Here is a 144179-nt window from a genome sequence, read left to right as displayed (position 1 = left end):
TTCCAACATGATATAGTACAACAAGAGAGTTGAGAATGTTAAAAGTCCTGACAATTTAAGCCAAGGAGGTGGCTCTGTAAAGAATTTCAGCTTCACTTTGCTTGCATTACTCTATGGGGATTATAGCAGAGACCGGTGGCAACTTTTATTATAGTCTGTCACCTTTCCATAACCTAGGCAGTTTAGATCTTTTCCTTATTTCTGTGAAGTCAGGGGTACTTTTATATCCCTGGAAACCATTTAATTATCCTCAGACTCATTCCCAGGAAAGAAGACTATTTTGATTCTCTCCTTTGAGAAGAAAGAGGTAGAATCTGAAGTCTAAGCTCACATTTGTCCACCCACTTCAGCACACAGAGAACAGCTTCATTATACCTTTTCACATAGCTGAGCCTGAAGGAGTTCCACTTCATCCTGCAAGTCATGAAATTGATTTTGTAATGCAGCCTGGTCCCTGAGCTGGGCTTTCAAGGTCAGCACTTCCTGCTGTAATCTCTTATTGGCTATTTTATTCTCCTCTATTTCCTGGACATCTTTCACAGTGTACACGGGCTAGAGAGCAAATACACAGATTTTCAAATTAGATGTATAAAATAATGAAAATTTTCTCAATCATATTTTAGAGCACAAAACTTCTCAATCAATATACATACCTACCTTGTACGTCCAAAAAAAAAAATTAAGCTGATACAAAATGTATGACTTCAAACCTTCATAAACATATTAGCACTAATATCTTGCACTAATCTTGAAATTGTTTATGAGCAAGGAGTTCTTGATCCCCTGTGAGAGCACGTGTAGGATTGGGATTTCACAACGCTCCTTCAAGGCAAGTATCATATTATAATCATTTCAGACCTGGGAAAACTGGGGCACAGACAGATTAAGTGACCAACCTATGGTCACACAGTGAGTAAGAATAGAACTCAAAAGTACCCAGTCTCCTGCTCCAACTGCTATATAATACACTCCTTGTTTTTCTACATATAGTTATCTCAGAGAGTAAATTCCACTCTCCCAGTTATATTTTTGTTTTGGAAGATTATTAATAAAATTAATCAGATTTTAAGTATAAATTTCAAAAATAATTAGAAGAAAATATTTATTACATTAAAACATAGTAATAGTGGTACAGAACAAGTGGAAGGAGGAGCTTCTGAATTTAACTCCTCCTCCTCCACTCTCTGATTTTTTTTTTTTCAATTCCATGCACTTAGATTGAAAGGATTAGTGAGAGCTTTAGATTGATGGTCAGCATCATAAGGTCAGCTCCTAGAAGTGACATTGTCAGATTAAACATATAGATCAAGAATAAGGAAAATCTGAGGGTGAAGAAAGTCTTGTGAAAAACATTTATGCTGTTGTGAACTTACATTAAAAAATATTGAGTTGATACAAACAGCTGCTCAAGATTTCTGATAACATGGTATATAAGCAAGTCTAAAAGATTAAGCATTGGTTAAACACATTTAAATTTTCCCTCACTTTCTGACAGTCTTTTCAACTTTGACACCCTTGGTGACTACAACATACTGAAGGCACCATTTCATAGAAAACAGCAAACTGAAGTGATAGATCACATCGCTCTGCCTTCAACACATCATTGCAGCAGAGACAAAAACAGAAATATGACATTTTCATACCGTTCTTCCTAATGAAGCAAGTCCTCTATGCACAGCATTCAAGCAAGTTGTGCATGCTTTGTACCAAACTTTTTGGCTCCCTCTTGCGTTAAGAGAAAAGAACAATAGCAACTGTTGGACACATCAAGATCGAGTAGACCAAGGCTGAGGATGAGTTTGAGATATGGTATTTTCCTCATCTTCTTCTTTCCCACACAAAAAGTATGTTAAATAAAAAATGGAAACACTCCCTAACTGAAGATGCTTAATGGAAAAAGAGGTGGGGTAATAACAAAATTGCTTGAAGGTTAAAGACAGAGAGAAATTCCCTCTTTCCTCTTGCATTTTGCTGACCTGCTAGCAGTCTTCTGTAGTTTCAAAGCACAAATGAGGCATATAAGGTTTATTTATGATCACTCTGGCAGACGTCCCAGTTAACAGTAACCATGACTTGTGTAGTCAAGCTCCAGAAGGGTGAAGGACCCAGCAGCTGGGACTGGGAAATAACCAAAGGATAACTAAGCCCAAAATGCAGTATTTAACACACTGCATTCTTGTAAAACCTGGCAAGATCTTTAGTCTTTGAAGTTGGTGCCTAAACATTAAAAATAAAAATACAATCTTCCTCTTCTTGTGTGTGCTGTGCTTATCTGAAAACTCAATGAGAAAATGAGAAGGAATATGACTTTTTGGCTACAGGCCATGACAGGAGTTGAGGGTTCACTGGGGAAGCCTGGCACCTTAATTACTGTGTGCATTTCATGCAAAGTTCTTGTATTCATTTTCAAAGCTGTAAATAGTACCCGGCTTCCTTCCTGCTCACCCACATATTCCTCCTAACTTCTACTACAGCACCATGGTTCAGAAGACCACCTCAACATCCTAGAAAATTTCCCCAAATACTCTCATGCAAATGGTATTTCCTCCATTAGCAACACCACTAAAACAAACAGTCCTAGCAGTAATCTTGGAGTATATTATCTTAGCTCTCTTTTACTTGCAATGCATAATACCAGGACGGCCTTTTGGAGTCTTAGCTGAGAACTAGGATCTCTGGGCATCAGGGGCTGTAGAACATAAGATATGTACGAAGTCCCAAAAGACATGCTCAAAACACATCATATCTCAAAGACCTCCCGACCTTGGGTTCTAGGTCCAGAGTGCTCACATCTTCTTTCAAGCATCGCAGACAGAGGTCTTCCAGAAAATGAAGTTTAGAACAGGAAAAAGCATAAATTATTGTGATTTACTGTATCAGAGTTTATTAATAACTTTGTGGGATGAAAAGCACTTTTGGACAAGAGTGGCAACTAAGTGAAAATACGAACAGGATCACCAGTCTACAAAACCACCCTCAGGAAGAAAAATGACGCTAGAAAAGTAGATCATGATAATCATCGTGCCAAAAAGTCTTTTTTTTTTTAAACTAGAAAAACTTTGGTCATATTTTAATGATTTCACACAAACCCACTATTGACAGCTTGGTGTATATTAAAAAGTTTATTTTAAAAGAGAATTATTGCAACGAAGCCACAACCTTTGTTAAAATATACCTACTCTATTTTCTATCTGTACTATTTGCTTAATTGTACCAATAAAATCAATATCCTTTGGTTAAGACATAATGGACTTGAGTCATGCAGACAATTAGTTGTGCCATCACATAGTGTAACTGAAGGATAAAACCAGTTCTGTGATGTACATGTACTGCATCTTTGACCCTGGAATGAGACACGTGTATTCAACAATTTGACATTAACCCTACAACAAGTAATTAAATCGGATGAAGAAGTCAGATCCACATCAAACAACATTGTAATATTGCATAAATATATACTACTGATTAATAAACACTAACATGAAAAGTTTAGTTATTGGAGGGATTTAAAAGTGGTTTTGTTTTTTTTTCAGAAGAAAGGCTGACCTGCACTTTTTCCAGTGTAAAAACATTCTGTCAAGGCTGATGAATTTTATTCCCATGTAAGTCATAGAAATAATTAACAACTTAGTTCAGTGACCAATAAAATAACCAATAATTGCCCCAGAATGTCCCCAAACAAAAGGGTTAAAGCTCCATTGCCCAAAAATGCCCCCAAAAGCTTAAGTGTTAGCTTAAAAAAACCACCATGATACACTTGTGTTTATTTTCAAACAATTTGGGAGTTTCTTCTTCTTACTTGAAATAGATTTCATTGTTTTAAGATGTTACATGCCAATACATCATAATGATATGAAAAATCTGTGCTTCATTTTCAATTAACAGTCAGAATTCAGTTGTCTAAACGTCAGCACATAGTGCCATGTAGGGTATATAAGCTAATATGAAATAACTGCTTAGGACTTGCAGGTGGCCAACTACACCCTCAGCCAGGATGCTCTAAGGCATTTAAACGGGATAAACAGTGGCAACTGAACTGAGCCCAGAATCTTTAAATTTTCCAGAACTTGTTTTTATTTTTTTCCAAAGCCATATCTATCTAACCTGTTCAAATTGAATTTGCAAATATTGTAGGTTGATACAAAATTGCTTTTCCAGCTGATAAAAGTTGCATATTTCTTCTTCGCAGTTTTCCTGTTAAGGAGGACAGAAATAATGTCAGGGTTAGCTGACAAGTCTTTATGAAAGCTGCTTCCAGGAGATTATTCAATAATTAAAAATATTTCCATAAAACACTTCATTTTGGTGGAAAAAATAAAAACTTTATCAAGACACAGAACCACCTGAAAATTCAAAAAGCTTTCATTTACAGCAAAAACAGAATTTCTGTCATACAGATACATTCCAGTGAGACTTTCTCTCCCTCATGTGATAGAAAGATTTCCTGGATTTTGCAGATACACACTTGGGCCGTATGCGTCAATTACAGACTTTGACTCCCCATTAATCCACACCACCTGCTCACTGGCAGTGGAAGTTGCTCTACAAAGTGCCTGGCATCACACCTTCATTTTGCCTGTCCAAATCTAGTAATCTGAGCTAGAAGGCAGAAAGGCCAAATACTGGAAACACCGGAGACTCCTCCAACACCTTTCATTAAGGCCACCTGAAAATCCATGCCTCAGAAAACAACTCTGGCTAAAGAGAGCAGGACAAGCATCCTCCTAAAAAAATGGAGGTGTCTATAATGTCCATGCAGAGCCCAGACTTTGGACTATCCTGTAGACAGATGGTCTGCCTTGCATAATATCTGTTCACTTTCACATTTATAGCTCCAGTGGCTCTCCATGCTCTATACTTGCTTCAAAGCTATTGCCAATAACAATAATGGGTGTCTCTGCATCCAAAACACTCCCTCCCAAGGAATATGCCTTTCTCCATTCCATTTACACACATACCATTAATTTGCAGTGCTGTTTTCCAAGCATTTTGTCCCCAGCTTCTTGTTTAAGATGCTCTAATTCTGAGAGAGCCTGTGTCAAATGAGTTTTGATTTCTTCGTATCTTGTTTCAGCAAAGCCAAGTTCTCTGTACCACTTCTGAGCCTAATGGGAAGAATAAAAAAGCAAAATTACTGAGTATAATTAGTCTAGCAGTGGTATCATTTTTCAATACCAGCTTACAACCATGGACTTGAGTCTGATCTCTACATCACAAGCTTTAAATTTTTGTAAATCGATTAAAGTAAATGGAATTACACAATACACTACAATCTTATTATAAGAAATGAGTAAGACTCTTAAATTAAGTCCTATAGAAACATATCTAACTAGAACTATGCAGAAAAATAGATTAATTTTTAAATTAATTTCTAAATTTGAAGGTACCTTGAGTATTCTGAATAAAGCTAAAAAAAGCAGTGGTGAATGCACTCACAATTTCAGAGGTTACGTCTTTGAAAGTCCTCAGAGCAAATGGAAAGTAAGATTTTATCAGCTAGGAGCAAAAAAACCTTCCTGAGAAATGTCAAAAATGAAAAATGCAAAGGAGGAAAAAAACCCTTCTATATGTTCACCTTTATATTTTTTCTAGGATGCATTTTCTCCACTTATACACATTAACTGTAGTTTTGAAAAAAAACCAAAACCCACAAACAAAGCACTCTAGATCAGCTGATCGCCTGACAGCAAGCTCTTTTCCTCATACGATAGATCATTTCTTCTCCCTTCTGAAAGCAAAGGCCTCACATTCTTTTAAGTAAACTGAGGAAGGTGTTACAACATACAACTTCCTTGTAAGACACAAAAGGATTAGAAGGACTCAAGTTAATCAGATTTTAAAAACTAAATAAAAATCAAACGATCTCTTCATGTTCACGTTACAAGGTCAAAGGTCCTTGCCTAACCATCCATTACTCATCCAAATCCACCTCTTCATTCCAGTTGCCTCAGCTGAAATCTTGGAAGTCTTATACAGCAGCTGCCAAAGGACAACCATTTTGTACACCCACCATGTATAATCCTACTGCTCTTTACATACTCAACACTCTTGTTACTGCCAGTGGTTTTTCCACAGGGAGTCTGAGCGATGCCTGTTATTGCATGAAACAGCCCCATAAATATACACTTGCCATAAAAGCAATACATTCTGCTTAGATAAGCATAGAGTGGAGATTGTTCAATAAAAAATAGGAATGTGAAAGCTAATGCATTCAGAAAGGCACAACACTGAAAGCTTCCTCAGTTGGTATTAAAACTGCAGATTTACTTTACACAGGCACAGAACTAGCCATCCAAACAAGTCTCCATGTAGGTGGTGTTGGACTTCGTGTTTACTGCATAGGTGTTGAGAGAAGGGGCAGTGTGCATGCTTTGCATCATCACTGGATATAGCAAGACTCCTTGACAGTGTCAGATTTTACATCATTTTGCCTCTCATTCAAAAACTACTTTGAATTCAGGTTTGCTGTAATCCTCAATTCTTCTACTGCCTTCTATTCCTCCTTATTCCTAGTGAGGGGGAGAGAAGCAGTCTGCCCAGAGATGGCCACAGCAGATAGTTTGTTCTGTGTGTCGTCATTAAGCACTCAGCTTCTGTCAAAGTGTGCTGGAAGAAAGCAGCTTCACTTGAAGTTCTGGCCAACCACAAATGACTGTGTAATTCATCACTTAACTGAAAGATCAAAGAGGTACATTTTGGTTCTGCAGATCAGAGACTTGCCTGTTTTGTGAAAGTGTTAAATTCTGGCAGAAAGAAGACTAGACATGTAAGAAAACAAGAAAGAAAACAAATTTGCTCCTCAGAATTACATTAGAGTAGGAGGTTACCTCTTTTTTTTGATTTTTCTAATTCCTTTTGCTGTATTTTTAGTTCCTCTCTTGCCTTTTCAACTTGCTCTTTCATCACAACGTAGCTTTCAAACATGCTGCCCTGAATACACAACAGAAAGACGTGACTCCTCTTATCCATACAAAATGGCACACAGGTTTTTACAGGACAATGTATGGTTTCCTTCTGAATTACTAAAAACATTTGCATAAAAGCAAGATATCAGAGATAAATCTTTCCCTGTTGATTATTCTCAACTGAAGTAATAATTCTGCTTTTACAAGAACATAGTAATCTCCACAGAAATTCACTGTGGTGTAAGATTCATGACTACAGAGGAAAAACATGGATAACAAATCCAGTATAACTAAAGATCCTGTCTTTAGGCATATGTTTCATAAAAATCAAAACAGTAAAAAAAATAGACCCTATCAGAATAATAGTAAGTGAACATATGCATACTTTTCAATAAGACATGATTGTTTCACAACCCTGAATACTTCACCATTATAACAGAAGTTTGTGGAAATTAATTTGCTCTACCAGAAGCTTCTACTCTTGCAATAAGAGAAATAATTTTAAAAATGCCTGAACAATGCACTCTTTTAAGTATTATGTTTAACTTTGTAGCTTGCTGTATCACTTCAAAATTCTCTAATATAACATTCAGAAAAAAACTCCCTGATATTTTGCCTTCTATTTCAAAGTTAATTTTAGCACCTCAGATCTCCAGCACATGGGAGGTCACAACATTTTCTATATTAAAAAGTTAATTTAGCTTTGTCCTCCAAATGACATTTATATCTCCCCCTTTCTTTAGAAGATCCTGCTTGATAACATGCCTCATTGTTATTATTTACCTCTTTTTCGGGGAAATAGTTTGAGGGGTCTATAACCAGAACTCGTTCTTCAGTCTGAGTTACACTACATGCTGTTTCAACATTCTTTGGCTTCAGACAACGTTGTTGACTTTCTTCTTTTAGTTTTACTATCTTTTCCTTTTTTCCCAAACTTTTATCTTTTCTCAGCTCTCCATAGGTGAAACCCAAAGAAGACATTAACTCTTTCAATTTGTTATTTTCTAAAATAAAGTTTGCATTTGCTTTCTGAAATTCATCAAGCTGTTCTGAAGTTTCTTTCTTGATTCTGACTCTTTCTCTTTTCAGTACACATTTTTCCTCCTGTAAATCAGAAATAGTTTCATAACAGCTGGTTTTGCACTCTTGAAGTTCTGAAACCAACGTCCTGTATTTGTCTTGCTCACACTTTACCTCTGCCAAACATCCCAATAAAGTTTCTTTTTCACCTTCTAAAAGAGATATTCTTTGTAAATTTCCATCTCTCTCTTGTATTAATTCCTTATATTTTGCTACATAGTTCTCCTTGTCTTGTAATAATTTAGCTATTTCTTTGAAGCATCTGCTTCTTTCTTTTTTCAGGTCAGAAAGCAGCTGGAAATACCTCATTTTCCTTCCATCCAGGGATAAAACACTCTTGGGAAGTTTATGTGATGCAATTGTCAATGAGTCTTTTTCAGAATTCCTATTTTTCTCTTCAACACATGAGAGGTTCTTAGAGAAGGTTTCAACTAAAAATGTTCCTGGGCTCATGGTGTTTTCTTCTGATAAGTTATTATAACATCCACCAGCAACTTCTTTCTCATTAAGTAAGTTTTGGAATGAAACAATGTTAGCTTCATCTACCGCTAAAATGTATTGAAAATATGCATCCATCTCCTCTTCCAGTGCACACATCATCTGAGCATATCTCTCATTCTCCTGTTGTAATATACAGACTTTTTTTGAGTAATTTTCATTCTCTTGCATCAGTAGAAATATCCTCTGAGAACACACAGCCACCACTTTTTCCAGTGCATATATTTTCACATTACATTCATTACCAGCTTCTAGTGGTGACAGATGACAGAAACACTCATAAAAATTGCTCCCTGGCAGGAATAGTTTGCTTAAGCACACAGCCCTCTCCTGCATAGGAGACAATATGTTTAGCGGATACTTCTCTTCCTCTGACCAACAAAATTTCTGAGAGTATGCATATTGCATGTTTTCAGCAGCTATTTTTTGACATGAGAAATTCTTCTTGTTTGGTTTACATAGTTTAAGGGTCTGGTCTTCCTTTTCTTTCAGGCCAATATTGCTGGAAGGGTTTGTTTGGTGAGTTGGTTTCTGAGGTTGCTCTCTTTTCTCCTCCATTTTGATTATGTCTTCTCCATTACATACCCTATTCACATCAGAGATGCAGATTTCTGAGAGGTTTCCTTGTTTCTCCCTTAGTTCAGGGCTCCCTTCAAAATGCTTCTTTAAGTCTTTAAAATCAACAGATAAATTTTGGACATCCTGTGGGCTACCTAGGCTGTTTTTGGCTTCCATTCCTTGCTTCCCAGGCCTGATCAATTCAGTTTTATTTAAAACGTTAGAACTTTCCTCAGGAACACAGGTCACCTGTTGTGGTTGGGCTTTCTCATTCTGTATTTCTTCTCCTTTAGCTCTCCCTCTAAAGATTTTTTGGTGATATTTTCCATCATCAACAACTTTATCCAGACATCTATTTTCACTTATGCTTTTTGGCAGAATTTGCCTGTTTTCCCAATGTTTTTCCACATTGTATTTTTCTAGAGATGATGTGAAAATTTCAGTCACAGTGCAAGGCATCTTTCCACAAAGAAGTGCAGAAGCTTTGTCAGAAAATCCTTCTGCAACAAGGCAGGGGCCATCAGAGCAAAGACTGGTATTTGCCTCACAGAAATCCAAACTCCTCACTTTCTTCACAGTGGTGACAGCTGATATGTAGTAGCTTTCAGGTTCTAACAAGGTAAGTTGGAGCTTCTTCCTCATCAAAGCTTCAACCACGGAAACAGGGAACGTCTTTGCTGGTAGATTTATAGCTTGTTCCTTCAAGAGAGAAAAGTTTTCTTCATCTTTGGTTTCCTTACTTGTCTCACCATTAGTTAATTTCTCAGAGCAAGGGGGAAGCAGTCTTGCTGCACAGTAACTTGGGGTACATCTGAACAAAGTGAAACTATCTTCTAGAGTACCTGCCCTCTTTGTTCCAAGGGTGACCTGATAATAGCAAAAGAGAAATGTTTCAAACTGAAACAATAAGCTAAGATATATCATTCTATGTTGCTAATCATAATTTATTTTTCACTTCATCCATAAAATACTTGATTACAGACAGATGAGAAAAAAATATTTCCATATAAAGCATTTTCAAATTATTTAAAGATTTGCAATGACAGTAATGATACAAATAAGGTACAATCATTTTCTTAGTGCACACCTATATTCATCTTGAACAACATCTTTACTAGCTATGATTTAAAGTTACTTTTGTATTCATCTTTAAATACATCAACTCTTCATTTTATCTCAAAATTTGCAGACTCACTGTGCACAAAGATAGCAAGAACAGCGGTAAATTTTCTTCTCACCTGCTCAATCTCAGCTAGACCAGCAACTTTTGCAAAGGCACTGGAATTGTGTTCCAAAACTGGTAGAAGTTCTTCTCGTAGCTCCTCCATCTGCTTCAGCCCATCACAGCTACATCCTGGTGTGTCTGTTATGGTAAAGCACTGGACAAGTGTAATGCCACTCCCAGACAGTTACATGAAAAACAAACCCAAAAACATCTGACCAGATGTTTTGAACAGAAAAGTATTCTAGTGAGAGTATGCTCAAAACTACCTTCTCTACCAGAAGCATACATCACCATTGATGCAGAGATAAGCACGACATTTAACAAGAAAACAAACGTCACAAGAAAACATAAATATTAAGTTCTAAAATAAGGTATATTTGGGGTTCCCCTCCAGTTCTCAAAGCATTTAAAAATGGAAAATACATCTCATTACAGTGGGTAGATGAAAACTTATGGGTTAAACTTACAGATTAAAATTATTCAGTGCAGGTCTGCATTTGCATACACTGAAATTTGCTATAAAATTTCCATTAATTTATGTTGGAAGAATTTACGTGATACAATTTGCCAAGATCAGAGCTTTCATGTTGTTTGGTCTGAAAAGCAAATCTGACTGCTGCACAGCATTCCCAAACACTATACTTCAGCCAGGACATGGGAAGTATCCCCTAGTTCCTCATCTCTGTAGCTTCTTGAAAGTTCTAGGATTTCTTGAGAAAGCTCATATCTAAATGCTAGTATCATACTGGAAAATAGTTATTGCTTCACCTTCCCAGATACAGTTTCCAGATCAGTAGGTTTTTAGAAGGTCTTATACCTTCTAAGTCATGTACACCACATGAATGAAATCATCTTCACTTTTATTGCACAGAAATGAAAGCAAAAATTGCAGTTTTCATACCGGACTCTTTAGCATGTAGCAGCACAACTGGAGTTTGAGTAGCTCTGCTTCTGAGTGAATCCAAGACTGCTCCCCATTTCAGACTTTGAATGTCGTCCTGGATTAGATCTCCATTCTTATTGGGAAAAGGAGGAGGAAAAGAAAAAAACAGATTATGAATATACAGTGTTTGTGATATTAAAAACAGGCACATAAATTTTCTTTGCTATTTTACATTCAAAAGACCTATTATTTCATTATAATTGCTATTATTTCATACAATTTTCTCATTCCAACATTTTCTAGTAAATGTCGTGGTTTTAAACTTCTCTCTAATGTTTCCTTCATACTTTACAAAGAGTTAAGGAAGAAAACTGAGTAATAAACATGTAATATGTCAGATCACAGATGGAACACTATCAGAACAGAGACTAAATTATATGCTGGTGAACAAAGAGAAAAGAAAGACCAATCAAGTAAGGAATGAGATTAATAGTTCAGTGCCCAGCTACAAAGACTACTGTTCCTGGGTTGGAAGGACTTAAAGTAGAATAATCATTCCAAATAAAATTTTCTTTTCCCTTGATAATTTAATTGTAAATTTCATATTCTATTCTTGACATTTATCTTGACTCCCTGATTGAATTGCAAAATTGTGACAATTTCTGGTGTAAAGCAGATACCCTTATTGCTTGATACACAGCAGGTCACATTTCACATGCACTGTGCTCATTTTTAGTGAACAGAAGACTCCGGTTTGATTTTCTCAACCAAACACATAATCGAGGTGGTAGCCAAACCATCTACAGCACAGAAAACAAGCCAACACTGTCACTTTTGTCTTCCTACACTGCTCCGCATCAAATGCCAGCAGAAAACAAACTTGGTCCCTTTGGGCCGAGCTGCAGCTTTAAAATTACATATGGATGGAAAAGGCAATGACTTCAAAGTCTTCAGTCTATAGTGAGTCAGAAAAAGCCACTTGATTTTCCACAGCATCACCAGTGAGAATAATTTTGATTTCAACCCAAGGCAGCTGCCACTTTATAGTGCTCTATTATGAGATCTTGACTGGGAGGCATGACTTAAGTGGAAACCACAATACTTCCAAGATTTCTTCCTTCATTTTCTCAGTAATATTGAAGTTAATGTTAATTCCTTGAAACACACTCATTCCTTTCTGGCAAGTTTGCTTTTATTTTTTCCCAGATATCTTTTCTTTATTGATATGTGGTTCTGTCAAAAGAAAGTTACAAAATGATGTAAAAGATACAATGCTTGGATGCCAGGAACATCATACTGTGAAATCAAGACCTCAGCTGTCATGTGAAAACTGTAGAAAGGAGCACTGCTTGATGTTTCATACTTTTCCTTCACCAACACCTTCATCAGACCCCTAATGTTCACATCTAGAAACTATCTGATAAATCAAGACCAGCCACATGGAACCAGCTGCTTTTTCGTGCATTTTTCATTCAGGCATAGGCTGCAATTGGAATGTTGCTGACAGGATCCTGATACCAAGTTTGAAAATTCAAATTTCTGACAAGATTTATGTGACTACACACCTCCATGAGAAGCCGTTCACCTCTACAATACCAGAACAAAACACCTAATTGGATCCGATATTATTGCATGAAGATGCAATAACAACTAAGGCTAGTTTTCAAGAATAACTGATGTGATTGGCATTTGAATGACATGGTATTTACTGAGGAATATCATACCATGTGTATTTCACAGGAGTCTGATAAGCCTGTCTTCACAAAATACTTTTTTCCTGGCTGTGAAATAGGCAAATGATCCCATTCGCTCTTTCACTGAAAAATGATATACAAGCAGCTTTCCAGAAAAGTAACAGCATGAAAATCTTTCTTGTATTGCACACAATTTCTCATTTTTATAGCTGTTGATGGAGTATGATGAGCTCAAATAGGATTTTTCTTGTAACTATTTTGGCTTGAATACTACAAGATCAAGGCAACAAGATTAGGAAATTCTATTTTAATAGGTGCTAGTAAAACACAAGATAAGGGGAAAAAGCCCTCTTCAGTTTTACAGTACAACACCAGGTGTCTCCCTCCTCCTTTTATCACAGATATTGAAAATTTTTCCCTGCTATCTCAAGCCATTTTCTACTAGAAAAATCCAAGTGAATTAATAGCAGTACCAAAAGAGGAGGAAAAGACAACCAGAAATGCAGAAGGCACAAGATTTGATGCTGCTGATGCTATACACAGCATTCAAGGAACGCAACCTACTGTGCAGCAGACCGAAGTAAACTTAACACAAATTATGGCCTGTTCATTTATACCAAAGACTGGGTAATTGAGACTCAGTAACCTCCTATGACAACAGAGCTGTAAATTAGTACTTAGAAAATAAATGGTTCAAAAAGTTTGTGTAGAGGAAAAAATAACCTTTTATTAGGGTACAGCATAGAATGAAAGAGATTTGGTCCTGTTTCTTGAAGACTTTTTGGATTAGTCTCAGGCAATTAGTCAGTTGATATATCTTACTTTCACAACTTCAGATAACTCAACATTTACTTTCTCCTTTTCTCAAATTTCTCAAGCCAATAGTAATTCTCCACTACTTCTTCCCTGGCTCTGAAAGCCCTCACTCCTCCTGATTTTAGCCGTGCAGTCCCCTCATAGTGCACTTGGTTGTTGTACCTGTTTACAACTCAGTGCAAGTCCCTCTAGAAATATATTAAAATATCTCCAAACCTTATTCTACATTCCCAAGAAAAAGTGAACTCACTAGTTAAAGTAACAGTAGCAATGGTTCAGGCTAAGTATAAAAATAAGCAACAGCAGCCAGTCCTTCTGCCACCTCGGGGCAGCTATGGAGACACATGCGGTGAGGCACAGCTTCCGAGCTCTCCGCAAAGGTCACCCATGTGCTGCCAGTTACTGCAGGATGATCTTACCACTCTTTCTCTCTCACAGAAAGACAACCTTCTGGAGCTCACTTCTTTGCAACTGTAGAGCCACTAATTGTACAAAATCACCATGTCTGCAAAGTTGCGTTCAACTACCAGGTTAAAAACTTTGTCTTTATTTCTTCTAGCTTTTAGGGACGAAAGATCCTCTCTACCTTCTCCCAGTTCTGGAAGTACTCACAGTCTGATTGTCCTCCTACACTAAAGGGCTTTTGTTCATGCCCATCACCTCTCGGTTAACTGCAGTTAAAATCAGGAGAGTTCTTGGGATATCAGGTCACAATCTGAATGGAGTAGCTGAGTGTGAGGCTTAGCTGATTTCACTTTATTTAACAAATCCTCAGAATAAAAATACTCTCCACCTCAGTGCATAAAGAATAAAACTTTGTTTGAGTCCTCTCTGTGAAAAGAATTGTTCTTTGTCAGCAAAATGAATTGGCAGAAGCTGAATGCCATATTACAGCATATGCAGAGCTTTCCCATGCAATGCTGGAGGGAAGTGCTTGAAGCAAACAAGTCCTATTCAGTGTATTCAGGGCGTATCACAATGCTACGGAGCTGCAAACCATTGAATGTCTCAACTCACTCCCAGTCATGAATACTGTATCCATCTTCCCTTGTTTACCATTATCCAGAAAATCTCACAGACACTATTTATTGTCAGCTGTGCTTTTTTCTTCAGCATTTGGGCATGAATAACATGTGAAAACTCACCCAACCATATGTGTACTCCTCCACTGAATGGTGTCCACAAGACAGAGGTTTCAGAAGTTCTTCTGGGCTCTACTTCTAGGGCCAACTGAGACCTTTTGCCTTGGGCACGTCACTTAAAAACTTAAGGAAACAAGATTTGTGAAGTGCCCTCAATGTGCACCTAATAATCAGCTACTGATTCCAGTGGGTGTGAATTAGACACTGTGAAGTATTAATGCCAGAAATAAAGGAGAAAAATGCAGGAAGGAAAAAGCCTCACACTTGCATCTCAATTGCACATCTAATGATAATTGTAATCCAGGGTGATATAAAGATAAAAGCTAATTATATTTTGCCTTATTTTTACTTACCAGGTCAACACTGTTGTCTCCATTCTCCAGTCTTGCAAGTTGTGAGTCCTTTTCTTTCTTCTTTTTCAACTTCACCCTATGTTCATCTTTTAAAGCCCAATTTTCATCCAAAAGCTCTTCCATTTTTTCCTGTAGTTTGATTTCAGATAATTTCAGACTATAAACTTGATGGCAAGATTCTTCCAATTTTCTTCTGAGAAAGTCTTCAGTGTCCTGAGAGCACTGGAGTTCAGTCAGCAGGTCTGCCTGTTCTCTTCTGTTGTCCTCCTCTTTTTCCCTTAAGAACTTCAGATTTTGCTGAAATGCCTCGAGGTGGCTTTTCATGTCATGCTCCACATTTTCAATGCAAGTTTTCAATTCCATTACTTCCACGTCAGAGTGTTTATAGCCCTGAGTCCCACTGAATGCTGATTCCAGCTTCTGCTGGAGATACTGCAACATTCCCTCTTCTAACTCAGATGTCAAAAGAGCAATATGGGCACTAAGATGTAGGACTTGCTTTTGCAGCCTAGATACCTCACCCTGAAGGTAACATTCCCTTTCTCTCAGCATCGCTGTGTGTTGTCTCTGCCTTTGTTTGTAGTGCTCAAAATACTCTGACTGGCTTTTTATTTCATCTTCTTTTGTCTTCAGCTGCTCCTGAAGCCAACGTAATTTTTCCTTTTGCTTCTTCTCTGACTTTTCTTGGGTTTCAACCTATAATTTCAGTGAGTTGTATGGTTAACATCTTAATACTAAATCTCTTTTTCCCTTATAATTTTTCTTAATTTTCCAATAATCCTGCCCTTGTTTTCTGAAAACTCAGGAATGACATAAGTAGAAATTTTTTAAAGCCAGTAAAATCCTGCATTTAGAGCAAAATTGACCTACTGTTCTGTCATTTCAGCCATCACTGAAACATCTCAGCAGGAAACAAACAAACAAAACACAAACTTACCCATGTCTACTACTACATAAAATACAGGAAGTTTTTAAACACTTTCTTTTGGATGTTCTACAGTACATATTAAATCAAAAGAAACCTTTGAACTGGAATTCATACAACCAGCTCTGAACTATACCATAACAGATCCTTAACACTGACAGTACTGTAGCACTGAGATGTTACAGGCAGAGAAGCTGCGGTTCTATTATAGAAAACAGAACACGCGCTTCCCAGAGACCAAGCTTTTGCCCTTTGCCCTTCACCATACCTGTCATCTGTCAGCTCCTTTTATGAACTCCCTGAAAAAGGAGAAAGGAACAGATGCCTTTTGAATCAGTTTGAGAAAGACTTTCGTATTTTCATTTGCACCAAAGTGTGTTTGAACACAGAGATATACAGAGGTGAAAGATGTCAATGAAAGACAGAGGAGGCTTTCATGATTCCCATGCTGCCCTTGTTTTGAGCAGAGTAAGAGCCACCAGTATCATAGGGCCACTGTGGCAACTTTGAAGCAAGACTGAAGGCACAGAGACATTACTGTATTTCTTCAAGGACTTCTTTAGGTCAGTCTTTTTGATCTTTGGTACTTTCCTGTCTGATGGGTTCACCAGTAGGTTCACCTAGGAGGAACACTAGGCTGAAATGTTATGCAAAGTCAGGTAGGTGTGAGATAATACTTTGTTTGGTTAACTGTTGATGGGAATATATGTATGTCTAAGCTTCCTGAGTCTTGAAAAATACATTTCACTTTTAATTAAAAAAGCAAAGACTGTTGTTCATTCTTATGAGTCTTACTGCATGGTACTAGTGTCCTGTCCGAATATTCAACTTTGATCTAAAATGCTGAGAAAATGAAAGTGTATCTTATGATAAACAGAATCAAAAGACATTGTTTCACTGTAGACCATCTCTGAAAAACTTTCATTCCTTCTCCATTTTCATGGATCCATCCAATGAGCTGTGCAAACTAGGTAAAACTGCCCGTTGTATGTGTATCAGCCAACAGCTGACCTTCCTAATACAAAACATATATGTGAAAAAGTACTAGCACTCGGGAGAACTGAAGGCTTTCCACTGCAGAGCCGATAATTTCAGGGAGAAGGAGTTGCGAGGGCATGCAATCGGCAGTGGGACATTCTTGGCAATGAGGGAGCAGGTCAGCTTGCTCTAGTGAAGGGCACTCTGCAGAGGAGGGCTCACACCGGTAGGGCTCTGCAGAGTGGTGGCCCACATGACAATGCATCACAGGAAAGAAGGTAAGACCCAAACCAATCTGGGAAAACTGGAAGAGGACACAAAGCTAAGCAGGAAGCTTAAAGTGGATGCAACAGCAGGTGGGGCCCAGCTTGAAAATGCATGAGCAATTCAAGAGTCAGACGAAGGGCTGAGGAGCTGCATTTTATACAGAAAACAGGCTGTGTTAGCTGTGTTGTGCTGCTGTATCGCATATGGTAGGGAATCAAAAAAATGCTTTATTATGGGGCTAGAAAGATAAAGTCTGACCTAGGGAGAAGGAGTACGCTGAGTGGGTTCTGGGAAGAAAGAAGGAAGTGGGAGCATATATCTCAAAGATCAAGGGCCCAAATGAGACAAATAATGGCAGTGCTGTCAAAAACATGAGAGAAATAGAAAGTGGGGCAAAAATGACCAAAAAGTTCTTCTGATTCCTCTGGTTGTAGAAAAAGAGAAAGGCTGAGATGATTTATTGCTTAAAAACAGAGAGGTCATTGGAGATGAGATTGACTTCTTATAAATTATTACCACAAAGAGAAGCTAAACTAGGTCATTTGAAACAATATATTCCTCACCAAGCTGATCAGGTCCTCCCGAATGTCTCGCAGTTTCCCTTTAACACGCACGTTTGCATTTTCAACCCGGTGCAACTTCACATTTAGTTGATCAGTCATCACAAGAAGTGTTTTGTGCGACAGGTCCAGCTCTTTCATCCTGTGACAGTGAGAATGAAGACCTTTGCTAAGTAAATACCACACAGTACAGTTCCAGATGAATAAGCAGTCATCAGCAATGCATCAATTTTTCTTTATTTTTCCATTTTTCTCCCAACAATAAAATAGTAACAAATTGTTGATCACTAATAATAACACTTAATTCTTAACAAGTCTACTGGCGTTTGCACATTATGCTGGAGACTCTCAAAACTGTTAAAGACAACGTCTATGTTCATTCTCTCTCTGCTGGCTTAATATGAAAACCATAAGTAAACACATTTACAAGACTAACATTCACTGAAGCTTGGCACGCTATATGAAGTAACAACTTACCATAAAGACAACCACAACACTTTGGTCTCTACATGTATCTGATCACAGGATTTTGCTAGGTTCACAGTTAGCAAATTCAAATTTTATGATGACAATAAATGCTTCCCATCAAAATTAAGATTACAGGTAACCTATGAGTAACTATGTGTTTTACTGACTGAAGGGAAAACATGTTACTTGTAACATACCTCACAGTGGATACTGAAACCTAGAATCATAGAATCATAGAATCATAGAATCATAGAATGGTTTGGGTTGGAAGGGACCTTAAAGATCATCTAGTTCCAACCCCCCTGCCATGGGCAGGGACACCTTCCACTAGATCAGGTTGCACAAAGCCCCATCCAACCTGGCCTTGAACACTTCCAGGGAGGGGGCATCCACAACTTCTCTGGGCAACCTGTTCCAGTCTCTCACCACCCTCACAGTAAAGAATTTCTTCCTAATATCCAATCTAAATCTACCTTCTTTCAGTTTAAAACCATTACCCCTCATGCTATCACTACACTCCCTGATAAAGACTCCCTCCCTGTCTCTCCTGTAGGCCCCCTTTAAGCACTGGCAGGCCGCTATAAGGTCTCCCCAGAGCCTTCTCTTCTCCAGGCTAAACAACCTCAACTCCCTCAGCCTGTCCTCATAGGGAAGGTGCTCCAGCCCCCTGATCATCTTCATGGCCCTCCTCTGGACCTGCTCCAACAGGTCCATGTCTTCTTACACTGGGGGCTCCAGAGCTGAACACAGTATTCCAGGTGGGGTCTCACGAGAGCAGAGTAGAGGGGGAGAATCGCCTCCCTCGACCTGCTAGCCACACTTCTTTTGATGCAGCCCAGGATGTGACTGGCTTTCTGGCTCATATTCAGTTTTTCATCCACTAATACCCCCAAGTCCTTCTCCGCAGGGCTGCTCTCAATCCACTCATTGCCCAGCTTGTATTTGTGCTTGGGATTGCCCTGACCCATGTGCCCAGGACCTTGCACTTGGCCTTGTTGAACTTCATGAGGTTCGCACAGGCCCACTCCTTGAGCCTGTCAAGGTCCCTTTGGACGGCATCCCTTCTCTCCAGCGTGTCAACCACACCACACAGCTTGGTGTCATCAGCAAACTTACTGAGGGTGCACTCAATCCCACTGCCCATGTCGCCGACAAAGATGTTAAATAACGCCGGTCCCAATACCGACCCCTGAGGAATGCCAGTCATCACTGGTCTCCACTTGGACATTGAGCTGTTGACCACAACTCTTTGAGTGCGACCATCCAGCATAACTGTATTGACTTTGTCCACAAAGCTGGATTTTGATAAAATACAGATTCGCTTCACCTGTTGCTATTAAAATGGTAGTGTAAGATGATGTGGTCTGATGTGATGGGGTTCCTCTACACAGGAGGAATACCTAAGATAATCTTACGAGAACAAGCTTCATGTTTTCCTTAAGGTTGTCCTTCCCTTTTCAGCCTACACATCAAAATTTTCTCAACGCTTTAAACAGTTGTGAATTCCAAAACATCCTTTTCTTGTTAAGGAAATTTTTTTTCCCAGTCTCTCATCTCCTGTGGCAGGTACTAGAGCCTCCTCTTTTCTCATCTCAAAGATGCACACATTACCCCCTGTGCCCCTAAGGACTATGTTGTACCTTATCTTCTTCCTTGAATTTCTTCATTCAACCTTCAACAGTTTTCCACTCGGTTCCCCTGCTCATTTCTATCTTGTAGCTTTGTCTTACTGCCCCTACCTGCCAAAATTTCCTGCTACCTCCATCCCAGCATGACAATGCTACCTTCGTTCAAAAATCTCACATAAAATCATATTTCTGAAGCAACAGGATTAAGATAGAAAACACATCATTAAATAAGTACCTATTCATGTATGAAAGTAAATCTGACGACGTCCTCCCCAAATAAGATTCATTCTTATTTTGACAAAAAGCCCATTATTAAAATATTCCTGGCCAAATCCCTTGATGAATCAAAGCAATTAAGAAATTATACAAATAATTATTTTGAATGCCATTTATATTTTCTATCCTTTTAACTATTTGGCTTTGTTCAAAACAGTGCAGTTGCTGACTATCAAAACCTTGATTTTATTATTCTAGTCAACTACATAATTAATGTTTAATGGCACCTTTAGCTACTGTAACGATTAGTGTTAACATACTAAACTAGATGAAACATTCTGAAACAAGGAACTTTTTTGCAACACAAAATTCCAAATTAACTCTTAACTTAAAAGGAAAGGGATATATTTTACAAGCAGAATTTACACCTTATGAATACTTAAGAATGAAACATCCTGAGAAAGCTGTCTGGTTATTTGCAACAAGATTTTAGATCATGCTGTAAATCTGATTTAAATAATAAAAACAAAAAGTTGAACATTGCATTTCTATTCTGACAGCTACACAAAACACATACATGCATCTTATCAGGCACCCTAAAAACACATGAAGTCTTTCTTTTTGCTAGTTTTGCATGTATCATTTGACAGCCAGTACATGGGGCAAAGGGAAGAGTACATTTGTCACATCAGATTAATTTTGAATGCAAAAAACCCTTTTATTTACCTGTTTCTTAGGACAGAATCTGACTCCACGTAGTCCTCTAGAACACCTTTCAGTTTTTGCTCTGACTTTTCCAGCTCTTTTATTCTGAGGTTCAAATTCTCTTCTCCAGCACTGTTTATTTGTTCATCAGGTATGCTTGGGTCTTCTAATTCCTGGAAAATCCAGGAAGTATCAATTTTAACATTGAAATTCAGCATATCAAATCCGTCATTACTGGGCATTTTAATACAGTAACAAAATTCTTGTTCTCTTCCAGATGAAGGATCCATTATGAAAAAAGCCCAAATTATTAGGTTCTCAATGTTCTGCAGTCTAAGCATGCAATAAAAAAAGTCTAAGCCTCTGATGATCAAATGAACAGTCCTTCTCGATTCTGAACACATTTATTATTTATGAGAGAGTCTCATTTCATGAGCCCCGAAGTAATTCAGCATATGTGAAAGGAGTTGCAGTTCACAACATGAGATCCTCATAAAAGATTCAATTAGACTAATTGATGAAGGAATTAGGCATCAAAGTTTTGAAAAGAGTATAATTTTCTACTAAATAGAGGAGTTCATAAAATTGAGTATGTTTATCACAAAAAAAATCATACTTATTTTGGATAAACGTATGATATTTTTCTTGTTTCAAGACAGAAGATTAAAAAAGGGTATTTCCTATTCAAAAGGCAATCTATGACTATTTCAGAGAAACATTCAGTATATTTAACTGGTATTTTGGAATTCTGCATTCAGTATTTGACTTAAAAGTCTACTTCACCTCTGACAGGTTATGAAACCATGCCTAAAGGGAATTTGTAAACTTGGGCATGGGAAGGCAAGCTAAGTTTGGTTCTTTTCCTTTGCCTCTTTTAGCAATAGCTCTAAAAGTTCTTCAGTCTGCAGTTCACCTTCATTTACAGAAACTCTCTTCAGTAAGTATAGTCTTACAACTGGCATCTGTAAAATGCCTTGGCTTTTGCTACATTTGTATCGATTTGGAATTGGATCTGTAATTGGAATTCAACCACTGAGTTTGGAGCTATTCTCCAGGAAATAATAAAATTACTTTTTTTCTTTTTTCTTTTTTTTTTCGTAAACAAATGCTGAATCTACAGGGCAAAGAAGAAGAAGAAAAAAGTAACATCTATTTTTTGCCACTGAAGAGTAGAAAATAGCACAAAATCAGTGCAAAAAGAATAAACAAACAGTTCTTCTCTTATTGTCCCATGTTTTGTTATGTGCTATTCACACATATGGTGAATTACATAAAATTTTATTATTTTGGCCCATTGTATCACTCACTGGCCTTATGTCAGCCACACAAGGACCTAGAGTTGAAAAGATTCAGCCACTCCTCACTCCCTTGAGAAGCCATGATACTTTAAAGCTACAAGTGTGGAAAGACAAACAAAGTATAAATCCACATGGACAACAAAGTTCAAATCACTTTGTGGTCTTCTCTAGACTTACCAAGCCCAGTCCCTTCTCAGAGACCATGTATTCCTGAGACCTGTAAACATAATCCTGGCTCTCCCCTGGCCTGTATAATTTCCCAAATGGAACAGTATCTTCAATTTTGAGCTCGAGACACTAATATTTTGTCTGCATTTATTATTTGTAAAGTGAATAGACATCCTGCTCCCTGACAATGGACATCTCTGAACACCACTGCAAAAGGAATATATAATAATAGTGGACATTGTTACTCTGCTCGTTAACAATTTACAGTGGAAGCCAAATTAATGTCATTTTCAACTGTGCCCCAGCCTAATATCCAACTCATAAGCTGTAAAAAGAAAAATTCTTAGCGGTGTATTTTGCAGAAAGCAGCCAACAGACAAAAGCAGTGGGGATGGACCAGGCAGGAAATAAACTGACACTTAAAATCATTACACTGATTTCTACTCACATATTTCTAGTACATGTTCTTGTTTGTAAGTGCACTTTTATTCACTGATATAATGCAGGTTAATACAACAATTTCTAAAGTTGATCTCAAACCTCATGATCCATTAGGCTCTACACTTCTGATGCTTCATCCTGAAAACTACTGAGTACTTCAGCATAAAACCAGGAAAGCTGTTACGACTGATATCAGAAATGAGAAACTTACTGTTTCCTTCTTTGCTTATACAGCCGGGACAGATGATTTAAAAGCTGTGTCACAGAAAGTGAAAATCAGGCCCAGCATCTTGCATGGACTGAATCTAGTCAGTTAACACACTGTACCTGTTCCCAGCTCTACAATAAATACCAGTATGCAATGGATAGTAAGACTGGAATGATATATTCAGTTTTCCAAAACTACAAATCCTGTTAGCTCAGTGCAGAATAAAAACATCATGAATGTCATGGAAAATGTCACCCAAACCAGCCAGTTTCTTTGAGAAAACTGTCACATGTGAATTACAATGTAACAAAACACATTAAAAAAGAAAACCAAACTGCTCATACCTTTTCTGCTTTGTAACAAGACCACCTCCTGTCCCTGCAGTGCGCTTACCATTGCAGCCACATGCTCTGACTATCCCATGTTTGTGCTTATAGTTTCATTTCCAAAGCAGTGATGAGCAAAACTATGTCTATGAAAAGAAAGAGTGTTTCTTTGCCAAGTGAATCACACTTTCCCATTTCTGTTCCTTCATCAGCACCTGGTTTGCTTATCTAAAGCTCTGTTTATCTCCCGTTGTGGTCCTTCTCTTCAGAGTAATGCCAAAACTCTTCCTTTTGCAGTGAAGACCTCATTTTTCCACATTCTGTCATCACACCGCTAAAAGCTTTAACTAAAACATGAAAAATCTCTATTTGAAAACACATTCTCTAAATGCTTGTTCCTTTTGAACAACACATTGTGAGCAACACATTCTTTTGGGGATCGAGTTTCCAAACTTCTCCATGATCCTTGCTTCCAATGTAAATTGTGCTTTGTACCAGGAAACAGAGTTATTCAGACCCTCACACGAGCCACAGTTTGCCGCATCTGACTGAATTAATCTTGGGGAGTGCCTCAGCTCCTTCAGCAGGTAAATGATCTTGTCTGGTGATTCTTTGTGAAGAGTACATCTCTGGTCTTACTTCAGAGGCTAAAAATTATCTGAGAAAACTGGCTTCTTTTGAGGCTGATTCTTGCACCTTCAACAGTGAGATATTCAGTTGCTATGACAAATCTTCCTCAGCTTTCTTTGTGCTGCCTTGATTGTTCTTTGCCTTATGTTCTTTTTTTCAATCATAATTTCCACTTTATCTGATTTATTATCGTAACCATCTTATTCCACCTTATGTTCATGTTGGAGTTCAGTGTGTCCATGGGAGCAGACTTGTTTCTCTGTAGCTTTCTATGTAGTCCTTTTAACACAAAGATGATTTTCAAGAAAATGTGAGGGAGAAGAAAGTTATCTTTCAATATTCTGCTTTTAATATTGTCAGCTTGCCTCAACATTCCAGAAATAGTTAAAATTATCTATTTCTTTATATTGCCTTTCCAGCTCTGAAAGAACAATTTGCTTTTCCCTCTTTGAAAGAAAAGCCTAACCTTTTTGAATTTTCTAACTATTCTCCATCTCAAACAACTCTTTTCAACTTTCATTTTTTCAATCTGTGCTTTGCCCAAAATTTTTCTTGCAGTTCAGGTGGCCAATGTCCTTGACTGTTTACCTACCTCTGCTGGTTGAGGTTGTGCCATTTTTGCTTCCTGGTAGCTAATGTCAACATTTTTTTATTTCACCTGGGAGGATGCTATGATTTCCAAATATTTATTTCCAACTATTTCTCTGCTTATCACATTTGCCTACACACCCATTTCTTCAAGTTCTCTTTCTTCTTGAAGAGATAACTGAGCACAGCACATCATGCATTCTCTTTTCCTGACCTCTCAGGCCACCTTGGGATCTTCCATTCTCCCAGTGCTATCTTTACAGGTTATTGCCTTAATTTACAAGAAAAATTCAAAAAATAATTTTTCCCGTGCAGTTCTCACCCACTTCAAAGTTTTCTTAGTTCAGTCTACCATCTTGCCTTTCTCCAAAACCCATCTCTTCTCCATCTGCGGATTTCCAGCTTATGAATTTAATAGGAATTTTACCCCTGCGGGGTTGTAAATCTCTCTTTTTCCAACTTTGAACAGTTTTTTTCCTGTCAGCTATTTACTACAGAGAACTTATTGTCAAACACTTAGCTTTTTTTATATAGATATTAAAAAGGAGATTCTGTGTTTCCTGGGTGAAATGCAAACCACGTTTGTTGAAAGCATGCAGTATGGAGACAAAGATCTCAGTACTGTAAGAAAACCATTTGGTAGATAACAGTTCACATAGCAGCCAGTAATTGCACTTGTATTTTTTCCAGTATTTGATTGGTGTGAGAGTGTAATTTCTGTTTAGATTTTTTTTCAGTGTTTATGATGTGCTGGTCCTTATTTGATTATCAAATCATTCCAGCTTGAAGCTATATCTTTAAAAAAATCTCTAATTTTAAATTCAAATATTTTGCAGCTTCAAGTATTATGCAAACTGTTTTATGAAAAAAAATGCACCAATTTAAAGCTGCTCAATAAATATTTTCTGTGTTTTTGCACGTGGACTCAGCTGTTCACTCCATAGGTTCTTTTAATAGCCTGTATACAAAACAAAAACCAAAAACAAAAACAGAAAACAAAAACAACAAAAAAAAAGAAAAAGTCTGCTGAGCTTTAGATAGGTAACATTAATTTAGAAATAAGTGTTGGCATCCAGCCCTAAATTCACAGACACCACAATCTCTTTCTAAAAGTTTTATATTAGCTTCAAAATAACAAGAACCAAAATTACTATCAGTAAATCACCTGGTTTGCCTTGAAATAACGAACAATGTTCAGGAGTCCAACTATAGTTAAGTCTTTTAAAATAGGCTTTGCTGTGTTACATTAATCAGAGACAGATTCACCTCTGGAGAGATGAATTAAAGGAAACTGCTCTCCACAATATGATGTGCACTCCTAGAAATGTGAGAGTTGTGTAGCTGTGTGGCTACACAGCCATTATCCCTGTGTTACCCCCTCAAAATGCTTGTCACCGACCTTGAATTTAACTACTTAAATAGTTGCTGTTAACAGGAAGAACAGCAGGTTATATCAGCACAATGTATTTCCTGGAGACTAATTATACTTGTCTTTTTTTTTTTTTTTTTTTTTTTTCCAAAGGGGACCGATAATATTATCAGCTATATCAGCATGGAAGCCTATAGATCAGGCCTAAGCCTTGAACTCATAACAATTTTTGAACTAATAGTATTTCAAAGTATTTCAAATGGAATTTTAAAAATGCTTGTGATCTCACTAAGTTTACAGAATGCTTATAAAGTGTCCCTAAACTTGGCCAGTATACTTTTCACAGTATTTAAAAACAAATATATTCATCCAGATGTTAGCACCTCTAACTGGGACTGGAGTAAAAAAGCTGGATGAAACTCCAAAGACCATAGTTTGGTGACTTCCTTTAACATTACTCTTTCAAACTTACATTAACCAAAATAGCATCTGTCCTTTCTGATCTCCGCAGAACAGAAAATTCAACTCAAACTGTGGTAAGGTGAACAGCGTACCACAAGGCTTCTCCTTTTTTCAAACACATCTCTATAAGTATATGGTCAATTTTTGACAAAATAAAGGAAATTTCAAAAGGAATGCTCAAAATGCTGTAAAAATAGGGCTCAATTTCAACTAATTTTCAACATCCATCTAACAACCAAAAGAAAGCTACTGTACTTCTAACAAATGAATAATACCCTTGGATTACATTCCACCCATCTACATCTATCATCATTCTATTGCAAAATATAAAATATATGCAGCAACGCTAGTAATGAAAGATCAGAGCCAGTTCCCAAGAGCATCAACAGAAAGATGATAACTGAACGTACTGGGAACTGAATAAACACCCAAAAGAGCCCATGATAATACAGGTCTGATTTCTCAAAAGTACTTGTGATCTGGGCAGAAGAAAATACTGTTTCAAGCTTAATGTAAGGTAAATATAATAGCTTTTTTGGGTAACTATTGTCATCATGCTTCTTCATCATACAGTACGTGATAGCAGTTTCAAAGGGGTTGATTAACTGCATCTCCTACTTACTATAAGGCGATTCCATGAACATAATTCACATCAAATTTCAAAGAAGAAAAAACTTGGAAAAATTGTAAAGGTAAAAATATTGTGTATTTTCAGTTTAAAAAAACAAAACCAAACAAAACACACCACCACCACCACCACTGTGTAAATATTCAATAGTTTTAAACCATAGCTTAATCCTCTAGTAGTTGGGTTGTTGAGTTACCACCCTTACTGAAAGGCAGTGTGCAACTTGCATTGCTCCAGGGAAGATGGCTAGGACTGATTTTCTAAATTGTATTTCCCTCTTGTTCTGTGTGAAAGGTAAGCACTGCTGCTATAGCTCCTGCTATAGCTGAAGAAATTCACTCTGTCTTTTGCATTGAGCTGAAAGGATCAGGACACTGTGGAAAGGATAGTAGGAATGATGGCAGTGTCTCAAGGGAGAGACATGGAGGTTTCTTATCCTTGCCCTTTCCATGTTGCATGGGCACATGGAGGGTCAGTCACATTGCAACCTTCACATCACCACATAAAAGGGAAATTAGGTTATTATTTCCTAAGTTATTTTGTGGCTTCAAGGATCTTCAGGAAGTAAAATGAACCCCTTTTTTGCATGGGTGGTGATGCTTACAGGGCTTTTTAGAAAACAAAACTGAAAACCAAACAGTGTTCGCCACCTCTCTGGCATGACAGAAGGTAGGATCCTACAGCAATACCTGAACTTTTAGACCAAATGTACCTGCTCTGCAGAATTGAAATGCACCCAGTGCAGTTAGGGCAGTCAGTATCCTAGAATGCAAAATCATTGCTCACTGAAAACCCAATGACTTTCTGCAGAAGTCTAGGAAGGTAACTGAAGGCATCCAAGTCAGATTTTACAGGTGACTCTTCCTCTCTGTGCAAGCAAAACCAGTGTACCCTCCCCATGGTTTCAGGGTCTTACGAAGACAATTCTCAAAACATGGCAAAATCTAAGAGTTAAAAATTGAGTACAAAGAAATATAAAGAATACCAACCACATGTCTTGGCTCAGTTGTATCATCAAGGCCACAGAATGAATGCTAGTGAAAAAAACAAAAAAAGGAACAAAAACTATAACATAAGATCAAAAGAAAATGAGGAAAAAAGAAAAGAAAAAAGATGTAAGATATGTAATATGAAATCCAATGACATTACAGCAGTTAGTCTTACATCAATACTAATTGAGTTGACCTGAAAGAGAGATATAGTATGCCAATCTTACTCTAAAAAGGGGTAATGGTACAAAATTCAGTATTTGAGGGCAGCTTTACAAATGGTAACATTTGTGGATTATGTAACTTCAGAAATATTAGGCTTGGCTTTGTGACTCAGTTAAGTAAGTACTTATAATTACACACCTGAAAGCTTTCCTGAACCAAGACTTACCAAGCCAAGGGCACAAACTAAGTGCAACTTAAATGGTAGAGAATCAGTTATGAGAAAAGCATGATGTGTTTAAACAGCACTTGTTCCTCATGTATCAACTCGTAGAATAAACTGAGAATTTACATTACTCTTTTGTATGGCCTTTAGAAGCAGGACAGTTTGCTGAAGAATCTATAGGCAAAAATACTGTCATACTTATGTTCTGATTTGATAGAATTTTACATAAAACTTAAAAATTGAATCCATTCCTAAAGGAAAATCAAAAGCCATACTCTTGACACAGTAACTGTAAGTGGTGCATTGCCCTTAGCTACAACCAGCAATGAGGCTCAGCTATAAATACTGCTGTTCCTTCAAAAGCATAAGACTTCTCTCCACAAGTAATTATTGTGCTCAGTATCAGCGGCATGTAGGTGTCAGTCTGCACCCACTGACATATTAAACCTTCAGAAGAACAATGAAGTATATCATTCATTGATTCTCTGACAACACAGTCTTCCTTCCAGCAGTCAAATTCAGAATGGGATTTAATCCCAAGTAAAAAAATTCAAATGTAATACAGATGGAAGGAAGCCCTCCACCCATCCAGGAGCTGAAGGTTAATAGAAAATGATGAAGCTTTTTTTAGGTCTCCTGCTAATCTAACATTAAGGCAAAGAGAACGTTAATCATTTTAACTCATTACCAGCTTTCTGCTAAGCTTGTGATTAAGCTATTTCTTTTCCAATACTTTTCCCCATCCATTCGACTGATGAACCAGCACAGATAATGCTAACTTCCATTTTCAAAATTAGCAGTCTGTCTAATCCAATACCTACTCTCTAAATTGTAATGGCAATGCATTACAGGCTTACATTTTGGCAATAGTAACATCTAGAGATTTTGATGTTTTAGAATAGGTGGATAAGCACTAATATTTGCAATAATTAACATGTAGAGGTATTACCTATTGCCCTGGTTTCAGCTGGAACAGAGTTAATTTTCTTCCTAGTAGCTGGTACAGTGCTGTATTTTGGATTTAGTATGAGAATACTGTTGATAACACACTGATGTTTTTAGTTGTTGCTAAGCAGTGCTTATCCTAAATCAAGGATTTTTTTCAGTTTCCCATGCTCTGCAAGTGAGCAGGTGTAGAAGAAGCTGGGAGGGAGCATAGCCAGTACGGCTGACCCACACTAGCCAAAGGGATATTCCATACCATAGAACATCATGCTCAGTATATAAACTGGGGGGAGTTGGCCGGGAGGGGCCGATTGCTGCTCAGGGACTGGCTGGGCATCGGCCAGCGAGTGGTGAGCAATTGCATTGTGCATCACTTGTTTTTCTTGGGTTTTATTTCTCTTTTTGTTATCTTCCTTTTCATTACTATTATTATTATCATATTTTATTTCAATTATTAAACTGTTCTTATCTCAACCCACGAGTTTTACTTTTTTTTCCCAATTCTCCTCTCCATCCCACTGGGGGGGAGTCATGAGTGAGCAGCTGTGTGGTGCTTAATTGCCAGCTGGGGTTAAACCACAACACCTATCCCTCAAGGTTTCTCTGCTTTGAGGAGCTAACTGTAGCATCTTAGACATCACTGGCTGTTAGGCAGGAACAGCTTCAGGTATAGAAGCGTTCCGGGGCAGAGGAGGGCAAAGGCAGCAAAAGAGCCCTTTAAGGGGTGGATACTGCCTGTATTTCTCTGCTAGTGGAAACGGGGACCACTGCCTTCCCGATGGATGCAGACAAACTAGCCCCAGCCAGGGAGTAGTGGGGGTGATGCAAAGTGACAATTAGCAACAGCAGCAGACAGCCCAGCTTCTCACAGCTCTTCTCCTGGCTCCTCCACAAACCCAGCTGGATATCACTGTTCAAAAAGTGCAGGACGAGGTACTGCAGAGGGGAGACAACTACTGTCGGAGCAGAAGGGGCCAAGGAAGCTGCTGAGGGAATTGGAGTAGCTGCTAGAAGTGCAATACCCCTGGAGGGGGACGCAGGGAGGACTGCCACATCCTGAGAGCAGATGAAGGGACAGTGAGATTAGTGAAGGGTGAGGAAGAAACCTTCCCACATCCAGTGAGCTACTCCCCAAAGCCTCTCTCAGTTCTGTAGACCCCACTGACCTCTTCCAACTCCCATTCAAAGCCTTCCTTTTGCTTTTACCCCATTCTGATCCCAAAAGAAAAAAAAAACAATGCCTGAAAACTCCACTAACTTCTCCATTCAGCCCAGCAGCAGGTTTCTGTAGGATTAGGTACCCATACGTACTGGAGAAAATGAACCTGAGATGATGTGACTCATCTTGGGATCTAGGCACTGGTTTAGCAAAAGCAACATAACCAAAACACTTTGCTAGGGCTTAGAGAAAGCCCCACTGTCAGCCCATGCCCTGCAGAACAGCCTAAACTCCACAGACCTGGGAAACACTCGAACCCACAGTCCAGGAACCTCATGCTATCTCTTGCTTGGGGCCACAGTGACCCAAATACATTTGTTGTCTTAAGCTTCAATCAGAGCTTTTTCAAAAGAGGAGAAAATTTGGATCTGGGATATTAATTTGGAACTTGTTTCTATCTTAAAGCAAAAAATATTTTTGTTTGTAGTGTTCGTCACATGCACCTCATTAACTTTGTCTTAATTTTCAGTACTTGCAAGTTTTGCAAAGCAATGTTATCTGAGAACAGGGCTGAGCTAACCGATTCTGTCAAACAGAGACAAATCTTGTTTGTTCTTTCTTGATCTAAATCACAGAAGATCTTCCCCCTTCTAGTCTAGTGTCTTTTCAGACCCCTTGATTCCTTTCTGTACTTGCTAGAAAACCCAGATAGCAAATAATTTTGAGCAGATTAGGGACAGAGCTTCATTTCATGCAGCAATGACTTGAATTCAAATTTTATCTTGTTTTAAAGTAGATTTTGTGATATTAGGTTAAGTACTGTTAACGTCAATGCAACAGAGAAAAATAAATTAGTATGGAAAAAAAATCTATTGGCATTGCCCAGGCATTTAATTACCTTTTCCTCAATTTCTTTGAGTTGCCTCTTTTGAAGTTCTATTTTATCTTCTAGTTCTCGAATTCGCTGGAACAGAAAAAGCAAAATAGACATTATTATATCTAATTTGAAAAGTATAAGAATCAAAAAGATCAGAAAGAGATTAAAAATTAAGAGAACAAAGGCCCATTATTAATGTAACACTTCCTTTACAGTTCCATGTCCATGGCAGGATTGCTCCACATTTCCATGAAACCATGGCATTTTAAAGAAGCTGCACATCCAGAACATCATGTTTACTACCAGGAAGTCTACTCATCACCACTCATTAACCATAATTTTAACATATACATACAGACAATTCCAATTAGTACCAAAATTCTTAGAAATACAACACTACTTTCTCTGCAACTGCCGCAAGTTTTTCTACTTACCTGGACAGTCAGCAGATTATACTATTACATTTCATTTTAACTGTCTATTTTCCTTTCCTACAAAATATAACTATGCTTCTGGCGTAATCACGCTATACCAGAAAAACAGAGCACACAGATTTTCAATTCATCGCCAAGACACCATCCAGAGATTCAGCTCCATCCTATTACCAGAGCCACCTCCCACCAGAGTCAGAGGGAATGTCTCCTTCAGCATAGCTCTCTGTATTTTTAAGGACTTTCCTTGTTCAGTTCCACAAAGGTTCTCCAAAAATATTACTGTTGTTGGGTCCACATATCCTATCTTATTTCTGTCCCCTTGTTTCATTTCTATAAGTTATGGTTCTTTTTTTTTTTTTTTTGGTATTTCTCTGGGCTTCTACATTAAGAAGATGCATTTTACTACACTTTTAGTATATTGTACTTGTTACAGATAAAGTAGGTTCATAAATTTTTTTTTTTATAGGCAGAAACTTGGAATCTCCTATTAACAGCCACTGGGAATCAAGGAGCAACTTTATACTATCAGCTTTTTTCAGGATTAACTACCTGACCTCTGCCTGGCCTACAATAGCTAAGGTTATTAATAGTTTCTGAACTTTGAAAGAGAAATTATAATCTACTCTAATTTCTATGCGTAGGCCAATAAAATTAATGTAGCAGCTGCTGCACCACTCCCAAATTATTTTATTACTCCCAAATTGATTTGAACAATGGTATCTCTTTCAAAACAACATCCAATCATTACTTATAAATGTGTGCAATCAACTGATGTTGATAGTTGATTACCTGGATTCAATTCAAAGACCTCAGATAGTGGGAAATGCTCCACACTCATGGTAGCCCAGGACAGGTACAGCAAGGCAGGAGCTGATCCAATGACCATATTGTTTTTGAGAAATGGGGTTTGGCTTGAAAATTGCAAATCTAACCTGGAGCTACCCCAAAGATGAGGTACATCCAACCCTGCAGTTCACTTTGCCTAGGGTGTACTACTCTCCACACAAATATTGCAGACAGGTCACAAGCAACAGCTTTGTTATTGTTGCTGCTGTGTTAAAATAAAAGATTTTGCTTAAATGACTGTTTTGAATATTATACAGTCAGAATAAGTCAATCAAAACCTCCACTGTATCATGCTCAGAGATTTCCCCAGATAATATAAAAGCACAAACCAGATTACCCTCGTGTGACACAAGGGCATGAAGCTTTGCTGACAGTAGCAAATGCCCCAAGCACAGCTGTATTAATTTCACTTTTCCTCTATTACATTTGAATTGATTTATACTTCATCTACTCCCTGCTCAAGGCAAGTCTATCTCTCAAGCGATCATCTTCATATACTCTATGTACCAGGAATATTACAATCACTGTAAAAAGCCATGGGATGAGAAGCAGGCAGATGTCATCACCTCTGAGATACTGGTCCACCAGGTTACACTCCTGTTTCTCTCCCACTCATTTCAGTTATGCTGATTCCTACTTACAACCACATCCCAGATCTGACTGACAAACTTCAATTCTCTGGGGGTCCTGCTATACTCGGTGATAAAATTTGATCATGGTGAGATAAGTGGAGAGAAGCAATGTTTTTAAATACCATTTTCACCTTCAAGATCTATCATGTGAGATATTTTTTCAATATCTGCTGAGAACTTGCCTCCACAAAAAAAAGAAAATAAAAAAGCCCCCAAACATCTGGTTGCTTTCTCACCTCAGGGTTTACAGCAAGTGTTCTCTTATGAAAGAACATGTTAATTAGGATAAGATAGCATTTTTCAGATTTGGGAATCCTGTTAATTAATTAAAAATTGAGATGTTATTATTCCCTTATGAATTTTTAATCTTTTCGAAAGATTATAGCTATTCAGCTATTCTCTCCAGCTATTCAGAATAGTTCTAAAAAAAAAAGGGCTGAGGCTTCTCTTTTCCAATTCCCACCCATAACCCATCATAATTGTTAAATTTGTGAGACAAAAGATAGAGAATAGTTTTAAGGTGAAGATGTTGCGCATTAATCTGATAAAATAATGATAAAATAATCAAAATTTGATTCTACATATGTAGAAGAGTTATAAAGCATAGGTTTGTTAAGTTTGAAACAATTAACTATAGAAACTTCACTAGAAATTAATGGCTTTTTGTTTTGTTTTAAGAAACCAAAGTGAATGATAGTCTGCTTTGTTAACGATCCATGAAGGACTGCTTAGTGTTGCCAAGTTTAAGTGAACCTAAGGGAAAGGTAATTCTGGCAGGGGGAGATCACGACCACCGACTCATAGACCACCGACTCAAGAAACCCCCCGACCCAAAAGGTTAAGGAAGTAAAGGTCTCAAAAATCGTAGTGGGCATGCGCAGTAATTTACATGGTAGGCAAAGAAATTTTAACCAATCATTTAATAGAATAACAATGAATATGTATTGAATGATTAAATATGTTAATATCTCGTGTATAAAAGGTGATGAATTTTGATGCGAAGGTGAACACGGTTTGGCGGAGCTATGCCCCATGTTCCCAGCACTGAATTAAAGGAGTGCCTGCTTATCTGCATCTCATTGGTGTTGATAAATTCTTTCCGTCTCGTTTGGTAACAAAGAAATATACACTTTCCTAAAAATTAGTTTAAATACAAAGACAACCTAGCAATTGAAAAGGAATACGCATAGGGTTGAATCTCTTAGCAGTGAAAATCTACAAAAAATCCTCAAAACAACTAGATTTATGTCAGTAAGGCAGATATATACAGGGTGGATATAGTCACTAGGGCAGATATTTACATGTATACCTGTGTATATGTAGACCTGTTCCAGACTTGCCACCTAAGGATAATATGTTGAACACAGGTGACTGGTGTTTAAATAGCTAGTATTCCCCTTATAGGAGTGGAAATCACAATGACAGAAGACTTACACTGCAGATGAGTAAGATTTTGTAACCAACTTCTTTACTACAGAAGCTAAGAGTTCAAACCTAGACAGGTCAGAATTTGTTCTAAAACACAACCGTGGGCTGGAATTTTCCATCAGGTATCAAAGCTTGGGGGTGTTTACTTCTAGCTGTTTACTTGCTTTCCCCTGGAGTATTGTAGGGAGGATTATCCAGCAGGATGAAGTGGGTGTAGCTATTCCCATCAATATCCTCTAATTGCACAGGGTCAGCACTGGAAGATAACCAGCCTAGCTCAGCTATTTATATATCCTGAAAAATCTGATTTAACTCATTTATTTCCATTTAACTGCAGAGATGGCCTTAAAAATATATACATATATATGCAATATATTGACAGGAAAAAACAATTTACATCTGCATACAGTATTTAACACATCAAAATAATTATTTTCCCCCATTGTACCTATCTGCGTTTACAGCATTATCTTGATCATACAAAGATAACAATTTCCAAAATATTACTTTAAAAAATACACGTAAGTTACATGCAATAAGCCTAGCTTTAACAAAAAAAGTATCTTCTAAAAGTAGCAAGAGATGTTCCTCAGTGTCCTGGTTTCGGCTAGGACAGAGTTAATTTTCTTCCTAGGAGCTGGTATAGTGCTGTGTTTTGGATTTAGTAGGAAAATAATGTTGATAACACACTGATGTTTTCAGTTGTTGCTAAGTAGTGTTTATACTAAGTCAAGGATTTTTCAGCTTCTCATGCCCAGCCAGCAAGAAGGCTGGAGGGGCACAAGAAGCTGGGAGGGGACACCGCCAGCACAGCTGACCCAAACTGGCCAAAGAGCTATTCCATACCATATGACATCATGCCCAGTATATAAACTGGGGGAGCTGGCTGGGAGGGGGGATCGCGGCTCGGGAACTAACTGGGCATCAGTCAACGAGTGGTGAGCAATTGCATTGTGCACCACTTGCTTTGTATAGTTTAATTCTTTTAGTATTACTATTGTCATATTAGTATTATCATTATCATTGTTTTTCCTTCCTTTCTGTCCTATTAAACTGTCTTTATCTCAACTCACGAGGTTTTTTTTCTGATTCTCTCCCCCATCCCAGGGGTGGGGGGGGCAGTGAGCGAGCGGCTGCGTGGTGCTTAGCTGCCGGCTGGGGTTAAACCACGACAGTCCTTTTTGGCGCCCAACGTGGGGCACGACGGGTTGAGATAACGACAAATCTGACTAGAATGTGTTAGAACAAATTTGTTATAAACATACATTATATTAGTTCAATAGTCGCTGGTCACAATGTTGATGTATTTGCTCTCAAAGTTGGTGCACTTGTTCTTAAAGGTGCGTTACGTAATACCTTACTTGCAGTATATGCTCCCTGTGGTGCTGTTTATCACCCGTGGGAACTGGGCCAGAGTTATCATGTTGTTCTACTTTGTAACACTGGCTTATGATACGATAGAATTGCTGGTCGTGGAACTAATCTGGTATTTGTACTCAGCATTGCCGTCACTTCCGTACTTCAGGAGCCGTCTATCAGAAACTATTAATAATTACACCTTTTACCTTTTCTCATCGGAGAGCCAAGCCACGGAGGAGACACATTTCTTCACCTTCCCCTTCTCCTCCAGGCAAATTACAGTAGCTCTTGAGAATTTTGAATATCCTTGGGATGTTCAAACCAGCATGTTCCTATTGTTATGTCTCCTGAATGTGTTCCAGGCCTTGTTTAAGGTTAAACAACTGTTTAAGAATACCTTTCGGAAATCTGCCCCGAGGCTTAATAGCCATGGGTGGCATGGCATGTGGGAGAAAATGGGCAGGTATCTAGAGAACTTCTCACCTCCAATGGTTTGGAACTTCACTCCCGAACAACTACAGGACCCTGATAAAGTGATAGACTATCTGAAAGGAAAATGCTGTGGCGATTCCAGAGAGGCACAACTTATCGCACTGTGCTGGGCCCTGGCTAGTATCTACCAAACACTGCTCGATACTGTGCAGCACCCTCAGGGGGAAGGGAGGGAAAACAGACCGACAGATACTGCGGCTACTCCAACCCCTGCAACAGACACAGCGGCTACTGCAACCCCAGCGACAGGCAAGGCTGCTACTCCAGCCCCCACAACAGATACGGTGGCTACTCCGACCCCTGCGACCGGCGCTGCGGCTACTCTGACCCCTGCAACAGGCGCTGCAGCTGAACCAGAGAACCAACCTGTGCCAGTATCAGTCGCCCCTATACAGAAGAAGAAATATACAAAAAAATCAGTTCATTTAACGAAGGATGAAGATGAACCAGGGTCATCACGAGAACAGGAGGAAGAAGCAGAACCAGAAGTAATCACCCGATCTCTATCCCTGAGTGAGCTGCGGGATATGCGAAAAGATTTCAGCCGTCGTCCAGGTGAACACATTATCACCTGGCTGCTCCGATGCTGGGACAACGGGGCTAGTAGCCTGGAATTAGAGGGCAGGGAAGCCAAGCAGCTGGGATCACTTGCTAGGGAAGGTGGCATTGATAAGGCGATTGGAAAAGGGACACAAGCCCTCAGCTTCTGGAGGCGACTCCTGTCAAGTGTGAAGGAAAGGTATCCCTTCAAGGAAGATGTTATATGTCAACCAGGCAAGTGGACCACCATGGAAAGAGGTATTCAGTACCTGAGGGAATTAGCCGTGCTAGAGATGATTTATTATGACCCGGACAGTTTACAGTTACCCAGAGATCCAGATGAAGTTCAATGCACACGACCCATGTGGCGGAAGTTTGTACGGAGCGCACCATCATCGTATGCCAACCCATTGGCAGTACTAACTTGGAAAGACGAAGAGGCACCGACAGTGGATGAAATGGCTCGCCAACTCCGGCAATATGAAGAAAATCTCTCTTCATCCCTACGAGCCTGTGTCTCGGCTGTGGAAAAACTGTCCGAAAAGTCCGAAGAACTGATCGAACTGATCAAAAACTCCTACTCCCCACCTGTACAGACCAATATCTCAGCTATTAGGAGTGAGCATTCCTCTGATCAAGAGAGAGAATATAGAAGGTACACACCACGGGGTACCCTGTGGTTTTACCTGCGTGACCACGGAGAGGACATGAGGAAGTGGGATAGAAAACCTACCTCGGTCCTAGACGCACGGGTACGTGAATTGAAAGGAAAAACAACCAGAAAAGGGGATTCTTCCAGGAAAGATGCCGCTCCGGTTGCCAGACAAAGTAGAAGGGCTTCTGACCCTCTTGAAGGGACCTCTAAGTCATTTTTACAAGAAGTGAGTAACAAATACTCTGACCAGGACTAGAGGGGCCCTGCCTCCAGCCAGGTGGAGGAAAGGGACAACCGGGTTTATTGGACTGTGTGGATCCGATGGCCTGGCACATCACACCCACAGGAGTATAAGGCTCTAGTGGACACCGGTGCACAGTGTACTCTAATGCCATCAAGTTATAAAGGGGCAGAACCCATCTGTATCTCTGGTGTGACAGGGGGATCTCAACAGCTAACTGTATTGGAGGCTGAAATAAGCCTAACTGGGAATGAGTGGCAGAAACACCCCATTGTGACTGGCCCAGAGGCCCCATGCATCCTTGGCATAGACTATCTCAGGAGAGGGTATTTTAAAGACCCAAAGGGGTATCGGTGGGCTTTTGGTATAGCTGCCTTGGAGACAGAGGGAATTGAACAGTTGTCCACCTTACCTGGTCTCTCTGAGGACCCTTCGGTTGTGGGGTTGCTGAGGGTTGAAGAACAACAGGTGCCGATCGCTACCACAACGGTGCACCGGCGGCAATATCGCACCAACCGAGACTCCCTGATTCCCATCCATACGCTGATTCGTCGACTGGAGAGCCAAGGAGTGATCAGCAGGACTCGCTCACCCTTTAACAGCCCCATGTGGCCAGTGCGAAAGTCTAATGGAGAATGGAGACTAACAGTAGACTATCGTGGCCTGAATGAAGTCACGCCACCGCTGAGTGCTGCTGTGCCAGACATGCTAGAACTTCAATACGAACTGGAGTAAAAGGCAGCAAAAGTGGTGGTGATTAATTGAAAATGCATTGGAAAGTGTGGGACCTGGACATGATGTAGATGGTATAGAATAAGGGGTGGATACTGTCCTGGTTTCGGCTAGGACAGAGTTAATTTTCTTCCTAGGAGCTGGTATAGTGCTGTGTTTTGGATTTAGTAGGAAAATAATGTTGATAACACACTGATGTTTTCAGTTGTTGCTAAGTAGTGTTTATACTAAGTCAAGGATTTTTCAGCTTCTCGTGCCCAGCCAGCAAGAAGGCTGGAGGGGCACAAGAAGCTGGGAGGGGACACCGCCAGCACAGCTGACCCAAACTGGCCAAAGAGCTATTCCATACCATATGACATCATGCCCAGTATATAAACTGGGGGAGCTGGCTGGGAGGGGGGATCGCGGCTCGGGAACTAACTGGGCATCGGTCAACGAGTGGTGAGCAATTGCATTGTGCACCACTTGCTTTGTATAGTTTAATTCTTTTAGTATTACTATTGTCATATATTATCATTATCATTGTTTTTCATTCCTTTCTGTCCTATTAAACTGTCTTTATCTCAACTCACGAGGTTTTTTTTCTGATTCTCTCCCCCATCCCAGGGGTGGGGGGGGCAGTGAGCGAGCGGCTGCGTGGTGCTTAGCTGCCGGCTGGGGTTAAACCACGACACTCAGTCAAAGGTTATATTAAATGACTGAGAAGGAAATTACACAAAAATTACACATACTAATTAAGACCAAAGGCAGGACTGCTTGAGATTCAGTATAAGCATTTACATCTTTATCTACTGTTACTTTTATTTGCAAGAATTAGCAATCAAGAAGCTGTGGACTCACTCTCATGTTTTCAACAATTGATTAGATGCTTTCGGTGAATTCTGATTTGTTTATGTTTGCAAAAGCATTGCTGTGACAACAAATAATGCAGAACTATTTTATTGTTATCAAGAAATTCTACCTGTTTTCATGCTTCAGGGCATAAATTGATGATCAGTAAGTCAAGCTTTTCCTACTATGTCATATAGAGTTATAAAAGTTGTGCTATAAAAGATGCATTCAGCTCTATCCCTGACAAGGTTCACAGTAACCTTGCAGGGTAAATCCAGTGCATTTTCAACCGCACAAAAAGCTATGCGAGGAAGCAACAAAATCTACTATACCTTGCTCTCAAAACATTGAGCAGACTCAGTTGAGAAGAAAGCCACAGGCTGTTCTTTTGTTTATTTTCTTTTTTAAAAAGGGAGGGATAGAAGATATGGATAGACAACCTAAAACCAGCATAGTGTTTATGTTTCCTTTAAACCTCCTAGCATTGGTCACAGTCAGAGCGAGGATTAGGGACAAAGTGGAGCGGTGTTCCACTGGGTTCTAGCAATTCCCGTGTTCCTACAGTTAATAGCTGCCCCTCAGTCACATGAGTGCACCTTTTTGGGACTGACAGGATTCATGAGAATAACACTGTGTTGTCAAATCCTGGGGCCATACAAAGGAATTACTGTAGGCAAACAAAGAGCCACAGTCAGACAAAAATAGTACAATGAGAATGCAACCATGAAAGAGAAGAGTGCAAACATTAGGGACATGGATTCTTAACACTGTTCACCTTGCCCACATTCAAAACCAATCTGCCAAAATAATGAATACCAATTTGTCATTGATTTTATTACAATAGCACAAAAAACCTCACAAAACTCCTGGATGATGGATGGGTAGATCTGTGAATACTCCCTGTTACTACCTTCACCCACATGGAGCTCTTCTGAATTTTGGAAAGAGGGTTGGGCAAGCATCCATTTCAGTATGGCAGGCACCTACTTGATATCATCCTTCCACTAGCAGTGAAGTTTGCTGCCACTTCTGAGGAAGGCCTTGCAAGCAGCCAGAAAGCAGCAGGGGCTGAAAGGGCCGTACTGCTGTCCTGAGTTAACAGCAGATGGCTCTACCGGCCAAGCTACGGCTGGAGCAGCAACTTCAGCTCTGTCAGGAATGAGGCTCAGCTGTGAAATTCATTTGCGTTTCCAGACAGCTACATAACAAAGATGCTAAAGATGTACAACATATGCCTTACTTATTACTTAACTGCAATTTGAACAGACTTTTAAGTTCCATTATAATTTTTTTCTTTATGGTAGTTATATATACATTATATATACAAAGGTAGGTGGCACAGCTATAATCCTGATGGACAGCCTAAAAATGCTAACGCTTAGGTAAGAGAGAGAACATCCAGAAAGTTCAGGCAGCTAAAGCATACATTTCCTTTGGAAGTCTATAGTGCAAAGACAGGCATATCACTGTGTCGTGGTTTAACCCCAGCCAGCAGCTAAGCACCGAAACCAGGACAGACCAAAAGTCTGCTAAAGCACCCCTAACATGGCACTATATATGACATTACTGAACAGAGCCGTAAAAGGGAAGTTTACTGTCAGTCATTTCCAATTGTATAAATTATATGTTCACTGACTGCAGGGATCACATACTGCCCCTCCTCTTCAATCCAATGCTTGGAGAGCTCCCAAACGCAAAGGGCTGTCAAATTGCCCAAAAGTGGGAAATTAAATATTTTTCACAGCAGAAGATTCCTAATGTGCAGAAGATTCCTCCTAAATGCTCATAACCCTCATTTCCTTTCACCTCATGATGGGAAGTTTGTCTTTCTGGGAAACAGGATATACTTCTTGAAGCGCAATTATTCACTTAAGCAATTACTTCTCTTTGGTAAACTTGGATGGCAAGTGCCTTTAGTGTGTATCTTCCAGTACTGGTAGGGAAATTAAGACAAGTCAGCTCTTCCTTTCTGAAGTAACAGAGGGCTGACACACCAAGATGGGACTACACAACATTATTGATCCCAGCAGTTCTGACCTTCCTCCAGAAGAGGAGTCTCTTAAGTTTGCATGAAGCATTGCAACTGTGGGTAATATGCTGCCTGAGCTGGCCTATGCGGACCAATTCAGGTGTCTCTGCACCTACAGCTCAGTTTTCCTGACAGTTGGATAATTTCCCTAGAAATTTTTGTTTTCCGAATACATCCAAACTCAGCAAATACAAATAATGAAGCTGACAGTGGAAACAATAGTATTGCACTTCAATTACTTGACATTATTGAATAGTTTAGCCAAAATGAAAATATTGCTCTATTAAAAAAAAAAAAAGTTAATTGCATTCCCACACAGTACACATGAAATACGTGTGCCCAACTTGTGTTATAATAGCAATCCATCTACATTAAGTACCGTTTCCATTAATATAGTGCCCATTGTAAAGGAGCGCTGAAATTAATGGAAATACTTCTGCTGAGCTCAGTGAGCCCTGGATCGCAGTCTCAGAGCTATCATTTTTCTGCTGGAGGCAATAAATCAGCCCAGTAATGATTTGTCATCATTTTGAGAGTTTGTCATGGGAGGAACTCCAGCATTACAAAGAAAGAAAATTGATCTGAGATGTAATGAAGTGCCCTACTACTCTAAGATACTACCTCCAAATTTCCTCCACCAAGCAACAAAATGTGCGTATTTCCTCATTTTTTTTAGTTTTTCTTTCACAATACCTCAAATTCTGATGAGAAATGGACCATGTCTCTCTACAGTTACATGGTCCCTTACACACATTCTGGTTTTTTGACCCAATCTCCCAGCTACCTTTTTAGTAGCAAACACAGATTCTGAGAATTTCAGTGTTTTCTGTTTATTGGATAGTGATGCAGGCTAGATGAAGTGGACTTCATCCAAGCCTTTTGTTCTCTCCAATTCACTCACGGCATTAGCCAGTCATTCACAATCCTGAACCAACATCTTGGATGGCTTCAGATCCTCAAGGAGCTTTGCCAAATGGGGAAAATGCTACCAGGAAAGGAACTTCTATGACAAATTTCATCTTTCAGACAACAATGACCACATCATCCTTCACGTAGGTGTCAAGCTGCAGAACTGATGTTGTTTCCTAGATAAGTGTATAAGTAAATAGCCCATCTGAACAAACATACTGTTTTACTGACAGCAACATCAAGAAGATCAATTTATCTGGCTGCAAAATATGCTCCTTGTCATGCTACTATAGTTGTGAAAACACAAGAATGTACTAATCAGGGGGTTTAGAAATCACCTTAATAATTCCTGTGACACACTCTTATTGGATTTACATTCATCAGCAAATCCAAGAAAACAATTTGATAATTTTAGCACAAAGCAGACAAAGAAGGATTTGCTAAGCTGCTTAGAGCCTCGGCTCTGAAATGTTGGAAAGGTTCAGGTTGATGTACATTCACAGGAGAGGCACCATGGATGGACTATATCAGACATGAACTGTGTTTGAATCTTTGAAGCCAGCTTATGATCAAGAATGTATCTCCTTCTGCAGCAAAATTTAGCAAGGGAAATATTTTATCAATCTGACAAAGGGGAGAACCAATATTGTTTCATTATATCATTATTTTAAGCAGCTTCTCAACCCTATTAAGACACAGGTATGTAAGACCTTTAATAATGTGAACAGCATAACTATGTAACATGTATAAATTTAAACAAAGATGAATATAAACTGACTTGCCTGTAGCTATTATTCAAATCACTAAGCTGATGGATAAAACTCCTTAATGAAAATAAATATATTATTTTCTTGGTTTTTTTTTTTTTAAATCGAATGCATTTTAACAGCTGTTTAAAAGCCTCTACTGTGTTTACAATACAATTTGCACAGGTAATTGCCACATGCATTTACTCAAGCTGTTGGATCTGCTACGGTAAGGGGTGTGGATTCAGGAATCCAAATGTTCTCTCTAGTCCCATATTCCTAGAATGTGATTTTGCATAATGGTCATAAGGAAACAAGGAAGCACACTGTAACAGCATTAGCTTAAGCTATTTTTGTTGCCATCTTGTTTTACTTTATGAATGAAAACTTAATATAAATTTTAGCCAGTTGAATATGATAATAATGGATCATTTTGGATATACTGTACCTCTCTGATTCTCACTAAGATCTTTCCTTACACAGCAGGTAAAAATTTCATTCCTTTCTGTGTTCTGCAGTCTCAACCATGATAATCCAATTAATAGTTACTGAAGTAGGAGAATTGTTCTTGTTAATCTTTATTATGCATTTGTAGTTTCTTTATTTGCCTTCCTGAGGAGAATGAACCTTTTAGCAGCTGCACTGATGCATTTCTCAGCATATGTATTCAATCACATTGGTCTTAGTAGTAAATCAGTGAATTTTATAAATGCATTTAGCTTAAAATAACTATTTGTTATAAGCTGATACTGAATGACTATATGTACATGAAGATATGACTTAATATTTACTAGTAAACTCGATTTTTTTTGTAACACTGAGAGTCTTTTAATTTATGCTGTAGTAAAACTATATCATACATTGATATCTAACAGAAGAATATCAACAGTCCTATTGCTTTTCATTAGGGAAAAATGATAATTAAAGCTGCATTAGACTTATATCTACACAGAAGGGCTATTCTAAGCCTATGTGAGCTCAGAAGACAACACACATTCAACATCTTAAAATTGACTCCTTGACAGCCTAGACTCATTATCAGGCAAAAAAAAAAAAAAAAACCCAAACAAAGCATCACGTAATATTTAGCATTAAATTTAGATTATTTTACATTCTGATATTTAAATAGCAAATTTCCATGTAAGTAATTATCATGATATATTTATGAATTGTGCATATGAAAACACATTTAATCTTCACTTCTATAACAAACTTCACAACATTTTCTTTTTTAGACTTGCCTTTCCTCAGCTCCCACTGCCCTTTCCTAAGAAACATAGGGTATTCAGGATTTCAGATGAGAGGATTTCAGCATTCAAACTTCAGATGAGAGTTTTCTTGATTCTAATATTACTTTAAGGCATACAGTTGCTCTTAACTCGAGTACAACCTCAATCACACTTTGTTTAGGACAAAGGGAGCAGACCTTTCAGATATATTTTGTAGGTATTACACCAGTCCTGCTATCATCACTTATTCAGACAAGTAGCATCACTAAGAGAGTTAGCAAAGCAGGCATGGTTTGATCTGAAGCCTAAATATACAGAAAACATACATAAGGAAACACTGTAAGATAAACATATAGAAATGACTAAAATTAACTCTCATCTGCCATGCATGTCATCTGTGGGAAATTACAGAAGTTTATTGTGATATTGTCATTATAGCAGCAATGATGCCTTGAAAGACTCAACATTCACTCCTGCACAACAAATCGATACCACAGATCAACTATGATTAACCTAGTCATGATGTGCTTGATGAATATAGATGACAGTTAGACAGCTATGGTATCAGATGCCTTTAAGAGCAATTCATTAATATAAAAAATGCATTATCAACAGTAATCTATTATATGTTGAACAGCAAAGCACAGAACATTTCTCAACTGCGAGCATTAGTAATTGCAAAAAAAAAAAAAAAATCACTGGTTGCCCTATGTATTCCTCTTCGCGTATAGCTGTATGCAAATAGCTGGGAATGAACTTTGCTAGCACCTTAACAATTCAGATTTAAAATAAAAACATTAAAACAGATCGTATATATATATAGATTTGGATGTAAAATGATCTGAGACTTTCCCCATTTATTACTGTGTAAGTAACCTTAGTAGCAATACTTCCACCTGCTTTCTAAACTGTGTGACAAAGCTGTGAGTTTTTGACCAAGCCAGCCTCTCCGGCACAGGGCAACATGCCAGAAGAGGTGTTGTCTTTAATTTGTTCTCTCTGTCACAAGGCAATGTGCCAAAAAGGACAAATTTAAGACACCACCTCCTCATGCCTATCAATGAGGTACATTGAGCATAGCATCCTCCCTCCCTCTCTCCCTCCCCCAAGAGCCTTCCCAGTCAAACATTAAACCTTATTAATTCTCCTTGGGTGAAAAATAGATGGTCTATCAACCGTAACAGATTACACAGCAAAGGGGAGCAGAACAACTGCGGGATTTATCCAAGCTTTACCTGAACATCCGTAGTGCATCAAGCAGCAAATCTCAGGTTCCTATTTCACACTGGCAATTACTGTGTTAACAAATTAATTTTTTTTAAATGAAGGTTTTCAGAAAAAAAACAACAAAAAACCAAATATGTATTCCAAATGGCTGAGCCAATATGATCTTACAGCTATGGTGACATCCTACCCTATGGATTTGTAAACAAACTACTCTCCCAGTGTGAAAAAAGTCTCCTACCTGCGAGAGAGCAGGGAGAACTCATGAAGGAACGGCATCCACTATAGCTTTGTTTGACCTTTAAGTAGTAAGAACTTGGCTCTTCAGGTCAGAAAAAAAAAAGGAACAAAGAATCTTAGTGAAGGAAATTAGTTTGGTGTTTCTTGATTTCAAGCTATATTTATACTTTGACATTTCAGGATGAAAAAAGACATCACTGCTTCTGACTTTTCCTTGGTGTCCACGAAAAAAAGTGCTTGAGGCATCGCATTTGCAGTGAATCCTTCTCTATGGCAGTGACATACAGAGGTCAGTTTTGAGTTATACCTGTTTTGTCCTAAGGGATTGTCCTATGCCTTCTTCTAGTAAAATGTGCAAATAAAGTGGCAATTTCTGCTTTTATTACCGATGAATAATCCAACCTGGTCATAGAAGTAAATGTCATAGTTTAAAGAAAACATAGTTAAAATATTTACAGCTATATTCCAACTATTTAGAGTTGGAATTTGGATGCCTTGAGCATTCCATAGATGAATCATGTTCAGGTCTAGAACTGAAGCGATGGTTTGTTTTACTTTGTAAAACTGAGCTCCACCCAAGAATATTCTAACCCAAGTTAGAATAAAACACCCCCAGCTTAGTACAGTACTACAGTGCAACTCAAAGACAAAAAAAGTTTCACACTTTTTGATGACACAATGAACTAACACATCTTTTCTATTTCTTTTTTCTTACAATTTTATACAAAGATAAAACTGCTCTGGGAAATTATTGGATTACATTAATAAAATCTGTCTCTCATATCCTTTCTGATTGGCAGCAACCATCTTTGGAACTGAGTGTGTGTCAATCTGCTGTCCTTCAAGGATTTTCTAGCTTCTCTTTGTATTTAAAATAACTTAAAATGAAATCAGAATAAATTCTATTTCTATTACAAATTTTCTTCATGTTTGAATACTGCCAACAGTGCAATTTGAATTAATCTACCCTAATTTAAAGCCTGGTTCTGATGACTTTCCACAATTTCTTACTCCAGAAGCAGCTACAGTCAAACCAACAGGAATATATTTCAAGTTAGATCCAATTTGATTTCTATAAAGCATAATTTGACCTTTAAATATTTATTAATTTTAGCAGATAACACAATCACAATATATTTTTAAGGCAATCTAACCATAATGCTGTGTGGATTTCTTGTGTTGTTTTTTTTTGGGCTGCTGGTTTTTTGTTTTGGTGTTTTTTTTGAGTTTGCTTAATTAAGAAGTTGATATCACTACTTCAGAAACACGTATTGCCCAGTTCGAAATATTTTTTCTCAGAAATGGTTTTTATAGCTACACCAACACATTTTTCTCTCTCTCTAGAAATGGCTTAGCATGTTTTATATATATATATATAAAAAAATTACCCTTCTTAACAGAACCTGCTAGTAATGATCTTCATATTTTCCAAAGTGCACAAAAGTCGTGCCACTGTACTGACTAGAACACATGTTACTTTTAAATCAAGTCATGCTAAAAATAAACCAGACACTGATTTACAAAAGCTTATAATAACAGTATAGCACAATGAGACATTTTTGATGGCAATATATGCAGGAACGGCAGTTGAACTGCACATACCCTATGGCTAGAAGCAAATATCACAAGCTGCTCATGACAGATTTTTAATTAACATATTTTGCCTCCTCCAAATAGAGAGGATGGTGTAAATCAAAGCACCTTCTCTGACTTAAAGGGAGTACTGTCAATATGCTTCAGCTGAGGATCTGTCCCCCAGACCTGCATGTTGCACTCCGGGTTTAATAAAAGTGTTGTATGCCTTAGGAAGCAGATCTAATCACACAGTCTGTCTCATTTGGCTCCACAAAGGCCTGATTTCCTTAATACACAATGGGTATACATGAATGGTTCCATTTATATACTAATGAACAATAATAATATGGGGCTATACATGCCCAAGACGAACAGACCTACAAATGTGAAACAGGGCCTAACATCCTAAAATATATTTATTTCACTGGAACAAAGTCAATACCCAATGGCTAAGAACTAAGGCTTTTTACCTGGACAAAGAAGCACACATAAAGCAGCACAGGCTCACATTTGGACAACAATTTACCCACTTTCTTATGCACGTCCCTGTCCCTTTCAGACAATACATTCCCCAGGAAGAACATTTAACAGCTCTGTAAAACCAGTATCTCACAAGCTAAATCCTCAAAGTCCCTGCATGAAGCAGTTCACCTGTAATGAAACCCTGCAGACCTACCTGCAGCGTTCATCATAGGCCTTGCCACTTCTGCATCCTGCAGTATGGTCAAGGATCATTTACATGCAGAAGGAGAGAACTCCTCCTTCTCCATCATCAGATCTTCTTGGACCCCCACTCTGTATGTCTGACACAGAAACTCTGACTCAGAGAAGGTTGTAGCCAGCCTGCCAGGATAAGCAGAGTTGTTCTTTTGAAGCCCTTGTATCAGGCAGACCAGAAGGTAATGGAAGCAAAGAAACAGGCCTTCTGGAAGTGATCAAAATTCCAGAGTTTCAGAGAATTTGGAGTCTTTAATACATGGTTTCTGTTTCAGGGGAAGTTTGAGAGTGTTTGCAACAAGGACATTCCGTATTAAGTATTGCAAGTCCATCATGCTGTCATGTCATTCTCTGTAACCTCCACTTCAACAGAGTAGGAAGGGTGGTGCATACTGTAGAGGCACTGCAGACTACAAATATGACCAGGTCTAGACTGCAGTTTTGCCAGAATAAAGTGTAACGGGTGTTTGCTGATGTCACAATGTCAGCAAAACCTCTGGTGATCATAAATATATCAGGAAAAGAGGGGATTCATTTAATATAGCATGTAGGGATGTGTTATACTTAGAGCAGCTTCATCCATACATTAGGATTCTGCAAACACAAGTATGGTTTCATTTGTGTAGCATTCAGCTTCTGTCATCTGCTAGTGTAGATGAATGTAATCCTATGAGAATTAGCCCTGTGACACTACCGATCCATGCTAGGGGTTTTTTTGTTTGCTTGTTTTTAAGCCGTGCATATTTGCACATGACTACTAGGTTATCAGTGTTGACCACTGGTCCCATAAGGACCCACAAATACAACCTTCAAGAATTAACAACTGAGAAGAAACTGAGCAAAGGATTTCAAATGCAATCTGTTAATCTCCCATACCCCAGGCAAACTAACTATCATCTTTGCCTTTGTTTTTCCTGTCTACTACGGGGGGTTAAAAATAGATGACTAAAACACTTAGCTCCTTATTAAGCAGTAGAATTCAGTTTAATGTGTCCTGCAGGGCTGTAACATTAGCATGTCTAATGAGGTGGGCACAACATGAAACTCTAATGACTTACTATAAAATGGACCTGGAAACAGGTACATAAACATCCATGGCTAATGAGGCTATGGTTTAGCTAACATTTTTGTTCAGAGCAGGAGTGAAGTTTTCCTCCACACTCACCTTATTTAACTTTATGTTGTGGAGCAATCTGTGAATGTATGAACTGGACTCAGACTGAAGATGTGCTCCAGATGTGCACCTAAAGTGCTCTGACTGATAGTGAGCAGTCCATGGGACCAAACGGAACATAGTCCAAATTAAACCCCTGATATGCACATAGTATGGGTTTTGAGTCCTCAGGAACAACTGGTTCACTCTACAAATCTGCTCCTGTTTTTCATTCCTATTTGCCAATATTATACAGGCCTAACTTAGAAGCTCTACCCAGGAGTCCCCCAAAAATACACTCCAACAAGGGTCACAAAAAGGTCCTAGCCAATAGTGGTTCTTCAAACAGCGTCAAACTACATGCCTCGTGGAAGCAAAGGTCCAAACTATATCTAGTCTGATGTAAAAACCTGAAATGGTGTATTATTTAGGTGTAGAGGCATCATTCAACACACATCACCATTCATACTCGTTAAATGTAATTGATAAATAATATTTACCCAACTGAAAAGCACTGCATTAGTGTTCTGAGTAAAACACCAACAGTCTGGCTAGGAAATTGGACTGCCTAAGAGACTGACAAAAAAACCCCATTCTCACTAATTTTCAGCTACACTAATAACATTAAGCTAATAACTTCTGGCTCCATCCTTATTTACCAAATTTCATATATTTACTCTATTCTCTCTGACACTTTTAGCACCAGCTGGTGCCTACCTTCTCCAGCTTTCTGTATACCATCGCTGATCTGACACCCATTAAAAAAATTCATCTCCTGATCTCAATGTTACATGTTCAAACCAAGAGAACACAGTGAAGGAGTAAGAGAAAGGAGACTTCTAGGAAGTCAGAGCTCAGCTCTAACACTGGCACCATAAGCACTTCTCATCAGTGCAGGATGACAGGAGATGATCACAACAGTGCCCAGTCAGTACGTTACATCAGTTGTGGTCTATATTCATCTACAAAGCCAACCTGAACAGAGAGAGGCTTGAACTAAACTAAATGCAGTTCTTGCCCCAGAACCAGCATCTGAAATAGCAACAACATCCTGAACACATCTGCATAGCACAGTTTGGCATTTACAATATGTGATTCCAGATTTGCACAGAAAGTAGCCAGAGCAACTGGAGAGCAGTCCTCAAGATCTAAGCCATCTGGCTGCAACTTCCAGAAGTTACTATAAAGAAGAATCCAAATCCTTAGGAACAATTATTCCTGCTGGAATAATTAACACACTGAGACATGCAGTTCTCTTCTTTCCCTGAATATTTGCACAGAAAAACTAGCAATCCTACCAACAGTAAATAATTACCACTCTTCCATAGGCCAAGACCTTGCCTGAATTCAAGTTGTCAATATGTGTCCTTAAGGAAGTGGTTTAGACAGACAAGGCTTTTCTGAACTAATTTAAAGGCATGAAAGCTTGTAAATGGCCTCTTAAAAGACTTCCTATGACTTCCTCTTTTTTTTTTTTATTTAAAAGATTTCACAAATAGCTAAAAGAAATAGAAAGGGGGAAAAATAAAAAACTTGGATTCCTGTAACTACTGCTTCTGCCTTTCCTCTTTCATAGTGTTACACCCTTACAACCTTCCATTCCAGCTTTTTCTAATTTAGGCCTTAAACCTGCCACAAGCTCCCCTTGGAGTCCTGTGGAAGACCGTGTGGTTGTACATACATGAAACAGATTGTGCAACAGGACCTTGTAGTGAGACAGCGACCCATTTTGTGTGTGTACCATGCCCAGCGCAACCGCGTCCTAACACTGCTCGTCTCCTTGACATGGGAGCAATACAAAGAATAGACTAAGTGTAACTCAACGAGGTGAGGGTGAAGTGATGCTGTTGTATGGGCAGTGGCGGCAACCACAGAGGTAACACCAACAAGGGGGAGGAGAGAGAACCGGGTTTACCTGCTGTGCCTGCTGCAGCAGCTCCATTCGCTCGTGCAAGATCTGGCTGTCAAACTCACGGCTCTGCCTCAGGATCTGCCGCCGCACCTTCTCCACTGCAGCTCGCAAATCCTCCCTCTGGGCTTCGGTCAGCGACTCGCTTGCCCGCCTTCCTGGATCCTGCTGCAGGGCATTATACAGCGTGGCTTCCAGCTCCTGGATTTTCTAATGCAACCCAAATCACATACAGACAGGCTGCCATTTGAATCCAGCAAGCAAACGACCCACCAACAGCTAGAGGAGAAGACTAGCAAGCAAAGCCTTAGGCAGGAGGGAAGGACGGACACATACAGGCAGACAGAAAGCGGCAGCTGTGAGCAGTGAGGAGCATTCCACACAGTGTGCATGTAGCCTCCCAGCACTGATTTACACCCAGGCAATGCTTCCCATTCCCATAGTAAATGATTGATTTCTTCTATTTAAGAAAGGTTCAGATGATAGGTCTATGCTCTATACGTAACAAAACCCCAGCCTCTGATGCTGAACATTACAAAGTTAATGCAAACGAACAGATTCCCCTCAACTGCAACTGAACTGTTAAGCCATCCTATAAAACAAAAAGCCCATAGGGAGAACTGTGAACAACAGAAATCTTACTGTCTCCCTCTCTCTGGCCCTACTGTCCTGCCATCCATCGCTCAAAGTCTACGTCACTTGCTTAGTTCCAAGTTGCCACAAGCAATGAAGAGAGGAACGCTTGTATACTTGCATGCACTAATCCCTCATGAGTCTCTTGCCATTTGCCAGATTCCTAACCAGATTCTCATGCACTGACCAAAACTGCAGTACTTTGCAAAGCAGAGAGCACAGGAGAACTTTACATTCATATGGAGAACTGTATTCCCAAGAGTAAAGAAAGAAAGGAGTCATGACAGTGCTTCCCTGATTACTGGGGTTAGTATGATCCTATTAAAAACCAGGATCCCGACTGACAATATTTGGATCAAGAGCATCTGACAACATCCCTTTAGCCCTCATAACACCTTTGTGAGGTAGGTAATTCTATCCATATTAGTGATGCATAAACAGCTGCACAGAGAGGTTAAATGGCTTGCCCAAGGTCACAGTGCTAGAAATAGAGCCTGCTTGCTTTTATCTCTGTTATCTGCTCTGAGCACTAGACCTTGCTTCTTTTCTGAAAACAGAAATAAATAAATAAGAAATATTTACAATATTTACAATTTAAATAATTCTTCAGGTCATTATATTTTGATTTCCTGAAGTCTCACTATTAACAAAGTTGGGTGTGCAGTTTTACCAATTCCTAGATAATTCCTAATTGTTGCTTAGCCTGAGAGAAGGCAAGGTTGCAGCTTCCCTTTTGAAAACTAGGAAGGCTGGATAGGACCACACAGGAAGGAATTGCATAAGAAGAACAGGAATGCCCAACTTAGGATAGGTTAGCAGCAGTAATATTTACAAATGCTTAGGGAAAAGCAATGTTGGAAAAGTTCTAAAGTAATTTCTGGTGTATTTTACCAGTCATGGTTTTGTGCACACATAAACCAGCTCTTCCCATTCCAGATGTACTAACAAGATGTTCACATATTTTAGAATAAAAGATGCAATGCAAAAACATTACACTTCTAAATACTATAATCCATTTCCTAAGTCTCCATTTAAGTAATATTTTATTTCCTAGTCTGGCAGAAAAATAAATCAATTTAAAAAGAATCCTATTTATAATTAAAAGAAAAAAAAAAGCCTGTATTTTATCAAATCTGTTCAAACATGAAAATTGAATGACTGTTCTTTTCCTACCATGTATGCCTGGTCCAGAGCTTGTTTCCTGTAGTCGAGTTCTTCCTCTAAATAACCCTTCTGTTTACTGAACAGGTCCTGAGCAATAATAAAAACAAGGGAGTGTTTGTTCTTTATCCTAATTCGTGAAGAATCATAAATGCCATCATTTTTATGTGAGCTTTCCACTTGAAAGCAAAAGAAAATCTATAGCCAATGACCACATTCATCCTAAGGATATTTGGAATATCAAATTTACAATATTAGCACTTAAAACACTTGTATCATATTAACGAGTTGTACCTAGAAAACATAGACCTCTACACCAGTGTACAAACCTGCCTTGACCTGACAGAAGTGCACACGACAGCTGAAAGGTGAATGGGAATGTGCATGCATGTGGTCCAATAGCCTTCACTTGCACTGGGCAGGCCAAGGGAGGGAAAAGAGAAACACAAGTGAGGGCACTTTACAGCTTTTCTGAAAATATACAATGTGTACCCTTAAGGAAATCATGGGGCAAACCCTAATCTGTGTTGTCTAGCCTGTTCTTCTAGGGAGGAAATCAGAACATGCAGGGCCACAGCTGGGTTCTGCAGCAGCATTCCCTCATGCATTACTGAAGCAGAAGTAAAAACTCAGTTCTCAACTCGTAAAGGCAGGAAGCCAATTTGAAATGGGTAAAGTGATGCCCAGAGAGGTTAAGTGACTAGCTGAAGAGCTGAAGAAGTTTTCAAGATACCTAGGATTTACAGGGATTTTTTGCTTTTGTTTTTAAAAATCAAACTCACCAACTTTCACAGTTTTATATATATATAAAACACAGGCTGGCATTTCAGTGGAACTCACTATCCAAAAGCATGATGTTGCAAGAAAGTTGTGGACATTTGAATGGTTGTCTGAATAGTCAAGCGAGAACTGACTGGTGGCAGTGCTCTTGCAAAACATGACTTTAGAGTGTTTTAGATGATGGCAAGTAGAACATGAAATAGTTACTTGATTTTATTAGCTTTTCTTTCAAGGCAGGTTCTCATGCTCAAAAAATCAGTAGTAGACCAGAAAGCAGAGAAGCCCTTTGATTGAATTTAATATTTTCCATCATTCTTTTTTCTATTCAACAAACTCTTGTATTTCCTCAACATATAGAATAAATGCCAAATTCAATACATAGCGTTCTTAAAATGATTAATTGTAGCTTTTATTAACAGTATAAAAAAATCAAATGTTGCTGGTCTGGTTACTTTTATTGGATATGAGACTGCCCTAAAGTCACTTGTTTGGCCGAATTTTACCTTCAGACGTATATGTGGATTTCCGACAGTTTTTCTGTCAGCTGTCAGTGTAGCACTGGCATAGAATTTGCCTAAGCATGAACCATGCTGATGAATTCTCACTTCAAAGATCTGGTTTAAAACAAATCCATTCCGATCAGCAAATTAAAGCTTGGGAGGGGCTCAGAGCAGAAAATGACTACAGATGACCTCCCACTTGTTAAGAACAACTCATAATTGGTGACAGCAGCAACATACAAGACCAATATTAGAGGATTCAAAGGAATAAGTTGCTATTTCTTCTCTGTATAAGAACTATAACATTTATTATTCAGTTTTTTTGTAAACTTGGAGTTCTTTTAACTAGCTATGAATTAATATTGAAAGTAGAACCAAAGTTTAAGTCAGGCTTTGATATTGGGGCTGGAATTCAGTTACCCACAGATGGGCATCTATTGCTATTATAGCCATTTTAGAGTATGCTACTTCAGCTGCTGGTCCAGAAGGGCAGGGGTCTCCAACAGGTCCCATAGGGCATATTTCTCAGCCCCTTGTGGACATCTCCAGAACTCTGAAGAATGTAATATGGCATTAGACACCATGTTTATGCAACTGAATCCCACCTTGACTACCCAGGTGGCATGATTTTCATATGTGGATTACAGTAACAGCTACATAGCTGTTGTACAAGATGCAATACCACTGTGCACTCTGTAATGCATAGTAAAGGACAAGCCTGGTCCTAATGTGCTTACAAGCATATGACACCAGAGAAGTAGACTGACTTGCCCAAGACTATATAAAGCTACCAATAGATCCCAGAATAGCAATGCAGCTGCTCTGATCATGTTGGTTCTCCAAAAGCTGTTGTAAAAGCTGGCCACAAAAAGCAAGAGGGAAGGAAATAAGAACAGGATCTCAAACTCTTAACATGGCTTCCAAGGACAACTAAACCAGTGCTCAGCCCTTCTGAAAGTGTCACGCTAGAATATTATTTCTAAACTCATTTCACAATTGAGTCAATCACTGGCAATGCAGACTCTCAGATTGCTATGCTAAACAAATAGATACAGGGCTATCCAGAGTAAAACTTGAAAACATCACAGATAATAAGTGGGAAGAATTGTTTTCCAATTCCTTTTATAAAAAGTATCTAGTATTTGCAGGCACTTTGCCTCTCCAAAACCTTTGCATTTTTCCATAACAAGAGTTAAAAATAAAGAAATACTAAATGTGGAAAGGATCATACCTATGCTGAAGTACAACCAGTATGATAGGCTACACTCAACAGAGAACACAGTCTGAGCACTTCTTATTTTGACTGTGGCCCAAATACACACTTCTTCAGTGGCCCTGGGCAAATCACTTAACCTCCCTGTCTCAATTTCCCACTCTTTAAGACGAATGTAATGCTGACTATTTATCTACCTGTAAAAGGTGTGGTGAGGATTGTGTTTGTAAAGCCGTTTGAAGATGAGAAGCATGGTAAACCAATAAAACCAAACACTCATTTCAAAACTCTTTGTTCAACACATGGAAAAATAAGGTCAGTATAGCACTGAGTTTGTTATGCAAGACAGAACTGCTTTTGAGAAAACATTCTGTCTTTAAGCATGAAGACCTTGGGGCAAGAAAGGTCATCTGGAGTCAGAGGTCTTTACAATTTGTCCAGAAGCTGAATACCAGAGAGCAAATGAATGTCCTTGACAATTCTAACATGACCCCAAGATTAAAAAGATGATGTTGTTGCCAGACAAATTAATACACAGAGAAAGCACAAAGACAATTTCACACTGTTTGGTTAATATGCTCTGTAAAGTTATGCCTTCGTGTCCTAATTTGTATATATGTTGCTATTTTTGTTCTATATAGATTTGACTGTTCCCTCCCGCCCCAAAGAATACAAGCAATCAATTGTTCTAGAAACCTCTTGCCTTTTTTACCATGAAGCAATTTCTGTTAAGCAGAGAAAGGCAGCAAATCAACCTGTGATAAAGTTTATACGTGTTCCCTTGAGATGAATTTTAGCTAAATGAATTACATTTTTAGTTATTGTTCCTTACCTTTTCATTCTCCAGGTCTAACATCTTCTGTGTCAGTGCAGCTTCTGTTCCCTCTATCTGTTTTAACCACTATAGGAACATAGCAGTGTAAAGAGGAAAAAATAAAAAATGAAAAAAACAGAGCTTTTGAAAAATTTGCACCAAACATTTTGCAGGTTTGTTGCCAACACTCCCAGGCATATGCTTCCCCCTTACCATCTATTCACTTTGAAGTTACACATGAATAAACAGGTTGTGAAAACATAGGCAGAATGGAGGACTGCAGAAACATACTAAAGACTAACAAGTGGAGGTTGTTTTCCTATAATAAATTAAAGGTTTTTCCCCTGTAAAGTTCAAGATACCAAATAGACTTGGATCAAGAATGCAAAATCAACCTGACTGTTTCTAACTTGATACACCCAATGCTTGTTGGCCTGATTTGCAAAACCATCATATGACTTCAGGGCACCAGTCTTGCATTTTTCCAGATGGCAATTTAAACAAAAGACAAGGTGGCAAACTCATTCCTTTATTTTGCACAGTTTGCTGCACCATTCGTGGGAAGAGGCTCACTTATAAAACGTTGGTAATGTAGAGGGAACAATAAAATGGACAGACAGATGGAAGTTCATGCGGTTGCTACCATGAATCCCTTACCATTCTGGTGATAAACAAAACAATCAGAATAAAGAAGAATGGTCATTGCATTCCAAAGGTAAAATTACATTTTGTAATAGCTAAGTGCATGGATAAAAGGTTCTTGCTTAATTACTAACCATCACTAGGATTATATTAATATTTAGCATTTAAGTTTATGGGAATGGATGGGAATGCTCAGTTCTGAATTGTTTTATTTCCTTATCGGTCTACAAAAAGGATCAATGACTAGTTTACTGAGAGTATAGTTTAGACTAATGCTTCTTTTTGTACCATCAGCTCCCATTAAGACCAACTGTAGCTTTGCCACTGATGATTATCACTTTCCTCAAATGCTTTGCTTACTAACACTAGATTACTCCTATTTACTTTAATTCTTTTGGTAAGCATTACATATCAACTTTTTTAATTTAGGGTTTTGGTGAATTCATTGGGGCTCAGACTCAAAGGAAATAATGACATATCAATTTTTTTCCAAAGATTTAGACAGGAAATCTACAAACTTAAGTTTACAAATAAGCAAAATGTGAATTCATTACTTCATCCTTTTGGACCTTCCACTATTTAAGAGACTGGTGGATAAAAATGGAAACCTGTTTTATATCTACTTAGTAAGTTTAGCTTCATACAGAGCTGAAAAAAGTGAACAGGAACACTGTATTCCCCAGTGATTCTATTTTCATCATCTTTGTTTTCTTCATTTTGAAGGTGACGGACTGAAGATATTCCTAAGGAAAGCCTCCCCACTGATAAAGGATTCAGCAAGACAGTGAGCATTCTGAACCCTTGAAAACAATAGAAATGGGAAGTCCTCAGCATCTCTCACAGCTACCCTCAATATTTGCAAATGAAGGGTTATTTGCAAAAATTAGAGGTCTAATTTTTTTGAAGGTATGAATGACATGCAAAACTAAATATTGATTCTGATCTTCCTATGCCTGTAAGCCTTTCTGGAACCAAGGGGCACAGAAGAGACAACCATGGAGTCGTAATCAATTGTAGCATTCAAACTAAGCTTCTGGAATTATGCCAGCAGAACTCAGAAACTTTCCTTGCCTGGCAGCTTGATTTCCAAAAGATCACTTCTAGTAGCTAAGTGTAATAGATTTCATCTAAATAAACACTGAGTGTGATTAATTAGCTCATGTGAATATAACTAGCACAACATCTTTGTCTGTAGTACCATTTCTCTACCAAAAGATCCCATTATGAGATGATTATATATGATAGTTTCTTGTAATTAAGGAACTGCAGGAATGTACATGGGAAGCTGTCTGGCTCTTATTTAGAGGGACATCTGAGATGGTTACATTACACTGGAGAAGGCAGTGGAGTTGCTTTAAATTTCTTTTAATGTAAATTCAGTATATGCACCCAACAGAACTTATGTTAAAACAATCATCCAGTTTTATCAGATTTTGCCTGATTTTGTCTGTGCTGTAAAACACAGTATTATGAAACGTGATATCGTGTTTGTTTTGTTAAGGGCAGTGTAAGACTATTTTCTGTTATTTGTCTTAGTAAACTTTGGACATGGATAGTGCCTTCTGTTATTGAGAAAATCAGAGCCACTTGATTAGCCTGTACCTCAAATGTGCACCATGAAAAAGAGGAAAAGGTTTCATGCTTTTCAGAGTACCCTCTTGATTGAATTTGCTATCAGCTTGTACTTACTAGATTACTGTGAGACACTTCACTAAAATGACATAAAATGGATAGAGTCCATAGATAACATGAAGTATTTTCATCTCATTCTTTAAATGCAGTCTATTTACCTATACAAGATAAAACTAAAATCTCCATCTTTCTGATGGAGTGTTCAGTTTCTGTAATAACCAGATTATCTGATAAGACCACAAAAAAAAATCCATTACGGCAAACTAGGAACTTTTGTCAAAAAAAGAAAAAAAAAATATGTGAAATAAAATTATAGACCAACTTTAGCATAAATAAATAAATAAAGTCTCCATTGTAACTGTATGTTTCTATCCATTTAGGAATTACTTCAGTTGACAAAGCTTCCAATCCCTTATTGCTGTGATCAGTTGCTAATGGAAATAATTTATAGATTACAAAGTGTATGTTCTATTCTGCATCACTCCGACACAAATTAAACAAGCTCCCTAATTCCAGTGGCACTTTTTGCACAAGCACTAATTTACTTGAGCAATAATAACCCAATCCAATCCCTAAAGTCTGGCCAGTTTTGCTCTCTATCTTAGCCTTGTGTACTGGGGTTCTTCCGTTTTCCTTATTGGATGTAAAGGGCTACGATCATCACCTCCTCTTTTTAATGCTATAATGCAATGAAAAGCGTAGGGATTTTAGCACTTTTCCTCATTTTTATTTTGCTTATAGCAATTACTCACTTAAATCAATGACTATAAATTACCTAATTTAGATTATCTACATTAAGATATTTAGATAAGTAGATTATAAAAATTATACCAATTAAAGCAATTATCACAAAATGCTCAAATTTTAATTTTAAAGTTCTGATTCTGAATTTCAAAAATACATCTAGGAAAGATTTAATAGAAACCTATGAAGAGGACGGACAAAGCTTCTTCAGAGAAAAAGGTGAGTCTTTCTTAGTTCTAAATGTCATCTTTATTCATTTACAGACTATATTCTGTCTGTAATTGGAGAAGTAAACCTGACTGATAACCTATCTTGTACAAACTACTTTTTCGCTATCTATGCCCACTAACTTACAGAGGAAAGGACCACAGACCACTTGGAGTTTTTTCAGTCATACACAGAAATGAGCCTAACATGGACCATGGTGGTACGACTTACAGAGGACTTCACAGCACCCTGTTCTCAGAGAGCTGAGGACATTGGCACTTCTGAGAATGAAGTCTCTTTTGTTAAGTGGCTTTTTAGTACTTTATTCTAAGGGAATATCTCTAAAACATGTTTTTATTTTTAAATTGGGTTTATTTTGTAAGTTTGATTTTACCTCAAGAAATCACAATCCCAACAGTCATGTAAGGATGAATACATGCTCCAATCCAGATGACCTGAACAGAAAACCCATGCTTCCCTGGCAAAGTTATGTGATATCTTAGAAGACATGGTCAGTCTTTAGGCAGAGAAAAATCTTTACTGAATTCTACCTTTTCACAGAGTGAAAGCACAGTCCCAGCTTGGATTATTGCAACCTGTTCTTCATTTCTCAAATTCTAAAATACAAAAAGATGCATTTTAAATTGGATTGGAAATCCATCCTTCAACACAAGCAATAAATTTTAACTGTACTTTAAAGAATAAATCAGCTATAACAATTAGGATTTTATAAACATGACCAGAAAGGATCCCATGATTGAAAGAATTAAAAGCTAAACCAAGGATACTTAGTCTCCACTCTATTTCAGTACACCACTCCCACAATACTTTTGCAAGATTTCATTATTCAATGCAAATTAAGTAAGTTCTGTCAGGGATTTTGAAATTTCTTTTTTTTTTTTTTTTTCCCCTAGGCAGAAAAATGCCTGTGCACTGGACTATAGCCCTGCAGCAAGTCAATCTCCCCCTCATGTACTTCAGAGCTAGACTTCCCACTAACGAAAACAATGCAAAGAAAGAGCAAGTACCATATAAACTTCCACAGAACTTTCAACATAAAAAGTAAATCTAAAGCTTAAAATTAGTATTATAAAGACCTCAAACTGTTAAAACTACCTATAAACTGGACCCAGCTCCATGGATGTTTGTGCCCCAACTGCATGACCAAAATTTCATACTGCATTTGGCAATACAGGGGAAGAAAGGGAACCAATTATCCTTGCCCTTTCTCCCAGAAAATCCACTCCTGGCAGAGGCATCCTTCACAGTAGCAGGTTCTACTATTACTACGTAAGAGGAAAACTTCAGGAATAACTTGGTCTGGCTTTTACTTCCTTATTTTTCTCCTCTAGCCTGTTTTATATCTTTTCCCTCTGCCTACTACAGTGCCTTTTTTCCATGTCATTCAGCCAAGATCAAATCCTATCTTGAGAAAATACACTTCTCACTAGCATCAGTTTAACGGAAAGATTTTAAGTTTGTAAAAGTAGCACCTAACCATTCATATTGCTCATACAAATATAGGCATATAAAAATCACCCAGTGCATTTTCTTGAATGCTATTTTCTGCTGTGGGGAAAAAAACCCTGTTTTAAAATAACCATAAAACTAGGAGTATATTTGAAATTAAAAATTTGTTACCCCATTATCTCCAAGAATATCTAGCTTCTTCATAAGTTCAGATATATTCACGTCCTGAAAAAGATGTTCAACACTTATTTTTTATAAAGTAGTTGAGAAACAGTTTTTATATGCTACATTTTGTGTACCCGTTATTCACTTGTACCCTTTATTCACTTCTGCATGCAAAAAGACTTGAAATGTAAATAAGTGAAACATTAGTTTTGCATCACAATTACAAAAGTGTTATTGATACTTTCAGAGACAAAACCAAATGTCACTCTTGATTATAGCAAGCAACCTGGATGTCTGTGTATGAGGGCAGAATGTTCCTGTACCATTCACATTTATCATCTTGCTGATGTATGCAGATGAAAGATCAAAACTGATAAACAGGCTTGAAGGACTGTTTTTTTCTGTTTGTTTGGAGTGGAGCATCAAGCACATCAAGCTACAGAAGTTAAAAAGACAGAGAGCATGAACAAAATAATTGCTAAGAAGGTTTGTTGGGTGGTTTGTTTTTTATTTTCTTTGTTAAACGAAAGTGTGGAGTTTCAAATCAGCTTTACAGTGGCAGAAGGGAATATGCACGGTGGGCTGAACATGCTCATCCAAACACTATCAGCTCACAACCTTTGTGAGTAGAAAGTCAGGTTTCTCTGCCAGTCAGCCCCCAGACCCACAAAAAGCAGCGAACAAACCATCCTTACTAAGGCCCAGTCACTGAAATAAAGAAAACACTCCTCTGATACAAAAAGAGAGGAATAAATTTCACATGATGTCTGTATTTCACACAGTGCCAGGGTCCATTCCTAGGCCCAGAACTCTATTTTCTACTTTAAAAAGTTGTTGGAAAGGTTCATGGAACTGTTAAACCTGTGCTGACGACATTCTCCTGAACTATCCCAAGCATGGTCCACAAGTTAACGTGGACCAGAGATCATTCCCATTGACAGCTTGTATGCAGCCATGCTATTTGAAGGTAGGAAGACTTGCGAGCGTGGGCAGAGACCAGTTCATGTTAGTCCAAAATGCTTAATACACATGCATAGAGCAAGACAGCCTTGTTAAATGCTGGCACTCTCAACTTCTATTCATATTCAGCACTTCTTAGAAGAGGCCAACATTTCACAGGGCTGTGTCTTGGCTCACTAGTTTCATTACTTACAGTATGTAATGTGCTGGTTTGCATCTATGTGTTGTGCAGCTGCATTATGTTGGTAGTCAGGATGATCAATCTTTAAAATTTTTTAAAGCTAAATTAGCTATGCTCGCAAATTACATAGCTACACCAGAATATATTTGCTCATGATTCTGTTCCCAACAGACTCCAGTGAGGAAGGCTTAATAAGAAATGAAAGATTTCCTGAAGACCAGACACATATGTGGGAGACAATCTACAAATTAGTCCATCCTGGCTCTAAAAAAGGAGTAATGTGTTGTGTTCAAGTTGATCTACCCTGAGAAGTCCCCTCCCTCTCTTCCCTCTCTCCCCAAACACTTCAGCAGTGTCTCCAAATGTTACATTAGCTATTAAACAGTGCACATCAGTAATTTTAGAATGGTGCGGAGCTTAATACACACTTGTGTTTGGATCGGTGTTAAAAACAAAACTATTGATTATGATCAGCATTGACAATGTTGAATGGAAACTTCTTTAGCTGATCACTTACGCTAGTGAAGAATGGAATTCAGTAAGACATGCAAGTTCTTGCACCTATTGAGCCAGAAATACTCATTCTAATTCATTTATTTCCATGATGAAGCATATAGGAAGATTTAGAAACCAAATCAGATTTTGCATCATTCTAGAATCTAATTTGCTACTGATGCTATCAATTTCGAAAGACACTGAAAACATACAAAAAGTCAACAATTTCAGTATGCCCGTATTAGGTGACTGCCCCTGCTTCCAGGTAAGTGAACTGAAAGGCAGATTGAAAAAAACACCTCTGTTTAGGAATGCAACAGAAGACAATGGAAAAAATATGAATTCTAGATCCTGGTAAGCTGTACCTGCTACAGCCAACATGCAAATTAGAATAACAGATAAGCTAAAAAGCAGGTATGGCATCCCATGGAGGCTCTATTTGAAAGGTAATATGCTAACTGATGACTCTTGGTGTGGTTTGGGAAATGACTACCCAATCAAACCTGTAGGTAAGAATCAGGTTTTAACTTTTTTTTCTTTTAGACTACTGAGCTCCCTAACAATATGCAGCCTACAATTTCAGTTTATTTCCACTACAGATAGTATTGCACTTATTAAGGCACTGAATTGAAACAAGCCTTCTATAAGAGGACTTGTAAACACAATTACAAATACAAGCATAAATTACTAGCAAGTGCCATGGAGTATAACACACAGAGATATTCCACTTTAGTTACTCATAGAAAAGTTACTCTGGCCTGTTGTGCAACATTACTAACAAAGCAAGTCTGAATTCAGTCTTAAGTGAACCAGCATGCAAATCAATTTGTACAGACAGCCTGTTCGAGGGAGAACAGAAGTGAAAAGAGTAATTCTTGCTTCCTCATAGCAGAAGCTAACCAAGTAAGATCCCAATGTTTATCTTCTGCTTGATCTAAAATAAGAGTATCACCTACACGAATGAGTTTTGGATCAGGCACCTCATGCTTCAAGGCCCTGGCCTAGGCAAATAACTTAAGCATATTAATCCAACAAACAAAATGCATAGGTGCTTCACTAAATTGGGTATAAAATAATAGGTAAATGTCATATTTCTGACCTTACATGAAAACATTTAATATCAAGAACAAAGTACTGTAGCAAGCCTGACAATGAATTACATCAACATCCACGTTCTTCTCTGCAATGTTTTTACAGCAGTACCCTAGGCTAAATGTAAATTATCGTGATTGACCAGCCTTCATTTTAATTTATGAACTCCTGACAGACTACCAGATCATATTCTTATGAAACCCTTTCCCCAGTTAAAAATATCTTTTCTTACTATATTTAGTTTTTCATATTCTCTTCCCTACAGCAAGATGGCAAACCATTTGTTTGGATATTGGGTTGGTCATTCTGAAAAAGTTCCTGGCCATCCAACTGTTACTAATGCTCTACATATACCTTTATTCCTTCCTGTTGACAGAACAGTTGAAGTGCACTTCCATTGTTTTCAGGGAAGGTGGTTATATGAAGATTAAATGCCGGCGACCTTCGTTCTCTCTCCTGAGGAAAGATTTTGTTTAAAAACAACATGTGTGATTATATGTAAACGTTTATTTCCCGTCTTTACAAAACATGCTTGTACATTAAAAAGGCAGATTCCTATTCACATTCCAAATATATGGTATTTCCTCTTACTTTCACCATATTTGAAGGATTTTGGCTTTAGCTAAGCACAAAAATGGTGTTAGCTTCCAACTGATTCCATGCACACACAGTTTCTGCAATGTTAACTGACACTCCTCAGATGCAGAAACCCTTGCACACTGGCCAAATAACTAACTGGAGCCCTAAAAAACTCTGCAGTTTTTTACGGTGGTTATAACCTTATTTAACTATTGCTTTCTTTCATGGAACAAAGAACAATTTAGGAAGAAGAAACTGCAGAAAAAAATTTAAACTCCATCATGAAGATTATCACTGAAGATTTTCTCAATAAAATTAAAGCTGTGTATCTGCTCCCTGTTTATTCTAGAGTTAACCTTTCTATTAGAGCATGTAAAATCCCCAGTCCTATTCACTGCACAACCCAGGATGTCGGAATATGTTGAAAGGCAGCACTACTCTACACTTATGATGTTCTTTACGCCAAAACTAGAAATTATAAATTCCCGTTTATCTAAAACTATAGTATTTCTAAAACTTATCCAGCCCATCTACTTGACTTGCATGCGTTTCTTAAAAATACTAACCTATTATATCTTCAGAAGGCAGAAATACAGTAAAACAATAAATAAGCAATTTTACTTAAATTAAATTTTAACGTGCTTGTGAAAATGACTGGATTGAAGGCTCTGGGCAACCAAGGCACAGCGTCTTACTCCGAATTCTCTATGGCCATGGGAACACGAGTGAGGAAAATCAGATTTCGTCTCCATATTGCAAGAGGAGGCACTGGTAACAAGAGCTTCGGTTTCTGACAGTACGACGAAAGAGAGCTATTGCAAGTATTTTAGTTCCTATGACCGTCCATGCATTGTTCCATTTTCCAAATCACAAAATGAGGTGCTTTAATTGATATGGCAAGCGGGCTGCATCCATTCACTCAAGCAAGTTACAAAGCATGGCAACTCTTGTTCATTAACAAGCTTAAACCTAATTTGAAACTACAATGTAGAGGGAAAAATCTCTGTACTCTATGCATTTTTCCCCCTCATAGGCTCTATTTTAAATAATATTTGCAGTAATAGTCTGATTTTGAAATGGGCCTAAATGACCTAGCTGTTGTAACCCAAACCCAGAAGCTTAATTCTTGTCCAAATTCAGTTACCATTCTCTATTTCTTAAAAAATTAATCAGTTGCTATTGCATTAAACTCACCTGAATTCGCTTGCATTCAAAGATAAACAAATGGTTGTGTTTTCTACTCTAGCCTAATTTTCATCCGAAATAATTTAATTGCTCTCAAAAAATACTGTCCTGATTACCAGAAGCATTCATGATTTTACTAAAGCATTCACATTATCAGTCACATTTGTGTCTAGATGCTTGCCTACTAAGGAAAAAAATCTTTTCTTGCAATCACACAAAAATACTTCCATTGTTATTCTGTGAAACAAGTCCTTAAAGATTTGGCACACGACAAAACTTGACACATCACACTGAGCTATTTTTCATGTGATTCTTCCATGTGAAAAATACATTCATGAAGGATGTATTGAAGCCCTTTTTTTCTTTTCCTAAGAAAATTTTTCAGATTGTTTTACTTCTAAGAACACTTACACTTTAGGAAGCAGTTTCTAGTGTAACTGCCAATTCAAATGCTAAATTGTTCAGTATTTTACTTTACAGTTGTTTAATAAAATATATATATTAGAAAGCATGTTTATTTTCCTGAACATCTACTGAAATTCTAATAACTTAAATTCATAATTTTGAATATAATGGGCTATGACATCAAAATATATGGTTGATAAAAGATTAAAAAAAGATTAAGAAATGTCAAAGACAAAAAGCAGAATGTCTACATAACAGGAAGACATGACATTTTAATCTTTATCAGAGAAGTTACACATGCCAAGAGTTTTGGTGAAACGTGCTGGGTGATGAAAATCACGGAGGAGTGACAATGACAGGTTTCTTGGAGAGTTTATTCTAAATGGTGTTAAGAATGCTGATGATCTTTGAAACTGAACAATGTGTTAACAGGCAATACAGCCGTGTGACAACTGTGCAACACACACAACTAGTTTAGTGTTACTAAATTCAACATGGGTCCCATTTACAAGGTGACGAGAACCATTGCTTTCTACTGTAATCACAGGCTACATGTTCAAATTGTTATTATAATAATTTCATTGTTATTTCATTTATGCAAAGCATAGAATTTGTTTGCTATGGGCAACATACTACTTTCACGTACAGAAGTTGTACTTGTGCTTCACCACTTTAACTTTGACATTCTCGGAGATTTTTTTTTCCTTTTTTCATTGACTGAGGCCAATTATTTCCAGTCCATGACCATTTTATACCATCAGAAGATGGATTTCAGGTAAGAGAAATTCTTTCAAAGCTGCTATCAAAACGTGTTCTTTTAAGACAATTTTACTTCATATTAATGTTGTCAATCTTAAATCAATGTAATTAAAAGCAATTATACATTGATGTGATGGATGTGTCAGATCTTTAGTCAGATCACTGCATGCAAGATGTGAGAAGGTGTGTTAATTTAAACAATGCCAACCAAGGCTGTAGTATACATACCAAGTGATTTTACATGCAGGAAAGGAGCAGTTATGGAAATGAAACAAATAAAAAAGGCAAAATATTGGAAAACAAAATATTTTATTAGATGAAAAACAAACTATATGCAATATATATTAGCTATATTACATCTTTATAAACATTAGTGAGCACTCTCTCCAAAACATATTAAGGCAGTGGCATCAATTTCATTATCCCAAGATACAACATTTAAAAAATAGATACCTAAGTGATTTCCCTTAAACATGCACCAGACATCAGTAATCTTTACAGGAATTTCAGCTTGGGTTCAAACATAATTTCTGCTCCATTTGAGAGTTTGCAACAGAGAGAATCTCTTACTTCAAGCTCTAGAACTCTGAATTCTAACAGCTCATTCTGGTCTTTTGCATCTTGCATCTCATTCTTCAACTGATGCTCTTCTTGTTCCATTCTGTAAATCTATGAGACAAACACAACATCATAACACCCCGTAAGCAATGGAAAAGATACTGTACAGAGTTACGGGCCAGGAGTTTAGACAAGACTTAATTACTTCAGTTTCTCATTAGATGTTGGGCCATGTCATGGAGATAAAGAAGGAACATCACATCAGAAAGTATTTGTGAGAACTGCCAGCAGAAAATGGTCAATGTTCTCTTAGAATAGTAATCTGGAAGTAGTATGAAAAGTGATATGAATATTATACGTAAATAAGTTAAGCAATACAAGCTTTCTTTTAAAATCAAGTGACTGAAACTGGATTACATGAACATTTGGGTAGACTGTTCTCATTGTCTTTGCATAACTAGACGTCTACTCTTTACAGTATACGAAAGAAAATAATGGAGGGGTTTTAATGCTTACTTTTTAATTTTCCAGATTTGTGCTTTGGGGCGCTAACAATGACAAAATAGAAATTCAAAATTGACTATTCATTGTGCCAACTAATAACTTTGGTCTACTGTCTAGCTTAACTGGGTGATCTTTTTATTTGTATGAAACTAAATAGAAATGTAACATCTGGCATAATGTACTACCCATGTAAGTGTCTGAAAAATTAAGTGCAGCTGTAGCTACTTTTAGTCATGAACTTTTCTTTGGTTATCTTATTCCTATTATATTAATAATGAGCTATGAATTAACAAAAATAATTCTTTGACTTCCTGAGTACTAGCTAACTTTCCCACCAATATTGATGAATGACAATGAGGATGCTCAGCTCTGAGTATCTCAGACAGTAAAAGATACAATAGTCTTAAATCAATCAGTATTACTTAATGTGTGGAAAAACTGTAAAAAATGGAAGGCTGAAGGGAGCAGGCAATTTTATTAGTGATCAGGACAATAATAATCTTTGTGTAACTGTTTGGCAAAATACAAGATCCCATGTTACGCTCAATATTTTAGATTGTATTTTGTTGGACACCAGAAACGTCAGCCAGCTTGGGTTCTACTTGGGTTCTACTGTACAACATGTAATTCCACAATAAAGAGCAGCTTCCATTCCCAAAGAGTACAAAAGCATACTGGTACTTTAATCAGAGACTTTTATCCAAATTTCTGTTTCTGGAGAGAAATAAAGTAAGCAGTTTTCCTGTTGATGTTCCAGTACTTGGTACATTCATTTCCTTTTACCATTCCTTTTATGATAAAGGGCAGCAATTATGAAAATATTCCCTGATTCTGAACACATACCTTCTCTAGCAACTCCTGATTTGTTCTGATTAACAGCTGCTTTTCTTCTACCCATTTTGAATCCTACGAGGAAGAAGAGGATTAAAAAGATTAAAATTATATATATTTTGTTTAACAAGACAAATGAATGACCACAATAATTAGAAGATTTCAGACATCATTGTACTTTCAAGTATAAAAATGGTCACACATTGAAAAATAAAGCTATCATAAATATTTCAATGATAAACTACATTTTAAACTACAGAGAAAATAAAAGTTCCTTTCTTTTCCTGAAGCTATCTTGTTTCCTAATATGTTCCAGCTAAGCATACACTTTAAAATCTTTACATATAGCAATTGTGGGTGAACACAGTTATATGATATTTTATGTCATTTAAAAAGCATTTATTTGCTCAGCTTAATTCAAAACTATTTCTTTCCATTGCAAAGAGTTGGGAACTTTCTTGCAAAATCATCCTATTTTGAGTGGTGTAATGCAAATCCCAATGGAGAAAGGGAAGAAAAACATTTAATTACCCCAAATGACTGAAAATAAGCTTCAGTGGTATGCATTTAATTGCCCTCTGCTAAAAGTGTGAGAATCTGGCTAATACACAGTGTTTGTGATAAGGAGTTCAAGGCTATGGAGGAAGGGAAGTGACATAAGATATTCTATACTCCATTTGAAAATGCTGTTTCCATTTGATCACTTGTTCCAAAGCTGATCTTTCCTTTTAGGTTTTTCCATGGCTTCAAAAGGCCTCATCAAATATCCCTTTAAAGACCCAAGCTACAAAACCTCACTGCTAGCCATACTTTGACATTCAGATTTAATGGATTATAACAGCCAAATTTGCTCTGTTCTCCCTGTAGAGAAAAGTATTTACGTAACCTAGCTCATACTGCTGTAATAAGTTTAATAAAACAATACTGAACACTTAATATGCCATACTAACTCTAGATCCAATTACTTTCTAGGCAAAAAGGATAATTTATTTAAAATCTAAATGTCTTTACTAAGTATTAAGGCTGATACTTTGTCAGCAAGGTATTTGCACATTGATGCTGCACAAGAAATTAATGAAATCTGGATATCCCAGCCCATTAACCAGCCTTGAAATGTCAACCAAAAAAAAATCTAAAACATTAGGATATAATATTTACTCCAATTAGCATTTTTTTTAAAAAAGTTTAAAGTTAGTTTTTCTACCTACTGTCCACTACAGTTTCATATTCTACTGTTCTTTCTCCTTTTCCCACTCATATACAAGAATGTACAAGTGCATTTTAACTTTCATGCAGTAAACAAGCTCTTCAGGGTTATGATGTTATAAGTATCATACTAAGAATAATATACTACAATGAGTACTGAAAAGGCATGACATTTGTCAAGAATTTTTGAAACAAATGAAAGAAATGTTGAAAATAAAATCCAATGTCTAGTTTAACATTTAACTAGCATTTTACTAAGGTCAAGGAATGAACAAAGAGTTGCACACACAGACTTAGGGTGGATATCCCAATGCATGCATATGGTAAAAGGCAGGTTCAACAGTTACATCAGACCTGTAGGTTCAACTATTCCAGTTCACACAACTAGAAAAAATAGATTAATTTGCCCTATTGATAATTAACTTCTGTGTCTTTCTCAATGAAGTTCAACTCGACTTTCTGAGAAAACCTTAACTTCAGTGGAACTGTATTTATATACACACCAGGCCACTGAGAGAGCTGAGGATTCAAAAAGAATTCATCTGGCACGTTACATACTCCAATATTTAGAGATTTATTATTTACCACTACTAATATTTTATAAGAATTTCTTCCCTAAATATAAAGTATCTTATGCATGCATCTCAATGTACCTTGCAGAAATGGATTATTAGTCTTATTTTACATCTAGGGGAATTCTGATAGATAGAGCTGATGAAAGATTAACAAGAGCCATCGACACTGACTTTGAAATTACACATAAATTGTTATAAGCCAAGCTTCAAATAATTTCTTAACAATAAGATTCTAATCTCCTGCTCTGAATTTGACTTCAGGAAAATTGTGAAGGTCTTTGCTGCTTCTGTTTCCTAAAGCCGTAAAGACTAAAAATTCCTGGGATAATACACTAGGATCTTTTGATTCATTGTTTTCTTTTCAAAAGCACTTTAGGGACTGGTTCCCCAAATGAACACTTCACAAGTATTATTAAATCATCATCACTACCATAACCATCTAAATGACAAAGTAATAATAATAAAAAAGAAATCACATAGTGCACAAAGAAGTCAGTTTATCATCACAACCATTTATTTTGTTGAATGTAAATACTAACAGGTCAGGAGAACTGAGCAGGTGCTAGAGCTCCCAGGAAGACACTGTGACCACTTCTGTGGAGAGCTAATGCTCAGTGTACAAACTAGCCCACTAGGGACAAGATCATATTGCTCCTTGTCACATCCCTGTTAGCCTTCTCAGGATTACTAAGAGACACAAGGTTGAAAATGTGGTTATGAATCTCATAAAGTAATAACTAATTAAATTCTGATTTCCAGACACACCTTTTTGACACACCATTCTGGAAGCAAAAGTCACAGAAGTAATTTCTTACATGTGTATCCATCTTCACTTATCTTATTTATATACGCAGTACTTACATTTTACACTGTAATAGTCATCTATTTTGTTAATGTTTTCAATTACACAGCAATTTGCCCACAACACCTTTATCATCAACACACTAAAATGTCAGCAATAGATCCTCGAGAGGTCTTCAGTTTCATTTATTCTTCCAAACACTCAGTGAGCCATCATTTTTAGATTGATAACTTATTCTCTATTTTTAGTAATATTTTATTTACATGGAATTTACTAAGCAAATTGCAGTTTGTGTGGAAGCTAGCATAAACAATTTTTATCCCTAATTTGAATATGGTATTTATTTGTATTTATACAGAATCTTACAGAAAGTTTTTTCTTACAAAGAATAAACCATAAAAACAGTAATATCATTAACTTGGCATTATTTGTAGGTTGTTTTTATTCAATGCTACAGGATCATTAGTCTTTGAAATGTGTATCTATGGATAGCTATATCTTATTTTATTACCATATGCTACCTGCAATCTTAAAATTGTTATTTCAAACAAGAAAGCATAAAATAGCATCTCCCCAATTTTCTCAGTGCGTTCCAGAAGTTATGCAACTGAACATCTTTTAAAAGCACTCTCATAACTCTTAATCAGCCTTCCTGAAGATCCTAGACATTATCAAATATGCATCAGTAGCCACATCTTCAAGTATTTACAAGATATACTGAAGCATAAGGCCTAATTTTACTCTGTGTGATGGCACGGGGATTTGAAAGCAGTTGGGTCCTCCAAGAATTTAAGCCCAGGAGAGTAACACTGCAAGTGCCTTTCAATAACCAGACACACTAGAAGTGGTTCATTCCTCTAGCTGAGGCGTGTGTGGAAGTGATTTGGTGTTTTAATTTTTCTATGCTACACACAAAAAATATTCTCCAGTACAAATATAGAATATTTATTTTATTGGAATTTATAGCAGATATAAACAAAATGGAAAACAGGAGAAAAGCCTGCACCAACTGACAATGGGAATAGAATTTACAATGCATGTACATGCGGTTATTTCGATATTATGCTTTAGTGTATTATGTGTTAGAAAATGAATCTTTAATGGCATTTTCTTAGCCTATGTAATACTTTCCTTTCTTTAAGTGATCTATTGCTGGAGTAGCAATTAAGCTGCATCAGTCACACTAACACACCAGCAAGCAATGAAGATGGCAAGGGCACCACTGCATGCAAGAGAGAAAATGATGTGGTAGAGGACATTAAGAGAGCCTTTTACCTGTCCTTTCTCGATTAGAGCTTTCTCCAGGTCCTCAATTTTTGCCTGACACCTGAGAAGATCAGCTTGCAGTTGCTCACGAGTCTGGGGAAAAAAAAGTATTAAAAAGTGTGCGTATATGCATGCACATCCAGGTAGACAGGTAGATTTAATTACACATAGAATCAAGGTAAATATACTTTCTATCCGCTTATGGGCTGTCCAGTCAGTTTTTCATTAAAATAATTGCTTTTAAATTGCTTGTTTTAAAAAATACTTAAAGCCATCAGTTTAACAGCATTTTTCCTTCCTAGCCTAAAAAGATGTTACCATCACATATTCAGTGACAAAGCTCTTCCCAGGGGGAGGAAAAAAAAGTTAGGAACTAAAAGAGCTCTAAGAAGCTATTCATAAGCTTTAGTAATTCAAGGCAATTGGGGAAAAAAGAGAGAGAGAGAATTGCAATAAGCACTGAAAAAGGCCTATAGGTAAATAAAATATATTGACCCAAAATAATTTATTTATCCCATAAACAGCATACGCCAGTCAGTTTTCCTCATTCTACTTGACTATTACACTATTACACTACAGCAGGTATTACCCCCTGAGTCCAGTGATGCCCTAAAAGGGATCATACAAGGTACTAAACAAAAAGGATATAAGCCAAAGGATATCTCTGGAGACCTTCAGTCACTGAGGCTCCTCGAGCTACTGCAAGTACTTGTCCCACTCTACTGCAGGTACTCTTTCACCCAAGCAGTTCAAAAATTCCCACAGGGATTTCCTTCTGCATCTTTGCACCTTTGGGTCCTTGTTGTTTACCTTAAGCCTCATCTAAAAGTAATAGGAAATGTTCATCCCACCAGAACATTGAGCCCTACAAAAGTAACCATGCAAAAAGCTACCTTCTGACTCACTCAAAAGATGGATTTGCATGGATGTGACAAAAGAGACCAAAATGCCATTAAAAAGAAAGAGCAACAATTCCAAAGTGTACGAAAGGCGCAGTTTGCAAATGCCTCCAAAATAAAATTTAAAAAAAGCTATTACAAAAATATTCCTACCAGAGTCTCCCTTCCCATGAAGGCAAAGGAAATACATAACGGTCTCTCATAATTGTCAAATACATGAGTGCCTCTGAAATCTTACTTTAATAGTAGATGTAATTATGCCCCCCGCCCCAATTCTAGCTTGAGAAGTGATCTCCAGAGTCCTTATTGCTTTCCTTGGCTAAGTGTCCTACTTAAAAAGAGAGCGTCAAATGCGACTAGGCTTTTGTAAGATGCTGAGAACTCTAACAAATAAAGCCATAAAGCAATAATTCTACTATTATAAGAACTGTATTTCACAGGAAAAAAAAGTTAAGGTTGGTTGAGAGCCACTTCAAAGAACCTTGAAAAAAACCGCAAAACAAAACATGACACATTTTAAAGTAAACCCTGAATCTTCTAAATACTGGCTCTGGAGATAATAGACTAACATTTTTAGGTGTAAATAACTCCAGATAATGTCAAGCATTCTGCATTCTTCTGTAACTTTTATCTGGAAAGCTTTGCTTATTAACACACAGACATTCTGCTCCCACAAGCGTACTGTTTCTATACCTGAGAATATTCAGTAAGTGGATTTCAAAATGCTTGCCAGAGAAAATGACGTGGATGAAATAGTGCACATATATGCCTAATAAGGATCAGCAATCTAGCAATATAGAATTTTGTGAATATTTTATTAATTGTTCTAAGCAGTGGAACCATTAAGCTAGTGGCAGCTCCTACCTTTGGGATAAATTGAGTCCATCCCCACCAGTAATTTTTAAACCACCGTTAAAATCTTTGTCTTTCTGCATTATTAGCAACATGTTACAGTGGCACAATACAGTGAAGGCCACATGTAGTAAGGCAGTAATATGTAATCATTCACAATATTTGTTTGTCCATTTTTGGGGTTCAGGGTTTTTTGGGGGGGAGAAGTAGGTTAGGGGTTTTTTTAATGGTTAAGCACTTTTTAGAATCACAGTCTCATTGAGGTTGGAAGGGATCACCTGTCCAACTCCTGTGCTCAAAGCAGGGGGGCACCTAGAGCAGGTTGTTCAAGACCTCGTCCAGTGCGGTTTTGAATATCTCCAGGAATGAAGACTCCACAGCCTCTCTGGGAAACCTGTTCCAATGTTTGACTGCCCTTAGAGGAAGAAGGGTTTTTCTTATGTTTAAATGGTATTTCTTATATTTGAATTTGTGCCTGTTGCATCCTGTCCTTTCACTGGATTCTGCTGAGGAGAGTCTGGTTCCATCTTCTTTACTCTCTCCATCAGGTATTTACACAAATTGATAAGATACCCCTGAGCCTTCTCTTGTCCAGGCTGAACAGTCCCAGCTCTCAGCCTCTCCTTGTACATCAGGTTCTCCAAGCCCTTAATCATCTTCATGGCCCTTCGCTGGACTCTGTCCCACATGTCCATGTTTTTCTTGTACTGGGGGAGCCCAGAGATGGACCCAGCACACCAGATGTAGCCTCATCAATGCTCAGTAGAGAAGAAGGATCACCTCCATTGGTCTGCTGGGGACTTTCTTCCTAATGCAGCTCAGGAGGCTGTTGGCCTTCTTTGCTGCAAGGGCACATTGCCAGCTCATGTTCAAATTGGTGTCCACCAGGACCCCACACGTCCTTTTGTGCAAAACTGCTTGCCAGCAAGCCAGCCCCAAGTCTGTACTGGTGCATGGAGTTATTCTTCCCCACATGCAGGACTTTTCCTTTCCTTTGTTGAATTTAATGAGATTCCTCTTTACACATTTCTTCAGGCAGTCAAATGGTCCCTCTGAATGGCAGCACAATCATATCATGTATCAACCTCTCCTCTCAATTTTATATCATCTGCAAACTTGCTGCAGGTGCACTCTGTTCAACCATCCAGGTCATTAAAGAAGAGGTTAAATAGTACTGGACCCAGTATCAACCCCTGCAGTACATCACTGGTGACACATCTCCAGATGAACTTTCTGCCACTGATCACAACCCTTTAAGCTATTTCAGCCAGTTTTCAGTCCACCTCACTGTCCACTTGTCTAGTCTGTACTTCATCAGTTTGTCTATGAGAATCTTATGGGGGAGAGTGTCAAAAGACTTACTAAAGTCAAGATATAACAATATCCACTGCTCTCAACTCATCTGCCAAGCTAGTCATCTCATCATAGAACGCTATCAAGCTGGTTAAGCATGATTTCCCTTTCTGGCCTGGTTTTGGCTAGGACAGAGTTAATTTTCTTCCTAGGACCTGGTATAGTGCAGTGTTTTGGATTTAGTAGGAAAATAATGTTGATAACACACTGATGTTTTCAGTTGTTGCTAAGTAGTGTTTATACTAAGTCAAGGATTTTTCAGCTTCTCAAGGCCAGCCAGCAAGAAGGCTGGAGGGGCACAAGAAGTTGCGAGGGGACACAGCCAGGACAGCTGACCCAAACTGGCCAAAGAGCTATTCCATACCATATGACATCATGCCCAGTATATAAACTGGGGGAGTTGCCTGGGAGGGGCGGATCGCGGCTCGGGAACTAACTGGGCATCAGTCAGTGAGTGGTGAGCAATTGCGTTGTGCATCACTTGCTTTGTATAGTCTAATTCTTTTAGTATTACTGTTGTCATATTATTATTATTATAATTATCATTATTTTTCATTCCTTTCTGTCCTATTAAACTGTCTTTATCTCAACCCATGAGGTTTTTTTTCCGATTCTCTCCCCTGTCCCACTGGGTGGGGGGGAGTGAGCGAGCGGCTGTGTGGTGCTTAGTTGCCAGCTGGGGTTAAACCACGACACTTTCGTAAGTCCATGCTGATCACTCCCAGTCACCTTCTTGTCTTTCAGACATTTGGAAACGGTTTCCATGACTATTTGCTACATCCCTTTCCTAGGGACCGAGGTGAGAACAACCAGCCTTCAGTTCCCCAGATCCTCTTTCTTGCCCTTCTTGAAGACAAGAGTGACATCTGCTTTCTTACAGCCCTCAGGAACCTCCCGTAATTGCCATGACCCTTCAAAGATAATTGAGAGTGGCCTCACAATGACATCAGTCAACTCTCTCAGTAGTCAGTAATCTACAGGTTCAAGCAGTACTTGATGCAGAATGAAGGACATCAGGTGAAGATGATGAAGTTGCCAGCCCTATGGCTATTGCTTGCCCATTTGGATGTGACACGTTCTTTGGTCGCTGATCACAATAGTCATTCAAGTAGAGGGTGACTTGTAAATATGCCACATTTCTAGACATGCCCCTATCTGCAAGGAGTCGGGATAAAGTAGAAGAAATTTTGCCTCTAGTTAACTCAGCTCTTTTCTGATGCCACTGCTGTTCAGTGAATAGATCTGGGGACTGAGTCAGAGCTCACCAATTCATTATGAAGTGATTTCTCTCCTCCTCGGTTTGGGAAAAACAGAATGGAAGATGTTAGCGTGACTTCTGCTGACCTCATCTCTGCACTAAATGGTTAAACACAGTGGTGGCAGAGGGGTAAATGAAAACAGAATATATACTCCCTCACATCTCAAATACCTATAGTACAGAGATTGCTGTGAGGACAAAAACCCATTTATTTCAGAGAGACTAAACAATCACACATGCTGACCTAATAGGAACAACAGTTAGCTATGTACTTTTTAGTGGAAGAATACTCTCAAACTGAGATTTTCAAAAACAAATTATGATTTCATATATTCAACAAAATACTTGAAGAAAAACTTCCTTTGTCAGATTTGGGTCAGATTTTTAATATACTCATATGATAAAGTACCTAAGTACTTCTAGCAACCTATTCTCTGATTCATTTTAAATCCATCACGTTGCTATCCAAATTGCAGGTTCAATTGGGATATCATTCTCAATAACACTGTCTTACTACTGAAATCTTTACTACATTATTCATGCTAGAATAAAGTATAATGATATTTTTGTTCTGATCGCACCAGATGAATCTAAATTGTCACCTTATTGATAATATCCTCTAATCCTCAAAAACATTGTGCTTTGCATTTCACTGACCTGCAAAGCTATTCCAAGTTTTTTCAGCTTTTTCAATGATTTCAGAGTTAAAAGAAATTTCAGTTAAAAAATTACCCTTGCTTCTCTCTCTGCATCCAGGGTTCCACCAACTTGTTCTTGAAGCAATGCATATGCCCTTTGCAAAGCTTGATACTCTCTTGTTAGCTGGCAGAACCTTAGTTCAGCTTCTTCTTTAGGCGTGCTCTTAATGAAGAGGGAAAAAAAAGTGGGTTTGTGCATTTAAAGATAAATATATATGATAATAGGTTTGTTTATATAGACAGATAGACTCACAAATGCAACAAGCAACACAACTCACATTGAGTCTCAAAGTTTAATAAAGGTTTAAAAAACCAAAACAAGTGGCAATGGAAGGATGATTTGAGGATGATACAGAAATGCAGAGATCAGTAACTGTTTCAACTGCACAATTTCAGGACAGAGTAAGTTACTATATAAGGCAGTAATGTATAGAAATGGGAAGAAACTGACTGGGGAAAGATGAGAGGGAACAGTTCTACGCACCACTGTCTTCAGCAACTCCACTGCCACAGGGGCTGCAGAAGGGGTTCGTTCTATTTGTCATGCAGTCCATCACTCCCTTACTCTTTCTCTCTACTATGCCAGGGTAAAGCATTTTACCAGCACAAGCACACTAACACAGAAGTTATATTTCAAAAACCATAAGATGGGTTTTTAAATTCTTTTTTTTTTTTTTTAACATGAAATATTTTTAATGTCTTAATTTTCTTTGAATTTTGCGCAACTGACATCAACACTTTCAAGGTCTTCCCTATAATGCTGAGGGCAAGAAATGTCCTTCCCTTTAATTAATTTTTGCTCCAGGAACTCGAGCTCCAAGGAAAAGAGATTACAATATTATTAGGTATTAAACCTAGAAAAATAGGAAGCTTCTTGTGACTGAGGAGTATTAGGCACAAGTTAGTGAACAGGAAAGAAAGATGAAAAAGAGCATCTAATTCATGCTTTGTCCTCAGCTCCGCAATCTTTTAAAGTAGGCCAGCTGCACTGTATATCACAGAGCTAAGACAAAACGTGTCAGTGGGTATTCACTATCTATGATCATTTAAGCCTTAATGAATTGCAAAAGCCTCTCTCAGTATTGTAAGTACAGAAGGAAAATCCTGGTTGTATCAAAACAGTCAAATAAATTACAAGGTTGAAAGGCAAACTATTCTCTAGGAACTATTGACTTTTGGCAAAGCAACGTGCCTATTCATTTTCTTTTGACTAATAAGAAAGGGTTTGAGAAAAACAATTTTATTTCTCAGCCCAATATCTGCCAAATCTGTCAGGCAAAATATTATCTTATTAATTCTATTGCAATAACTGTGGATGTGTTACTGGACTTAAAACAAAACAAAGCAATTCTCTGCCAAATCTTTCATAGTTCCTGTGGCAGAATAGCTGAAAAAAATGTTTGCATTTATACTCCATGTCAATTTTTATAGAACTTAAGAACAAATCATCTACTACTTACATCTTCCAAATCTTCCTCTGGTGTTGCTGGTGTCCTGTCTGTTTTATCTGTGTTATATGAAGTTACAGATGATGTTTCTGAATCAACAGATTCTTCATCAAATCCAAAAAATGTCTCCACAACATGCCTCTGAAAAGTTAGTTTTTCTTAGTTACTAGCAAAACAGTTGGAAAACCCCGATGACCAAGTAAGCAGTAGCCAAGGTCTTCTCTGACCATTATTTTAGTATTTAGGAAGAAAAAAGGTTCCTTTGTAAACCCTTGTTCTCTGATTAAATTAGCTACCTTTTCAACATCATTTGTATAAGAACCTCCAAGAGCTGAACTGCACATAGCACTGGGTAATTGCCAACAGAATAATGCTTTAGCAAAAGTATAAAAGCTAATTACCAAAATCATACAGATCTTACAAGATGCACAGTAGAGGAATGCAATATCTATTAAGAAGAAAGTAATCCAATACAATGTAACATATAAGATGTGGAACCAAAAGGAAAAAAATATTCTGAAGAACAATGTGAAACAAGTTTTTTCATTCATCCTAATTTTAAAAAAGAAGAAAAGAAAAAAAAAGATTAATTTATAATATCTATTTTGCAAAATCCTACTTAAAAGTGTAAATTGCCACTTTCCATTTGTTTTTCCAACACCATCATTCTCAATTTTTTCAAAAGTTTGCTCCAGTATTATGACTAACCAAAAAAACTATGTGTAGGGAAAACCAGCATTTCAATGCAGATTTTAAAAATTTTACACAATGTAATCAATTAAATGCCTGCTAAAAGAAAACTAGAGAAAATGAGTAGCCAATGGAAGTGAATGGTACAATATTCTTTGTGAAAAATGCAATGTTTTATATAAAACATCAGAACTGCAATAATTCTTTCACCATTTTAAGAGCCCCCTTTCCACCAGTTTCCTAACATATGCTCAGAATGCAGCAAATTTCTATAGAAAATTCTGCTGTATAAAAAAAGAAAAAATTGCTTAAATATTTAACTAGGAAAACAGTTTTTCAAGTATTTTTCCTTCCAAAATAACAGTAAAAAAAGTTAACATTAATCAATAGAAAGCCTAACGTTTTACACCATACAAGTGTTCGAATAACTCAACACAAATTCAGAGGAGCAAGAAAATTAAGAAAAGAAAAATAAGGATGTTCCTGGAAAAACAGAGTCAGGTCATGAAGCATCCTAGACAGGGAGGCGAGTGGAGAGGGATTGCTCTAAGAAGACGAAGGAAAATCTGTCTATCTGTCTCTATATTTTTTGGCACTGCTTGACGCTGAATCACGGATCCTGATATCATAGTTTGTTTTTTTTTTAAAAAACAAACCTATAAATCACACGTTGTATGTGAGAAAATAATAGCCCTGTTCATTAAAAAGGCCCAAAGGACAAAAAAAATTATCAGTTGTTATTAACTCAGAACATCAGACACCTTACATCTCAGCAAAGGCAAAATGGCTGTGAGGGGAATTGTGAGCTATCAATTTCATTCAAGATACTGAAAGGTTTTATTTTATCTATAACGACCTATCTCATGATGAATTCCAAATATTTACCTTTCACTGCAGTCTTCTAGACTTATCTAACTTTATACATTCTTCCAGTATGTCTACAAAGTACTGTCTTCACTTTCTCACAAAGCCCCATAATGCTTAATATATTCTTTTGGCTCAGCACAGCTCTCATCAACAGCCAAAATACTCTATCTTGAATTAAGTGGTACCATAAAATCAAGTTCGTAGGTGTGAATTGGTGCCTGCATGCATGACACCATGCACTCCATTTACAGCCTGCAGCCCCGGTTACCATGGTCCACCAGGTCATAGTCTCATCACTCATTAGCTAAACAACTCCATCATAGTTTCACATTACAGCTAATCCCATTCAAATTACTGAAGACAGCTTCAAGATCCTCTTCTGAAACACTTCAGATAAGCACCTCAAATAATAGTTTAAAAAATTTATTCAGACTGCATTTTTAAACAAACTGGTTCTACTAAAAACTCCTTCTGAAAGGATGGTATGTACCCCGGCCCTCCCCCCCCCCCAAAAGCCACATCTTTTCCAAATAGACTGTGGTTACATATTTCTATACAGATATATATGATGCTGCACAAAAGGCAAAGAGCTTTTGAACAATCTTTAGAAACAAACTTCCTTTTGCAAGCTACTAGACCACTAGAGTTACTGTTTAGTGTATTCACAAGGAAAGAAAAGGAGTGCAGTTATAGTACTAAAACTCTGTAAAGACACATTACTTAGTTAGGAAGCACTGTGATCCTTTCACTAGGCAGAGCTATGTCTAAGGCACTGAAGACAAACACTTCCCTGGGATAATTTAATACTTTCCTCCAGCATTCACATGCTACACCAGTTTGTTCACCGTTCTGTCCTACTTAACAAAACAAAGGACACAGGGAACAGGTTTAAGGTCTATTCTAGAAATATAAAGACTTATCCAGAAAGCTAATGTGTTCTCTAACACTCAAATTACAAACGTTTCAGACTCCTCTCTCATAAGTACAAAGGTTTACCACAAAAACTGAGGTGTAATTTGTCCCTGGGAGGTGGCCCATCCAGCATTTCTCCCACACTGAATACTGGTTGCAGCCTACAATCACCTAACAGTGATACTACAAGTAAATATTGGGAGTTGAAAAAAGGGCTAAAGAAATGGTGCTACCTTCAAGTTGTAAGGAAGACAAACAAATTTACAATTTGGGTTGCCAGGTCAACTCAGCAGGAAGAACTACTTTCTGACTCCAAACCGATGAGCAGACACAGTTTCATAAAGATGAAGGTAGATTATATGGAGGTAAAGAAGATGATGGCAGGTAAACAAAAACCAAGAGACTTTCATGAAAACCGCTTGCTCATTTTGCAGTGCGGATACTTTTTACTCAAAGATGCTGAGAGTAAACCCAAACCAAAGCTGCATGCAGACTCTTATGCCAATACTTTTATATCCTGCTCTTCTGCCCATACCAGCCTGTCTGTGGATGGGGCTCGGAACATTTAGCCTATGCTTTGGAGGAACCTAGCCAAGGACAAGCAACTCCAAGGACTGCAGAACAGCTGACTCTGCTCATGCCTCCTGCTTCAAGGATGCCTGGCCTCAAAAATGACAAACGCATTTGAGCAAAGCTCAACCAAAACCTGCAATAAAGTATAGGCTTGAGGGCTGACAAAGTAAGAGTCAAGCCTTGACTTTGAAAAGGCTGGTAGAAGGGACTTCTAAAAGATGGAGAGCAAAACTCCAGTGTATTATCATACATATGGCACAGAGAATACAGTACCATGAAGGTCAGCAGCAGCTTAGTTAAAACTGACAATAAGGCTTATCACACCTACCGGGCTTTTTGCTATACCTCAAACTACAACCGCTTTTGTAGATAACTCAGCTTAAGTATGTATCTTCCTTTAACCCTGCATGCACACATGTCGTGGTTTAACCCCAGCCGGCAGCTAAGCACCACGCAGCCGCTCGCTCACTGCCCCCCCACCCCTGGGATGGGGGAGAGAATCAGGAAAAAAAACTCGTGAGTTGAGATAAAGACAGTTTAATAGGACAGAAAGGAATGAAAAACAATGATAATGATAATAATAATATGACAATAGTAATACTAAAAGAATTAAACTATACAAAGCAAGTGGTGCACAATGCAATTGCTCACCACTTGTTGACCGATGCCCAGTTAGTTCCCGAGCCGCGATCCCCCCTCCCAGTTAACTCCCCCCAGTTTATATACTGGGCATGATGTCATGTGGTATGGAATAGCTCTTTGGCCAGTTTGGGTCAGCCGTCCTGATGGTGTCCCCTCCCAGCTTCTTGTGCCCCTCCAGCCTTCTTGCTGGCTGGGCACGAGAAGCTGAAAAATCCTTGACTTAGTATAAACACTACTTAGCAACAACTAAAAACATCAGTGTGTTATCAACATTATTTTCCTACTAAATCCAAAACACAGCACTATACCAGCTACTAGGAAGAAAATTAACTCTGTCCTAGCCGAAACCAGGACAACACACCCATGCACACTGTTTCAAGAAGTCAAAAACCAACAGTAAAACAACAGTGAGTTTGATTTTACATAAATGTGTATAGGTTTGAGAAGATACTTAAAGCAATGCCATTATTTTGACAAAAGATACTAGCTGCATTTAAACATTTCACTAGTAGCAAAACTAGGGAAAAATAATTTGCATATATTAATAAATAAATCACTTGATTATTAGATGGGAGGGAACTATGCAAGAAAATTAGTATTTCCCCTCACACTAAAAAACCCCAACACTTCAAGGAGAGTTAAAAGTCAAAAACTATTAAACGCTGTACAGACTGCCTAGAATATTCGCACTTATGAGTGAACCACTTATTTATTTTTAATGACTCCTTCCTCTTTAAAGAAGCTGTACATTTATCATTTTGTGGAGCAGATACTTTCCATAGAAATAAGGTATTTAACCATTGTATATTAATTGCACATGTATGATTTGCTTCATGACAGAATTACAAAATAGCTGTTTTTATTGTTGATCATCTAGCATCTGAAGCAACTAGCTACAAGAAGTAATTCACAGCAAAACTAGAACAGATTAACTGATAAGGGAACAGCTGTAGAGAGAAAAAAAGGAAAAAAAATACATCTGATTCATACAAAGTTTGTTGATAAACACTGTAATAAATAATAAGGCATAAATAAATACACCAACTCCCAGGGAGATTCCACATATAGCTCAAAAGCTGAATCACAATGGTTTTTGAAAAGTATATACAAACATGCACAATACCTACTGGATTTTTGTCACTATACACTATTTTCATTCGTTTCATTCAGACTTTTCTTAAAAATGGGAACATTCTCAATTAACAATTTAAAGATTCTTTTATACTGATTTGTACATTTGTTACTCCTAAATCATAACTTCATAACTGAGAAAATAGTCATCTACATTGCTGAAAATTTCTGATTTAAATTCTAATTTCCACTAACTACTGCCATGCATTTAATAGCAAGTATTTTTCATGTGGATTTATATTGATGTTTTCACATAATTTTAAAGTAAAATTATGCATTAGGTCTCTATAACTCCAGTATTAATGGTTCTGCTGAAGCATGGTGCTCAGTAAACATCAAAGCTTAGAATGTTATAAATCAACAGTGACACATAGACCATATTATATACAAATTTCAATATACTCTCATATTTTTAATGGTTTGGATTAGATATACTTACATATAAATAATCTGATTTCTCTGTTTCTAAAGTAGTTTCACTTTACATTTAAATATCTCATTTTCAAGTAATGAATCTAACATGATGAAAATGATCCAAGATGAATTTCCTTGTAATGCAATCAGATGAGCTAATCAGTAACTTCTTACCTTCATGCTTATATGTCATTTCTTGGCAGCCAGAAAAATACAGGCACACCAAAGCACAGAGGCAGATAAAAAAAGAAAAATATAAAACAAGAAATATGAACTCCATCACACCAGTGTGCAGGCCTTCCACTATCACGAATACAGTTTATTTATTAAAGATTAAATAAAGAAACAAATCCGTAGAGTCCTGCAGTTTCCAAACAAACTGGGCAATTATGCCTTATTTTCAAATGCATGACTCCATCAATCATGGAATCACTGTAACTCCACTCTATGTGTCAAAAATAAACAAAACCCCAAAAATACTGTTTCCGGAGTTTCTCGGTTATTTCACTATCAAAATTGGAGGGGGGGAAAAGAAAAAAACAACACCTGGAAAAAAGCATGCTTTAAACAGAAACAGAAGATTCATCTCTGGTACATCTTTTTCCTAACAAGTCCAATGGCACATTAACATTAATAAAAAAAAAAAAACCCAAAACAAAACCTCTGTCAGCTTAGACTGCTTCACTTCAGAGAAAACTATCCTACAGAACCCGACTATACAGAGTCACTATATTACTCCTCTAAACACCTTGCAACCACAGAGGTTATAAAGTCCCATCCCACTATGCTGCTCCTTTCCTCGGGGAACCCGAGGCAGTTGCCAGCGCTGTTCTATGGACTCCTATGCCCCAAGGTAATTAAAAGAGTGCTCAGTCAAAGCTACATTAGCAACAGTAACCTAGTGCACCTACAGAGCTCCAGAACTAACGTAGACATCTAATTGCAAAAAAAAAAAAATTAAATCCTTGGTATTTTCAAAAGCTTCTGAGCTGAACTAATGTTATTTAGACCCAATTGGGCTATAAAGGCTACTGGACTAGCCTGAAAGATCATTCACACAAGCTGTCTTAAAGATGGACAAAGGCATGCCATGGATTCTGTTCTAGCCAACAGGAATCACTATCAGGAAAATACTCATATTAGAAAACAAACACAGACACTGTCCAGTCAGAGAACCTCAAAAATTAAGGAATCTGGAGTGTAAAAGTACCCGTTTAGGAGAAGCTGCAACAGTAGATGAGTGTAAGTCTTCACCCTGTTCTGGTTTCGGCTGGGACAGAGTTAATTTTCTTCCTAGTAACTGGTACAGTGCTGTGTTTTGGATTTAGTGTGAGAATGATGTTGATAACACGCTGATGTTTTAGTTGTTGCTAAGTAGTCCTTATCCTAAGTCAAGGATTTTTCAGTTCCCCATGCTCTGCCAGCAAGCAGGTGTGCAAGAAGCTGGGAGGGAGCACAGCCGGGGCAGCTGACCTGAACTAGCCAAAGGGGTATTCCATACCATGGAATGTCATGCCCAGTATATAAACTGGGGGGAGTTGGCCAGGAGGCGCGGATCGCTGCTCGGGCATCGGTCAGTGAGTGGTGAGCAATTGCATTGTGCATCACTGGTTTTTTTCCTTGGGTTTTATTTCTTTTTTTTTTGTTTTATTCCTTTTCATTACTATTATTATTATTATTATATTTTTATTATTGTTGTTGTTATTATTATATTTTATTTTACTTCAGTTATTAAACTGTTCTTATCTCAACCCACAAGTTTTACCTTCTTTCGATCCTCCTCCCCATCCCACTGGGAGGTGGGGAGGAGTGAGCGAGTGGCTGCGTGGTGCTCAGTTGCTGCCTGGGGTTAAACCACGACACCTGTGCACCAAGTTCCTGTTAGAATAAAAAAGGAACCTTTCTATATGTTCCAGTCTGAGCTTATCTGACCCCATTAATGAAACCTAATTCTCATCAGTTATTTCCTTTTTCACTTTGTCAAGGGAAGTGGGACACAGCTGGAAATAGATCCAACTCCAACAGCCAAACTTGATGATTCACTGTGCCAATGCTAATTCTACATTTAATGAAACTTAGAAAAACAAAGCCAAAGATTTATGTCAGTAATTTCTCCTTCTGAGTGGCTGGTTAGGACAGATACACCCATAATTTCATCCACCATTATATATAGGTTATCATCTGTATAATATAAAAGTCTGGCACAGATCATAGACAGAAATACACTTCCAATGTACATGTCTATATATAAAGCAACTCATCTTAGACTGCCTTCATAGTCCATGGAGAGAAATAAGCAATTTTAGGACAAAACTCATATGGCCTGTTTAGATATCTACTTCCAGAGGAGAACAATCATCACTTAATGTTACCATTCTGTCCAGAGTGAGATGTCTATACCTCACCTCCATTAATGACATCTAACCACACGTTGCAAATGTGTGGTTAGATGAATTCTGCTGTTTTCATCTGGATTACTGAGATAGGCTGTAAAAACAGGGAGGATGAAGATGGTACAATCCCAACAGCTCATCTGGGTAAGCAGCCCATTCTACACAGCTTGTTTAAATAAAAAACTGCTGGAAAACTGTGGGAAACACAGCTTCCTTTGAGGATTTTGATCCCCACAGGACCACACAGGTGACCTGGAAGGAAACCAGACTATATGCCAGGATTGGATTTTTAGAAGCTAACATCAGCAGTGCTTAAACTCCAAGTCAACACTGCATATACATGTGAATAGCCTACAGGTTTATACGATGGCAGGTAATAGGGCACTAATAAATACATTATTGATGACTTCTTTCCCTCCTTAAGGAATTAGCACATTTAGAAACTATATATGTGTAGTTATATAATAACTAGTATAGTATACATAGTATAACTAGTATAGTATATATAATTCCATTCACTCTTCTCTCACAAGTTTCTCTTTTTCACTTCTTTTTATTTTATAGTCCTGCTTTTTCTTTGACGAGATAGCATCAAATAAAATTTCAAATGGCCAATTTCATATTGGCACCAAAGAGCTAAAGGATAGGGGATGGAACAACTAGTGGGAGTTATGTCTGTTACCAATTAATTTGTTCTTTCTGGTGTATTTATGATACCACAAATAAGAAGCAAACCCCTACTAACTCTGCTGCTCATATGCACACAATTCTTGCAGTAATCTTTGCAGAATTCCCCCAATTATAATACTCTTACCACATGAAGAATAGCACTGCCACAAATTTTTTAATGGTATCATGCACATTTGCTCCAACCCTTGTGTTGTTCAATTCTTGCTTTGGTCAATAAGGAAAAGAAGAAGATACCACAAAAGCAGCATCTTGCTCAAGAGAAAATAGGTAAAAGAAAAGGATACAGAGTCTAGGTCAGTTGAAGTTCTATTAACACAGACTTAAATGAATAATTATGGAAGTTTTCAGCCTATAGAAATTACCATCACTAATTATCAACTCCTAAAAAATTAAATTAACTAGTTTTGTTTCATTAGGAACTTTACAATTTAGCAAAAGTTCTTACACAATTAATTTAAAATTGGATAAGGGTTAATAATTAGAGACTATTATAAAAATTACAGGATTAGTTACATATATATATATTTAATTTTTTGTCCCGTTTTTAAATTCACTCTCAACACACAAACTTCCAGGTATACTACATCAAGGAAGAATGGTTCAGGGTTACTGTAAATATATTTGGCGTCTATCAGCCTTCCATTACATAACAGAAAAATATATGCAAGATTTATTGTTACTTCTGAATTTTTCTTTCTTCATATGTAAAAGACACATCATTATTAGAAGCATAATTTGAAGAAATTACCACTGAAACAGAGAACACCAAAGGATAAATGTTTCAGAATACAGGTATTACAGAATGCAGAGCAATAAAAAAGCACCACCTGGAGGTCACCAGGAATATACTACACAGAACACACTGACAACAAGCACCCCTTTATGGCAGAATGTATCTTAAGCTACCATATAGATGATAATCATCTCTCCACTCTTCATTTCCATTTTTTCCCTCTTACCCCATTCTCCTCCCCTCACACGCTCCAGGCTGCTAATGTTCAACTTCACAAAAAACATTATTCAGCAAAATTAATTACTTTAAGCACATGTTACAATAAACACTAAAGGTACACTCCGAAGCAAAACTTTTCTGTTTCTACAATCTAAATTTTTCTCTTGTACTTTGCATTCTACAGCAAAATAGTTACTACAGAAAAATAGTTAGAATCTTCTTACTATTTATACATTGCATACAGAAATATAATTTCAATAACATCCCTAGCATGAGTTAAAGTTTTCAATTGCGATTAAGCAGTGACTTGGTATGAGTAGTTTAAAGGGTGTATTTTCTTTAAAAAGGACTGAGCATTTGTCCTTTGAAATGTTAGTTGTTTCAAGTCATTACATCATTTAGGCCTCAAGCCACTTGAATATTTAGGCCACAATGGCTATAAGAGTAATTATATTGTTTAGTTAAAACAGAACCCAAAACAACAACACTTGTGTGCAGTACAAAACTTGCAGCTCCTGAATTATCCTAAGAAAAAGTTATTAAGTGCTCACCAGAGAAAACAGGAGAACTATATGAAATTTTACCATTTATTTCAGTAAAGCTTTAATTTCAGGCAGTATTTGAAACAAGTGTTGCTCACAACAACAGAAATGCATGGAAAACCGAAGGTTTGCTCACCTTTGGAGGCTTCAAACTTTTCCTCTTCTGTTTTTTAGACCGCAGTAACCTTTCCCTTTCCTAGAAGGAAACAGAACATTTCAGTATGGGTTTCTTTTAAAACATATTTAGATATGTCTAACACAAAGAAATATCATTAAAATTTTCTTAAAGCCTATGGTAAAGCTAACACAAAGACAATGCCTTTATCCTTTTGAATAACCCCATGTTGATATAACACCACGCTGTACTGAAGCTTTATTCCTTTAGCAAACAAACCTTCAGCCATATACTTCACACACTTGATGGGAAGTTGGCAATAAAAGGCTTTGTTAAATACTGGGCACAGATTCCTGATAGTTCTTTTGACTCTTTTACCAAGAAGCTCACTATGGAAACAGAATTCACATTCTCACTCCAGTGTTCAACCATCCTGAAGAAGCAGGTCAGTGGCCAAAAATCAGTCCAGTCTTAGTAATTACAAGTCATTGTATCAGGCATACTTTGATATACAAGCATGCATATGCAGATATAGTGCTACATGTGACTTATCCTCGTAGGGCAAAAGTCTCAAATCCAAAGGCACTCTCAGTCTGTGTCAACTTAGTGTCTTTTCTACCATGGCTTTGGAACAAGATCACAATTAACTATACCATAACAGGAGGAGGTTATAACTGGAAAAATGCAGGGTTTATGAACATTTAAGCCCAAAAATATTGCCTTGAATTCCAAAGGAGAAGAGGATGAAGAGAAGGTAAAAAAAGCAAAGGAGCAAACAAAAAAAAACCCAACAACACAGGAGGCAGGTGATCTGTCTCCTTGCCTTTTTCCTGATTCTTTCCTTAGTTCTGCATCTTTGTTTGCAGCACCTCTATTTTTAAAAGAATGATAGCCATTCCAAGTGCTTCTCTAGCAGTTATTGCTCACTGCAGGGTATTATTCTATTCAGAGTTACTTGCTTTACATTCCATTCAGAAACTGGACAAATAGGAAGCTCCCAGTGGAAATCACAATAAAAATATTCACCTTTATCAGCACATTGTTCCAGAACAAAGTTTTGGAAAAGACAAAATAATTCAGAAAAGCCCAACAACTTATATAGCACCTTTAGTACATGTGGTTTTTCAAAATAAGGAAAAATAATGCCTGCCAAGGTAGAATGGAGCAGGTATTTCAAGCTGCAGAATCATATTAATATATCAAGCTAAAGCTGAAACCACAAAGTTGCATTTTAGACCGTGTTGGAGATAAATACTCCCTCCTCAGGTACCTGGTTAAGGCACAGTCCCTGCTTTAACCTGGGTCTCCTGCATCCCAAGCAGGTGTCCAAACAGTTGGACTTCCCTCTCACTTCACTGCAGAATGAACAAACACTTCCAAAATCCCCCACTCCTTCCTGTTTCTAATCTTGTTTGTAAGAAGACTGCTTAATTTAATGTCTCAGTAATACTTCAAGCTACCAGAACAATAATAATGTCAATTGAAAAACACCATTTGCTGAATCACTAGCATCTTTTGCAATCATCTGAGTTTATCTTGACAGCTTTCCTTTTAAGAACTGACCAGAAAACCACTGTTGTGGGAGAACTCAAGTTTATACAGCTTCGACAGCATCAAAGATACCCTACAAAAGACAATGTTAATCAATTCAGACAACCCTATTGCCTAAGACTACCGTACTTATTTCTGTGTATCATATTGGTCTCAGCTGGAACTAAGCTGATGACTTTTTTATTAATCAGGTATGTGACATGTGGGTCATTCTTGATAATTATGATACATTTGCATTCTGTAGAGGTGTGGCTTAAGCCAGAAAAGATAGCTGAAAAGCACAATGGAAGTGCAGAGTTCCACTGCATTCATATCGAAGGCAAAGCATCAATTAGTTTGTACTGCCAACCAAAGCAGTATCCTAGTTAACAATTTAACTTATTTCTGCAAGTGAAAAAGTATCTGTAAATAAGAAACAAAGCAAAAATGAAACCATATTTTAAAATATTTATTTATTTTACTTGCACACTAAACACAAGTTAATACTTGTTGACCAGTCAGGATACAATATATTTCCTCAGATTACTGGCTGAGACAGTAAAAAGAGAGTCCTTTCATACCCACCTTATACTGAAATATAAGTGGGGTTGTATCTGCCATATACATTTAATATCATGTCATAGTCCCTTGCCTGTACAGTTGTATTTGGAAAGTAAAGCAGCATTGCTCTGTGTCACACTCTACATCATTGCGTCTGAGTAACATCCTACTACTTGTAACACTGTGACACTGGAGAATGCATGCAGACATCAATCTTTGGCACTGATTACAGAGAGAAATCCTGGGTCAAAATCTCAGAGGAACTGCCAAGAACAGAGACAATGTTCCAGACAGAGCAATAACACATCTTGCCGTTTTATCTTTTTGGATCTTCTATTTTTATTTTCAATGTTGTATCCAATTCTTTGATTTTTTATTTACACAGAATGATCTTAAATTCATTTTATCATTTTATAGCAGTCAGTAGTGCCATTTGAGATGCTCTAGAATAGTCTGCCTGAGTTCCAGATGCTGCTCCAGAAGGACAGGGCTCTCTCAGAGATGATATGTCATTTCTGCCAGCACCAGAAGGGTGTATCATACACTGCACTAAATAGCACTAGACAACTCTAACACAACTCAAAAAAGTCCTGATCAAACAGTGCAAACATCTATGAGCACCATCTTAAGTGGTCTTCACAGTCAGAGGGTAGCAGCTGTGCAATTCTAATCTTAAACTATGCTGCTACCTTTGGTTAGATGAACCATGCATATTTCTCTCCATTTGTTATAAAGACAACTAGTGTGGCCAGCTCAGTTAGAGATGCTTAGTTAGCTGAAATTAATGCCATCCTGCATGTTCCTTTCTTTTAGGAGAACTTCTAGATCAGGGGAGTGGTTGGGTTTGCACCAGGGTCTACATCCAACGTGTTTCAGTCATTAAGTTTTGAAATGTGTCCTTTCCTCAAGTTTCTCAGTTGTTGACAGCCAATTTTGTAAGTAAGGTGGATAGACCGATGCACTTCTTTTCACAAGCAGCTCATAATAGGTAACTATTTTATAATACAGAGATCCATACACATTCCAAAGAAATTCATTCACTACCTGAGAAATAACAAGAACCCTTCGATACCAAATAACTATTTCTGTATCACTACTACAACTGGAGTTAAAATACTGCTCTCAAATCTTTAGCTTGCCTATAGATGTGTTTGCATGCATGTGTGTATACCAGTCATAAGCATTACCACTGTGAGATCATCAATAACATGCTGCTGTTCTTTGACTTGTAGTCTAAGGAATTCAATTTCTTGTTCCTCTCGTGTGCTGCTGAGATCATTCAAAGATGTGTGCCTCTTCAGTGCTGGTTGTGCAGATAACTTCTCTTTCTACAAAAATTAAAAAAAAAAAAAAGAAACATAAAGAACATTTTAAAGTGTCTTGCTGTAACAGAAGGAAAATTCTCATGTGTGATGTAGTAATCAAGAATTCTTTGGACTCATCAGTGCATACTCCACTACAACATAAGGCCTCTTTCAACAAAAAAAATATTACACTTTCTGTATGCCTCAGTGTTAATATCTCACATAAGATATTTTAAAACAGAATCAAAGAACATAGTCTGGGACAAAATTAGCAGACAAGTGAACTCAATGATCTAGCATAGTAGAGCCTTTGGCACATGCACTCAAATTCAGTACTGACTTCTAATTGTAAAAGCAGCATTTATTAAAGTTGATTTTTAGTCAGACATTTTTATAGCCTCCAAACACATTTTATCTATCTGTGATCCTTTCCCTTAATCATTGTGAACTGATACACCACAAAGCAAATGCCACTCTGAATTTAGAATATGAATATTCAGCTGCATTGGCTGAATTCGACAGTTATACCATCCCACTGTTGAGACTCTGAAATGTCTGTGTTAGACTAAAAGCCTCACAAGCACTTTCACCTCAAAGTAACTGTGTACAATGCGTTCTTATAACATGATGTCCGAGATAATTACCTACCAATTCTACATTTTCCCTTGATAGATTTTTTATTTTCTCTTCCATTCTCTGGATACATTGCAACATATCATCATTTTTTTTGCTCATCCTCTTATTTTTTTCTACCAAAGGCTTCAGCTGACTTTCTGTCTCCCGAGAACGTTTCAGCTGCAAATGGCAAAGGAACAAAGTTAGCTGTGCTTTAGTTTGTAGTTGTAGGACAGAAGAAATATGAGTATTTTCACTTGCCTTCTTTCTTCATTCAGAAAGTTTAGCTCTTTTGTTAAGTGGCATCTGATATAGACTCCTGCTGAACTAAGAACTACAGGAGTCCAAACAAATAAGACATAGCATTTTTGTACAGTCTACAAAAACACTAGATCCGGTCACTGGATTTTGCTCTTGGAAAACACTTATGATGACCCGTAAAAGTGATTTCTTGATAAACTAATATCATTGTATATAAGCTTCTTGTGACCAACTAGGTCTCTAGGGTAGTTGTTTTCACCAATTTAGCTATCCTTTAGTAGGAGTAAACTCTTCCTCCTCTACTTTAAAAAACCTTATACCTAATGTGTAATTAAAGCAATGAGAAAGTCAGCCAGAGGGCACAGATTCAATCTCAACATTCTGCTGACATTTTCAAGCCGCTCAATTTTGTTCCTGTGGTTTTATGATGTTAGACAATTATGTGAAGCAAATTACTGCCTTTTCTTCATTTGTGTGTATTCAGTATTTCACTCTTTTTATTTCATTAATCCTGGAGCTGTTTTGTTTGTAAAAAAATCTATTTTTTCCAATCAAAAGATTTTTAAATTTACTGAGTTTTAACTGGAAATGAGAAAAGATAATCTTTCTCCGAGATAATTTCACTGAGTATTTGGTTTTCTGTTTCATTCTCAGGAGAAAATTATTTTTCAGAGTGCTTAATCACACGACATTACTGATATTACTGGTTTTGTGTAATATTGTCTCACTATATGATAAAACCTTCTCCGTACCTTTTCAAAAATATATTTCTTATGCCTCTAAGCTAAGCATCAAGAAGAGCACTTGACTGAGTCATACATGCCCTCCATCTAGAGGGACACTGATGTATAGATGTTGCACTACTTCAGCATTCTTCGGGGATGTTTTGAATGACTGATGTCCACAGAAAGGATTAGGAGGCTGAATTATCTTGTCTTTATATAATGCAATCTTGAAAAAAGGTAAGATGTTCTTGAGAATATAGAGCAGAGAAAAGCAACTGTACCAGTAAAAATGGGGGAAAAAAATCCAAAACAACAAACACTCAGCACCAAGGCAAAGTAGGAAAAATGGCGAACTATACCCAGGCTAAAACACGTGTTCTTCTTACCCCAAGAAACTTAAATTGTTAATGAAGAATCAGTTTTTGTCACATGAAAGGGCAGTTTAGACTATACAGCTATTTAAAGAGGAAAAGTTTAAAGAAAAAGACACGATTACATTCTCAATTCATCCAATTTTAGTCTAACATTGTTCAATTGACTTCACTAATCTAGATTCAGCCAAGATGTTGGACAGGAAAATTTCAAAAATTAGCTCTTCTGATAATCATTGAGCTGTCATAACTAAATTAAGTTCTTTTATTATAAAGCAAAGTCTTCATATCCGAACACGAAGAGCTAAGTCTGACAAAGCAAGGAGAAAGATGTCAATGCTTCACTCATCTATAGGACTGACCCGTGGCAAGAGTGCCCTCCCCTTCTGCCCTCACCATACATAACAGCGTTATTTTAGAATCAGATACATAGGTTGCATGAGGGAAAAATTCCATCTGATTAGAATGAAAAATCTTTTCCACTGCCACTAGAATTAGGGCATTATAAGAGGACGTGTGTAAAAATTCCTATTGTTAAAACTCACCTCCCATTGCAGTCAATGGGAGTTTTACCACTAACCTCAGTACAAGCAATTAAGTAGCAATGCAGGTTAATAAAACTCATTCTTAAAATTCGTGTCATATCCTTTCTTTTGTAAGTTACTATCACTCTCCTAGGATAATTTCACCTACTTAAGAGACTTCCCTTGAGAAATGGCAGATTTTTCATGACTAGCACAAGAAAGCTTTTTTAAATCCTAGCTAGCATAAGCATGTCACAAAACCAATGTCAAATTTCAAGAAGATTAATACAGTAATTTAAGTGCATAGATTATGCATGTTTTACACAACATCATTACACAGTGCCACAGGCAAGCTACCAGTCAATTTGATTACGATGACCCCAAAATAAATTTATAATTTTTAATTTTTCTGAAACAAGAGAGATTCCATGCATGTCTTTTATGGTCACAAAGTGAATTTCTATAGAAATCTCTGTTATATTTAGATATAATTGATTGAGGCCAACTAGGACTAATTTGTAAATTATTTATAACACTGACTTTCCAACATTAAATCTTTTACCATAAAGATGCCCTCCCAGTCACCATCTGTGTTACTACTAATTAATTTACCAGTTCATTTCTTTCATCTGCTAAGAGAGTATTTCTGTCTTCCAGCTTCCTTATTACAGCATTCAGTTCAGCGATTTTTAACTGAAATCTCCGCACATCTCGTTCATCCAAATGCTGCTCCTTTACATCAAAAACATATAGATATATAAAATTACCTTTTAAAAAAAATTTTACTATCCATAAATTTAATATCTTGGTTTAGCAAGTGGATTGTGTAAATTTAAAATAAACTTTTTCCATCAATATCTGGAAAACTTATTTTAATTAACTGAAACACTGAACAATAACATCCTGTGGAAATGCTATGTGATATATTACATGAGAAGTGTCTACTTGTGAAATGTATGTAAAGGTTTAACAATTTAAAAAAAAAAGCTAGATAAATAATATTTCACCTATTACTGGTTATTTCTCACCAGATTTCTTACTATCAGCTAAAAGTAAAAAAATCTAGTGCATAGGACAGATTAAAACCACATGGCACAGTCTTTGAAAAGTATAGTATCTATTTGCTATTGGTTAAAATAATTCCTAAAGTTATAAAATAAATAGCTAAAAAAATAATGGGGTTCACAGCTGAAGCTTACAATGTAAATTCTGAAAGTTCTATATCCACATATTTTTCAACATTCTTTGAAATTCAAGAGATCCAAGGAGTTTCTAAATCACCAGTGAAACAGCACAGTGCAGTGCAGGGCCATTTATCGTGAATTAGTCCTTCTAGTGTTTTAAAAGTAACCACAAAAACAATGTGAACACCCAGGCAGCAATTATCCGGTGTTGAACATTTGAGGAAAACACTATTTTCTTACCGGGCTTCCCATCAGTTCGGTGATATCCCCCACTCCTGCAGGAAGCTCTCTCTTAGGACTACTGTGATATCGTTCTGCCTCCTTCACTTGGACAAGCTGTTCATCCAAAGCCTCTTTCTGAAGGAGTAGTTTCTGTGTATGGCCTGCCTGGACACCAAGGTCTTTCTCCAGAGCCAGAATCACTCTGTCTTTGCCTTTTATCTCATCCATCTGGAAAGAAAGAAAGCAAGAAGGAAGTTTCTGTAACATCTCCAAGTGTTCACTGCATGCATATCCAAAAACTTGCAAAAACAAAGTTCTGTTTCAGAATGATACCAGCACCCAAATCGTGGTTGCTAAAAAGATGATATATCTCCTCTGAAGCCTTTTCCCCTCCCCTTAAAAAAGTTTCAGCCTTCACTTGATCATGAGTTTGCCCAGTGCAGTCTCAACTCAAGAGACAAACAAAAACAGATGCAAACATACACTGAAACAGAATACATAGCCACTGAAATCATCCACTTCATCTGAGGATACACACTTTATAAGCAGAAGAAAAATCTCCCTTCACTATGTTTCAGAGAAGAAACACAGAGCTAGTACAAGGTAAGACAAACACACCCTTTAAAGCTCACCTAGGCTTTGTTTTAAAGCTTGAGCCATACACATTTGCCCCATGTTCACTTCTTCTTTATTAGTGAAAATCACACGTGGTGAATCTCTTCACAGACATTTAAAAATTAGTAGCATATACATGCACACACATTTAAACTTAAAATCTTAATCATACCTACGTATTTTATGTGCCCTTGTTGTAAGATTCAAATGAGGACTAGTCTTTGTATAGAAGGAAAAAAAGCAAATGCACACAGAGCATTAGAATAAAGTATAGGAAGAAATAGTTCTTAAACACCATCTATGGTTACTGAACTGTGTTGTTCATACATCTCCATACCAAATAAAGCATACTGCTAGCAGTGATCTATTGCAGATCTCATAGGATTTGTCCCTCACAGCATCAGTGTTAAATTCACTTTGGTACTATTCCAAATGCTAGAGGAAGTGACAATCTGCAGCAGTTACTATAGAAACAGATTGCTTAACAAGAATGTTAACCATTAACAATATATTTATTGGAACTGTGCAGTATCTCCTCCACTTTACTAAATTGTTTTCCTGGCCAACATAAACCCATGGAATTTTGGAAATAAGACTATTATAATCTTATTTGAAAAAAAAAAAAAAATCATGAACTTGTTTAATCATACATTTGATGTTTATTATAGTCCTACATCCATAGAAGTCCTTTATGTCGTTACACCAAAAAAAAAAAAAAAAAGGAAATGTTAGAAGTAACTTATAGTTAAGTCTGAGTGATGTACAGGATTAACACAATCAGATTACACAATCAGATACAATTTGCTTCTTCACGATTCTTGCCTTACTCCTTTCGCAGCCTAAAAAGCATGTGAAATTAGTTTGTGTACAGAACCTGAGTGGCAGGAGATGGCCTGGCTGAACCAAGTCAAGTCATGATCGAAGATAAAAAGGTTAGATTTGAAGTGAATAAGCTGGTCTAGACTACTTTTAAGTTCCAACTGGAGCTGATGAAGATTGGTTCTGATGGAGATTTCTTTCCTGATTTGGGAAGGTCGCTGGGTCTCAATTCCTCATCCAGTAAACAGGTATAACACTTCCCAGTACGTTAATCCAAATTTGTAAGACTTTCAAGTATGCCAAGAAGAACTTGCAGGAAAAGAATGCAGTTTTTATTAATGGAAGAATTTGCAACATGCAGGGTTTCAGAGGGACTGTGCAGTGAACAGCAATGACAAAAATTAAGCAGCTGCCTCATTTACTGAATGCTATCATCTGTCATGCACACTGATCTATCAGGGACCCCTTGGGAGGAAAAAATGTCATGTAACTAAATACTGTGGACAGTTTCACTTTCAATTACACAGGTGTTCACACTGAGCATCTATGTAATTGAGATAGGAATTTGTCCATGCAAGGCACACATTTAACATGGAAGAACCAAGGCTACATAGCCAGCCTTGATTTTAGTTACCCAATTAGTGGCACTTTTCATACTCTTCATATTCTCACAACTTAAATGGTAAATGGGATGACACAGGTGTTTAAGTTGGGAAAAAAAAGAAAGCAACAATCTTGGTAAGGACTGCTACTTGCTGAACCACAGCAGAACAGATCGTTTGAAACAGATGTGACCAGTGAAATCACACCCATGTCACCCTTCACACACACTTCCATAGATCAAAGCATGCAAGCTCACATACATTAGAAAGAAATGCCATGAAAAGCATGGCTTTGGAGTGGGGGTTAGGGGAAGGCAGGAAAGAAGGCAGAATTCCCCCCTGCTCTTCCTACTACTGTTTTTTCTACCATAAAATCTACACGTGGTGAAACTTTCAGAAAAAAGAAACACCCCATGTTTCAGTCAAATAGACAAATCTTTGAGACACTGATAATAATTGAAAATAGCAATATAATAGCAATGGCTGCACATCCTTTTTTATTTTGGGTTTATATTTTAAGTTACTGGTAGGCACTAGAGAATGTCTTACTCACGTAAACATATGCATGTGTGCAGACACACACAAATACACAGAGCATTGCAATAGCACTTATTTTTTTATAAACACAAACTAGCAGAAGGAAGAATTTCTAAGCAAGTAACTTATTACAAACTGATAAAGATGAATAGAACTGCAGCAGTAATGCCTTTACCTTAAGTTCTGTTTCAGAAGCCTGGGGCACAATACAATTCTCCTTTCCTCAAGGGGACAGTTACACCTTTGATTTCTCCAATGTAACTGCAACCACCCAGTCAATGCTTCAATTTTCTTGAATTTACCCCAATGCCTGACCCAAAGATTTACCATCTTTCTTCAGACTTGCACACTACAGAGCAAACTTGTTCATCTTCCCCATCTGCTTTCTTAACAGAGAGTACAAATTACTCCAGAGAGGGAAAAAAAAGAAAAAGAAATATTTTACAGGCATGCAATAGCCCTCAGTTCCACATGAGAGAGATGGCAGGTCAAGGGGCAGGCAGGCAAAGAAAGAGGAGGTACAAGACTACGAAAAGGAGAGATACGGTTTAGGTTTAAAATGAACATAAGCTGACAGTTAGAGAAGAAAGGTCAACCACTCCCAAAAGACTTTAGCTTAGCTTTGTCTTATATATTCTAATAGTTGTAAAAGCTCACACAAAGTCTCCATGCCAGTTCTGTACCACTGGAGAACTAGTCTTTTCTCGAATTCTTGACACATTTGGTTACACGAAGAAAAAAAATTTGGCAGCATAAAGGAAAACAGCCTTATGTAATTAGACCATATATTACAGTCTTTATTTTAGTGGGGAGAGGAGTATCTTCCATTAGGTAAATGAAAATTAAAATGGATTAATCTGGGTTCCCTGCTGTTTGCTATTTTGATCAAATACATGTTGTAGAAGCAACACTGTCATAGCCAAGATTGTCTAGGAATCCACATGGTCTAAAAGGGAAGGAATATTTTTTACTAGATCAAGTGACAGAGTTGGAAAGAAAGCTTTCAGGTACAGAAGCTCTTCAGCAGATTAAGAAGCTGTATGCTTAAAAGCTTGTCAACTTTTCCACCTATGTAAGTTTGCTTTTTCCATATATGTTTTGGTCTCTCTCTCTCTCTCTCGCTCTCTATGATACATATACATGTATATGTGTACATACACAAATGCACACAGTGTACATATACATGTATATATACACATACACACACTCACATTTTGAGATATTTCACAGTTGTCATTTATGACTACTGTAGACAAGCTGAACATCATTGGCTTTTATGATATTAAGTGAAATTACAGTTAGTGGTCCCCTCATGACCTCTCAAGTTTAAAGGTTTAACCCTGTATTCTATTACTACAATGTTCACTCACCGAACAGCATCCAGAAGTTGTTACTTTACCATGCATAGCATTCCTTTCTTTTTCATGCTTTTTAATGTCTGTTTTACATCACTAGGGAGCCATCCCCAAACTACTCATCACTTACATACATAAAATAGTTGTCATCTTTAATTCTGTTCTCTCCCAGGTGCAATTTCATTACATCTAAAGAACCTTTCTGCCTATCAGCTCTAAAATCCATACATACAGGTAGACTTTTACCTGAGTTCTTATATCATGCCTTAGTCATTGCAACATTCTCCTTTCTGACCTTAAACGCAGTCTTGCCTGCTCACCATCCAATGCGAACGCTGCTGTTTTAATGATGCTCTTTTCACAAAACTCTCATCTCTGGATTCTCTCAGCTGTTTTTTTTTTCACTACATTAAACAACAACAATAAAAATCACTCTCACTGTCAAAGATGTTAACAGCCTGACTGGAGTCCATTCACCCCTTATCTAATATTAGGGTGCTATGTCCCCTCCCCAATACCAGCTTGTCATATATGCAGTCATGCATTTTCATGTTTTCTCCCATGCCACTGTTCCTACTTGGACACTCCACAAATATCCATTCAGTTACCTGACTGACCTTCCTCAAATTCCTCTTATATCTCTCCTTTTCCATGACACCTCTAAAATACAAAAGGAAACCATGAAAAAACATGGTAAATAGTTAACAGAAATTACACTGCTGAGATCACAACCTATTGCCTAGTCAGCAAACAGGATTCCTAAACTAGCAACTCCCTGAGAACCTAAGACATAGGAAGCACATTATAGAAATGCAGGAATTTTTCTATTGGAAGCGATGCAGGTATGTCAAGGCCAGTACTGAGCAGAAGCTAACAAACCTGGATGGATCAGTTCTCACCTGACGATTCATGACCTGATTCTGAGCAAGCAGATGCCTTTCCATTGTGCTCCTCAACCCCTCGCGGTCCAGGGAGCATGGTGCAGGACCTGCCACGCCAGGTGCCTGTAAGAGGTTTCTTCATCTGTGGCACGACGTAGCTCAGACAAGCAACACGTGGCAATTGAAACCTGACTGCACTAATCTCCTACCACTGCTTTCATGTATTCCCCCCCGTACGACTATTCATTTGAGACCTCTCGCTAAGATACAAAGGGCAGAGACCATCTTTTCTTCCAACATATTTAGCGCAATGAGATCCCAATCCATGCATTGGGCTCACAAGTATTACGTTAAATCAAATATATTATCCCAGAAATTCCTTCCAACTGTCTGCTTTGGTTTCAAATCTGTTCTCCGTTTAAAACAAATTTGCCCACTTTTTGCAGCTATACAATACAACAGGGTCACATGAAATCTTTTACATTCTGTTCTGCATGGATTTTAAAGCATTTTAGAATAGCCACATTTTTCTTTATGCAATTAAGGATCATAAAATTCAGTACAAGAAGTCTGTGATAGCAAGGCAGCAGAGCAACATGAGGTTAGAATGCATTTTCAATTGCATGCTTTGAGAAGAAAAGTAGCAGAAATACCCTCCGAAAGAGGATTTTAAAGAAAATAAGATCATCCACAAGCATTTGCGGAGGGAAATTACTGAGAAATCACCTTGGATAGCGTAAGTAACTCTGGAGCTCTTGGTTAAAATTACAGCTTTCTAAAGTATCATTTCTTAATTAATGCGTTTTGTGCTGTCAAATGTTAGGTGCCGAACACAGCAATTACCTGCATTATATCAATGAAGAGCTCAAATTTATAGCCTGTGTCAAAATTACACAGTTTCCTAAGAACAGGTATCTAACCGCCTCCTAACAGCTAAGAGAAATGAGCAGAAATAAGTGTTTTAATAATATTTATCAAACATGAAAGAGAACCAAGTCAGCCATTGGAAAAAATAGCCCCTGCCAATTATCCCACACTTCAATAGCCACAGTGAAAGAAAGTCAGAGACCTTTGGGGGAACTTTAGCCTCTCACAAAGTTGAAAGAGAAATTCCCAGGGAATTAAAAGCTAGATCTATCAAGGCAGTGACATACTCAGTTTTCAAAGTGGAAAAAGCCAGCTGCTGCATTGCCAAGTATAAGACCTTCCTCTTTACCCATCCTTATCAAAGTTATCTCCTAGACAACTGCAGAACAAAATTCTACAGTGCTCTTCTCCAGAAGAAATTGAATTAATCTTTATACTAAATGCTTGACACTAAAAATAGGGATATCTTGACAGAAGGACTGCTAGTTACTAGGAAAAACAAAAAGGAGATGCTACTCAAATACACAGTTAAAGATAGAACTAAATGGAATTAACACCTTTTACATTTATAAAGGGACACTAAGACCTAACAACAATATCCCAGGCTGAAAGCCCACCTGGAAGGAGGAATTAAAATATTCCTGTGTTGTGCATAGCATTCTCTAAACCAGACATGGCCACCTATTTAAATAAATGTTTGCTGCTGATTTAGGAACCTTAGGGGAAGAGGGAGAAAAGATGCCAGCCATCCAGTGGAGAAATAAGGTAGATGGGACTTATTCTTAATTTCATGTGTAATTTTTCTAAACCAACAGTCAGTATTTTCTTCCAATAGCTTTCCCACATATTTTTTTCAAGTGTGTAAATCTCATAGGTAAGGCATATATTGAAAGTTTTGATAAATTATACAAGAAACAACATATGGGCAGACAATTCCAGAACTTACTTATAGGAGGTTTCTCACATCTTTCTCAAAAGCACCTTGCATTATTGTAGCCGACTACAACCTCTACTACTGGATCTCTCCTGTTACCTATTACAAGTGTTCATTGACAGAGCTATAATGAACAAGTAGTCAAAAAGATGGAAAATGTAGAAGTACTAAGTAATACAAACTTAAGGAGATTTTTGTCCAGGTGCCGCACCATACATAACTTCCGTGGCTTTTTAATACTGTTCTATATTTTGTAGAGAGATCTGAAAGTCAGATTTGTGACCTACCTACCTTAACTGAGTCCTTAGAAAATACTACGAATAAACACAAAATGCTGAGCCTGCACTATAAAAAGGTTTCATTAGATCTGCTTGATTCAGGAAAAAACAAGGCCTGGGTGGAATGCTGCCCTGTTAGCTCCTGAGAAGACAAGCATAAATCTTCAGAGGACGGAAAGCAAAGTATTATTTGCAGTCCTAAAATGCTGGAAGTGGTGGAAGGGTCTTTGCAGGAGATTAGCTCAGCCTTGGAATGCAGCTGAAACACGCCTCTCAAACAGATGGCAAAATCCAGAGAAGCAGCCTAGAATTTGATATCAGCAGCTGTGTGTGAAATACATGCGGGTTTAAGCGGCTGATAAGAAGCATTCTACAGCAGGCTCTACCCAACCATGCACGACTGCACACACTTGGATGATTCAAAACTCAGCCTTCCAGTCTCAAAATTCAAGATTTTGGTTAGGAATCAGAACTCATATGTATGTGCCACTGCACAAGTGAAGTGAGAAAAGCCAGGCTCCATACTTCTTCTCAGGGCAGCAGAGGATCACAGAGTGCCCCCGCCAACAGCCAACTGTCCCTCTGCACCAGAATTTTCAGAGAGACAAAAGGTCTCTGCATTGCCCCCACTGCTGAATGTAACCTAAAGATACAAATTTCACTGCCTTAAAATGGCAAAATCCTAGTGATGGGAATGCAGGAGAAAGTGAATGTTATTAGAAAATAGTTGCCACCACTGCCAAGGATATAATTTTGGGTGTTGGTGGAGTGTTAAATGTTTGCCTCTACTATTTTTCATGTTTTACTGAAAAATAATTGCTGAGTCTCTTGGAAGGTAGAAGTATTTTATTTGGTCATCTAAATTTTATCTCTTAAAAACTGAAGGGAGTATCACATTTTAACAACTTCATCAACTGCCTGGATGAAGAAATGGAATGCACCATCTCCACACTTGTGGATGATACGAAATTTGGGGGAGCTGTTACTACACGAGAGGACAGGAACACCATTCAGAGGGACTTTGACATGTTGGAAAAATGAGCCAAAAAACCCTCATAAAGTTTGCCTAAGACAGATACAATGTCCTGCCCCTGGGAGGGTTTAAATTCTTGCAACAGAAAAGGCTGGACACCAATTGAAGTTGGCAGTTCCGCAAGGGGGAGAAAGAAAAAAGTAAAAAAAAAAAAAAAAAAAGGAAAGACTTTGGTGTCCTGGAGGGCAAGCTGGATATGGGTCAGTGGCGAGAGCTTGCAATGACTGAAGTTAACTTGATACCTGGCCAAATCAGGAGGAGTGTAGATAGAAGGATAGAAAAGTGATTTAGCCTATTAAGCACTTGTGAAACCACACCAGGAGCAGCGCAGCCACTTTTGGGCTCCCCAGCACAAAAAAAGGTATTGACAAACTGGCACAAGTGCCATAAAACTGGAGGAAGGCCAGTAAGACCACTATGGGCCTGCAGCATACAGCATTCAAGGAATGGGTGAGGGAGCCAGGCTTGCTCAGCCAGCCAAACAGAAGACCGTGGGGTGCATTACAATTGCAGATACCCGTTCAACTATCTAAAGGGGGATACAGGGATGAACAAGGCAGACATTTCTCAGAGATGCACAGCAAAAGGACAAGGGTAACAATCAAAGAAAGAGGAAAAAGAAATTTCACAGTGACTAGGCATTGGGGCAGGTTGTCACAGAGACTGTGGATCTCCATCTTTGGAGATTTTCAAATTGGACTGGAGGAGGCCCAGAGCAACCTGATCCAACTTTCAAGGCAGCCCTTGATATCCAATATCAAGCAGGATATCGGACCAGATGACCTCGAGAGGACCCTCACCATCTAAATTTTTCCGTGACTGTATGATAATGCAGTTCACATGTGGTATGCCAATGCTAAGTAATACACTAAGGACTTATAGGCAGACAAACACATTAAGAGCTGTGCAAGGTTAGAAAATACTAACTTGTGAAGGACCTGAGTTGAAATTTGGTTTTGTCCTGAACTGGAACAATCTAATTCTTAATTCTGAAAAGATGTTACCCTCACTCTTTCAGAAGCCTTCACTTAAATCATGAGATACACTGTTACACACAGACACAAAACTGAGATAATAATATTAAAAAAAATCACTATATAAATGGTACATAAACTTATCCCATAAGAGGGTTTTTCCCTTGAACAGAAGTTTCAGTGAAGCTGCCTTGATTTTTGCCTTTAAAAACTGCTTAATCTATTAGTTTGAATTATATTCTTCCAGGTACTGCATTACATACATTTGGCAAACACCAAACAGAAGAAGGGTTCCACATTGGAAGGAGTTTTTAATTTATGCAACTAGATAATTTCGACTAAGGAGACTTAAATAGTGCATCTATCTTTATAAATCACGGCTGATCAGGAACTCCTGAAAATCACTCCTGAAAACAATTTCTGTTACTTTGATTCTATTAACAGCAAAAGGATTTTTTTCCTTGCAAGTATGAGTCTGTAGTAATGTCACATTACTCTTTAGAAAATTTTTATGAGGTTATTTGAGAATGCAATTGAAATAAGCAAATTTAATTAATCTGCTATACTGTGTGCCCTCTTAAACATGGATCTTATTGTGCACCTAATAAGATCAGTGGAATCTTTTACATTGACTTTGTGGTTAAGAAAACTGGGACTATTTTACATTAAAGTGAAATAAGTCTTTCAATTAATTTCAATCCAAGCTGTTTAGGAATATTTAGGAAGACCATATGTGCAAAGATTTTAACACGGTCGAATGGTATTTGTCTGTAAAATAGGTGAAAGATTTGATGTTAAAGACATTTCCAATAGGGGAAATAATATTTACTAAAACCCTACACTACAAAATACAGGACGCAAGTGTCATCGGTTTATTCCAAAGTTTAAATATTATGTTTATATTAACAGTATCTGACAAAATAAACATTCAGTTTCCTTCTTATTCAAGAAATACTATAAATGAGTAAATCAGTGATGACATAATTCAATATACTTTTAATGACTGGTTTTTTGCATATATTTTCCAAGGCAAGCACTGTAAAGTGTCCATTGTTCTTATCTCTGCAAAAACAGGATCTAGAGAAACGTGCCTTGCAAAGTAAGGGCCTTCTTCAAAACAGTGCCCAGGTAGTCCCAGAATGAATGTAACCACTAACGAATATGATATACTTAATATTCATGCCCTCCTTCACAGCTGTGCTGATAACAGAATAAGGTTGGTCTGCTTCCAAAATTCACCAACAATTTGAACATACTATTTCAGTAATTTCAGGCAAAAGAGAGAAACTTTACTTACCACTGAAAACTAACTTTAAACCTGATTTGAAAACCAAATAAGTCAGTTAAATGGCAAGCTTAATTGAGGCCCAAGAAAAACTGACAAATAAACTGTTATTTTGTGTACTTTTTTATATTTAGATTAAAACATTAAATGCCCTCGTAGTACAGTTCTGCTCTTCAAGCTACTTTATAAACACAACTTAATAAACTCAACTTCTCTTCACCATTAATCAGGTCTGTATTAAATTTACCTTGTACCAGCCTAGACCTCAGAAGGAAACTAGACATACTGCTTACAAGGATGCCATTAAAACAGAAGCCTGTTGACACAGAGTTATTTAGGTATGAACATGCTTGCCTATGCAACCCTCAGCTGAATGCATGCTTCGGGGCTGTTTATACTGAAGCTCCATGAATGAAAAAGTACAACTATGATTTTGTATATTCTTTTTAAAAAAAACCTGGATCCATAAGAACAGGCTTTAACATTTTTCCTTCATGCAGATTATTTTTCAGTTTGCTATTTCCGATTTTTTTTCCTATTTGATGGTTTTTAATGTTATTTCTAAGTATCTGAATCTGTATCAGCATAGTTTTCATACTACATTGACAGAACAATACAACTGTTCAGACTCAACTACTCAGAAAATATTGGCTGAAAAAAATAAGTAATAGCTGTTCTTGCCTTCTTATCTTATTCTCCAAGTTGTCTCTTTACTTTTAAGACATCTGTTTCATTTGTCTCTCCAGTTTGTTACTACCTATTTTTACTTCCAGTTTCTTAGCTGCCAGCACATTGTGCCGATGCATATATACAACAAGCATGTATTTTCTTTGGGTGGGGGGGTGGGTGGGGATAAAAAATCCATGTCAACAAGCATTCCTTAAATTAATGGAAACATTTATATCACTGTTATATTAAGTCAACTACAGGAACTGACAAATTCCGATATAATTTCATACTGCACAGAGAAAAAGTGTGTTATATTTTTTGCCAAATAGGTATTTTACTTTCCCTTATTAGGCACTAGGATTTTCCCCATTCAATTTCATTTGTATTGAGGGTTATTGGGTATTTTTCATGGCTCAGTTCAAAACTGTGAAGACAATCTCAAAATTGACTAATCGTATTTCTAAAACACTGACATTTGTACAATACAAGCATAGCTGTTCATGTACTCAATGTACTTGTATCCATATATGGATTTTGCTTTTTTCCTTTCTCACTACTTTTTTTTTGATGACAAGCCAAAAAAATGCAAGATTTTACTCATACTAGTCATGGGTATTATAATCAATGGTAAAAATATTGATTTTGGTTTTTTTTAGCTGCAATATCTACATGAAATACATTTGCAAAACTAACCTGTGATCTAAAATGCAAAACAAATCAGCCATGTCTGACAAGACAATCAGACACTGCATCCTGAACTACTCTATCTGAATTTGAATTACAGTATGGCCAGCCCATTTAGGCCGTTAATACCAAAGATGCTAATTTCTTAATAGTGCCATAAAACACAACACATACAAAAAAGCACATTAATTCAAGCTCAGTTACAGAATTGTGCTAATATTAATAACACTGCCTGCCACATCCTTGCCATTTCATCCCACAAGGGTAGGAACTAAACCAACCGAGTACCCCAAATCCGCAGTTGATACAGTTAATCTGAAATTGAAGGCAAGCATCCCTTGCACTAATTAAAATGAGGGGGAAAGGAGGGAGGGAAATATCCTGATGATTTGACTCTATAATCCCACTTGCTCTCCCAGAGGAAGAGAGCAGCATCTAGGAACCCTGCAGTATTTTTTACCTCGCCCCAGATTTAAATAGTGCCCTATGCAATAACAACTGCCTAAATTACTATGAATTCCTAGAAGAAACACTTCTCTCCATAAAAACAAACCATAAAATTTAATGAAAAAATTGAAATTCATTATATGAAAGGAGTCAAGGCACTACAAGGCAACACCAGGCTCCTGATATTTTTCCCCTGTACTTCTTCAGGGCGGGGAAGATATGAACATTTCCAGTGAAAGCCCATGAGACTGATGGCAGGCTTCCTCTGGGGCTGGAAATAGGAAACAAGAGTTATCTACACACTCTCCCAATACAGTCACCTTTTTAGATGTACTGAGTAACGGAGGCCCAGTAAGGCTCCAATTAACATTCTGAATGACTCGACAGGATTTTTTTGTGCCAGACAGAAAACCCTGAGTACCCTCCTTCATCACCTTCACACCGCAGCAGGCTGAAAACTTCTCCTCTTTAAAGAGAAGAGTTAAGCATTTCCTTTACAATACCACTCAAAGATATGGCGTAGGTGTGCTCACTGGGGCAATTTGGGATGACAGAATTTGGGGTGAACCACTATGTGCCTCACCTCACCATTTCTTGGTGAGGTAACCTTCTTCGAGAAGGTTAAATTTATTTAGAAACTGTTCTCTACAAAAACACATGCCACAATGTAGCAACCTTCTCTCCTCTTTAACACTTTTTAAAATTACCTGTACTTTACAGTCACGATTTTAAAATTCTACATTTATAATATGGAACAAAATGTGAAAGAAACTATGCTTACAGAAACCTCATGTCAATCTTTGCAGTGGTCTTTAATTAATCAAGGAAATAATACTCCTGAGACTTGATCAATGTCCAATTTATTTAAAGCATAAATATTAGCTCCATTAAAAGCTTTCATTGCCTCACACAGAAAATCACCACCATTAAACAGATGTTACACGTTTGTAGCTTGCCCTCACCATCATTTTTCCTAAGGAATACAAGAAATAAGAGGACATACCTGTGTAAACAGAAACTGATAAAACATTTTTCTTAAGAAAACTGATGTTTCATTCCATTTAAAGTCTGTACTTCTTGATATATTATAAATATTATGCTTATTATAATTTTAGATTTTATTTGCATAGCTGTTGTACTGCTAGCTTAGGCTGATTAACAATCAGATATATACATATACATGGAATATATCATGGTACCAAACAGAAGCGTCATTTGACGATGAACTCTCTCAAGGTACTACGTGTACAGCCTATCTTAGATTCTTTACATTTTACAAAGCTGAATAATTTGAAATATTTGGGGCACCTGCTGTCGGGAAATACTGCCTGTTTTTCGATTTTGTAAAAAAAGCATAGTCTGCCATCTGTGCTGAAGTCCTAGGGTTTATGAAGCGTGAAAAAAGCCTGCTGTCCTGGGCCCTAACTTTTCTGCTGCAATAGAAAAAACACAAACATTTTAAAAAATAAAAAAAGGCAAGAATGCTTAAAATCTAATGACCTGGATAATGATGCAGAAGAAGCAAAGACATTGTCTTGTTTCAGCACAATTGGTTCCTCCAACGTAAATATAAAAGCTCTCTGAAAAGTTAATTTTGCCATCTCACAAAGGTGTTCTTGCATTGTCAAATGAGCAATGCCTGACTGTTTTGGTCAACAGGACTTTGTAAGGAAATATAGTTGAGCAAGTGGGAAAGGGAAAATCTATTTCTTTGATCTGTTGAGAAAATTCATCCTGGAAGGTCTTGGTTCACTCATATTCCATTTGGTGGGACATAAAGCTTTGGATTGGGTTGGGGTAGCCATGGAGCCAAGGTTCATCTTTGCTGCAAGGAGGAGAAAATAGAGGAAATAGCAGCCTATTGTAGCAACCAGTACTGAAGAAAGGTGTCACTGCAAAAGAGTGGTTTGATATTTACGGGCACATACAGCGATATACTAATACCTGCTATAAACTGAAATAAGCACGCATTACTTAAGGAACTTACCAGCCTACGGATCTCTCTCTCACATTCCCGCTTTATTCTATTAATCTCATCCTGATGCGACTGATAAGCTGTGCGCAGGTCAGCAGCCTTCATTTTATCTGCCTGCATAATGTTGTTCAAAGCTTCTTCAAGCTGCTTTTTGCCAGATTTCAGCTCCAAGATCTCCTGTTGCAACTTCATCCGTTCACTGTCGAACACCTTGCGAGCCTCCTCCTTTGCTTCACTCAGCAGCGCCGTCTTCACTTTGTCAGCTGCCCCGTCCCGCAGAACATTGACTGTTGACTGCAAACGCTGAATTTCACCATCTTTGATTTTCACCATTCTCGCTACCTCCTGCTCGTGCTGCCGGATCAGTAGCTCTCTGACACTCTGAAGTTCCTTCATTTTCTCCTCATGGAGCTTGGCTTTCAGTTCAGAAACATAGGCAGTGTGCTTGTGCTGCTCCTGCTCCCTTTCTTGCTTAACCTCTTGGATTTTCTCTCTCAGTTTACCCACCTGGAACATCAATACAAAATATTGATTAATAAGTGCTACCACACTTTTAAAAGTCACCAAGGGAGCTTTTTCTAAAACATTATCAAAAACTCATCCTGAATATTCAAAACCAAAGACTGCATACCTGACACCTCGCTCTCCAGCAAACAGCTAGAGAACCAGGGCTGGAAAAGGCCATGTATGTGTGCAGGAATCTGTTATGGGGATGTGCAATTGGCAACGAGTTCTCACAGTTTTATCAAATAAAATAAAACCGAGCAGCATCCAATCTAGTTCTCTCCTTATTTCCTCCACCAGCCACCCCAGACTACTCTCATCCATAACCCCTCTACTGCACCCTACAAGCAGACAGAAATGAATCAGAAAGAAGAGAGTTTGTGTTTATGCTTGGAATACATTGATTTTGGATTTCTTAATTTCTTAGCTATTTTAATGGGAAGGTCCTTATTAGATAAGCCACAAGAACTGGCCTTCTGAAAAATCAAGTCTACTCAAGGGGCCTCACACAGGACACCCCAAAACTGAGACTATTCACAGTCCCCAGACACTTCAGAAAATATGGGCCAATGACTCTCAGGGTTGGGGAGGGAGTAGGGAAAGGTCTTATAGCCTATTATACCCACTGTGATGAAACCTCATTATGAAATGATGCTCAGCAGGCTGCATGGAAAGCGATGCTTTTTCCAAGTCGGATTAGATATTAATTTAGAAAAAAGCAAAAAAGAAAAAAAAAATAAGGAGAAAGGCTTACTTCTCTATTATAGTATACTGCAAAGGCTATAATGTATTTCATCATGCATAGTGTCAGTAACATATTTCTACTATCCCTATCACAGTGAATACCAAAATATGGGCTCTATACATGTACTTCTCATCTAAAGCAAAGTCAGAGGCAGAGATTTCAGACTTGTGTTTTAACCTTGAGTGGCAATACAAACATACATACCAAACAGTGCTTCATGGTAAAAGGAGGCTACCAAGCAGCAGGATGTTACTCACTGTCACAATATTCCTAGACTGCTTGCATCTATGCTATACAAAGCTGGGATCTGTAGTCATACAATGCATTTAATTTATGCTAAACTAAGCCAGAATTGCAACTTGCCTCAGATTAATGCAGAAAGGATGGGAGATCTCTATTAATATTCAGATTATCATTTACTATGAAGGTATAATTAAAACAAATTATTTTTTCCATGGTTCTGGATTCTACAGTGAAAACAAAAGTAAAGGGTTAACTAAAAGTAATAATACTAGTTCAGGAAAGGTCCAGAAACCTTCATTATTTTGTTTATTGAAAGCAGGTTGGATCTAAACAGGCACTTTTGTGTGTTTCCTTTAGGAAAAATGGGACATCTTAACGCAAAAGCCTCAGATACAACCCATCTAATGAATCGAAGATTACTACTTAATTTAAGAGTGACCATAAAATGAGACCGACATGTTACTCATCAAACCCACAGCACTGACAGTAGGATTTCCAGACTCTGAACTTCACCTGACGTCTTCAGACAGCACGGACAGCAGACTTTCCCTGTGCAGAAGGTGTTATGATCTTGTTATTTTCAGCAGTAACTTTGAGAATTATCCAACTCAAACTTACCCTAGATTTTAAAAAATAAAATAAAATAAAATGGAAACAGAAAGGAAACAGGCTGGAGCAGGAGCGGGAGGAAAGGTATCCACGTTCTCATGAAAGTAATCTAGATACACTATGGACTAAACACGAGTTGCAAGAGCACTATAATTACAGCTGTGGAAAAGGTAACAGCTCTGAATCAGACACCATCAGAAGCAGATTTTATTGCACAGATACTGTTACTCTATTCCAGGATGATTCACATAACATAGCTTTATGAGGAAAGATGTATTTATTTATTTATTTATTCATTTTTCTTCCAAAATAGTAAGTCTGGCTATTGGAAATTATCTGCAGGAGATGATAGCCATGTGTTATTTCTTCTGGTGGGATGACATTTAGTTCCAAGCCTATAGTGGATGGCACTGATTTTCAGTGCTTGTATTAGAGCACCCAATTCCATAGGAGAGTCTAAGACTCTCCCGTCCATAGCATGGGGGTTGGACTAGATGATCTCTAAAGGTCCCTTCCAACCCAAACCATTCTATGATGCTATAACAAAGCTAAGCCACTTACCTATTTACTATCACGAGTGGATGAGTTTATAGATAAATTTGCAACTAAACCAACACTTGTTATTTACTTAAATCTATTAGTTATTTCCTTACTGATGAGCAAAGAAAATTGAAATGAAACTGAGCAATGAAATCTAGTAACGATGACACAGGAAAACAAGCTGTATAATGGCATATATAAACAAGGTTAATATACCTCCAGAACTACAGTAATTTAAAATTAGTCATATTGTACATAGGGCATGCAACTGAAAGGCAGTTTTCAATACAACACATTAATGACTGTGATTTCCTAAAAGCATTTTTAATATACGAGAAACAGATTCTGAAATTTTGGAGGAGTACTGAGTTACACAAAATGGCATACTTGCTCAATATTTTTCTTCTTTCTCTGAATTGAGGGAATCTATATGCATTGTTGCTGTCTGTGAGAACACATATTAAACCACTCAGAGTAATTGAGTGTTATCATATATCACTAGTCATTTTACTTAAAAGCTTTAGCAAGAGCAATGTAAACAAGAAGAATAAGAATCCTTCTAAAACGCCTGGATTTTTACACTGCATCTTAAATGCCTATCACTTCTCATGACCCAGTAAAAAAGAGGTCTTTAAAAAGTTGTGTTATTGCTTCTTGTCAGAGAAGATGGAAGTTAGATCTGTCTGTTAGGTCTTCCCTGAAAGCCATAACCTGTCCTTCCCGCACTCCCTTCGTCCCTCTCTCCCGCACACTATGCAGATCCGTACACGTCTGGCTTCCAGAGCAACTGACTGAATGAAAATAGTAGTGTGGCATTTTCCCATATGCCTAAGTCTCAGTTTCAAAAGGAACCTAAACTTTAAAGCAATTTGTCTTTTTTTAATTTCCAGCAATCTTGTTTTAATTTCCGGCACTCTTTTTTTTTTTTTTTTAAATGAAGAAAGCTGTTCTGTTCATAGGCAGAATATGAAGCATAACCAAGAAATGAAGCCAACAGGGAAACAAAGTCAGGCAGGATATCAGGGCACCAATAAAACAGGTATTTTCTCCCTTTCTACATTAAATCTTTAATAATCGGTGCACATTGATACAACATTGTTTCAAAGCAGAAGCTAGCTTCTTGGAAAAATAATGCCAAACAGCATTGCTTCTTCCCTTTCTTATGTCTGAACAGTGCCTGAAAGAAGGATTTTCTTTAAAACAATACGATTATATTATCATAGTACATTTGCATCTAGTGTTGTTTTCTTTGACAAGATACCTTGCGCACTCGAGACAGAAATGTAATAGCTCATTTTTATGAACTGGAGTAAATGACATAATTTTAAAATCATGCATTTCCTAAAAGGCATTTAGACCTATTAACCCATACATGTTTCCAAGTGCTACTGAACCACCGCCCCAATAAAAATGTTATGGTAAGAACTTACTAAAGACTACTCAGTTTCTTCTCTTGGATTTAAATGCAGATATTTTTTATTTGTGGCACAATAGTCAATCACTTGGGGGCAGGGGGATAGTCTCCACACAGCTTTTTGCCAGGAACCCAGGCTATGGTAGGCCATTTATTGCCAACTGTGAAAAAGGCAGGTTACTAGCGGTGACGCCAACAAGCAAAGATGCTACTGTTTATTTTCAAAACCAAATGCAATAGCAACTTTCCTTCAAAAAGAACAAAAGAAGTCTGTATGCTTTGTTTTTTCTAAAAATATGTAAACTCTACTCCTATTTAAGCACACTTATAGCGTAATCTAGTGTCCATCCAACAGCATCCTTTCTATTAAAATTTCAGCGTGCATTGGATCATGCCATTAAAAATGATTTCCTTAGGCAAGGCTGCTGTGGACATAAGAAACCAAAGACATCACTATGAAAAAGGCAGCCCTAACACTGGCCCCATTTTTAGCAACATAATAGCCAAATACTGGGGAACATGATTGTAATAGCAACCTAAGATACAAGGCACTTGTCATGACTTGCAGAGTTCAGTCTAGATTTTAGCTTCTCCAACAACTAAGAACAAACTTTTGAAGTTGTTTGTTTGGTTGGTTGGTTTTGGCGTTGTTTGTTTGTGTTAAGTAACGACTTTCCTTTCCTGACAAAGCTCTCTGTTTGCCTACCTCTCTTCAATCCCCCTGCCCCGTTCCTCACGGATTCCAAGAAGGAATTAATTGGACAACGTTTAACACTCCACAATGCTTCATGCAATGCAATTCCAAATTCAAAAGCTCAGTTACACAGCAGGTTATACAGCACAATGAAAACCACATGCTGGGAAGAAAATCTTATATCTTTCCATAATGACTTTGGAGACTCCACTATTTAAATTACACTAAAGAAATTTACCTTTAAAATACTTGCAAGCTTCAAGGGAAGGGAAAAAAAAGGTACAAGTTTACTGGTCTTCCATTTAAAAATATTACTGCATCTACACTAGTTTTTCAAAAATTAATTGAACCGTACTTAAATAACTTGTGCTTGGAGTTAGGGAATACAGAGTCATAGAATAGCTGAGGTTGGAAAAAACCTCCAGATGTCATCTAGTCCAGCCTTGCTGTCAACCAGAGCAAGATGCTCTAGACTAAGTCCAGTTAGATTTTTAGTATCTCCAAGGACATGGCCTTCACAATCTGCCTGAACAACCTGTTAAAGTGTTCAATCATCTCACAGTAAAAAAAAAAAAACAAAAACAAAACCAGAAAACAACCAACCTTTACATTTAAATGGTATTTCTTGTATTTCAGTTTATGCCCACTGCCTCCTGTCCTTTCACTGGGCACCACTGAGAGTGTCTGACTGTGTCTTTATTCCCCCCATCAGGTATTTATACACATTGATAATGTCCTTCCAAGCCTTCTCTTCTCCAGCCTAAACAGTCCCAGCTCTCTCAGCCTTTCCTTCTACATCAGGTGCTCCAAGCCATTCACCATTTTCATAGCCCTTTACTGGATTTGATCCAGTATGTCTGTATCTCTCTTGCACTGGGGATCCCAGCACTGGACCCAGCACGCCAGATGTGGCCTCACCAGTGCTGAGCAGAGGGGAAGGATCACCTCCCTCGATCTGCTGGCAACACTCTTCCTAATGCAGCCCAGGATACCATCAGCCTTCCTTACCGCAAGAGCACATTGTTGACTCTTTCAAACACATTTTTCAGCAAACACACACTGAGCAGAGTTGTACACTCTAGTTTAACTCCACAGGGGTTCTCCTATCACCAGAAAGGTTCACCAATACTTTTTTTACATTCAAAAGCAGGGTCACATAGTCTAACATGAACTGATACTTGGAAGAGAAAGAACATATTCAACAGCATTTTTTATGCTTCTCTTAAAAATCTGAATTTACCTTGTTTTTTTTATAATTAAAGCGATCATCTAACTGTAAGTAAAAGAAATAAAAAAAGTTGGCAAATTATCTATCATACTGTGCAACTAAATATGGCTTCACTGAATTACAGCATCATCTATAGCAATATCTTGAAAAATTTCTTCCCTGCAACAGAGTACAACAATCCGAATGTCTTATTTTGGAAAGTGTGTGGAAAAGAACCATTTTTTAATACAAACCTCATTTCCAGTGACATGACAAGGGAAAAAATAACAAAATCAGTAAAAGTAATAAATTATCTCTTTCCTTCTCTCTTTGGTATGTCCCTGTACACACAAATCCAACTGTAACCAATGCAGCTTAAGCCTGCTCCAACCATGATCATTTGAAAAATTTCAACAAAATTTAATAGGAATACATTTTTCTGGGCCTGATGTTGAATATTCCTGAGTACCTTCTGCAAAGTGCTTTGAAACATCACTTCTCCAGGGTAACACAAGGTTTCATTGCTCCATATTCAGAGTCAACTCAATTTATTCTAAATTAGACAGGGAAACACTAGTATTACCAGGTTGTAACCAGACATACCAAATCAACTTGCTATATCCTTCTGAAATTCCAATTTGGCAGGTAAATCCTGCACAATTCTTGCTTTTCTCCTTCCCTTGTGTTTTTCCAGGCAGCAAAGAAACGCTTCCTTTGAGTACACACCTTCCACCCCACAGCTGGCTAGAAAAGGAAAGTATTGTTGCCCTCCTAGCAATCTTCCTTCACCAGCACAAGGGTCAAGGTGTTTAACTGAGTATCTGAAGACTAATGAGCTGTTGCTAGGCCACTGGGAAAGCTCTTCATGAAGAGGTATCTTGCATCTGCATCAATCACATCAAAACCATAGGTGTCACCTCCAGTGAAGCAGCTTTGTCCGCCTGATCTTTTCCTGGTTATAAGCTAAAAAGGGCTGATATTGAAATTGGAAAGGAATCAGATTTGCAGTCTCCAGTCATATCAGAAATCCACTTGGTGTGGGGGGACAGGTCTAAAAGATTCATCCAGGAGATCTGTAGATCTACTTGGATCAGCTTTAGTATGTCTACACTGGTATGGTGTCCAAGGATAAGGAGGAGAAGCAACCCCAAAAGCTGAGTCTCTGAAAGGCACTCCACACACTGCTACAGCGGGGAGCTGAGTAGAAACAGCAGCAGTAATCAACGTCCCCCCAAACACAAACTCACACTTTGGTCTCCATATCAGAGACTACTCAGTCAGTCTTAGGTCACTGGATGACTTAACTGCTGGACACCTGAAGCTCCTACTTAGAAGTGACACGGCATAGTAATATATCTTTGATTTATCAAAATTATGTGCAATATATCGCACTCAAAGAGTTGCGGTCAACCGCTCGATGTCTGAGTGGAGACCAGTGACAAGTGGCATTCCTCAGGGGTCAGTATTGGGACCGGCGTTATTTAACATCTTTGTTGGCAACACGGACAGTGGGATTGAATGCACCCTCAGTAAGTTTGCTGATGACACCAAGCTGTGTGGTGTGGTTGACACGCTGGAGAGAAGGGATGCCGTCCAGAGGGACCTTGACAGGCTCAAGGGGTGGGCCCGTGCGAACCTCATGAAGTTCAACAAGGCCAAGTGCAAGGTCCTGCACATGGGTCGGGGCAATCCCAAGCACAAATACAAGCTGGGCGATGAGTGGATTGAGAGCAGCCCTGCAGAGAAGGACTTGGGCGTATTAGTGGATGAAAAACTGAATATGAGCCAGCAACATGCGCTCGCAGCCCAGAAAGCCAGCCGTATCCTGGGCTGCATCAAAAGAAGTGTGGCTAGCAGGTCGAGGGAGGCGATTCTCCCCCTCTGCTCCGCTCTCGTGAGACCCCACCTGGAGTACTGTGTTCAGCTCTGGGGCCCTCAGCCTAAGAAAGACATGGACCTGTTGGAGCAGGTCCAGAGGAGGGCCATGAAGATGATCAGGGGGCTGGAGCACCTTCCCTATGAGGACAGGCCAAGGGAGTCGAGGTTGTTTAGCCTGGAGAAGAGAAGGCTCTGGGGAGACCTTATAGCAGCCTGCCAGTGCTTAAAGGGGGCCTACAGGAGAGACAGGGAGGGAGTCTTTATCAGGGAGTGTAGTGATAGCATGAGGGGTAATGGTTTTAAACTGAAAGAAGGTAGATTTAGATTGGATATTAGGAAGAAATTCTTCACTGTGAGGGTGGTGAGAGACTGGAACAGGTTGCCCAGAGAAGTTGTGGATGCCCCCTCCCTGGAAGTGATCAAGGCCAGGTTGGATAGGGCTTTGAGCAACCTGATTTAGTGGAAGGTGTCCCTGCCCATGGCAGGGGTTTGGAACTAGATGATCTTTAAGGTCCCTTCCAACCCAAACCATTCTATGATTCTATTCTACTCTATGATAATATCTTGTAGCAAGAAAAAATTACTGTGGAACAGGCTAGTGTCAGAACAAAAAGATTAAGATGCTCAACATGAAAGATTGATAATTATTTTAACTGATTCCACGTGTCAAGGATAAATTCTCCATCAACTGGATTGCAAGACCTCTGTGCTAAAATGAAGAAAACTTAAACTATTTCAGGGGAAAAACATGCTAAAAATCTGTACTTTTTAGGATATGATAACTTTTCTGTGGAGTATTAAACTTGCAACTGTAGATCTTTCAAACTTAAGGAAGATAGTGAAAGACTTCTGGAGAACTTGCAGGCCTGATTTCATCTTTTTATTGGTGGTGACAAGTGGTCACATCAGTCCACAGCCTAGGAAATTCCCTGGCTTCTTTCCCAATTACAGCATCATATTGCATCTTCTGAATGTAGCTTTTATCACTTCCAGTTGTCCAAGAATCCAACCTGTTTTGCCTTGTTTCTGCTTTCAGGCAACCACTTCTCCAAATCTCCTTCTCCTCTAATAAGAGCTTAGAAGTGGCAGAAGCAGCAGTCAGACATGACTCCACCATATCAGATGTCGCTTTGATGGAACTTGTACTCACTGCTCAGTTACGTGGTTTAACCCCAGCCAGCAACTAAGCACCACACAACCGCTCACTCACTCCACCTCCCCCCAGTGGGGTGGGGGAAGAATTGGAAGGGTAAGAGTGAGAAAGAAACTCATGGGTTGAGATAAAAAAAGTTTAATAATTAAAAAGAAATAATAATAATTTTTTAAAATTATAAGGAAAAGCGAATAAAAAATAAAGAGAGAGGAAAATAAAACCCAAGAAAGACAAGTGATGCAAATGAAAAACAATTGCTCACCACCAACCGACTGATGCCCAGCCAGTTCCTGAGCAGCGGCCCCCCGGCCAACCTCCCGCCCCAGTTTTATTGCTGAGCATGACATTATATGGTATGGAATATCCCTTTGGTCAGTTGGGGTCAGCTGTCCCAACTGTGTCTCCTCCCAACTTCTTCTACACCCCCAGCCTACTCGCTGGCAGCACGGCATGAGGAGCAGAAAAGGCCTTGACTCTGTGTCAGCACTGCTCAGCAGTGACTAAAACATAAGTGTGTTATCAACGCTGTTTTCAACACAAATCCAAAACACAGCCCCATACAAGCTACTATGAAGAAACTTAATTCTATCCCAGCCAAAACCAGTACACTCAGTCACCATTTTTCCAGTCCATCTGCCTCTACTGCTTGCTTCGTTTATCTATGATCTTACTCATTGTTCCTTCTCCACAGCAAAAAACCTCCTGTGTTGACTCTTTATTCTGATCACTTTCATAAATATCCTCTTCTTGTATGCCCATTTCCAGTAACAAATAAACAAAAAAAAAACCTCTTTAAAAATAATAAAGAAAAAAATCAAGGCACCACATCTACTGCAGTCTTTTTTGCCTCAAGCGTTTCCACTTCTGATCATCTTTTAACCTAAACTCTCAAGATTATGTAACAATATCAAAGGATCACAGAAAATGCGTTTCTGTTCATATCTGCATACACGAAACTTATCTCTTTTCCCTGTGCTATATGTGGATCCCCTAGAAACTTCTGAAGACCCAGTGATTGTCCTTTTATTCCAGATTTAAATAGTTTAGATATATAATTTGATAAGATACATTAATTTTAAAGGCCCTACTGTAGTTCTGAGTTGAATTTTCCTGTAGATCACATTGTAACATCAGACTTCTTTAGGATCTCTTCCACTGTGTCTTCTGTCGACCTCTTCCAACATGATACCATCTAAAAGGTTTAATTATCATACTTTCTTGTTGATTCTTCCAAATTAATGATAATTGTTGCTTAATATCTGTTTATTGATGTCTCACTCCTCTCCTGTATCTGTTTTACTGGGGTTAGAAACTGCATTATCATGTCTAGCATATTCACTCATTTAATAATTTTGAATTCTGATTGAAGTAACACTGCCACATTTATTCTTAATAACTTTTTTACTTACTGTCCAATGTTTGACAGATGAAGACGGAGCAATAGTGACAGCAAACACTATAACACCTTGCTATCAAGAAGGAAATATTACCCAAAGTATTGGAAGACTATCTTCTAATAGAAGAGACTGGATGGACTAACCATCTCAGTAGGAATAGGTACTTTGTAATACTTGTTCCTGAATATTCATGGATCTCAGCATAGGCGTTTATAAAACGACTGAGCTGATTCACATTTTCTTGACTCTGACTGCCAAGACCATGCTCATTCACTGCAGCTCCTTGTGCTTCCTGCACCAGACTTTAAGGTTCAGCTAGAGCAAGTCCTGCCTCCATTCATGTTAAAACAAGTATAATTTTTGTGCTTCGGTCAACTCTTGTTGTTGCTTGATACCCAAATTTTGGATGTCTTCCAACCAAACATTTCCACTAGCAGAGAGAGGGCAGTATGTGAGCCCTTGTTCACTTCATGCATTTCCTTCTGCAGGCTCTCCATAGATGGCAGCAAATCTACAATGCCAGGAGGACACACTACATATCAACAGGCTGCCCAAACACATCAAACAAGTGTTCCCAAAACAAAAGGCAGTAAAAGGGAACTAAGGCAGGGCCACAACTTTTGCTTCACCCCTTTGGCAATATAAATGAATCCAGCTGCTCACACGCCAGAGGCCCAAAACACAACCAGCAAGATCCACAATGATGCATATTCAAAGAACTGCAAACATATCAATTTTGGATCAGGTATTGCATAAGCATGGAAGGGAACAATTTTACAGGAGAAATTTCTTTAAATGGCTCAACAACAAATGAAACAAAATGAACTGGGAAAATATGCATGAAGTTTTGGACGTCCCTTGCGTAAAATTTTATTTCAAAGAAACCAGTATTTTGCAGGCAGAAGTGCATTAAGACTAATTTCCATTTGTGATGTCTCTCATCAATTAGAAGGTTCTTCCTCAGATGAATCATTAATATATGCATATACGTGAGGGACAAAATAGCTTAGGAGAATTAAATTAAATTAATTGGCCCCACAAGAGTTTGTTACCTTTCCTAATAGAGTTTATGTCCTACAGGCCACAGAGCTGTCTCTCTAGCAGCTTCAATACATTCCCTCTTACCTCTGTGCCAATAAAGCCATCTAATTTATTTAGAATTCTCTAGGCACAGTGGTTTTACTTTTCTGATACTAAGCCATAATTTCTGTTGGTTTTGTTACTCATTTTTAAGCTACAGTCTAAAGAGGAAAAATCTCTATGGCTTTAATTTACTCATCTTGTCAGTCAAGGCATCCTATATAACTGCTGCACAGACAGAGTAGGCTGTTGCCCTGACGGTGGGAAATAAACTACACGGCTCAATTCCAGTTAAATGATTTAGAGCAAACACCACAGCAAAGATGTGGGAAAGAGGCTGAAGACCTCTTCCCCTCCATCCTCCCAGAAATGCACTCCAACATGCTGCAGAATTTACTATGGACTGCACTGTATATTTAGTAGGATTTTGGAGCACTCCGGCTGTAATTTCCTCTTTCATACTCACCTACACATTACGTGTGTGAGCCCACTCATTTCTCTGCACATGTATGTGCACAATACACAGATGTGTCTCCTTTAACAACCTCAATACTCCAGAAAATATGAAATTCTCAAACTGTAGAAAGATGAACAGGTAACCAAACTGAAGTAACACTTACCAGACTGGATATAGGTAAATAAGCAGGCTAGTTATAGGAAATGTTCCTACAGCTGTCATGGTCTTGTAGCCACATTTTATTCTTAATTGAATCAGAGTTAAACTTGACACTATTACAGGTAAAGCATCAAACCTGGAAGCATATCAGGGCTAAACTCTCCTTAGGGTTCGCGTAATCTTTTTGTAGATTTTTTTAGAATCTGAGTAATTTAAACACTCAAAATTCATTCCTTCTTCTGTCCAAGGTATATGATAACTTTATAATTATGTGCTCTTTTTAATGCAATTAAAAGATGGTAATAAAATTCACATCTGTATGTCTACATAAAAAGTGATACAGAACAAAATAGGAAATAAGACAAAATAACTAAAAAGAAAAATTTACTAATGTAAATGTAATGTACCATCAGCTCACAAGTCTCTTTCCAAACAGAAGCACTGAGACACTAAAAATGACAGTGAAATAATAAAATTTATCAACTGGTAAATTCAATTTTAGAGGGTATCAGCCACTAGTAAATTTCATGGTGTGTGATTTTAAGAAGCAGAAGTAGTTTGTGCCACTCTTGGTTTATAATTTATTCTTATTATACCAAACAAGAGTGGGAGAAGTTGGATGAGAAAGCTAATAGCAAAAAAATCTGACTTTTCTGTTCACTCATCAATACTGCTGACCCTTAAGAAATAGGACTTCTTGCTTTAGACTGCGAACAAGAACAATTTCCAAGGCAACACAAATTTAGTTGGCTGATATTTACTGAACCTATTGTATCAGTCAAACAAGAATTAAGGCTTATTGTTTCTTTTTCCTCTGTAAGAAATAAATTCTGAAGATTATATTTGTAGGGGTTTTTTTGTTTGCTTTTTTAATTAAAATATGAAAAATAAGACCATTCAAAGCTGAATATCACACAAGGCTGTTAAAGAAACTAGAACATGCAGGAATATTATTATTGAGGTGTTCCAAATTTTACACAGATGTAAAGAAACAAGGCTAGAACAAAGCTATGTTATATAAAGTGAACACATGTTTTCAGTCCATACTTCTTCCACTGGTAAGTCCTTCAGACTCTTGCAACTACAATATCACCAAACAAACACAGATAAATCCATCTCCACATGGATCCATCTCCAGGACTGTCTTGTGCAAAGTCAAATGCACAAATTGCGATTAATAAACTAATAGAATAGAAATAACCTTATTGACTTGTCCATATTTTAAACTGCTACAGAGATATATAAAAGTAAATGCTAATCTTTATAAATATATATGTACTTCATGAATGAGCAATTTCTCCTAGGTGTTCTCCCGATTACTCAAATACCTGTTGAACATGTGCTAAATAGACAAATATTGATGGATCTGTTTCATTATTGGATGCATCATTGAACAGCTCAGAGCAATGGCACACATAACCTCAGCAAATCAAAGCAGGACGCCTACACAGATGATTTTCAGTTAATTTACATTCTCCATAGGCATTTAAAGTGACATGCTTTGAATATGGTGCTGATGTTTAACTGTGAAGACACTACTTTTTACAACATACAGTTTTCAGTGCTAAGATCAAATACAAAACTCCCTTGTTGCCTTTAAGTCACACAAAGCTAGTGCCATTTGTATCGCTGTGACTGCAAATTCCAGTGGCTGGCTGTTTGGGGATATTTACTTCCTTTTGCACATTATTTAAAATAGTTGGCACCAACTTCAGTTCATCAGTGGTTTTTCTGATTTCACTTCTTTGTCACGTTTTTCTTTTAAGGCTAATGCATTTTAGTAGTGAATTAGTTTGAGATTCAAGCTCTGCTGGTTTCTAACAGCGCTACTTTTAAGAAGAATGATCACAAAATATAGACAGACAAATACCTTGCTTTTTTCTTGCTGAAATTCTATCTGGATGTTGGTTAGTTTAGTTCGTAGCTCCTCATTAGCAGCTTGCAGGGCTTCAGTCTCCATGTCGGACTTCTCTCCCTTGGCACGACTTTTCTTTGACATAATTATTTTTGAAGTTTAAAATAAAATTTTTGCTCCACACTGAGCTACCAGCTATTGCCTTCTGCTTTTAGCATTTAAGAGTCATGTAGTGTTCAACAAAATTTTTCACACAAATCTCTGCCATCATGGGAGCACTCTCTCATGTCCTGGAAGAAACAAAGTAGTGGGAACAGAATCAGGCTACAGCATTGAGCAGAATCAAACATCAGACTTAACATCCAATTTTAAAGCACACTGAACTTCCTTGTATTATATACTATATTGCATAGTGTACTAGACTTTGAAAGAAATAGATCAGAAAAGAAGAAGTTACACAATATTTCATCATCTTATCTCAACCCTATCCACTGTAATCTGATGTCCGCAGAAACAAAACTCTTTACAGTTATGATGAATACAGCATATAAACAGAAATCATATTTTATTCAAGCCCTGACTTGGTCCATGCTCAGGATTCCCAAGAGGCACAGGGATAACCATAAATTAACTGAGGCTGGTGGTGTTTCAGTGGGAATAGTTTATTTCCCATAGTAAGAAGAAAGCACTCCTCACCGTAATGTATGAGTTATAATTCATAATTGTGTTATTCATAATTATCACTGAGTCTCACAGCATCAAGCTATATGGAAGAGGTATCACAAAACTGGAAAAACATTTTTAAATTACTTCTTAAAAATGTCATGTATATCAACTGCTTATGTTCAGACTTGATACTGTTTGAAATGCTCTAATCAAAACATGAAGGTATTTAACTTCATTTTCATTCCCCAGCATGCCTCTAAGCTTAAAAAGTATTCAATTATTTAAATCAGCTTCATGTAATATTCAAGGAGAGTGTCAATAGCAGACAAAGAACCCTAATTCCAATAATTAGGAAATCCCACGATTAGTTTGCTTCATCAGTAGTTATAGAAGCTTAATCTGCAGCTTTTTTTCCTCTCTGCTCACCTCTAAGAATAACCTGGTGCTCCACAAGAACAAACTGAGCAACAACTGCTACCAATGGTGAATTAGCTTCCAAACCCATGCCCTCTGCTCATTTGAAATATCCACATAATTTTTGTCATTAAATTGCTGACAAAGCAGAGAGGTTCCTACTTTAATACTGAACTACATTCCTGGAGTATTATATTTCCAAGAAAATTGCTACCAAATTGCCTTCAAACAATAGATTGCTCTTTCCAACCTACTTCTGCCTGGGAGTTATTTTAGAAATTGTGTTAGAATGAAAATCACATGCATTCTTTAGCACATACATACTTTCTAAAGGGTTAACAACTAATACCTCAGGTGCGTACAGACAAACACCATTTGGTGAGTTCAACTAAATACATAAGTTTTATTCTCCTCTTTAAGGACTGGTAAACAGAAACCAAGGAGTTAAATATCTTGCTCAAAATGACAAGTCAAATCAGACGAAATGTGAACAGAACTCAGGACACCAAGTCTCAGTCTGTTTGACAATATTCCCATGGAGTTCTTTCATTTATAAAAAGCAACTGAAAAAAGTACAACTATACCAATTATTTGCTAAAGTAATTTAAGTGAAATCATTGTTTTGCTTTGTAATATCAGATGTCTTCCCTTCCAAACTTAATAATCTATCGATTTATCCTATGCAATACAATTTAATCTGTTCCTTAAATTCATTATAGTGAGCATTTTTAATACATAATTTATGAAAAAACAAGAAATTGAGTTAATTTTTGATTTTATTTATGTATCAAACCTACCTTACAAAACAAATAAACACTGGTGCTACTGTGATTTTACACATAATTGTTGATTCAAGAAATACAGATTAGCAATATTCTTACAGTAACTTGAAACAAAGAACTCTTCAGTGAATAGAAGAAACTTGAGGAATTATTGTTCTTAGTAAAGGAATTTCATGCTATTAATCTATGGAGTTTCTATGATGCTAAATACTAAAACTAAAGACATATATATGATATATAATCAATGTATTTCATCCAAAATCCTTAACTGTATGGAAAATTTGAATTAAAAATCAGTTGCTAGTGTTATTTCCCTGGTCAATTTGTAAATAAAATCTAAAATAACATAGATGTGCAAATCCAATCTATAATAATTCCACAACATTTAGAACGGTGGAAGGGGAAATGAATTATTCTTTACCTCAAAGGCTATCTAGGGTATTCAGATACTACTGAGGAATTATTACTGAAATCCTTACTAAAACAAAATTCCTGATGCATCCAGATTATACATGATTTAATTCAGTACATGATTAACTAAGTTAAGGAAACCAAAAGCATCCATCACTGGCCTGGCTACATGAATTTTAACCTCATTAGATCCCCCCCTCCCCATCTCAATTGCAGTTTGGAATAAAGAACATTTAAGTGATAGACATGTTCGCTTCTCCATCAGTAAAACAAGAAAGTGAGGTAACTGTGCTTGATGTGGATATACATGACATCCAGAGAACCGAAAAAGAGATTTGAAATGTGGAGTGTTTTGAAATTACCACGTATATTTTGTTCAGTAACAATAACCTCTCCTGACTGTACCATGTTCCCAAGCATATTGTGAAGATACTAGACTATTCAATATGAACATCTAAACTTATATTTATGCACTTCAGGGGATGGCCTGTCTCTGAAGTCCTGGACTTGTAAAACTCTCAATGACTGCAGAGTTCATATTCTATCCCAGAGTCACCATCACTCAAACCCTCTAACAAATCAAGTCGTACAGTAAGGTACCAGAATAATGCTGTTGTCTACCTTTGAAAATGTGGGAGTCTAAATATAATATGCATTATTTAAAGCTGTTCAAATTACATTTAGCACTTAAATTAGCTTTAAAAATAAAGAGTTCAGCACTACTCTTTGAAGTACTCTTTAGAATTTAAAAAAATGGGACTCTCAAAACATTGTTCTCAATCTTTTTCCTGTAACTTGCAACAGTTAAAAATTGTACCTTTCAGGTAAAATAAAAGCTTAGACCCAGAACCTGGAGAAAAATCACCCTCTTCTCTTACAGGCATTAAGAAAAAAAACCAAACCAAACAAAAAAAACAAAAAAAAACCCCATAACCCAAAACAACCCATCAACCTGCATTGGTGGGCATAGAAACATTTCCATTTTTACTCTTCCCTAGATACATCTTCCAGCCTATCATCTATTTCAAAAGCAGGAACTATGGCAACACAAAGCCTCTCTATACACTCAGAGAGGCACAAAGCCTAGAAGCACAAAGCCCAGACACACAAGGGCTACAGCAGAAGAGCATGCATCTTGATTCCCGAATGAAAGGGTTAGAACCAGTGAGTGCCTAGATTCCCTTCTAGTGGACTACCCACATTTACTGTTTGGACAAAGGTCAGGATTAAAAAAAAAAAAAAGTTAAACTTGTAAACACACTGAGAAAAAAGAAGGAAGAAATATTCTACTCTGACAAAATTTAACTTTACTGGCTCAGAAGCTTCAACCAACAACCTATTTATTAACTCACCATATGTCAGTTGAGAGGCAAGTTCATGAAGCCACCACAATACAGTCCCACAATCACTCCATGAATAAAAATAGCCACTTCCTGCACTGTGAGTTCTATGCACTTATTGCAAACCTTATGATCATTTGAATATATTTTATATTTCACAAAGAAAAAGGATAGGAAAGAATAATGGATTCTAAATCACAAGTCACCTTTTCAGCAGTCTTTGGAATATACCAAATGGCTCACTTTACTTGACAGATATAGAGGCACTTGTAATTCAAGAAAAAGAACAACAACAAAAGAAATAAACTTGATTGGATCTGAATCAACTGTTCAACAGTTTGGGGGATTGGCATGTGAGAGATCAAAATATTTAACATGACTAACAAATTATTACTCTATTTGTGTTTTTAGGAAATCCATTATATTTCTAAGGTACCTGGAAAACCAATCAGCTGAACAGTGTTCCAATCCTAACTTCCAATTTCTCTTCTATTTGCTTTACAGATTTAAAGGATGTACTTTATCACTACCTCAATCTCTTCCCTAGTTTTAGCAAGAAAGGCCTAGAACTAAGTCATGAATTGCTATATGATGTTTCTAGATACTAAATATCAATAAAACATAACAGTAAAAAAAGAAAAATTACTTACTGCAAAAAATCAAAGAATTTTGATTACTTAAGAGTAAGAAAAGAAGGAACTTAATAGTTTCTGGTGAAAAATAACTCCACTTAAAGAAATGCAAGTCTTTAAACATGATTCTGTACTGAATACACAAAAATAAGTGGAGGGTTATATCTTTAGAGAGTGAGTCTTACAGTAATAAACAGTCATCAAGAGGAATAGTAAGTACACCCATAAACTCAAGTAATAAATATGGATAAAATAACATGGTAACAAGAAGAATTTACTAAATGGTGTCATCCAAAATTCAGCATTCCAGCCTTGATTCAGACTTGAATGACATTATTCAGCTTCAACATGATTTCTGGAAGGTGAAGTTGTTAATGAGTCATCTCAGTTGAAACACCAAGCAAAAACACAGGCATGGGGGGGGGAAAAAGCTTCTTCATCTAGACACTTGCGTCCACTTAAATAGTGTTTTTTCATTTTACTTCAACCTTTCTCTTATAGTACTGCAGAGCCTACTATGGGCTACCCATAACCCTTATCATGCTTGTGAACATGAGACATAAGTACTCTCAGTACAGCACAATTCTGAATATAAGTTTAAAATAAATTTAATTATTCTAGCACCTGACAACGGTAAATGCAGTGGACAGAGGTACAATGTTAACTTCAGAAGGAACTGGCAGTTCACCTATGTTATAGTTTAAAAACCAGTCATAATCAACCAGTGACTGTATGGGAAAGACAACGTTCATAGCTCCCAATGCCCAAGGCGCATTTCTCACAAGGTTCAGATGACCTACATCTCCTGCTTCAATTCTCAGTTCTATGTAACAAAATGTGACTGAGTGGATAAAAGCAAAAGCACCTCTACCGGATATAAAATAATACTTTGCCCAGCCAAAAAATATAAATACAAATTATCAGAATAATTTTCTAAGTATATTGTAGACTAGTCACATTTTAGATACCCATTCATTACCTACCTACAGAGATAGATCTATTTCTATAACAGTAGAGCTTTTGAGGGTTATTTTAAATCCTATCCCACTTACGGAAATATAGAGTTTCCTTAGAGTGGAATACTTTTGTAAGTGCCACTTGTGATTTTTTTGGTGGATAAAAACAAGAACATCTTTATTGTTAACTAACAGCTCCACATTCATTTTTGCAGATTCACAGCCTACAGTCCTGAGCCATTCTTGTTTTAATAACAATATACCTATAGGTCCAAACTATATGGAAAGCAATGACCAGGAATCTCTAACTATTTTTAACTATTGTTTTGCAGAAAGAGCTCATAGTAACGTAATCCTGTCGAGCACAGTTGAACAGAGGTAACTTCTTTGCTTGGTAGAGATTCCAGTGTAGCATGAGTTAGGCTTTTATGACACCTCACTCAGAAGGTTTCACAGCAGGTGATACTCTGTGGATGAGCATAGTATTTGTAAGTCAGTTAGCTCTTCTGCCAAGGATAGTAATTACTTCCATTACTTTTTCCAGTGGCACCTCAGGAAAGGTGATCTGCTGAGATTCTGTATCTCCACAGTCTTTCAGAAAATTCCCATTGCACCCAGGAATCAGTACCCATGTTTTAACATCCCATCACAAATCACTGCCTTCCAGGTCCTCACAGAGCAGTTAACAGAACTAGTTTGGCAAGTTTCAGAATGAATTTCACCAATGTATTCATTTTCACTTCAGTTAACTGGTTGCCTGTGTCATGTATGCATCTGTTAAAACACATGCAACTAAAATACGTTTCCAAGTCACTGCATGCCACAAAAAAACCCCACAACCAAAAAAACCCGAAGTCTATCAAACTCATTTAAACCCTATACACACCCTCAAACATATGTGTACCTACTACAGACAACCATATAACACTGAATAATTATTTTTGATTGGTACTACTGCAGGCCATTGGATAGCATCCAGTATATTAATGGCCTCATTCTAGTCAAAGGACATAAGCAGCCAATCCAAAAAAAAGCTAGCTCTTAATTTACAAGAAATTATCACAAGTTAATATGCAGTAAAAGGGAATGTTTGAGTTGAAGAGGACAAGGCAGAGGGAAGGGAAGTAATCACAAATGCATTTAGTCACCAAGATTAATTTGAATTTATTATGTATACACTTTTTTAAAAATCTGTGTTAAAGCTATTTACAGAAGGGACAGTATCTTCAACAATCCTTGCAAGCCATTTAGAACAGGAACCACAGAATAGTTACATGATGGAAAAGGACTTAAAGGAACAACAGGCCTCTGATTTTATAGATTATTTTGGGGGGCCACTGAAGGACCAGTTCAAAAATGTAACTTCAAATGGACTATTTACTGTGACTACAGACAATTGTCACTGCCATTCCACTGCCAAGTGGCAACAGAAATGCAATCTTTTGAGTGCAAAAATGCTAACCTCAGATATGAGACCCCTATCTGATATCCTGAAATTGATAATCTACTCAAATTGCTACAACTGCTCAGGTCAAAGCTACTGGAACAGCAGAGAACAATCAAAATAACAAATTTACATAATGGGATGGGAACAAAAAGCAGAGGCAAATATGCACAATGAATGTGTTTGCACAACACCACCGCTTGGCTGGAGACATCTACGTAGTGCCCAGTGAGCAGCACAGCTGCCTTACAATACAATATGACACAGTCTTCATGCAGAAAAGTGGTGGAAAGCATTGACTCCACTACAGCCCCCCTAGGAGAGGAAGTGAACCAGATCTCCTCCAAACTGCTGTTGCCACATACCTTCTTCAGCTCAGCTGGGCCCTTCAAGACCCTATGCAGATGCACTCTGCAACTCCCTTTCTGCACTACACAACACTTTAATATACCAGGAGTTATGGAAACCTTGATTTGAATCTCTTCTCAAAAAGTTATGAGTTTGATCCCAGACCTTTAAAGTAAATTAAAAAAAAATGCATTGGCTTCAGTGAATGATCATTCTTTATAAATATTTATGCAATTTCACTTGTAGCACTGTTTCATGGATTAATCATTGAAATCACCCTACTACCCATATTAAAAGACAAACTGCTACAAACAGCAGTCCGGTGACAAATAAAATAAAAAAGACATTAGCACAAAAGGCAAAGTTCTAATGCAACTAAAATAATAAAACAAAGCCCTCCCTCCACAACCTGCCAAACTCAGCTCTGTTACAGAGTTAGAGCCCTTTAGGGTGCTGGGTTAACTGCAGCCTCAGAGAGGCAGCTCTAGGCAGAGCTGTTCCTCTGATGTCTGTGCCAATTCCTTTCTTTTGAGCACACATAGGAGACCTGACGATGCCTGCTGTCTAGCACAACTCTGACCCTTCTGATTGTACCCTGGGTGTGATGCAGGGAGATCCCTGGGCTTTCACTGAAGAGCAGCACTCCTTTTAAAGCATAGTATTTAAGAGCAAAAACAGGAGCAGGAAGAAAGGGCAAGTTGTAGCATTTCCCAATTAGGGCTAGAGAAATGGCAAATACAGAGACAGATTCTAATATCTTTATTCACTGTCACTGACACCCCATAGATTAATCATCCTGTCAAATTTAGGCTTTTGGATTATATTGGACCGCTTTTGTTTAGTTATTTACCTGATTTTTGCAGGAAGGTTCCTTTGGATTTTTTTTTAAACCATCATTATTATTATTTTTATTGTAAAGGGCTAGAATAGTTAAAACCTGAAACTGGAAAAATGAAAAATTCAGGGATGACAGCTGTGTATAAAATGTGCAAGACAACTGACAGGCTTGGGGAAAGAGGTTCAGATTCCCAATTTGATGACTCAAGAGAGAGGTGGACCCTCAGTGGGAGAAAAACTGGGGTAGTCTAACACTTTACTGAATGTTGAATATTTACTTTATTACTTTGTAAATCAACAGGATAGACTTGAGAGGTCAAGTAGCTGTAAGGAGAAAAGGCATGTCTGGATGTGATCTAGTTACCAGCTGAACAGTGAAGCAAACAGAGGTGGCATGATTTGATTCCTCTATCTCTGATCTGAATAATTATTGTGTACAATTAATCACCTTTACTAAACCTGCAAGCTACCTCGTATTGTGCCAGCCAGCCCATATTCCCATCTTACTGCTCCATCGCAGAAGAATTACACAGCTATGTGCAGAGCAGCACAAACATATCAGCCAGCACAATAAAGAGAGTTATAACACTGAGCAGGTTAATGACAAAACTTGCTCAGCTACCAAGAGGCAGCTCAACTTCGACAAATCTTCTCATTAAAATCAGGACTCTTAGCCAAAATGAAGATGTTGGCCTATTCTGACAAATGTTCTTCTGATAAAAGAACATGCTTTATTTTTTCCAAAGATGCTATCATGATCTGCTTTTAAAGCCAAGTTCCTTGGTTCCTGAGGTCAAAATAAATATATACACTACAGAGCTGGCAGTGCTGTTGCTTAAATTTTGAAGAGTCACAGAATCTCCAAAAAGTATCTACCTGCACTCGGGAATTTAGGACCTCAAATTTACGTTTGGTTGCTTTATCAAGGACTCCTGCTCAACTTCAATGTTCTTGAACTAAGACACCCCACATTCAAATCTAATTTCAAATCTAACTGGATAATAATCATAATAATAGAGATTATTTTATGGGCAACACATGGGCTAAGGCTTGATGGATTTTGGTTCAATCTTTGGTTCTGTCACAGATTCCTTGTACGACCTTGAACAAATCACTTAATCTCTCAGTAAAACAGGTATTACACTTGCCTACCTCAGAAAGATATTCTGAGGACAATATTAAAACATGAAAGACTGAATAGGGGTTATGAGAAATGAGGCTTATGAGAACCTAGCAAGAGTTTACAATTGTTAGTTGGCAGGAATCATCAAATTTAGTGTCCCACAAAACTGCAAGTCCCTCACAAGATTTGTTAACTTCCTCATAACAGTGCTCTGATAATCAGCCAGCTAACATTGGCATTTCAAGTATTGATATTTCAGTGAATGTTCATTGGAGTGAACAGAGTTTAAGTCACCCTGATGACTGGCTGATGCAGCTGCACCACCTGGGATAAAATATTTAAACTGGGTATTTCAGCCAGACAAGAGCTTCTTTCCTCTGTCAATTCTCTAAATTCCGAAAGGGAGCAGTGCAGCAGCTCAAAACTACAGCCAGTAAAATGCACAGCTAGATACTAACACAGCAAGAGCCTGGAGACAAACTTTCATTTCTTTCTCAGCTTAAACAGGACAGAGACAAGCACGGCAATGCACAAGAAAAGCACAGAGGAGAAACTTTGTGAACTAAAGACTTTCTTTGTGTAACCATCCTCCAATATCCACAAACTGAAAAGGCCTTACCAGCGTGAGAAGACTACCAATAAAATACCCTTCTGGTAACTGCCAGCAAATTTGATTCAAACCGTGCCAGGCTTGTTGGAAAGGTTGTTGGCAAGTTGGCCACCAGAAGTATGAATGTGCTTTCTGAAGATGCTTAGAGTTGAATGTGGTAGACATGAAGACTTGCAGAAAACACTTTTATCCATATACATGTATCAAAAGCATAATTTTAAGGATAGCATCCCTCAGAATGTTAAAAAACAAAGACACATTCAGTCATAATTCAGCTTAAAAAGAGAGAAACATGCAATTAGATATAAATAAAAAACTCCAGAATTACTCTGTGACAAGCCACTACAGACTACGAGACTGACTGCCGCCCAGATTAGACTGTCCCAAAGTATTCTGAAGTTCAGAAATTAATCAATACACACAAATATATATATATGGAAATAAAGCTTCCTAAATTTGAAAGAATGGTTAGACACAGAACAGAGATTACTTGTACACACAATTTTGAGCTTTCTAGTAAGCAAGTTGCGCACCCATCTTATAGGGGTATCCAACTTATGGGGGGCACAGCATTGCTAGCAGTGTATCTCAAACTGCTGAACGCTGTCATAGGCAGGCTGTTTTGGTCATTTAGGGGAACTAAAAAGTGATTTATTGTTCACTCTGAGGAAAACATCCTTATCCCTTTTACCTATATAACATTTTTCCTTCATTGGGAAATCAAGTTTTCATTTCAGTATACCGTTTCAGAGAGCAGACCATGAAGACGGTACAGTGTTTTACATAAAGTTGAGGCTAAGACGTGTCACCTAAAGCTTACAGGAGTCCCTGTGGTTGAATGAAAGATGTTTATGCTTCATTCCTTATGAACACAGCCTCCTTCTTCCCATGGTGCCTGCAAAGAAGGCTGTTCTCTGCAAGGTCTAAATGATTCTGTAAATCATCTTTGACCACCGACAAAAATCTTTATTCAAGTTGCATTATCATGTAAATAGGATACAGTAGCAATCCTAACTTTGCGTCCAGTTGTGTAAAAATATATTCATATAATTCCTGCTATGAATTGATCTTTTCTGTCCCTCTCCCCACCTCATCCCCTAAAAGAGGTGGCAGAGGGAAGCCTCAAAAGTTAGGGAGCTGGCAGTGACTTTACAGGCACACTTAGTCTTAATGAAGACCCAGTGGAAAAATATGGAAATAGGTATGGTCAAAAGAACTATTCTTTCCACATCACACATCATCTCCCTAAACTTTAGGTGAATCTCTGAATAAGATTTTGCTTTAACGTTAAGGTTAGCACAGCTATGGCAGTAACACTGCAATTTTTCACCTCTTAAATAGCAAAGCTATACTAGCAAAACTTTAACTAGCTGTTTCCAAAACAGGAAGGGGGGGGGAAGGGGGTGTGTGGAAGGCATAAACCCTGGGGACCGGACTACCAGAATGGAGCCTGCTTAAGAAGGCTCTAATAAAGGAAGAAAGAGAGCTAATCTTCTCAGTGATGTAGCCCACTTCTTATCACTAGCCTAAATAAGAGTCCTATCTGCTGTTTGTCTGCTCTTCCCTCACAAACACCAGTTCTCAAAGATAGAAGAAAGGAAAGGAAGAGAAGTGCGTATCAGAAAAGGAAGAAGAAAAAATAAGGGTGAGACGAAATCTGAAAGTTACACACAAATCAAGACTTAGCTGTTACCTGCATACACTGCCCTTATACAGGAAAGGAAAAATACCGAAATGCTGCCTGTTTCAGTGAACAATGTGAAAACCGGGAGCTCTTAAGTGTGACCATGTTCTTCTCCTTCCCAGAGAATACAAATTCAAATGGCTATGCTACAAACATATACTGGGTTTGGGTCTTTTTTAGCAGTAGAAGTCTGGAAACATCAAATCATAAAGATCCTCACTAACACTTCCCAAATGTTGTAAAGGATTAAGGATAGGAAATTACTAGGTGTTTCCTTTGAGATATGCAGGTCTTCACCAGTAAATAGCTAGGTAATGGGTTTCTTTTCATGTCTTGACTAGACACTTTTAAATCTTAGATTGATCGTTGGAAGTTGATTGAAATGCCCAAATACTCTCCACCTCCCTTCCTCTACCAAACTCCTCTTTTTTCTTGGGTTGTAATAACATCCAGCACACCTGGAAACTGCTCTCCACCAGCAATATAACCCCTTTTCCCCACTCCTCCTCTTTCATTGACTTTTATTAACTTTAAAAAAACATTCATATATAGATCACTAAATGTAAGGCAGGGGAAATATAAAATTATGCTTGTGCAGGAAATTGTTACAACGGCACTCTTGCTAGCAGTTTAACACAAGTTCTTTTACTTGAGAAAGATGGGAAGTCAGCTTTCCACAGTTTCCTGAAAAGCACAGAAATATTAAACCACCACTGTTGAACAGACAGAATAAACTGCAACTGATCCTAAAGGCAAAACAATACCAGGTTAAGTCTCAGAAACACAGTAGTACTGTAATTTTTTTGCATCCCTTTCCACCTCTTGTCTGAAACAACCAGAAGGCAATAAAGTATTTCCTCAATACAGAAGTGCAAGCTCCTCAAGGAAGCAACAGAAATGTCTCTGCTACAGATTGGAAACTTGTCATTTACATCTCAGTGTATTCCCTCACCTGGTTCCCCTTTGCATTTCTTAATTTTAAGCTAGATTTCACATAAATCAAACAGAATTTATTTCCCTCCCCCAGACTTTTACTTTGATTTTAATAGCAAGTAGTAGTGCACAGGCTAGCAGGGTTGTGTCAAAGACGCTTATCAAGCCTGCACAGCCCTGTGTTCAGGGGTTGCCAACTAATCAAATTTAAACTTTTCTCCTATTCAAACGATTTAATTAATTCTGATCCCCTCCACCCCTCAATGTTTTCCATCTTGGTCATCTTCAGGACTAAACACAGATTTGCATCCCTGATGGTCCTGACTTCAGAGCACACCTACAAAACCCATCATTCTGTCTACACAGGAATCTTTCTCAGACATACTAGTCTGTCACACTCTTTAACAAACTTGAATTGTCAGCCTCTCTTATCTCCCTTTCCTGAAGTGTAAATAGAGAGAATTCTTCCTGGATCATGAACCAGTACTGTCCCCAGGGCAGGGCACTGTAATGATAAACATGTGATAGATTTTCAGTAGCCAGTAAAACTTCTGATTTTGATAACATGATGTTTTTTCTAGAGAATAAGTGCTTAATACATCCGTTTGTTAGTTTGGATACAACCTCTAAACAGTGGCTCAACACCTAAAAATAATTCAGGTAAAGAGGATCACAGAGATTCAATCAGTGAAATAAGTTTCAGACTTCATAGCTGACAAAATGTATTTCTTCAAGATCAAAATACTTACAGAAAGTGAATAAAACAGAACTTAGGAGAATACCTGAAAATGACACCATCTAGTATCCTATGCTAATACTGTACCTTCAAATTAACATCTCTGATGAGCAAGCAATTTTTCAACACAAATCAGAACTCTGTTGGTCAATTCTGCAGTCATTAAGTATATTTATGCTAGTCAGCTCCATCCAGACCCAAAAGAGTGTGTTCACTAGAAAGGGCTTTTTTCTTCATTGTGGTGGGTTGTGTTTGCTAACTAGCATTGCTGGGCTGATGCTCTGTTTTATTCGATTCGGTTTCTATACTCACAGGTATGGTCCTGTGAGACATTCATTCTTCCCCACATTTTGCTTTCCTCATTTCTGTTTCCTGCTATAACCAACACACACAAGAGCTACTAATACATTTTTGAACAGGAAATGTTAATAAATGTGATTCTACTTAATACGTTCACATCTGAAGTAACTTTTCAAACAAACTTGAGGTAGACTTTCTAGTTTGTGTTAAAGTTTAGTTTTTGACACAAACACAGAACACAGTCCATACTAAATAAAAAGTAAACTCAGCTGGGAGATGGAAGTGTTTCAGTATGTAACATTTTTCAGGCTCACTGACTCCAGATTTTATGTAAAATATAGGATGTGCAAAAAGATCACACAAGGCAGAAAAAGAGCAGAAAGGTCTCCATGAATTAAACAAAAGTCTGATAGAAAGCAGTTTCCTCAAAATAATACATTATGCCACCCTAGAGTACTTGATTGCAGAACCGCAGTACTGAGCTACTGAGCAACCTGAAATCGATTGTTATTGTCCAAGCTGGTTACAATACGGAAACACATAAAGGCACATTTTAAAATATGTTTTTGCTTAAGACTACTTGTAATACAAAGATCCTCATAATATACTGAACATAAATATGTATAAATATAGTATGTGTGATGTGCACAGGATGGGTTTCATTCAGAAAGGATAAGTTTCAGGTGTTGAGATAATCAGTGTCCTTCAAAACTATTCTCCTGGAAATCAATATTTATACAATGCTGTGCATAAAATGCCTTTTTTTCCCCCACACATATATTGCCATAATGAAATCACATTATCAAAGCTATTTAATACTCATATCATTCAGAGCTATTGAAGTTACAAATTAATTGAATGGAAGAGCTGAGAAAAACAAAAAGCTAGAAAGACAACCACAACCACGAGAGTGCCTATTTAGCAAGAAAAAGCAGCAGGTATTACAAGGACAGTATATCCTAAAGAACTGTCAAAACTGCCAACTTCATGGTCTCTCACTACTATTTATTGAATGCATACCATGTAGGCTATAGGTTTCTCACGGTTCATACCTTCTTTTTCCATTTGCACTCATTTATGAATATACAAGGAGCTTCATAATAGACTGAAGATCTGTTATGCTTGTTATCGGACAGCAAGTCATATATATATGAGACCTTTCCAAGGTGTCAGAAAAGTTTGCTTAGTTTTCTTTTTAACACCTCTTGCAAACATGCAACACATAGAGGAGTACTTTTAGATGACTAAGTGAAACATTACCTATCTTATCTCAACATGACCATTACCAGCCACAGACTTATCTAACGTTAAAACGTGTGTGGGAATTCCGCCAGCAGCTCTACAGCTATCAGCTACCCAAATGTACTACCTTGTTCTATTTGCAAGTAAGAGAAACTATTCAGACACAAGCATGTTATAGCACTTCTTTTCTGTGTTTGAAGAGTAATGGATCGTAATCACATGGCAGGGAACATACGTAATATTTGTACAGAGGATTGGTCAGCACAGATGGGTTGTTCAAAGGATGTTAAGAAAAAAATGGAAATATGTGAGTAATACCAAAGTTTATCTAAATTTAATTTACATCAATTTAAAGAGAGGGAAAAATATCTATTTTGGCTGATTTCACGATCAGTCAGCAAAACAAAGAAAGAGTCATTTTAAAAAATGTGCCTGGCCCTATACCCAACACATTGCAGCAATCCTAGTTTTTCACAGAAGCAGCCAGTCTTTCTCTAAAGCAAAGTGCTAGCACATAGCTGCACGATGTAATAGAACTGGTCCTGCACGAATGTTTGTGTTTACACTGCCATTCTGAGGAGATAGTTTGGAGATATCAGAAACAGTCTAGCCAAACAAATAAGACACTGATATGCAAGAAATATGACTAATCAAATAAGACAAATAGGGACCAAATAGGGAGGGTTTTTTCCTGTAGCATTGAGCAAATGTGCATAAGCAATCCAGAGGATGAAATGCCTCTGCTCAGATTTCCATAAGCTTTTCCTATTCCCAGATCTTCCTATTCCCAACTCATAGGAAGTCTCCTTGTGGATAATTTGCACGACAAAATCACTTACCAAAATACATTAGTTGTTGAATACTCTCTCATGTTTTAAGCGTTTAATTTTCATTATACAGAGTCAGCTAAATAAAATATTAAGTCTAAATCAATTTGTTAATCTATGTTCAACTGTTTGGATGTACAGGAAGAGGACAGACTAAAGGACAACCGGGGAAAAAAAATAAATCTTTAAATAGCATTCCTTTGAGATTTAAAAATCAAAACACATTCACCTTAGCAGAAAGCCAAGTTATAATATTAAACAGCTGGTTTTAGAGTTCAGCATTGTAATTCTTTTCAAAATCAGCATCATCTACTTTCTGTTATTAAGTAGATATGAAGATTATTTCTTTAGATACATCTGTGACTGAAGTTTCTCATGCATTTACCATAAAGAGTTAAACCCAGTCAGAAATAAATGTTGAACTGCCCTCCCAATTACAGAAGAGAGAATTTAGGGTCACGTTAGTTTATCTGTTGCCCCCAAAACAAATTTAGCTATCATAATTATTCTCTATAGCAAAAGTCACTTACATTAATGAACACCGAATTATTTTAGACATATTTTTTCACTCTTTATACGTTGCTTTATAATGACTGCACCACAATGAAATTCTCTGAAGCATTAAAATCAAAGATATTAATGAACTATTAGCTGCATTTGAGTGTCACAGAAGACAAGCAATTACTACCCAGACAGGCCATAAGGCATGTTCTGTACCCTACATTTTTTACTTTACTCTTTCCTTCTTTGTGAATTTTTCAGTAATGATCATGCACTCTACAGCTGTCATTTCCCATAGCACTTGCCTTACTTAGGGTCATACTTTACCTTTCCATTCAGAAATGAAAAGTAAGTGTTCACTATGCACTATACCAAACATAATGGCAATGTTCGTGAGCAGCAAAGAGGCAATAATTTCAGTATGTGAACTGCAAAATACCCACCGGAAAAGGATATTTCCTGGGTTACTGCTGCCTTCCTTTTCTTTCTGCATTACAGTTTTCTGACAGACCTCGATTATATTTGCAACATCTTTCTAGATAAAAATATCATTTCTAAGGGCCAATGGCATTTTGCTGCAGTAAGGACAGTTACACAGAGTGGGGGCTGCCCAGTTCTCCTAATAGTTCTAATTCTAGTAACTGCATCATCACTGCAGTTCCACTGCAGGACTACCACAAGATGAAAAAGCCAGGAATTAGGCACTGTGTTAAACTGTCATCCTTACCATACTTCTCCAATAGGAGGAAACCGCTACTTTTCCCCATATAGTAGATGGTCCTTGAAGCAACCAAAATACTGTGGTGGTTTTTTATGCATAGCATATATAGCTGCCTTCTGAATACCCAGACATGTGCATGCTCTAAACACATAAAAGTCAACAGAAGGTTGGGAAAGTCCGTCAAAGAAGCTTAGCATCCAACTGAGACCAAAGCAATTAAAGCCTTTCTTCTTTATTAATGGTGACAGGTATAGCTGAAGTAAGACAGTGGTCAAGTTAGCAAGCATATGATAAACATAAGACACTGAGCAACATTCTGTACTGCATATTTTAGATGCCATGGGCAGGGGGTGGGGGGAAATGCCTTACAAAATTAATAAAGAAAAATCATGAGTAAGAAAATGTTCATATCATCAAGAAATTTATTCACTGAACACAGAAAGTCTCTATGTAAAGAGAACCATATTCAAGCAAAGACAAAAACTTAGTACAGATTTAGTTTATTTTACTGCCTGCAAAATCTGGTTGGGTTTAAAGTCTATCTCAGTACAAAAAAGAATTTCAAACTTGAAGCTTCAAATGATATTGTCTCTAATAAACTGATAACATCATATCTGTATGATGATTTATTCTCTTGCTACCCAACCAACATGCTGGCAATGCACAGTACCTTTCTCTTGTCCACAGGTTTCTGAGGCAGTTGTGTTCAATTTTAACTTAAAGAGGTCAAGACTGAGCAGCACCAGTAGCTAAGTCACTAGGGATGCTTGTACTGGGACTTTCCACACCACAACTCCTAGTCCTGTTGGCACGTTCTCTTTTTCATCAGCAAGGAGGGATTTTTGAGCAATATTAGTGACATCATCTGTGAAACAAAAGAAAAGAGACTTAACCCAAATCAGATTTGATTAACAGCTTTGACGGTAGCAATGCAATGAAAAAAATATTTACACAGGGTAACAAAATGCAGCAGAATAAGATATCATGCAAAATTACAAGTGTGGCATCTTCTTTCTGTTAAGAACACATATGCAGAGTCTAATTCATGGTCTTCTTTGCTAGATGGTCCTCAATGAAAGCAGGATGAAAGCTGCTAAACTACTTGACAATTAGATGAGGTCAATCCAGACTGTTAACTCAGTGTAGTTAACACTAAATTTCTATTCCATTTCAACACGAGTTACTTGGTTTTGGACTACAGGCTTAAATTGTCATGGTGGCCACCTGTGAATCGTCACATACAGATTGACCATTGCCATGGATCTTTATAAATACCAAACATATACCAACATAAGGAAGTTATCATGTGTCCTGTTGAAAAGAGGACACGACTGAATTTCAGAAAACCTGAATTCTGTTCTTCTGTCTGTGTATAACTCTCCTGTACAGCAAAGATAATGATGACAATTTCCTCTCTGAAAGAAAACAATCAAAAGAGATGCACGAAGCCTTGATATTGTTTCACTTCAGATTTCTTGATAATATTTCAACATATTTTGATCACAAGGGGAAACAACAGAAGCATTCAAATTTTTGTTGATATGCGCTACATGTTAGTTTGGATTGATATTTCCCATGCACAGAAAAATCTGTTTACAGAAATAAAATGATCTTTATGGAGATATCTTTATGGAAAACAGCATTCTGAAAGCTTAATGACTAGAAGAAAGTCAAGTTCCTTAATAAGTATCATCTACCTCAGTTTCCCTGGAGTCTCTAAACACCTATGACAGTACCTTTATTTACACTGTGGAGTACAGAAAAGAGAGTAAAGTCTCCTCAGTAACAAATCTTCTCATAGTATGCCCTTTGTGTTAAAGTGTAAGTCAGTGATTAAGTAAAAGTGATTCAGACAAGGCAAACAAATTTGAGCAAAGTCTAATGCAGACATGGCCATGCCGGGGTCTCCAAAGCAGAGGGCTGGCAGACACGACAGAACCAATCAAACTCCCTGTCTTTTGGGCAAGAGAGCTGGAAGCCAGACAAGATACCCTGTCTGAACAGCACTGAAACATGATGGATATATCTATTACCATGTACATGGTTCAAGTCTTCACAAAAAGCTGTAATTCACATAAAATACATCAGGTTTGCATCCAACGGTACCAGTCTCAAAAAAGTAACTCCTAAATGATTTCCTTTGCTGGGAAGTATTGCACTCATTTCTAGTGGTTTGTTTAAGGTTACCGAGTCAATTCTGTTGTTAGTGGCTTAAAAACAAAATCCGCAGGGAATAATTTATCAGTTTATTTGTTCTATAAAGACAGCCATCTAGGCAATATTTAATGGAGAAAGAAAAAAAATCTGCATACTCTTTTCCTTAGGGCCAAATTCACTGCTGTGAGAGAATAATTTTGAAAAGGATGAAAGTACAGCTAGGCAGGAGATCAATGTTCTGAAACAGCTTAGTCAGCATCTTTAAGTAGCACAGAAGGCAGGAAAAGAGGAATTCAACTTGTTTATATAGTAACAAACCTCCACAGGGAGAGAGGGAGGCCAAGAGCCTCTATTTTCTATGACGTCAGATATGTCTGACTTCACCCTATCTTCATCATCCTTTTTGAGTTGCCCTGTTCGTAAATATTCCAATATTGTTATTCCACATAAAACAACATTTTGCTGCTTTCTTCCGGCCTTCAGGAAGCAATCTGAATACATTTGAATAAAAGAGAAAGAGAAGGTTTTCCCATGTTAACATGTAAATGTAGAAACATCTAAGAGAAAGCAAGAATTTACTTGTCAAAGACAAGTAAAGACAGCAATCAGGCCAGTAAGATGACAACAAAACAGAACAATACCCACAAGACTCAAAAGAAAAAAGAAAAAAACCCACAACTTCAAATTCACAAGTTATCCAGGTAAGTTGTCTGCATTTAAAAACGTACTTAAGTTTCAGCAGATCTATTCATTCCGCAATGCCAATTCTTCTAAAGAAGAAGTTCTTAGATTCTAGAAAACTCATTGTTAAGATTAACAGTTGTATTTAAATTCTCTAATAAATTCGAAAATAAAAAGTATCTTAATAATATTTTTGGCCAGGTGGCCTCCCTATATAAAGAGAACAGTGTTTACAAAAGTTTTGAGAGAAGGATGAAACATAGATCTCGAACCTACAATTTCAAGTTGCAGTAATAATAGCATATATAATAAAAATAGTATAGTAATGAGACAATATCTGTTTTTTACAGTGGATGTTTCAGTGGCATAGCATACCAGTGAGATTAAAAAAGAAAACTAATTGGCAATAAGTCTCGCAGATACTATGGCAAATTATGCCAGTCACTAGAAGTTGTTAGAGTGCTATTCACAACGAATTACCAGCAACCACTGGAAATCTACTACCCAATAATCCTTCGGTAATCTTCCTATAGCTTCTTAAAAGATATGGTAATACAAAAA

At 37.6% G+C, this 144179-nt stretch overlaps 1 protein-coding gene across 1 annotated transcript; it reads right to left on the bottom strand.

Moving 5' to 3' along the window:
• Positions 1-28033: 28033 nt before the first annotated feature.
• On the bottom strand, positions 28034-138599 carry JAKMIP1 (janus kinase and microtubule interacting protein 1). Its single transcript, XM_050895653.1, has 21 exons — positions 138542-138599; positions 124289-124563; positions 110351-110845; positions 96402-96611; positions 95590-95709; positions 93130-93276; positions 92365-92505; positions 89108-89167; positions 79178-79306; positions 77752-77880; positions 72667-72750; positions 68821-68883; positions 67486-67584; positions 64342-64443; positions 61266-61319; positions 60176-60241; positions 56418-56486; positions 53105-53182; positions 51305-51508; positions 31399-31464; positions 28034-28084 (listed from the first exon to the last, which is right to left on the bottom strand). The coding sequence occupies exons 2-21, from the start codon at positions 124415-124417 to the stop codon at positions 28034-28036; spliced, it is 2496 nt and encodes an 831-aa protein (XP_050751610.1). The 5' UTR covers positions 124418-124563; positions 138542-138599.
• Positions 138600-144179: the final 5580 nt, after the last annotated feature.

This window comes from Gymnogyps californianus, chromosome 4, assembly GCF_018139145.2.
Source record: "Gymnogyps californianus isolate 813 chromosome 4, ASM1813914v2, whole genome shotgun sequence".
NCBI lineage: Eukaryota > Metazoa > Chordata > Aves > Accipitriformes > Cathartidae > Gymnogyps > Gymnogyps californianus.
This window is presented reverse-complemented; position numbering and strand designations above follow the sequence as displayed.

Excerpts from the sequence above, each read along its gene's own strand:
- JAKMIP1 (XM_050895653.1), bottom strand. The coding sequence starts at position 124,417 with ATGTCAAAGAAAAGTCGTGCCAAGGGAGAGAAGTCCGACATGGAGACT. Across the intron at positions 89,168-92,364 it reads TTATTGATGATCTCACAGTG|GAAAGGGAAAGGTTACTGCG; the intron begins GTAATGCTTATG and ends GTTTCCTTCTAG. Across the intron at positions 31,465-51,304 it reads TGCTGCAGCAGGCACAGCAG|CGAATTCGAGAACTAGAAGA; the intron begins GTAAACCCGGTT and ends TTTCTGTTCCAG.